The 136,145-nt window shown below is 54.0% G+C and overlaps 8 protein-coding genes across 32 annotated transcripts; 3 read left to right on the top strand and 5 right to left on the bottom strand.

The window, feature by feature from the left end:
• Positions 1–3,538: 3,538 nt before the first annotated feature.
• Positions 3,539–13,737, bottom strand: BORCS8 (BLOC-1 related complex subunit 8). 3 transcript variants are annotated; one of them, XM_087443451.1, is made up of 6 exons: positions 13,633–13,737; positions 10,934–11,046; positions 10,380–10,444; positions 7,582–7,692; positions 5,842–5,917; positions 3,539–3,988 (listed from the first exon to the last, which is right to left on the bottom strand). In XM_087443451.1, the coding sequence occupies exons 1-5, from the start codon at positions 13,667–13,669 to the stop codon at positions 5,884–5,886; spliced, it is 360 nt and encodes a 119-aa protein (XP_087299577.1). In that variant the 5' UTR covers positions 13,670–13,737; the 3' UTR covers positions 3,539–3,988; positions 5,842–5,883. The 3 variants fall into 3 exon arrangements, with proteins under 3 accessions (XP_087299577.1, XP_004422980.1, XP_087299578.1); XM_004422923.3 differs by having other exon boundaries at positions 3,539–3,969; XM_087443452.1 differs by lacking the exon at positions 3,539–3,988 and having other exon boundaries at positions 7,536–7,692.
• An 81-nt stretch (positions 13,738–13,818) lies between these two features.
• RFXANK (regulatory factor X associated ankyrin containing protein) lies at positions 13,819–19,541 on the top strand. 9 transcript variants are annotated; one of them, XM_004422920.3, is made up of 9 exons: positions 14,245–14,654; positions 15,159–15,353; positions 16,596–16,679; positions 16,824–16,889; positions 17,124–17,224; positions 17,414–17,539; positions 17,931–17,997; positions 18,357–18,437; positions 19,320–19,541. In XM_004422920.3, exons 2-9 carry the CDS (start codon positions 15,167–15,169, stop codon positions 19,388–19,390), a joined length of 783 nt encoding a protein of 260 aa, XP_004422977.1. In that variant the 5' UTR covers positions 14,245–14,654; positions 15,159–15,166; the 3' UTR covers positions 19,391–19,541. The 9 variants fall into 9 exon arrangements, with proteins under 9 accessions (XP_087299568.1, XP_087299569.1, XP_087299567.1 ...); XM_014781703.2 differs by having other exon boundaries at positions 14,246–14,654; positions 16,599–16,679; XM_087443442.1 differs by lacking the exon at positions 19,320–19,541 and adding an exon at positions 13,819–13,912 and having other exon boundaries at positions 14,515–14,654; positions 16,824–17,224; positions 18,357–19,045.
• On the bottom strand, positions 19,045–21,255 carry NR2C2AP (nuclear receptor 2C2 associated protein). 3 transcript variants are annotated; one of them, XM_004422922.3, is made up of 6 exons: positions 21,043–21,233; positions 20,698–20,850; positions 20,452–20,542; positions 20,125–20,230; positions 19,981–20,048; positions 19,045–19,713 (listed from the first exon to the last, which is right to left on the bottom strand). In XM_004422922.3, exons 2-6 carry the CDS (start codon positions 20,733–20,735, stop codon positions 19,597–19,599), a joined length of 420 nt encoding a protein of 139 aa, XP_004422979.1. In that variant the 5' UTR covers positions 20,736–20,850; positions 21,043–21,233; the 3' UTR covers positions 19,045–19,596. The 3 variants fall into 3 exon arrangements, with proteins under 3 accessions (XP_004422979.1, XP_014637191.1, XP_014637190.1); XM_014781705.2 differs by having other exon boundaries at positions 19,604–20,048; positions 21,043–21,255; XM_014781704.2 differs by lacking the exon at positions 21,043–21,233 and having other exon boundaries at positions 19,604–20,048; positions 20,698–21,036.
• Positions 21,256–26,700: 5,445 nt separating this feature from the next.
• On the top strand, positions 26,701–52,251 carry NCAN (neurocan). 5 transcript variants are annotated; one of them, XM_014781700.2, is made up of 15 exons: positions 26,701–26,766; positions 31,051–31,130; positions 32,005–32,418; positions 34,519–34,693; positions 34,803–34,930; positions 35,461–35,754; positions 36,665–37,261; positions 37,461–38,930; positions 42,736–42,852; positions 43,949–44,062; positions 45,361–45,519; positions 46,607–46,689; positions 48,553–48,697; positions 49,439–49,621; positions 49,870–50,160. In XM_014781700.2, exons 2-15 carry the CDS (start codon positions 31,058–31,060, stop codon positions 50,013–50,015), a joined length of 4,098 nt encoding a protein of 1,365 aa, XP_014637186.1. In that variant the 5' UTR covers positions 26,701–26,766; positions 31,051–31,057; the 3' UTR covers positions 50,016–50,160. The 5 variants fall into 5 exon arrangements, with proteins under 5 accessions (XP_014637186.1, XP_087299566.1, XP_087299565.1 ...); XM_087443440.1 differs by lacking the exon at positions 32,005–32,418; XM_087443439.1 differs by lacking the exon at positions 35,461–35,754.
• Positions 52,252–55,162: 2,911 nt separating this feature from the next.
• Positions 55,163–62,400, bottom strand: HAPLN4 (hyaluronan and proteoglycan link protein 4). 2 transcript variants are annotated; one of them, XM_087443436.1, is made up of 6 exons: positions 62,231–62,400; positions 61,674–61,786; positions 60,607–60,724; positions 59,954–60,316; positions 58,038–58,370; positions 55,163–57,631 (listed from the first exon to the last, which is right to left on the bottom strand). In XM_087443436.1, the coding sequence occupies exons 2-6, from the start codon at positions 61,674–61,676 to the stop codon at positions 57,240–57,242; spliced, it is 1,209 nt and encodes a 402-aa protein (XP_087299562.1). In that variant the 5' UTR covers positions 61,677–61,786; positions 62,231–62,400; the 3' UTR covers positions 55,163–57,239. The 2 variants fall into 2 exon arrangements, with proteins under 2 accessions (XP_087299562.1, XP_087299561.1); XM_087443435.1 differs by having other exon boundaries at positions 61,674–62,400.
• Positions 62,401–62,700: 300 nt separating this feature from the next.
• TM6SF2 (transmembrane 6 superfamily member 2) lies at positions 62,701–70,214 on the bottom strand. 3 transcript variants are annotated; one of them, XM_087443434.1, is made up of 10 exons: positions 69,977–70,214; positions 67,940–68,043; positions 67,387–67,457; positions 67,214–67,317; positions 66,729–66,811; positions 65,973–66,097; positions 65,687–65,788; positions 65,241–65,333; positions 64,423–64,542; positions 62,701–63,456 (listed from the first exon to the last, which is right to left on the bottom strand). In XM_087443434.1, exons 1-10 carry the CDS (start codon positions 70,069–70,071, stop codon positions 63,250–63,252), a joined length of 1,104 nt encoding a protein of 367 aa, XP_087299560.1. In that variant the 5' UTR covers positions 70,072–70,214; the 3' UTR covers positions 62,701–63,249. The 3 variants fall into 3 exon arrangements, with proteins under 3 accessions (XP_087299560.1, XP_004422975.1, XP_087299559.1); XM_004422918.3 differs by having other exon boundaries at positions 67,387–67,484; positions 69,977–70,212; XM_087443433.1 differs by lacking the exon at positions 69,977–70,214 and adding an exon at positions 69,778–69,870 and having other exon boundaries at positions 67,387–67,484.
• Positions 70,215–73,001: 2,787 nt separating this feature from the next.
• Positions 73,002–100,737, bottom strand: SUGP1 (SURP and G-patch domain containing 1). The gene is made up of 14 exons (XM_004422917.3): positions 100,649–100,737; positions 98,737–98,908; positions 94,715–94,815; positions 93,540–93,740; positions 91,316–91,439; positions 90,883–90,983; positions 89,778–89,901; positions 83,601–83,953; positions 76,519–76,625; positions 75,448–75,625; positions 74,934–75,040; positions 73,978–74,123; positions 73,546–73,675; positions 73,002–73,253 (listed from the first exon to the last, which is right to left on the bottom strand). Exons 1-14 carry the CDS (start codon positions 100,680–100,682, stop codon positions 73,227–73,229), a joined length of 1,905 nt encoding a protein of 634 aa, XP_004422974.1. The 5' UTR covers positions 100,683–100,737; the 3' UTR covers positions 73,002–73,226.
• A 289-nt stretch (positions 100,738–101,026) lies between these two features.
• Positions 101,027–130,933, top strand: MAU2 (MAU2 sister chromatid cohesion factor). 6 transcript variants are annotated; one of them, XM_087443430.1, is made up of 19 exons: positions 101,027–101,327; positions 110,609–110,626; positions 111,018–111,083; positions 111,776–111,871; positions 113,374–113,468; positions 116,051–116,078; positions 116,410–116,565; positions 117,802–117,948; positions 118,057–118,123; positions 119,241–119,344; positions 119,949–120,026; positions 120,332–120,397; positions 121,763–121,849; positions 122,953–123,002; positions 123,197–123,274; positions 123,436–123,589; positions 126,515–126,605; positions 127,521–127,648; positions 128,024–130,933. In XM_087443430.1, the coding sequence occupies exons 1-19, from the start codon at positions 101,046–101,048 to the stop codon at positions 128,096–128,098; spliced, it is 1,866 nt and encodes a 621-aa protein (XP_087299556.1). In that variant the 5' UTR covers positions 101,027–101,045; the 3' UTR covers positions 128,099–130,933. The 6 variants fall into 6 exon arrangements, with proteins under 6 accessions (XP_087299556.1, XP_014637185.1, XP_087299555.1 ...); XM_014781699.2 differs by having other exon boundaries at positions 118,033–118,123; positions 121,763–121,846; positions 123,478–123,589; XM_087443429.1 differs by having other exon boundaries at positions 118,033–118,123; positions 121,763–121,846.
• Positions 130,934–136,145: the final 5,212 nt, after the last annotated feature.

Genomic DNA, 136,145 nt, shown 5'->3' with positions numbered 1-136,145 from the left:
GACGTAAAAACTAGGGTTCACACTGTGTCATAAGAAGGTAGGGATCAGAGGTCCTCCCTTCCCCCACCCTGCTGCCCCTCAGGGCCCAACACCAGACAATCAGTGTCCCAAGGACACCAGAGCCCAGGCCAGGCTGGGGGCTTCTGCCTCAGCTCTAAGGTGCAGAACAAGGCTCAGGGAGCATGGAGGCGGCTGGGGAGCCCCGGGCCCCCCGAGGGCTGCTCTGTTTACCCGCAGCTGCCCGCCCGCCTCTGATGCAACAGGCAGGCTCTGGTTACGTGAGGGCAGCAGCTGGAGCAGCTCTGGGAGCAGCCAGGGTGCCGCAGGAAGGGCCAGCCTGAGCTGAGCCCGCTGTGGCTGCCCCCCATGCACCCCACCTGCTGCCCCCTTCCACCACTGGGGCCCCTCCCCTGTTCCTGCCCCCATGTCACAACCCCATCACTCACACTCCCATGCCCCCTTCCCATTCCAGTCAATTCTATCTTCTATCACCCACACCATTCCCTATATTGGCCCCTTCTTTTTGCCTTTGCCCCTGTACCCTCCCGCATCACCAGCTGTGTTACCCCGCGTGGACCCCTGGCCCCCATCAGGGCCGTCAAGAGTCTTCTCAGATGAGGGGACACCCTGAGTTGCTGGAGTAAGAGGTTGGAGGGCAGAGGGGAATTTTGGGGGGAGAAAGGGGTGGAGAGGGCCAGAGAGGGTCCTGGGAAGGGGGCCAGGAAGACAGGGGAAGTGGGACAGGTGAGGGAAGAGGCAGGGGTGGGAGGGTGGGGAAGTGGAGAAGCCGCACCCCCAGTTCCCCCTCCTCCAGACCCTCTCCCACATTGCAGCAGGGGAAGGCGCTAAAGGACCTTCCATGGCAAGGACAGTGTGGTCCAGTGGGCAGGGCCTCAGGGTTAGCGAACCCTGGGTACCCATCCTCTCTCTGACTCCCAGTTGTTGTGTGACCTCAGGCCAGTCACTTCACCCCTCTGAGCCTGTTTGCTCATGTGAAAAGTGGTGACAATAGCAGCCCCTCCTCCAGGGGGGAGTGTTTCTAGGTCCACCTCCAATGACCCCTTCTCCAAAAGCCTTCCCTATCCCCCTTCCATTTGGGGTTCTTCCACCCCCACCCCTCCTTCCAGCCCAGCACTGACCCAGGGGGTTGGGGATGTCCGAGTCCAGTTCTGTGTCTATGTCTGAGGGGTGCTCCTCAGGGCCAGGCCCAGTGTGTGGCAGCACCAAAGGGGTGTCTCCATGGGCTTCTTGAAGACCTAGAGAGCTCTGGAAAGGGCCTGAGGGTGGAGAGGCATGAGGACCAAACTTGAGGCATCCGAAGGCCTCGCTAGGGGATATGGCAGGGCTAGGAAGGGGCTTCCCAGGGGCAGGACCCTCTGGGAGTGCAGAGCAGGCCTGAAATAAAAACCAGGACTTGGATCAGGGGAAAAGGACAAAAGCCAACTGAAGTCTCATTTCCGTCCTGACCACTGCAGACGAACCGGGGGCCAGTCACTGCCCTCTTGGCCTCCTTTTAACTCCATCCACAGATTTGAAGGAGTGGTTGGGGGCCACATTTCATGCAAGTTTGGGATCCCTTCCAAGCCACCCCCACCCTCGTCGGTGCTAGGCTCCTGCTTCAATGCCCCATGGCATGGGGAGGTCACTGCCTCTCTCCCAGCTGTCCACCTGTCTCTGGGGCTCTGCTGGGAGCAAGTCCTCGCTCAGGTGAGGAAGGGATGTGTCCGGCGAGTGTCCAAGAGCACGTGGGGGCAGATGCGAGGTCCTGCCGGGTAATCTGGCCTCGCGGAGCCTTTTAGTTCTCTCTCTGAAAAATGGGAGCGAGGGCATACGGGGTGAAAAAGGGCGGAGGGTCACAATGTGCCCACCAGGACCGGCCAGGTCTGCCTGCGGACGATGACCGCTCAGAGGCTGAACGCCCCGCGAACGCTTTGTCTCTTGCGCCCCCTGGCGGCACGCCAGGGCGCGGCGTCCTCTGGGCCGGAAGGCCGAGACGTGCATGCAAATGAGATGCAAATTAACCAGCGCCCCCGCGAGCCCCCGGACTCTGGGGTCGCGGGGGACCTGACAGCCCAGAGTTCTGTTTAGACCTGTTTGAGAGGGCTATTAGTCACTGGCTGAGGTCTCTTCCAGGGGCTTCTGGTGATGGGGAGCCCTACGGGGGTCTGGGGCTCCCCACCACTGCCCCCCGACCCCCAGCTCACAGCGCCTGGGATGTGGTATACAATTATCTCACTTAGCCGCCCGTCTGTCCAGGGTCTGAGCCCTGGAACCAGGGCTGGCCTGTCTTGCTCACCAGGGTGTCCCCTGGGTAGGGCCTCGTCCACAGACGGCAGTCAATGTTTGCTGGATAAATGGCTGCATGGTGGACAGGTGGAAGGACAGACGGACAGATGGACAAGGAGAGGTGCCTTCAGAGCAAGCGAGGAGAGGGACAGTGACTCTGTGGGGGCCACACACCAGTCAGGGCCTCAAATGGGGTGGGTCTCAGGCTCCTCCCTCCCCGCAAACTGAGCTGGGACAGTGGGGAGGCAGGATGGTGGCACAGAGGCCCCCTATACACCCTAGACAGAGAGAGAAAGGGCTGACCCCCGTTTCCTGGTGGTGCAAGGCAGTCCTTTCTCGACATCTCCTGTGTGCCTGAACCCTCTCCCAGGCCCTCAGGCCCCTCCACAGCCCTGACACCCCACCAGGACCTTCTCCATCACCCCTAGGATGCCCCTAGCCTTTGCCACCCCTCCCCCAACCACCTCACAATGCCAAACTGGGGGATCCCCCCAGAACAGTGGCGCTGGGACCCACCATGGCTATACCCAAAACAACTCCATTCTGACCTTCCTGATACATTTTGCTGGACACCACCTTGGCACACAGCTGGCCTTTGAGGTGTACAAACTGTGGACTCTGATCTCCCAGGCTTGGAATTTGCAGGGATCAGCGTGGGCTCTTCTGCAGGCAGCAGAAATGGACTCAAAGCAATTTTGTCAAATACAGTAATTTAGGGACTCATCAAACTAAAAATCTGAGATTTTCTGGTGTAGGGTACAGCTGGATCCAGGGCCCCATGCAATGTTCTCAGGTTTCTCCTTCCATCCGCCCAGCTCAACAACCCTGGTGGGAAGATGGTACCTTTCCCATGCTTCCAGCAAAATTCCCAGGGAAGACCTCTCATTGGGTCACACGCCCATCTCGAACCAGTCACTGTGACCTGGGAAACAAGGGGCTCTGATTGGCCAGTCAGGCCAGGGTCCCACATCCACCCCTGGAGTTAGAGGTGGCCTCTCCATATGGCCTGAGCCTAGACTGGGCATTTCTGCTCAGGGCATAATGCAGGCCAGGCAGGCAGGCCTATGAACGTCTGCCTCAGCCTGCAGAGAAGGTCCAATCCAGCCTTCCTTGTCCTGATGGAGAAATGGAGGACCAGAGGGGCACAGCGCACGTCACACAGCATGTCAGAGGCAGGGCGGGGACCAAACCAGGCCAGGGTCCCGCTTTCCTCTAGCTGTGTGACCTTGCGCAAGTCACGCCACCTCTCAGAGCCTCTTTCCCAATCTGTATTTAGGGGTGACATCTGCTTCACAGGGCTGTCTGAGGATGACAGGTGACCTTTGCAAAGCCCCCAGCACAGTGCTGGGCACATGGTGGGTGCATGATCGGGATTATCATGGTGGCAGTTATTGGTCTGAAGGGCTGTGGCCATGTCCATGGCTGATGGGGGCTAGTAAGAGTCCACGGGCAGCAAAGCCTCATCTCAGGACATTCACGTCTGGTCTGGAGTCTCTGGGCAGGAGCAGGAGAAATGCACTGGCCACATGCACTCAATCTTCAGTCCCTGTCAAGTCCCACAACGTTGTTCCAAGGACCCAGCTTTGGTCAGGCTGGGAGGAGAGGGTCAGGGCGCAGTCTGAGAGACCCCCAGGGCTGCAGGGTCACCCTGATGCGGCAGCATCTGAGGCAGGCTGGGCGGGGCTGGGGGAAGAAGTGAAACCTGGGGGTTAGAGGGTCCCAGTGTGATTCCTGGCACTTCCCATCAAGGGCGGTGACCTGCCTCGCCTCTGAGGCTGTTTCCTCTTCTGTAAAACGGGGCTGTGTGTTGGGCCCTGGGAGCGCAGAGGCAGGTGAGATTGGAGGCCGGGGGAGGCCAGTACTTGACCCTGTGAAGGTCATCACCGACCCCAGGGGGAACAGCATTGGGGAAAAGTAGGGGTGGAAGGCTCTGAGTAGGGGTGGGGTGCAGGGTCTGTAGGGACAAAAGCGGGATCAGGAGGCACAGAGCATCTTGTTCCGAGGGGGCACAGCAGTGGAAGGACAGCAGTTGACCCAGGGTGTGCGGAGGGCAGCAGGGTAATATCCTTGAGGCGTGAGGGTGGGAGCGACCAGGGTGCAGGGGAGGGGATGGGGGGTAGGGGAGACGGGACAGGCCCAGGGCTGGCGGGCCGCATCGTGTGTGGCACTAGGGTGGACTGCTGACACCCTCGGCAGCTCCTCCCGCTCCAGGCCCTCCCAGATGCCCACCAGGTGGTCCCATAGCCTGCAGTTCCTCACCACCCCTGGGCCCAGAGCTACGCCCGGCCCAGAGCAGGGGCCCAATAAACACTCTCTGACCACACACACGTCAACTCTGGTGCCTCTTGGCCTCGGGGGCTGCTGCTCTGGGGGTGGGAGGGTCCCGTCTGCACCCACGCCTCCCCGACCCTCTGAGAGGGCATCCACAGCACAGAGCACAGAGCACAGCACAGAGCTGTGATGACAGCACATGGGCAGGGGGCTCGGAGCGCTACACAAGCCAGGGCTCACTAAGTCTCTTGGGCACCCTGGACCTGCAGGGTTCTGCCCTGCACGGGCACAGAATAACAATACTCCAGGCCTTTCTTGGAGTCATGCTCTCCTTACAGGGTCAACCACACCTCCCAGGACTGACAGCCTCCTGCAGTCCTCTCCCATCCCGTCCTGGGCTGGGCACGTCACTGGCCTTGACCAATGGGACATACGCAAATGTGAAGCAAGCAGAGGCTGGATGAGCACGTATGCACTGGGTGCCCGGCCACCAGGAGAAGCCCAGGGTGGCTTGCTGGAGAGGCCACAGGGAAGAGAACTGGACCCCCACAGCCAACAGCACTGGTCAAGGGCCAGATGTGTGAGTGAGGCCACCTCTGACTATCCGGTCCCTTCGAGCTCTGACTAGTGCCACATGAGTGGCCTCCAGGTGAGACCAGCAGAACTGCCCAGCCCAAATCACAGAATCCTGAGCAGGCAATGACTGATGGTATACACCATTAAGTTTGGGGACAGCTTGTCACGCAGCAGTAGCTGACTGCTGAAACACACATCACTGTATGCAGCAGCACCATCTCTGCTGCCAGATGAGCCACTCTGGCAGAAGGGAAAAGCAGAGACCAGAGAGGGGGAGGGACTTGTTCAGGGTCACACGGCAGGGTCATTGGTGAAGCGAGGATTCCAGAGCTGGATGGGTAACCGTCATGCCGGGCTCTGCCTGAGAATGTGTGTGGGTGAAGCAAGCAGCTGGCATGTGGCAGGGCAGGGGAAACGTGGGCTCCCCTCTCTGTCTTGGGGAGCTCCTTGGGATGGGACAGGGCCTGTGGCCTGGATAAGGGGCAGGAAGATGGGAGAGAGAACATGAAGGAGATGGGTTGACAACTGCCTGAGCAGCAGAGGGCACAAAGTCCCCCCACCCTGCAGCCTTCCACTGATGAAACCGTCCTACAAGCCCAGCGAGAAAGCCCAAGTGGTTAGACAAGCCGGTCCTTCTTGAACGCTGAGAGGGTGGGTTAGTTCAGAGCATGGAGCACAGGGAGGCTCGCGGCCTCACTCGGCACTGACCTGGGTTAGAGGGGCCGAAGCACCTCCAAGTCTCTTCTGGGATCAGGTCGAGGAGGGTGGGGGCGGTTCCTCGGGGCTGGAACAAAACATGTGCAGCATCCATGAGGCCGAGGTCAGAGGCCGTGAGGCCTGTTCAGCTAGGCTGGAGTGTGGGTTTGGGCACCCTCTGGTCCCCTAAGACCCCTGGCTTCAGCCCTCAGGGCATCCTCTGGAAAAATGGGACCAGCCACCCACTACAGAGGTCATGGCTGGGACTCATGCAGCACTGGGCGCTTCAAACCTAAAGGGCTTGTAAAGGGAGGCATTAGCAGCACCTCAAGCTGCTACTAGCATCTTTTAGAAGCATGTTACATTTTCCCAACAGCAGGCACAAGCAGGGCGTTTGAAAGCACTTGGGAAACGGTGAGTTGAAAGTAAATAGCCATAACTTTTTGACGCCCTACTGTGTGCAGAGCGCTGTACAAGGCGCTTTACACAGTGAACTCTGGTTCTGATGCTGTCACCACCCCAGGCAGAGCGGCCAGAGCCAGATGGTCACTGAATGCAAATGAACCCAGATGAACCTTGTCACGCCACCCTCAGAGGGAAGACTGGTACACATCCATTCCTACACATTCTCAAGGTGTTTTTTTTGTTTTTGTTTTTGTTTTTGTGAGGAAGATCAGCCCTGAGCTGACATCCATGCCAATCCTCCTCTTTTTGCTGAGGAAGACCAGCCCTGAGCTAACATCCGTGCCCATCTTCCTCTTTAAGTGGGATGCCGCCACAGCATGGCTTGACAAGCAGTGCGTCGGTGCACGCCCAGGATCCGAACCCGGGCAGCCAGCAGCGGAGCACATGCACTTAACCGCTCCGCCACAGGGCCAGCCCCTCAAGGTGTGTTTGTTTTTGAGTTCTTGTGTCTCATATCTCAGAAACAGCACCACAGGTTTTTATCCCCTTCTCAATGCCCGGTGGGAGACAGGCCTGCCAAAACCCAAACCACAGGAGCCAGACGCAGCTCAAGGTAGAGCTAGGCTTACAGCACATGCACCTGTGTTCAAACTCGTTTATTAAGTTATAATGAAAACAGAAACAAAGAGTTACTTCTCCAAAAACTCTCTCCCCAGTGTGCAAGGACTGTAAGTGCTTTTCATTTCAGACCATCTGGTCCTCAGCTCAAAGCCTCCTTCAGCTCCAGGCACCCTTCCCTGCTGCCGGCGAGGCCCACCTCCCTGACCCCGTCTCCCCCACCCCAACCACACCCACCTCCTAGATGTTCCTGCACCGCACCTAGCTCACCAGACCCAGGGCCTAACCCTCACCACTGCCCACCCAAACACCGTCCTGGTCATAACGTCTGCACGTGCGTGGTTCAGGCCTCTACTCACACCACCGCTGCCTCTCAGAGAGGCCCCACATCCCTCTTCCTCCTTCACACGTCTGAAATGCCTGTCTGTTCCATGTTTACCTGCTTGCTGCGTGTCCCCCTGAGAGACCATGAACACACCTGTTTCGGTCACTGCTGTGTCCCCAGTGCCCAGCCCAGGGCCGGGCACAGAGCAGAGCTCAGGACCTGGGTGCTGAGTGACTGAACCCCTGGGGGCCAACTCTCCCACCACAGATGCCCAAGAACAAGAGAAGTCACCAGACACTGTGAGACAAAGGAAGGAGCAAGAAGCAGCAGTTCCTGGCTGAGCGGCAAAGGTCCTTACAGTGAGGAGGCTGAGAGCAGCAGGGGCAGGCGGTCCAAGGAGCTACCTGTGGCCCTGGGTGGCGGCGTTCATGTGGTCCCGGATGCTGATGGCCTGTTTCAGGAGACCCTCCACACTGCGGAAGTAGACGCTGCTGTCAACAAGGTTCTTCACGGCGCTGAAAGGGGAGGATGGACCTGGTCGGTGCCACCCTGCCTCCCCCGCCCTCCTGGTGCCCGCAGGTGTCTCCCACCACCAGAGCTCGGCGGGAGCCCTGCACAGGCTGGGCGCTCAGCAGGCACCTCAGGGATTCTGTGGGGCTCCCTGAGTGCTCACCATGGGCTCCAAGTTTAGACCTCCCTGCTTCACCTAGATGACATCATGCAACAGAGTGCGCGATGGCTAGACGCAACCTTCCCTTCACCACTGCTAGACCATCTACCACTCTGAAGGAGCAGTCAGCATGCAAAGATGGCCTCAAACATATCCTGCTTCCCTCTTAGATAACATACTCCTGCCCCCAAAGGAAGCTGGTTAACTTGACTGTGAAACGCTCTGGAGGTGAGTTTAGATGGCACCAGGATAACACATCGCCAGCTGGGGGCACTACTGCAAAGATGCGTGAGCCCTGTGTTGGAGCCACGCTGAAGACCGGCTAATGCAAACGTCCCTTCCAGCTGGACTGGGGGCCTGGCTAATGCCAGATAGTCGCCGGGCAATGGCATCTACAATAAAAATAGAAGTGTCGTTTTAAAGTCCTTCTATTAAAGACAAAAAAATCACTCCCATTTGTTATCAGTCAGGGACCTGCTTGAAAATGGCCACTAGATCAAGGGGGGAGGGGGGGACACGTTGGCTGTCACCCACTCTGTGAACTTGCTCATCTCAACACCAGCATGTGCAGACAGCTTTTCTGGCGCTTGATGGCCCACCTCGAAAACAAGCTCTCCAATATAAGCTCACTGTTGAATAGTTTACCCCAACCAACCTATCACTGTGACATCTTTCAGTTCTACACCAACCATTAACATTGAGTAAGGCATTTCAAACAACTAAAAGATAAGGGCTCTTTCATGTCTGTAAAGGAAAACACGGGTCTTCTAGCATTAAAGAAATTCACATCTCCCTAAAGAGAATGCTCACAGCACATTGGCCTCCTGCCTAGCCCAGCACAGTCCAGAGGAACTTTCTGGAACATGACGTTCTTTATCCACTGACATGGCTGCTCAGCACTTGAATTGTGGCTAGTAAAACCAAGGAGCTGAATCTTTCACCTTATTTCATTTTAAGGCATTAAAATTTTAAATGTGAACAGCCACCTGTGGCCCGGGGCTCCCACAGTGCAGCTAGAGAAACCAGGAGAAAGTACAGACTTGGACACGTCCTTCCTTGAACCTGGGCCTTGCTGATGAGCTCACGGCTGTCCAGGAGCTGTTCAGCAGCCAAAAGAGAGACACTCCTATTTCTTTCCTACTCTTCCTTCAGCTAAGGAAGGTGTCTAGGACCACCATCCTTAGAAAGACACCATGTGTCCAGGTCACCCCCAGGCCCAGTGGAGGGGCCAAGGCTGCTGATGGCAGAACACCCAGCTCAGTGCCACCGGCAGTGGGACTTTCTGTCTAGGAACCTTTACCCACACAACCACACAGCAAGAGGCGAGCAAACCCCATGGTGCCACAGATGAGAATTGCTAGGGAGTGTCCAGCCTCCACCATAACGACCCACAGCCCAAGGTGGAGGCAATCGGCACTTCTAAATAAAGTCGCCAAACTCCTGAGGTAAACGGACCAGCCAGGGCATTAAATACAGTCATGGGGAACGAACAGAAGGGCAGGAGGCCAGGCTGGCAAAGCTGCAGTAATAGAAAGAAGATCAGCTACTGCTTCTTACTGGCAGGCACATCTTTCCCTTGGGAAAAATCAAAACAATCTGAAGATTTTGAGAAAGTTAAACAAACAAAAATAAATGGTATACCCATGTTCACAGTAGCTTTATTCACGATAGCTAAAATATAGAAGCAACCCAAGTGTCCATCGACAGATGAATGGATAAACACAACTTGGTCCATCTATACAATGGAATATTATTCAGTTTTAAAAGGGAAGGAAATTCTGACACACACTACAGCATGGATGAACCTTGAGGACACTATGCTCAGTGAAATAAGCCAGACACAAAAGCACAAATACTGCACAATCCCACTTATATGAGGTCCCTAGAGGAGGCAGATTCACAGAAAGTAGAACGGGGGTGCCAGGGGCTGGGGTGGGGGGAGGGAAGTTAGCATTTAATGGGGACAGAGTTTCAGTTTGGGAAGATGAAGAGTTCTGCAGATGGATGGTGGGGTTGGTTGCACAACATTATGAATGTGTTTAATACCACTGAACTGTACACTTAAAAGTGGTTAAGATGATAAATTTTATGTTTATATATTTTACCACAATAAAAAAAATTGGAAAGAAATAATTAAAAATAAACAGCCATATTAGCGCTTTGGCTTGGCCCCCAGCTGCCATCCACCCCAGTGGCCTGTCTGTGGTCCTGGCTGTGAGTGGGAAATGCCAGCCCCTCAAGGTGCCGGCTCCCTGCCCCCTGGCACCCCCTGAATACTTATCACCGCTTCCTCTGATAGATAGGGAGGGGCTCAGTGCAGGGAAGAAGCCTGCCAGAGGCACTCAGGGCTGGGGCAAGTGGTGAGAAGCACAAGCCTGGGGTGGAACCCACCGTGCAGCCAGGGGAGGTGAGATCCACATGCCTCCACTCTGATGGGTTTGGAAGGGTAGGGCTCACTGGACAGCTGGCTGGGGTGCCCTGAATGTCCCAGCCCAGGAGGCTGGGACACAGTGTGGAGGCTGTGGTGCTCACCTGCAGGCATACTCCACTGTGTAGATGGCTCCCTGGCTCTGCTCCTCCCACCGCTGCATGTCAGCCTGTTGGGACGGGAAGTGCTTTTAGCAGGGAGGGCTGCCACCAGGAAGGCTGTCCTCCGAGCTTCCTGGGATGGAGCACCCGATCACCGATCACCATGGCCACAGAGACTGGCCCCCTCCAGCCCCTGACCTTTCCTCCTGCAACTCCCCTCCCTCACCAGTCAGGCTTTCTGTGAATACCTGGCCACCACACCTCAGGGCATTTGCACTGGCTATTTCTTCTGCCTGGCATGCCCTTCTCTCCAGTCTTTGCACGGCTGCCTCCTCACCACACAGGTCACAACTACCACAGATGCTGCTGTCCTCTCCTTCAAAATCTGCCCCAGATCTGTCTACCCAAGGCCCCAGTGTGACTCAACGACCACATGCCTCCTTGCTGATGTCCCGACTTGGACTCCTGCGCCAACAGCCCCTGCTCCACACTGCAGGCCCCAGCTCATGAAGTGTGGACCCTAGGGGAGGTGGAAGGTAGGGGCAGGCGAGGCTCACCTTGTGCTGGGCCAGCTCAGGCAGAGAGCGGCGCACGTGCTCCTGCAGGCGATACAGGGCCACGGACGGCTCATTGGCTAGGACATAGACGCTCTCGGTAAATTTGTCGGTGACTGGATCCAGGATTGACAGTCGGCCAGTCGGTGGGGTAAGGGGGGTACACAGGAACAGGGAGGACAAAGGGACAAAGCATCAGATTCCTGATTCATCAACCCAGGAGTCCAGCCAGAGCAGAGAGCGGTGTCCAGTGTCTCCCCCAGCAGCTGGGTCGCCTGTGGCCCCGGTGATGGATTGAAGGAGATGGTCACAGCAGGGCCAAACACCTCCCACTGGGAGTCACAGAAGGATCTCAATTGCAATCACGTTAATGCACCCAGTGAATGATCTCTCCCCTCCCAGATCCACTTGTAGTGGACACCAGTGCCACCTGCTCAGATCCCCTCGCATTCCTTTTACCCCAGTGACTTCTTCTGAGATTTTTCTTCAGAGGATGCCCACCAGTTACAGGACCTGAAAATACCTGAAAGTTTACACCCCTGGATGGCCGTCTGCCATGACTGACTATGGAGGGGTATGAAAACCCACATCCCGAGCTGTGTGTCAGAGCCGGGACTCATCCCCCTGAGCTCCCCTCCGGGTTCAGGCTGAGGCCTCCCTCGTGGAATTTTACCTGAGGTCGCCCCTTGCTCAGCCTCCTTCCTAGCCCTATCTTGTTTCCCCGTCTCCTGGTAAGTTAATTACACACAAATCCTCATCCCAGCGTCTGCGTCAACAAACGGCATTCCCAGCCAGCTGGTCATCCACACCCTCCCATCCAAGAGCAGATCCTGCTGGTTCAGCCACAAAACAAAGCCCAAATCTCACTCATTCTTACCACTACACTGTCCCCACTGGTCCACCTCCCACCTGGATGCCAGATTCAGCTCCTCCCTGGTCTCCCTGCTTCCCCTCCTGCCAACAGTCTGATCTCCACACTTCAGATGGAGTGAACTCCTAATGAACACATCAGATATGTCCCTTCCTTGCTGGAAACCCTCCCACGGCTCCCATCAGCCAGAGAATAAAATCCACCTACCTTACCATGGTCCAGAAGGCCCTGTATGTTTTGCCTGCTGTTGACTTCCCTGCCCGCCTCGCCCAATGGCCTCCTGGCTTATTCCTTGGACACTCTCAGCACTATACAAAAGAACTTTCTGAGATGATGGAAAGATTCCATAATCTATACTGTCCAGTATGGTAGCCAGTAACCACATGTGGCTACGGAGCATTTGAAATGTGACTAATGTGACTCAGATATCAAATTTTAATTTTACCTAATTTTAATTAATTTAAATACCCATAAATACTATGACCAGCAGCTACTGTGTTGCAGCACAGCGCTGAACACCTTGCCACCTAAGGGCCTTTGCACCTGCTTTTCCTGCCACTGACACACCCTCCCCCCACTGGCTTCTTTTCATCCTTCATGTCTCAGCTCAAATGTCACCTCCTGGGGAAGGCCTTCCCTGATCACCAAGCTTAATCAGATGTCCCTTTCACCTCATTCTGAACCTCAGCACCTTGTTCGTTTCTCTCATACTTAAATTCTCATTCTTTATTAGGTTACATGTTTAGAGGAAAAAAATGTATAGCTTGGCTTGGTGAGGGCAAGGGCTTCTCTGAGCCTGTTTCCTCATTTGTAAAAATGGGAATGATAACAGTGTCCACCTCGAGTTTTCTAGAGAGATGGACCCTGGCTATTGCCCAGCACAGTGGTTGGCAAGAAGGAGAACCCTGGTGTGTCTGGGAGTCAAGGGAGGCTGTGCATGAATCTGTCCAGCCTGGGTCTGTCCAGCTCACTGCTGTGCCCTGAGTGGGGCAGGTCCGAGCCTGCCACCTCCAAACTCCATGTCCTCTTACCCTCTTAGGCTTCCTGGTTTTGAATTGGGCGTAGTAATACCTTACACCTCACAGTGTTGTTACAAAGGAGGTGGAATTCAATGTACTTGAGCCCTCTAAATAATTAACTAAAAATAAGGCACACAGTAAAATAACTAAAACTTCTATGATTCAAAAACAGTGGGGTCAGCCCAATGGCGCACGCGTTAAGCGCTCACGCTCCGCTTCAGCAGCCGGGCTTCTCAGGTTCAGACCCTGGGTGCGCACAGAGGCACGGCTTGTGGAGCCATGCTGTGGCGGCATCCCATATAAAAAGCAGAGGAAGATGGGCACAGATGCTAGCCCAGGGCCAATCTTCCTGAAAAAAGGGGAGGATTGGCAATGGATGTTAGCTCAGGGCTGATCTTCCTCACACACACAAAAAAACTTTGTGGCATTTTGTAATTTGTAACTATGTGATTTACAAATATTTGATAAGTCATTGTAAACATACACAAATGGGTAAACATATAGGAAGCAATACACCCAGCGACTGCCACGCCCCAGGCGTTCTTCCAATGCATTACAAATATCGGATTACCGATTTCTCACAACAATCCTATGGGGGGTCGGGAGGGAGACTATTATACTCCCCATTTTAAGATGACAAAACTGAGGCACCAAGACTTTCTAAAGGTTTCAAAACTAGTCAGCGGCCAAGCCAGGATTCGATGGCAGTTCAATCACAGCCCCGCACGCTCCCTCCGCGCCTTTGCCCCTTCCCGCCCTCTGTCAGGTCGCGAGTTCCTGGCCCCTCCGTCCCTGTCGGGGCCCCGCACCACCTTTCTTCCCCTTGAGCTGCATCTCCGGTTCCTCCATAGCGACACCGTCCCTATTCCGAGGACCGGAACCAGAAGTCTGGGGTGGGGAAGGCTGCCTAAACCTTCCCCTGCAAAACCGGACCCTGCACTGCCTCAGTTCCGGTAACCAGTTGGCTTGCCCTCCCCGCTGCCTACAGAAGAAGGGACGTGAGTGAGTGGGGGAGGAGCCACACCAAGAGGCGGGTGAGGAGGAGGCGGAGACCCCCTGAAGCTCCAGGAGGGACACCTAGGCGGGGTAGGGGTAAGGGCGCCCTCGTTTCCCGAACCCCCTTTCCCGGGAGCAGACGAAATGGGGAACACTCCACACAGTGCCTCATTCGGGCCATACAGACGCCCTTGTTGTACCCTCCTTCTGCCACCAAATTCCTGCACATGCTCATGAGCCCCCAAGACTGTAGAAGGGACATTGTTATCGGCGGGGGCGGGAATGGTGTCACCCCTTTAAATCCCAAACGCCCCGCCTGCGTCCCTCCCGCTTCCGGACTGGAGAGGGCCCCGCCCATCCGCCCGAAGGTGGAGCTGATTGGCTCCCCCTGGAAAGACCTGTGGGCGGAGCTGAGGATGTGGGAGGACAGTGGCAGTGAAATCCTCCGAGGTCCCGCCCACCCCTCTCGATCCGGTGGGGCTCCCTTCTGAGCTGTGCGGACAAGAACGCGCAGGCGCAACTGCATTGCTCGGGCCCCAGCGGAAACCATGCCCCTTCTCCAAAACTTAAAGGGCCAGAAGCAGTGCTTAACGCTCAGGCTCTTCCGCACTTTTGGGGGGTGGGGGTGCGCAGGCGCAGTGGGGGAGCTCTTGGGTTGGGGTAGCGGTTGCGTATCAAGTTGCTCTCTGTCCTGGCAGAAAAAGACGAGGCGCTGCGGGTCCAGGCTCCAGCTTGCTCTCCCATACATCAGTTGGAGGAGTAAAGTTCGTGAATTGGGCCCCCAAGTTTTGGGGGACCCGGGCTTGCTGCGCGGAGTGACAGAGGCGGCTCCTGGGAGGTGAGTGGACCTCCTGGATCGGTTTGGGAGAGGGGGATGGGATGGGACCAGTCACATCTTTGTTGAGCCGTCACTCATCCTGGGGACCCTCCACGAAAAAAAATAACTACAGAGAACATTTACCAAGCTCTGCCCGTGTATCAGGCCCCCTGATCAGCTATTTACAGACATGATTTCTTTTAGACCTCATTTCCCCGTTTTATTAATGAGGAAACTGAGTCTCAGAGTAGTTAAGTCATGTGTCCAAGTCCTCACAGCCTGTAAGTGGATGGATTCGAACCTGCTAGCTGCCCCCGAGGCCGGGGCTTTTAGGCCCTGTATGTTATATGTGCCCTGGTGGTGAAGAGGAGTGGGCCTTAAAAGCAGTTGAACTCTGGTTTAATTTCCCCGGCTGAGGCGGTTTACCCACCCTCACTGTGCAAGGCCAGGTATGCAATCAGTGCCTACTTAATAAGAGCTGTTGATAATTATTGCTATCTCTCCCCTTTTGACGTTTCCCCCTAGCTTCCCCCATGGAGCCCACCCAGCCTGCAGAGGACCTCAGCCTGACCCAGCAGCCCCCCACGCCAGAATTTGGGGACCCTGAAGACCCTGGGGATGAGGCCCCCGACGGCTCGGACACTGTAGTCCTCAGTCTCTTCCCCTGCACCCCGGAGCCTGGGAATCCTGAACCCGATGCTGGCGCCTCCTCCCCTCAGGGTAGGATACTGTCCTTGGACTCCAGCCTCTGGGATGTGCAGGTGGTGGACTGTCAGGCCCAAGATGGGGCTTCTGTCTTGATGGCCCACTGCCTAGTCCCTGTCTTCCCTCTCCACCCAGTGAGGCGTTGCTTATTTGTTTTTGTTTTTTTATTGTGGTAAAATCCACATGACATAAATGTTACCATTTTAACCAGAATTGCATACAATTCAGTGGCAGTAAGTACATTCACAATGTTGTGTAACTCCCACCTCTATCTATAATTCAAGAATATTTCGTCACCCCCAAAAAGGAAATCCCACACCCATTAAGCAGTCACTTCCCATCCCCTTCTCCCCTAAGTCCCTGGCAACCATGAATCTGTTTTCTGTCTCTGTGGATTTGCCTGTTCTGGACGTTTCATATACATGGAATCACACACTATATGGCCTTTTGTGTCTGGCTTCTCTTACTCAGCACGTGGTTTTTGAGGTGCATCCACATTGTAACATGTCAGTGCTTCATTCCTTTTCATGGCTGAGTACTAGTCCACTTTGTGGATGGACCGCATTTTGTTTATTCATTCATCCATTGATAGACACTTGGGTTATTCCCCTTTGGGCGATTGTGACTAGTGCTGCTGTGAACACTTGTGTACGAGTTTTCATCTGAACACCTGATTTCAACTCTTGGGGTAGATACCTAGGAGTGGAATTTCTGGGTCAGTTGGTAATTCTGTGTTTAACTTATTGTGGGTCTGAAGATTTCTTTTGACTGGAGTCGTTGACTATGTCTAATTCCGTCCTCCCTGCTGTTCCCTCTGTGTAGAATGCTCTTCCCACACCTCTTCCCAGGGCTGGTTTCTTCAACTAGCTGAGCTCGGTTAGTGTCACCTCCTCGGAGCAGACCTCCCTGACCACCTTGTCTAAATGGAGTCACTGCCTGCCCTCCCTTCTTGCCACCTCCTCCTACCTGCTTTTCCTTTCTCTTGAACATTGTTTCAGCTTGAGCTTTCGTTCTGTTTCTCTGTTTCTGTCTGACTCCCTCACTTGTCCATGGGCCCCTTGAGGGCAGGGACTTGGTCTCGTTTGCCCAGGAGATTGCCAGGCACGGAGGAGAAATGCACACCCTGGGTATCTGGGAGAGTGGAATGAGTGGATGGTGGGGTCAGGCACTGTCTTTGGCAGCTCGAAGCCCCCAGGTTCTGGCCTGAAGCCCCAGAGACATATGCTGGGGGAAACTGAGGCCTTTCCTCTCTCTCAGCAGGCAGCTCCCTGAAGCACTCCACGACCCTCACCAACCGGCAGAGGGGGAACGAGGTCTCAGCCCTGCCGGCCACCCTGGACTGTGAGTGGGCCCCTGGTCCCCAAGGGGAGAAGGGGTGGTGGAGTGGCAGGGGCTGAGAGGAGCAACTTCGGACAGGGGGTAAACCGAGGCACAGAGCGCAGGGAGGGGTGAGTGGGTGAGGACCTACCTCTCTCTGGCCCCCAGCCCTGTCCATCCACCAGCTCGCAGCCCAGGGGGAGCTGAGCCAGCTGAAGGAGCATCTGAGGAAAGGTGTGTCCACACGCGTGCGCTGGCATGTCCGTGCCTGTCTGACCACGCATGTGTGTGTGCATGTAGGTGCTGACATGACCTGTCTCCACATGTGTTGGAGCATGTCCATGTGTGTGCATCTACGTGTGCGCTTCCCCCCATGTTTGACCCCAGCCACCCACCCCGTCCCACTCCCACAGCCTTGGGGAGAGTGGGCAGGGGTCAGCCCAGTGGTACCACCCCCCCTCCTGCCAGGTGACAACCTCATCAACAAGCCGGACGAGCGCGGCTTCACTCCCCTCATCTGGGCCTCGGCCTTTGGAGAAATCGAGACTGTCCGCTTCTTGCTCGAGTGGGTGCGTCCCAGCCCAGCTGGGGGCTTCCCAGGGACTCGGGCGGGCCGGGGTCTCGGCTGAGTCTGCTGGTGCTATGTCTGTAAGATGGGGCTGCCGTGGGGACACCAGGATGCCAGGCAATGCCCTCACCCCTCCCATCACCACTTCCTCTGCCCTCCCTTCTGTCGCTGCCCCTTCTGTTCTCCCCAGGGTGCCGATCCCCACATCCTGGCCAAGGAGCGGGAGAGCGCGCTGTCACTGGCCAGCACAGGTGGCTACACGGACATCGTGGGGCTGCTACTTGAGCGTGACGTGGACATCAACATCTACGACTGGGTGAGGTGCCACCCCCCACTGCCCTGGGCACCTTGCAGGGTACCAGGGTTGCTCTGGGGTGCTGAGAATGCAAGACAGACCCATCCCCAAGCCTCACAGAGCTCCCAGTTTTGGGCGGGGAGCCAACACATAAACAGTCAGCTGAGATGTAGTGAATAACACTGTGATGGCAGGCGCACAGGCAGCTGCAAGAGCCCAGAGGCAGCCTGCACAACCAAAGGAGGTCAGGGAGGGCTTCCTGGAAGAAGGAGTATCTAAGCTGAGACCCAAAGGAGGAGTTAGATGGGCAGGTGATGAGCAGGAGAAGGAACGACATTAAATTGGAGGGTGCAGGGTGTTGTGAGAGGCTGGAAAAGATAGTGTTGGTTGCCCCTGCCCCTGCCCCTGACAGAATGGAGGGACGCCACTGCTGTACGCCGTGCGTGGGAACCATGTAAAGTGCGTCGAGGCCTTGCTGGGTGAGTGGGAGTAGAGGCTGGCCCTGCAGGTGTCCTGAGGGCCCGGGAGGGGTCCAAGCTCTGTGTGAACAGCTCTTGGATAGATGGTCACTGTCTGCTTTTCTCAGAGGATTGATGTGGGGACAGGAGGTGGGAGGACAGCACGGGGGTCTGGCTGACTGGTTCAAGCACTCCTCAGGGACCCTGGACGTGGGGATTCTATTGGCCACATTCTTCGGAGAGCTCAGGCTCTGTCCAAGACCACACAGACAACTGGCATATGTGTGGCTGCATCGCTGGGGGGCGGTCACTGGGCCTCCTGAATCCCCGTACCCCCTCTAGGCTCCCAGCCCTCCTGTAGCACCTGCTTTGTTTTGCAGCCCGAGGAGCTGATCTCACCACAGAGGCCGACTCCGGCTACACCCCAATGGACCTCGCTGTGGCCCTGGGATACCGGAAAGGTCGGCCTGAGACACATGGGGCCGTGACAGGGGGCTGGAGGCAGGGTGACCACAGAGGGACATCTCTGTCACGGGACATCCCCCTCGGATGTCAGATGCTGGCAGAGAGAATGTTTGTGTTAGCAGATGTCAAGTGCCACGATGTACCTGGCCTGGGCGTGTCCCAGTCTCAGCTCTCGGGGCTCCCCGGGGTTTGGGGGCAGGAGGCCCAAAGCAGCCCTGGCCCAGCCCCAGGATGGGTGGAGGTCAGGGAGGGCTTCCTGGGGTCCCAGGGGAGGGAGGACAGTCTAGGCTAGAGGAACAGTGCACTCGGAGGCCTGGCAGGGTGAGGACGCTGAGAGAGAGGGGCAGGGCCACAGCCTCTCCGTGGCAGGAGCTGCGTGTGATCAGGGCCCATAGGCAGACCCCAGTTTGATTCTCCACTTCCCCCTTCAGCTTCCCCATCCATAAAAAGGGGATATCCTAACAGACCTGACCCCCTGGGGTCGTGGGGGGATTGAGGGCTTGGGAAATTTTCCCCCTCCCTTCAGTGAGTTTTATTCCATTTGGGACAGAAATCATTCCTCACAGCCCCTCTTATCTTTTCATAAAAATCACAATTCACCAATTGTGTTTGGTAAGGAATATTTTTATGCCTCTGAAAAACCTCCAAAAACGCGTTTTTTATAAACTTAGGGGAAGTTGAGGTTCCTGGGGTGGGGGCCTCCGTCTTCCCAGCTGTGCTCTGGGAGGGGCATGGATTTCCTCGTGTGTGAAGTGAGTCCTCCATCCAGGTCCCGAGGCTGGGAGGCCCCAGTTCACCCCCCAGGGGAGGGTCCAGGTCAGCCTATGCCTCCACAGCCCCCAGTCAGTCCCTGGCCCACCTTCTTGTCCTGTTTCCAGTGCAGCAGGCGATCGAGAACCACATCCTTAAACTCTTCCAGAGCAACCTGGTGCCCACCGATCCCGAGTGAGGGCTGTCTGCAGGGGACTCAGACACTCAGGGAACAAAACGGTCGACCCAGAGCTGGGGGAACCCAGAACTGGCTTCAAAGGCAGCTCCTGGACAGACGGTGGGAGGGGGCCCTCCCCAAGAGGAGCCAATAAACCTGTGCAGAACTTGAAGGGCTTTGCTGTGCTTCCCCAAGGGCTTCCTGGAGGAGGTGGTGGCCCAGTGGGCTCATACCTTCTCCCCCAGTACCCGCAGGTGGTAGATGACCACACGGCCAAAAAAGTCAGTAGCATTCTCAAACGTCACCTTCAGCCGGTCCACCTCAGCAGCCGGCACAGGGAAGGTGTGAGCGCGGGCAGTCAAGGGAAACAGGTGGCTTGTCGTTTCCTACCTACCAGCCCTCACCCAGTCCCAGTCCAGACACTACCAATGTGCTGGCCGGCCCAGCATGGTGTGGGCCCCTCTGAGGCTCTCACACAGAACAGGTTATCATCAGCGCATTTTACAGATGAAGCAGTGGAAAACTAGAGGCCACTTGCTCAAGGTGATATGCCAGGGCCCACAGCTTTCAGAGGCACAGACCACCCCACCCCAGAGGCTGGGGCAGGATATCTGAAGTGAGTTGTTGTCCTCCGGGTAGAAGTCCACAATCTTGCTGAGAGCCTCACTCCCTTGGGAACCTGCAGTGGAAAAAGGGGCAGACTGTGAGGCCAGGGTGCCGCCCCCAAAGCCCCATCTTCCAGGCCCTTCCAGTACCTTCCAGGCAGCCCCGGCGACTGGAGAAGCCCCCCTGGAACTGGATCTGCAGCTGGGAGACACGGACTCGCTGGGGAAACTCCAGTATCACCCACTGGGAGGGGCCCTGGAAGCAGATAGGAAACTGAGGCCACAGGTCACTCCAGGCTAAGAGCCCTGCTATACCTGTCTCTCTCATTCACACAGTCAACTGGCACAGTTAGCGCACGTTCTCTCCTTGGCCAACCCAACTGTGCCCAGCTGAGGTGCCCCAAAGTTCTCAAGGCACCCTGGACCCCTAGATCTGATTCGCACGACGGGTGGAGAGTCTAGGGAGAGGTGCCTCACCTGGTCCGAGTTCCAGCATGTCTCCTCGTCCTGGTCGAACAGGTGCTTCTTTCCAAACTGCCGCGTGTTGCGATTCAGCACCGAACTCACCCTGGTAGCACCAGAATCAGGGCGAGGAGAGGGGCTGAGCCCAGCGCCGAGGACCCGCCCACCACCAGCTCCACCCACCCCGGGTTCTGTCCTCCAGAGGCTCAACCCCAGGCTGCGAGCCCCGCCCGCCACTGCCCGGCCCCGCCAGGCTCTCACCTGCTCAGCGTCTCTGGACAAACCAAAGAGTGGGTCATCTCGGCTCCACAAGGCCTCGAAGGTCTGAGTTGGGATCAGCCCGGGTTCAAATCCCGGCGGCACCGCAGCCACAGCGGCGCGACCTTATCCACGCCTGAGTCTGCTCGTCCTCACCTAGAACACGGGGCAAGAACCATCAGCGCCCCGCCACTCCAGTCCTGAATGTCGCCTTGATGACCCCCTTGCCAGAAAAATTGGGGGATTCGGGGTAACTGCCAATGGTCAGGGGACGGGCCTTTCACAGAAGGTCCATGGAAGGAAAACAGGTTCCCGTGGGTTTGGGGGGCGGTCCCTCCCTCTCCGAACCTCAGTTTCTCTGCGAAGAGCTCGGGAAACCACGAGCTGCACCCGGAACCGCGTGGACACCGCGCAGGCGCACTGAGACTCAGGCGCGCTCCGGAGCGGGGTTTGATTCGAGCCCAGCCCTTCCGTGCCCGCCTCTTAAAGGGCCCGCGCCCAGCGATTGAGTTTCCCCTTGGAGCTGGAGGACTGGCACCGAAAGGAATTGCGTGCGGGACGCTGTCCTTTCGTGCCCGCAGGCATAGATCACTGGTTTTGGAGTCCGAGAGACTCCCTATAATGATGTCTTCCTACTTGGGGAAGTCTGCCGAGTCCATACCCTAACTGCTAATGCCGACTGGGAACCCCTGCACCTCACTGCCTCCCAGAGGCCAAAGGAAGAATTGAGAAAGAGGCCAAGTAGTTGCCAGTATAGGGAGTCATCATCAGCCCTCTGCGTCTTGGCTTAGACTCCAAAACTATCTTCCCAGTAAATGCTGCCTGGAACATCAAAGAAGGCTTCTTGGAGGAGGGGGCATATGAGATGGGTTTTTTAGGATGAAAAGGAGTTTGCGCAGCCAAATTACACAAAGCCTCAGGTACCAAGCTAAAGATTTGGTTCATTGATTCACTAAACACCTCCTGCCATCCCCTACTGCCCAGCCTTGTGCTGGGTAATGCTAGGGACAGTGAGAGGCCTCAGATCCAGCCCTGTACCTGAGAAGGCCCCTGTTTGGGCAAGACAGAGCTAGACACAGATACTGCAGCCCCATGGGGCCAGGGCTGAGTCAGAGGGAGAGAGAGGGCTGGGAGAGCAGGGGCTCTCCTTGGAGGGAGGGCTTCCTGGGAGAGGGGGTATTGTGCCTGCACCTTAATGGTGGGCAAGATTCACCAGGGTGACAAAAATTGGGAGGAGAGGGGGTTCCAGGCAGGGAGAACAGCATAAGCAAAGGCCTGGTTGGGTGAAAGACCATGAATTTGAATAAGATATGTGGAGCCAGATCCTGCTGGGCCTGGAGCCCTCACGGAAGGTGCATGAGAAAGGTGGGGCGGCATCCGATTTGCGTGAATGGAGGGCTCTGAGATGGAGTGCCCACTGGCAGGAGGCTGTGGTCTTGGCTTGAGCTGAATGGTCTGGGATCCAGCCTCTTTCTTCAAGGGCTGGGGGAATCGTCCTCCTGGCATCCTACTAGCTTCTGCCCAAGCTCACCCCCGGAGAGCGGGAGTGGGGGCTGTCTGGGAAACTGGGACACCAGCGGAAAGGCTGCCCCATCAGCCCCTGCCTGCCAGGACTTCTTGCATTCAGTCATGGTCTAGTGCCATCGACACCCGGCTCTGCTGGTCTCAGGGCTGTGGCGGAGGGTGGCAGGAAACACCTCTCTACCCCCAGAGGAAGTTAGGAAGAGCATGGACCCTGAGAAACCATGGGGCCACTCACTGGCTGTGTGACATTGGACAAGCATCTTGACCTCTCTAAGCCTCAGTTTCCTCATCTGTGAAATGAAGGGAATTCTATTTATAAGACTGTTGGAGAATTCAGTGGGCTCTTCGGGTTGACACATAACAACAGTGGCTGACCTTTGTTGAGAGCCCACCCTGTGTTTGACTTGAAGCCTCGTTTTGTCTCCATCCACTGGCTCATTAAACCTGCTGTGCTGGTCTGTGTCACCTCTATTGTACAGCTGAGGATATAGCCACTCGGCCAAGGTCCTGAGGATATGCATGGCCCCAGGGGCCCCCACACCACTCCTGGTCTTGGCATGGAGCCGTCTTGCCCACTGGGATGAGGCCAGCTCTCGTACCCTCTTCCTGCCTCCTCACCCCACTGGCGCCTGGGCATGAAAGAGACTCCTGTTTCTCCAGGGAATTAGCAGCTCTAAGCTCCCAGCAGGGCAGCCAAAAGTGGTCCATTCATTTGCCTGAGTGAGGAGAGACCAGGCACTCCCTCCCCCCTCACCCCAGGAGATGGGGCAGAGGGAGCTCGAGAAGAGCCAGGAGCTGCAACTCTCTTTTCCTGAGGGAAACTGAGGCACAGAAAAGCAAAATCATTTGGCTAAGGTCACCCAGAGGGACTGGGATTCAAACCCCAGTCTACTCTGGAGTTCCCTCCACTAAAATGAGTTCTGCATTTTTCAGGAGAGGAAATGGAGGCTCAGAGAGGTCAGGGATTTGAAGCCACACAACAAATATGGGTCAGCGGGGACTCTCTCTGGGGAGGCAGCCCCACCCATGGCAGAAAACAGGTCCCACTTCCCAGGAGTTTGCCATCCCGGAGCAAGGCAGAGAAAGGCCCTCAGATAGCTTTGAGCCTCGGTTTCCCACTGAAGAATAGATGTAACGGAGAGTATGCAGGGGTAGGTGTGACAGGGTCTCTCAGCCGGCAGCCTCTTATGGGGCAGCTCCAGGTCTGATTTATCTGCTGGGGTTGCCTGGGTCCAGCAGGATCTGGCTCAGAGTAGGCGGACACTCACTTGGTGCCAGCTGGACTTGTGGGTCCTGGTAGAGTGGGAGCCTGGCACCTGGGTAAGTGGAGGTGACAGTGGGAATGCGAGGAGGTAGCCAGTTGTGAAGGGACTGAGGTGAACTCTTGTGAGAACACCTGAGGCCAAGACTGGGTGTGCTGGTTGGTGAGCATGAATGGCTGTGAGTGTGGCCCCAGGAGGACTATATGTCTCCTTATTGTTGACATGGTGCCAAGCGATTGTGGTTGGGTGCTGGTTGTCTGTGGGTGTGCCCCCGGCTATAAACATGGTTGGGTGTGAACAACATGAGGCAAATGTGGGCTGTTTGTGGCTGTCAGGAAGGCTAAGGTGCAGTGAGTGTGAACAGCAGTGGGTGTGTTTCAGTGTGAAGGGACTCTAGGTGTGGCTGGGCTCACAGCTGTGAGTTTGTGCAGAGGTATGACTTGTGTGTGGCCAGGTGAGGTTGTGGCCTGTGTGACTTATACGTGGCCTTGCTGGGTGGTGGTGTATCTGAGCTGCCTGTGCTGTCACTGTGTCTGGGATGTGACTGTGTGTCGTTTTTTGGTGACACTGTGTGTAACAAATGGGAATGTGATTGCACGTGCCGTGTCTGTGTGTCACCTTGGGTATGTTGAGAGGCACTTTGGGGGACACTGTCCGCCCCTGAGACCCAGCTCTCCTGGAAGGTCCAGCCTCCCCACTCCTGCTCTGGCTCACCAGCCCCCTCCCTTGCTCCCTCCCCGCATTGGTGGAAGCCCCTGTCCCGGGCCCCAATGTGGGGGGGACAAAGAAGGCACTCCGGCCTTGGGGAGGCGGGGTGGGGGGCTTGCCCAATCCCACTGCAGGCCTATAAATAGCTCTTTGAGCCCAGCACATTCCCAGGCAAGGTTGCCTCATTTGAGCCCCCCGGCAACAGCCCGCCCCTGGGGCCCAGGCCAGCCCCTCTAAGCTCAGCCCTGGCAGCGGCCAGGGGGGCCAGGGGGTGGGGAGGAGGGGGCAGTGGAGGGGTGGGGAGGAGGGGGCAGTGGAGGGGTGGGAAGAATTGGGGTTGGGGGTAAGCTTGGCTCTGAGGCCACAGACTTGGGCTCCCACTTGGCCCCTAACCACACTGTGCAACCTCAGGCAGGTGGTCCCGTCCCCCTAAGCCTCAATTTCCACAGTTGGAAAATGGGCAGCAGCTCCCATCCTGTGTATTTACCTCCCATTTCATTCTCCCAGCAACCTCGTAAGGTGGGGACTCTTAATTATCCCTGTTTTGGGTGGGGAAACCGAGGCACAGAAAGATGAAATGGCTAGCCCAGAATCACTCTGTTAGTGTGGCAGAGCCGGGTTTTGAACTCTGGACTTCTGGAGGTCAAGCCGCTTGGCTCCCATGCACATCACACAGCCACACTCAGACCCCCATCACCCACCACTGCTGCCACCACCACACCCCTCACACCAGCCTGTCACCTGCAGACACTCATATCAGTGTGATCCCGGACCTCCATTCCTCCTCTGTGGCGAGGAGTTGGACAATAAGCATAGCTCTCCAGTGTGTCACTCTGGCCCCGAGGGTCACCACCAGACCAGCAGGTTGAGTCCACACACACAAGATGCTGACAGATATGGAGGACTATGGCGACCCTGCTCTGTGGCCTTCCCTCACTCCCATACCCTCTTTGGTAATTTTGCAGAAACAATCTTGTCCCCTGCTTGTCTGTGCCCCCACCAGACTGACAGCCCCCCACCCAGAGATGTGCAAACATACACACACACACACACACACACACACACACAGATGCAGGACACTGGGTGGAGCACACTATCCTCCGCCAGGGGCAGCCTCTTCTCAGCTGAGAGACTAAGACAAGGGAAGGAAGGTGGGGGAAGAGGCTCACCTCTTTAAGCTTTAGTCCCCTCTCACTGCCATTTTTCATTGTGGTAAAATACACAGAACATAAAACTTACCATTTTAAAGTGTACAATTCAGTGGCATTAAGTCTCTCTTCATATTATTGTACACCATCACCTCTATCTAGTTCTAGAACATTTTCATCATCCCCAAAGGAAACCCCGTCCCCATTAGGGGTCACTCCTCATCCCCTCCTCCAGCCCCTGGCAACCACCAATCTACTTTCTGCCTCTGGATTAGTCTCTTCTGAACATTTTGTATAAATGGGATCACACACTATGTGGCCTTTTGTGTCTGGCTTCTTTCACTTAGCATGATGTTTTTTGAGGTTCATCCATGTTGTAGCGTGTATCAGTGCTTCAGTCCTTTTTATGGCTGCATAATATTCCATCGTGTGGATCTAGGCCTTTTACAATTGGGGTTTCCCTGCAAAGATACCCACAAGCCACCTGCTCAAAGCAAAAGTATTCCTGTGACAACAGTACCTGCTCCACAGCAGGCGCTCCATAAATGCTGATTGGACAAAGGAATGAATGAATGAAGACACATGTGGCTGGAGCCAGTGGAAACAGCTCTGGGGTGTGACACACCTGGGCTCTGACTCCGTGAGTTTCTTTTTTTTTAAATTTTATTTATTTGTTTTCCCCCCAAAGCCCCAGTAGATTGTTGTATGTCATAGCTGCACATCCTTCTAGTTGCTGTATGTGGGACGCGGCCTCAGCATGGCCGGAGAAGCAGTGCGTTGGTGCACGCCTGGGATCCGAACCCCCGGCCGCCAGTAGTGGAGCATGCGCCCTTAACCGCTAAGCCAGGGGGCGGGCCCCCTGTGAGTTTCTTACCAGCTGTGTGACCCAGGGACCTTCCTGCCCTCTCTGCACCTCAGCTTCCTCTCTGTACATGGGATACAACAGTAATTGTAGCCAAAACTGCTTCAAGGGCGAGCCCTGGAGAGTCAGCCAGGCCAGGGTTGGAATCCCAGTCTTGCGCTCCCCTCTGCATGACCTTGGGAGCGACTTGTCTCCCTGGGGCTCAGTTTCCCCATCTGTAGGATGGGGCAGGTCCCGCCATGGGGCGTCTGGGGACATTTAACGTGGCTCCTGGGGCGAAGTGAATTGCGGAAAGTCAGGCGCAGTCTTCGCTTGATGGGTTAGTGGTCGAAGGAGTGGGGAGAGGGTTTTAGGCAGGGGGGAGTTTCCTCGCGCAGCCGGAGGCCGCGGGCTGGCAGGGGCGCATGCGCAGAGCAGCCCCGTGGCCCCTTTATAAGCGCTGAGGCGGCGCTGGGGCGAGCAGAGCGCAGGGCGCAGGGGCTGGACCCCGCGCAGAGGGAGCTAAGCGGAGCCGGAGCGTTCTTTGTGCTGGGCGACCACCCGGGGATGCATCCGAACTAGGAGCCAGGTGGGGGGTCCTTCGTGGGGAAGGGGCCGCGTTGGGGGAGAAGTCCTCGGGATTAAAGACGGAGCCCGGAATTGGGGAGGGTGCTTGATATCAAAGAGAAGCCCCCAGAACGGGGAGAGGGCTCAGAGGGGGAGGGGAGCCCCGGGTTGGGGAGGGAACGCAAACTGGGAGGGGGCTTGGGAATGTCAGGGGGTCATGGATTTGGGGGTAAGGTTGTCCAGGGAATGCGGAGACAACCTCATGGTGGGGAGGGGGCCGGGCTGGAGGTGGGTCTCAGAATTTGGGGGGGGGGCACTGGGAACCAAGGCTAGGGGAGGCGCACCCCGAGTTTAGAGAGAAGAAAGGGACACCCAGATGCTGTATGGGCGACTCTGGAATAAGGCATCCTGGTGTCTGAGCTGAGATACTCCAAGATTTTAAGTGGGGATTCCCAGTTTGCAGATGAATGGAGGAATCCAGGCTGGACTGCAGTGGGACAGCCCCCTCCAGATCAGCCTGAGCCAGATGGAAGGGGGTCTGCACTGAGAGTGAACGGCCATGGCCATGGGGAAGGGGCATTCTGTGGTCTCCCTGTCCTTTCAGCCCAGGTCCTGTCACCACACACCGACTCAGGGAGGAGGCTCTTGGGGGCTCCATCCCAAGGTGGTCTCAGACCTGGAGTTGGGGTGCTGTCCCTTCTCCCAGGGAGCACACTGGGTGTCCCAGGTGAATGCTGGGTGGGAGCCCCCTAAAGCCCCTAGTAATGGATCTCTAGGAACCGTGAGGGCACCCAGTCCCAAGAGGGGGGCCATTCCCACCACCTCCACATCTGACCATGTCCTCACAGTGAGACACAGATCCTTGCCTCACCCCTTCAGTGTCATCTGTCCATGTGGACGCATGTGAAAGTCCTAGCTTGGTTTGGGGGCACAGGCTCTGGGAAGTAGGAGGCTGGGACCCAGGCCCAGCCTGGGCAGGAGCGACCCCCATTGCTGTGCACGGGGCTTTGTTCCTCTCGGCAGCATTAATGGGAGACAGCCAGGCCGAGGAAAGGGTTGGCAGTGGGCCCCAGCAGGGGGACGTGGGGGAAGGGGGGGAGGGAGAGGTGGGCGCACCATGGGACCCCAGAACCCAGCTGCCTCGATGACTTATGGACATTCCCAAATGGGTGAAGGTGCCTCCCCCAGGAGGTGGGGGCTGTGTGTGTGTGTGTGTGTGTGTGTCTGTGTGTGTGTGTGTGTCTGTGTCTACCCCGTGCTGGGAGAGGGTATGTGCCCATGGGGGGGAGGCTGGGGTCCTCTGTGAGTCTTATGTGACCGAGGTTGTGTCTTTGTCAGGAAACTTGTGCCAGGGGCCACATCACCAGGTGGCAAAATGATGTGTGCCCACCAGTCACCAAGGCCACATTTATCCAGCCTGGTCTGTCCCAGGGGCTGGCATCGCCCTGTGTGAGTGTGTGTGAGGGACTGTGTCTGAGTGTGTGTCCTCATCAGGGGGTTTATGTGGGGAGCCTGAGGTTGTGGGTGTGTGTCTTTGTGCAGAAGATGTGCTGCCTGCCTTGTAAGTTGCCCATATTGTCTCTCTTTGTTAATGTCACTGTGAATCTGTGTGTGTGTGTGTGTGTGTGTCAGGCTCTGATTCTGGGGTATGTGGCCGCGTGTGTGTCCTGTGGGTAGAGCAAGGGTTCTATCCATGTGATTGGCAGTGTGGACCCTGGGCGTTGGGGTGTGAGATGTGGTCTGTGTGCAGAGTTGGGGAGCGAATGGGGGAGGGGAGGGGGAGATGTTGGCAGGCACTTCAGGTCCCCAAGGGGCAGCCTGGGATGATTTATTGAGCCCAGCTTGCTTTCTTCTCTGAGGAGTTCCACACTCGCGCCCATGCACAAAAATACGCCCGGACTCCCAGGCCAGAAATACACAAATGTGCTCACAGCCCCTGCCGACGGGCACTCGGACCCACACATCCAGAGACCACACTGGGTCCCCTATGCTCCACCCCGTACATAAAGCTTCTGTGGACCTGCACACACATCCACACACCACAGGGCACAACCTCACGGACATCCTTGCCTGGACACAGCACCCCAATACACACCCAGGCACAAACACACAAAAATGCCTGCTGGCAAACTAACCCTCACTCAGTGCACACTGAGACAGGAGGTGAGTGTGAGGGAGTGGGAGACATGCACACAAACACACACAAGCACACACCCTCCTTCCAAGCCTCCCCTCCCCCAATGCCCCAAAGGCCCCTACTTGCATATGCATAAGGATCATGCATTATTCATGAGGGGACAAGCCCCAGGCAGCTGTGTAAATGCTCACCTCTGGCAGCCCTAGGAAGAAGGTATTTTAAGAGAAGGGGTGTGGGTGTGTGAGGGTGCAAATGGGGGGGACCGCGTGCATGTGGGAGGGCAGGTGTGTGCGTGGGGGGGTGTACCAGAAACTGTGTCTGTCACTGTGTTGGACCACCTCTGGTTATTTGAGTGTGTATGCAAGGCTTTGTGCACAAAAAGCTGATTTTAAATTTAACATTTCTAGGACTTCACAAGTCTTAACTCATTCCATCCTTACAGTAACTCTATGAGGTACATACTGGGTGATCCCCATTTTTCAGGTGGGGAAACTGAGGCACAGAGTGATAAAGCAGCCCGTCTCGGGTCATGCAGTGTGTAGGGAGTAGAGGCAGAGGGTGAAGTCAGACCATCTGGATGTAGTCTGAACTCTTAACCATACAGTGCGCGTGTGTATGTGAGAGTTCTCTGAACTCACCCATCCTAAGGCCCTCCTGGGGCAGGCGCAGCCCAGAGCCCTGCCTTTCCCTCTAGTACCCAGCCAGGCCTTGAACAGCCATCAGGGGACCCTACACTTGCTTGGGGTTCTGAGGGAGAGAAGTGAGGACAGCCTGGGATGGAGGCAGAGGCCGCTGAGTTTTACAGATTGGTAGTCGGGGTCACCATCCCAGGGCCTGGTCTCTGCCCTGCTGTGCAGTCCTAGGCAAACTGCTAGCCCTCTCTGGGCCCCGAGGCGCTTTTGTAAGAAGGCAAGGAGGAGACCGAGCCAGCTGAGTGGCTGCATTCCCGCTCCAGTGTTCAGCACCACGGACAGGTCCCCGGCCGGCCTCCCAGCAGGGGCCTCTGGACGCTGGGAATGGGCCCTGGGGAGGGGGGCGGATGTTCCCCACAGCCCACCATTCTGGACTCCATCCACAGTCCCTTCCTCAGGGCTATTCTTTTATCGGTGGGGAGGGTGCAAGGGCTGGGTTTGTAGGTGATGTTCAAACTTCCGATCTGCTCCCACCTCCCATCCCCCGGCAAGAGGGTGGTCCAGAGGGATGGGAGGCTTTGGGGAGGGCCACCTCCCCAGGGTTTCTAGTCTCTGGAAGAACATGAGGTCTAGGAGGTCACTGCTGTGTCCAGGTGCCTGGAATGGGCCTTGCTTACAGTTGGCACTCAATAATTGTCCACTTTATACCTGTGGGCCACAACCTCTATAGAGGGCTGGACCCACAGCTGGAGTTTCTCTGTGGACCTAGGAAGCATCTTCACCAGGCCGTGTGAAGTCAGGGGGAGGGTGGGGTGGGCAGGGGCGTGGCCCCTTCCTCCAGCTGGGACTTGGCAGCTCCTCAGAAATCCCAGAAACCAAGAATAGAATCTTGGCAACAACCAAATCCTGGAATTGAAGCTGAGAATCGTGTCAGTCAGCAAACCCAGATTAAAGGCTGGCTTTGAAGCCAGCCTGTTGCCGGGACTTGGGTCCTCAGGCAGACTGGGACTGGCTGCTTCCCTCTAGGAGCCCCCACTCGGATGGGGGAGGCTAACTGGAAAAATGGGATTTTGATCTTGGCTTGGTTAGGGTCAGTGATAATAATAACAACAGCTGAAATTTACTCCTTCATGCCAGGCAGTTCTAAGCATTTTATATGTGACTGTGTTGACTCATCTGTTACTTCCAACTTCCCGATGTTATCCCCATCTGACCTGTGAAAAAACCGAGGCACAGAGAAGCTAAGCTACTTGCCCAAGGTCACACAGCAAGGAACAGGCAGAGAGACAACCCCAGGTCTGAGTCACTCCAGCACTCGTGCTTCTGACCATGAGACCTCACTGCTGGGATTCTGAAGTCAGCTGGTCCTGGGTTCAGATCCTGGCTCAGCCCTTGCTTGCTGACTGTGTGACCTTGAGTGACACACTGGCTCCTCTGAGCCCCAGTTTCCAGATCGTAGAGTGGGGGGGCTTGGTCCTTCCATGCCAACTGTCTGGGAGTGTTGTGCTCACCCCCCCTTACCCCCATCTCATTCCAGGTCCAGGATGGGGGCCATGTCTTTCTGGGCCTTGGGCCTCCTGATGCTCCAGGTGCTGCTTTTTGTGGCTGGGGAACAGAGTGAGTTGGTTTGTGGGGTGGGTGGGGTTGGGGTCTGGGGGATTGACAAGATGGGGCAGCTTTTTAACTCGAGAGCCTGCTCCTGCTGGTTCCCTGGCTTGGTCTGGAGAATAAAATGAGAATAGATAAAAAAGGTCTTTGAACAGTCAAAAGCGAACAAGACACCTGAGAGGTTATTTTTAGTCATTGCCAGCAGAGGCTGGAGGTTCCCGCCTCTCACCGTTTTGCTGAGATGAGCCGAAGAGAGAGAAAAGAAAAAGTGAGAATACTGCAGAGATTGATTAGTGTTGCCTGCCATGGGCAGGGCAATAGAAATAAAGGTCTGTGTGCCTCTCCCTGGCATCTCCCCAGTGGCATTCAAAAGCCCAGGCTTTAGAAATGCCTCCTGATTTGCTCTGTGGCCTTAGGCAAGTACAATGATGTCTCTGAGGTTCAGTTTCCTCAACCACCCCAAAACAGGATGAGATATGGCTACCTCTGCAGATGGTTATGAAAATCACATGAGCTGATTGCTATCTATAAAGTGCCTGTTGTATAGAAGGTACTCCACAAACACCATTTCCCTTCCGATGGTTGCCTCTCCCTTAACTTTTGGGGAAACTGTGGCTTAGAGAAGGACACTGACTTTCCCATGGCCACACAGTGAGTCAGTGACACTGAGAGTCAAATCCCTGGCCTCTAGGGTCTGGACTATGAAGGGATTCAACCCATTACTCCTCTTCTGCTCAGAGATTGGGGTACCGGTCTGTGCACTGCATTCTGATATGGTGCAGGCAATCTACCCTCTCTGGCCTCAGTCTCCCTATCTGTAAAGTGAGGGAAAAGCAGTCTTTGCTGGTCCTTGCCCCTGAGTCAGGCCCTGTCTCCACCCCAGGCACACAGGACAGCACCGCTGCTGCCGCTGCCGCCAGTGAGAAAGGGCTCCACATGCAGAAGGTGGGATCTGGGTCGGTGCGGGCCACGCTGGCAGAGCTGGTGGCCCTGCCCTGTCTCTTCACCCTGTGGCCATGGCCGAATGCAGCCCGAGAAGCCCCTCGGATCAAGTGGACCAAGGTGCGGACTGCATCAGGCCAGCGGCAGGACTTGCCCATCCTGGTGGCCAAGGACAACGTGATTCGAGTGGCCAAGGGCTGGCAGGGACGTGTGTCACTGCCCGCCTACCCCCAGCACCGGGCCAACGCCACGCTGCTACTGGGGCCGCTGAGAGCCAGCGACTCTGGGCTCTACCGCTGCCAGGTGGTGAGGGGCATCGAGGATGAGCAGGACCTGGTGCCCTTGGAGGTGACGGGTCAGTTGGGGCAGGAGAGGAGCCAAGGCTGGGAGGGGGAGGTGCTGAGCCTGAATGTCACCTTAGAAATCACTCCCTTTTAGGTGGTGAACATGACGCAGTCTATACAGAAGTTGGAATATAATAATGTAAACCTGAAGTTTATATAATGTTATAAACCAATGCGACTTCAATAAAAAAAAATTTTTTTTAAAGAAGTAGGATTCAGGGAAAAAAAGAAATCACTCCCTGAACAGTGATTCTCTTTCAATTCTTCTGATAAAATCACAAAGAAAGTCTCCATGGGGGGCCGGCCTGGTGGCGCAAGCAGTTAAGTGTGCGCGCTCTGCTGCGGCAGCCCGGGGTTCGCTGGTTCGGATCCCTGGCACGCACTGACGCACCACTTGGCAAGCCATGCTGTGGCGGCGTCCCATATAAAGTGGAGGAAGATGGGCACAGATGTTAGCCCAGGGCCAGTCTTCCTCAGCAAAAAGAGGAGCATTGGCAGATGTTAGCTCAGGGCTGATCTTCCTCACAAAAAACAAAAAGAGAAAGTCTCCATGGGTACTACCCTCTCTTTAACACCTCTCTCTCTTTTAGCTAAGAGAGAGCATCTCTGGCTCGGTCTCCTGTTGAACCACAGTATTTCATAACTTTGTTTTAAGTCCATTTCATGATCACCTACTTTCACATATGGCAAAGGACATTGGCTTTCTATTTAAAATAGAAATAGAAGTTTCCTTTTTAAATAAATTTATGTTTTTAAGAGGATTTTCTTTTTAAAAAGTCGATTGAAAATATATATTAAATAACAATATATATATAACAATATATATCAAGTACCTGTTTAGCCAATTCCTGTATTAAATTCTTTCTGTTGAAGTATCCAATGTAGTTTCTATTTTCTTAACTGATCATGGTGAACAAGGCACAAAAATTTGTTTTTAATTCGTAAAGCCAAGTCCTAGAACAGGGCATGGCACACAGGAGATGCTCAATAGATGTTTCAGAAATGACTCAGTGAATGGACTGTTGTGTGGAAAACCTCCTGTGGGCTCCTGTTGGGAAGCTGGTTTCCCTTACCCTGTGTTGGCCACGAGCAAGTCCTTGCACCCCTGTCCCGGGCTCAGTCTTCCTCCGCCCAGCGGTGTCTCAGTGCATATTTTACAAGGTCCACCAATCATCCGCTTCCGAAGGCCTCGCTTCTCACAACTGATGAACCTCAAAGGAAAGTGTTAAGTGGTGAAAGAAGTGAATTCCACCTCTGAGTTTGTTCGGTTCATTCATTCAGCCAAACATTTATTGAACACCGACCACATGCCAGCCCGGTACTAGGGACAAAACTATGACTGAGATGCAGCTGCCACCTCCCGGGAGCTCTCAGTTTGATAAGATGGGGCAAAATATTCATTCCTTTGTCTTGCTCAGCCATCTCTTTCATCCCTGAATCAGAATTTGAGTCACAGTGAGCCTGGTGATGCTTCACGTCCTGGCTTACATGTCACCTCCTTCAGGAAGCCTTCTGTGACTCCATTCCCAGGCTGGGCAAGAATCACATTCGATCTCACATTGCTGCCTGTGCTTCCCTTATCAGTGCATGTATTTAATTCCTAAAAGGCAAAATCTCTCTCTCAGTCTTCTCCATGCCTCCTGTCATCACCAGGCCTAGCCCTGGGAGTGAAGAGTGCTGTCTTGGGCGTCAGATCTTCCTGGATATGAATTCTGGCTCTGCCTCATACTGGCTATGTGGCCCTGGACGTGTCCCTCAAGCTCTCTGAGCCTTAGTTTCCCCCTCTGGAAATGGGGATAATCATAAGGTTGTTGTAAGATTTCAATGAGATAATGCTTATAAATTCTTTCTATGTAGTAAATATTTGACAAATTCTAGCCCTTTATGGCCACTGTTATCAGTTTCCTCATCTGTAAAATGGGGGCATATCAGTCTCACCCCCACCATTGCCCTAGTGCTGTGCCTGGTGCTGAGAGAAGGGACATGATACAGGGCAGTGTAGGGCAGCAGATCTATTATTATCAGACTGGGGGGGGCACTCTGCAAGAGGGAGGTCTGTTTTTGAAGATTCTGGCATAAATCTGCCCCCTATCCTGGATGTTCCCCCACAGGTGTCGTGTTCCACTACCGGGCAGCCCAGGATCGCTATGCGCTGACCTTCGCAGAGGCCCAGGAGGCCTGCCGTCTCAGCTCGGCCACCATTGCAGCCCCGCGGCACCTGCAGGCTGCCTTTGAGGATGGCTTTGACAACTGTGACGCTGGGTGGCTCTCTGACCGCACTGTTCGGTGAGAGGGTACACAGGGTGGGGAGATGGAGACCTAGCGCCTGGGGAAAGATGGTCCATGGGGGCTCCAGGAGCACACATCTGAGAGGGACCCCTCCTTGTCTTGTCAGGTATCCTATCACTCAATCCCGTCCTGGTTGCTACGGTGACCGTAGCAGCCTTCCAGGGGTGAGGAGCTATGGGAGGCGTGACCCACGGGAACTCTATGATGTGTATTGCTTTGCCCGTGAGCTGGGGGGTAAGTCTGGGGCTGGCAGGACGCCCCCTTTCCCTGAGCCCCTGTTACCCTCCCCATCCCCAAGTCCTTGCCTAGATCTCCTAAGTCTCATCTCTCTCTAAACCTGCAGCTAAGACCTGGGCCCACCCCTTCCCTGAGCTTTCCTCCCCTCTTTGAGCCCCTCTCCTCTCTGCCCCTTCCCTCTCTCTGAGCCTCTCCCCCTGCCTGCCCGCCTCTCCTCCTTCCTATCCCTCACCTCCTCTCTGAGCCCCCCTCACCGAGCCCCTCCCTCTCTCTGAAGACTGACTCGCTCAGGGGCCTGAGTTACTTCTTTCGTAAAAAGAAGCTAAAACCCCCTCTTCTTAGCAATGCATGAGAAATAACGACAACATTGCTCTGGCGAGGGGGGCGCACAGCCGCGGCTGTTGCCCACTTGTTTAGCCACCACCCAAACCCGGCCAGGTCGGGGCTATTTGGAGTGGAACCCCCTTCCCGGGCTCCGGGGGAGGGTCCTCCAGGCCCCTCTGACCTCCGCCTGCGCCTTCCCCTAGGCGAGGTCTTCTATGTGGGCCCGGCCCGCCGCCTGACGCTGGCCGGCGCGCGTGCCCAGTGCCGCCGCCAGGGCGCCGCGCTGGCCTCGGTGGGACAGCTGCACCTGGCCTGGCACGAGGGCCTGGATCAGTGCGACCCGGGCTGGCTGGCCGACGGCAGCGTGCGCTACCCCATCCAGACGCCGCGCCGGCGCTGCGGGGGCCCCGCCCCGGGCGTGCGCACTGTCTACCGCTTCGCCAACCGCACCGGCTTCCCGGCGCCCGGAGCGCGCTTCGATGCCTACTGCTTCCGAGGTGCGTGTGAGGCCACGTCCCGGAGGGGGGAGCGGTGTCCTCTGGTAGCCACGCTCCCAGGGGCATGCACCGTGGTAAAGGCCACGCCCCCGGGAGCTGTGCTGTCTATTGGCGGCGGAGCCTAGACAGGGGAGAGACGGAGGAAAACACGTTCCAGCATAAGCCAGGCACCGGTAAAGGCCACGCCCCTGAGACAGGTCTTTCCCTAGGAGCCCCGCTCTGGGGGAAGGACCGGGCCCCAGATAAGGCCAAGCTCTCGGCGGGGAGTCCTGGTTAGCGGGTGGGCTATATCTCCTGAGATCTCTGCAAGACACGCCCCTGGATGGAGCATATTTTACCTGGAGCCATGCCCATAAGCCCTCCCTGGGGAGCTAGTGATGCCTCGACTAGCCACGCCCCCTGGGCAAGGCCACACCCCCTAAAGACCGGACCAGGGATGACCCTTGCCCTTGGGGTGGGGCCTCAGCCTCAGAAACTGCAAACCTCACCTTCAAGGAGCTAAGTCTTTTGTGTAAGGGGAAGAAAAAAAAAAACCTTTAGTAAGAAGGCCACGCCCATTAGGCACTTCCTCCCCCGGGGGAGGAGCCACCGCTCGGGTCTGACCTGCCCCGTGAAAGTTGGCCACTGCCTGAGCTTCACCCACACGCCAAGCTGTCTCTTGACCCCTTACTGTGACCAGTTGACTCTGACCTTGACGGTGGACCCCAGCCTGAACAGTGGGGGTGATAACTTTGCACCTACCTCTCTCAGTCTGGGGGATCCCAGAAACCACCCAGAGAGACAGAGGGGCCCGGAGAGAGAGATACATAGAAGGTCTGTACTGCAGCATGCTGGGATGTGGGTAGACTTCAGGCGGAACTTCCCAGCCAGCCCCTAGGCCTAACACAACCTCTTCTGCTTTCTCCCACAGCTCATCACTCTACACCACAACATGGAGACCCAGAGACCCCCTCCTCTGGGGATGAGGGGGAGATTTTGTCTGCCGAAGGGCCCCCAGCCCAAGAACTGGAGCTCAGCCTGGGGGAGGAGGAGGTGGTCACCCCTGACTTCCAGGAGCCTCTGGTGTCCAGTGGGGAGGAAGAGACTCCGCTCTTGGCAGAGAAGCAGCAGTCTCAAGAGACGCCCAGCCCTGCCCCTGGGGGCCCCATGCCAGCCTCAAAGCCTGCCCAGGAGGCTGAGGAGATATGGCTGAGCACCGAAGCCCCCAGCCGCAGCAGCGTGGAGGCAGGCACTGAGGGAGACACACACAGGGAGGCAACCCCAGCCGGCCCTACGCCTAGGAAGAGGGGCCCCTTTAAAGGGTTGAATGGGCGCCACTTCCAGCAGCAGGAACCCCAGCAAGAGCTGGACGGGGGGCTCAAGGCCAGTGCCCAGCCCCCTAGCTCAGAGGCTGCTGGGAATCATGTGGAGCCTCCCCTGGCCACGGAAGCCACAGATGACTTGAGGAGTGGCTGGAGCCAAAGCCCCTGGGCGGTGCTGACTAATGAGGTGGATGTACCTGGAGCTGGTGAGTGGGGTGCAAGGGGGAGGTGGGACTTGCCTGGGGGTCTGAGGGGGTCTGGGGGAGGAGGCTCCAAATCCCAGCTGGGTCCCCTGGCCTCACCAAGCCTCAGAAGCCCCCTCTTCCTTGGGTCTGGAGCCCAGGAGACACTCAACAGAAGGAGCTGCTGAGACAGAATTATAATGACTTGTTGATCTTGTTGCAGGTTCCCTTGGTGGCAGGAGCTCCCCAGAGCTCTGGCTGTGGCCCCCAACCGTGGTCCCACCCAGCATCCCAGGCCCCAGCAGGGCCCTTGGCCTGGAGCTAGAGGAAGCCAGGGGCCCCACTGTGAGGCCAGCCACCCCCAACCTGCCCTGGTCCCCCATGGAGATCACTGCCCTGGCTCCCAGCCCCTCAGAGGGCCCCAGCACTGCCTCCTGGGAAGCGTCCTCCATGGTCACTTCCCCAGACCTCCCTGTCATGGCCATGCTTCGTGCCCCCAAACTGGGGCTACTATCACAGCCTACACCCCTCCCCACCCAGGCCAATGGGATCAAGGAGCATAGTGAGGCCATAGCCGCTGCCCCACCCTCCCCTACCTCAGACACCGAGGCCAGCCCCCAGGACCCCATCCATCCAGAGGTGTATTCCTTGCCCCTCTCCTCGGGCCTGAAAGAACAGGGTGGAGAGGCCATGTCCCCCACACTCAGTGGCCACGGAGCAGGAACTCCCACAGCCCCTTTGCAGGCAGCCACAGGCACACAAGGTGGAGCCAGTCCCAACTCCCCCAGTGCAGACTTTGCAGAAACTGGAGGGACTAGCCCTACTAGGCTCAGCAAAGCTGAGCACCCCAGACCCAGCCCACAGGCTTCTGTGGGTGGGAATGTGGTGGCAGATTTCATCCCCATTGAAACTGCCACTGGGCCCACGGGAATGAGTGGCATCTTGGGGTCTGAGTCTGGGGTCTTCAGCACAGCAGAGAGCCCCACTTTCAGCTCCCAGGCCATGGTGGATGAGGTGCAGGGCACGGGGCCCTCACTGCACATTGAAGGGCTGGACCTCCGCCCCCCATTTTCATCCTCAGGGGGCCCCAGAGTCTCCTTGATGCCCAGGGTCACCACAAGTTTGGAGCCTTGGGGTACTATAGATGGAGAAACCACAGTGGATCCCATGGATTCCATAGCCACTCTGGACCCCAGCAATGCTGGTGGGACTTGGGAACCTGGATCCTATGTGGTTGAGGGAGCTGAAAGCCCCACCTTGAGCCCTCAAGTGGCTGTGGATACAAGTGTGGTGACCTCCCTGGACCGGGGAGACAAGTTTAGGGCCCTGGCCACGTCCACAATGGCCTCCTCAAGCTCCCAGTCCCACCCAGAGCTTGAGGGCCAGATGGTGACCCAGGGAACACTGGGAGCCTTGGCCCCTCCGCATGACGGCAGCCCCCCAGGGGAGCCCACTCCTCCTCCTTGGACAGCGACGGCAGCCAGCATGGACGAGCCTGTCTCAGTTTCCTCAGGGGAGCCTACAGTGCCATGGGACTCCCACAGCACCCTGCTGCCTGTCTCCCTGGGCCCAGAGGAGTTTGAGCTGGAGGTCCTGGCAGGGAGCCCAGGTGTGGAGGGCTTCTGGGAGGAGGCAGCAAGTGGAGAGGAGCTGGCCCTGCCAGGGACCCCTGCAAATGGGAATGCAGTGGAGGGTGAGTTCAAAGCTGATGGCCTCATCCAGCTCACTGTGGTCAGGGCTTGGGGACCAGGGGCTGGGGGAGCCCAGAGCAGGGAGAAAGGGTTGTTCCTGGGGGCCTGAAAAGGTTTCTAGCAGGGGGTGATGTTGGAGGTGGGAGCACATCAGGCGGAGTTGAATTGCAGAAAAGGTGTTCCTGGCAGAGGCACCAGCATGGGCAAAGGCCAGGAGGTCAAGTTGCACTTAATGTGTTTTGATGCACAGTGAGTAAAGGGGGATGAGGAGGCGTTGGGTGGAGTTTGATTTTGGGGATGAGTTCAATCAACAATTCATGTTCATGTCCACTGTGAGCCGGACAGTGCTGTGTGATGCTGGGGGCCAGCCTTCAGCGATACCCTGGTCTGGGGGAGACAGGTGGGGCCAGAAGGAGGAGGCCTGGACAAGTGAAAATTGCAGCTGGAATTCAGTGATGTGGATGGTGGGGGACCTCAAGCCACAGGGAAAGTGGGTGCCAGGAAGGGGTGGGAGTGGTGGGCATCCTCCCTGTTTTATAGACAGCAAACTGAGGCTCAGGGAGGTATGTCACTACCGGCTAGTCAGTGGCAGAACTTCGATCAGAGCCGAAGTCTGCATAAGCCTTAGCTGCTCTGTGCCCAGCGGAGGCCAGAGAAAGCCCCCACCCTGTTCTCCTGGAGCCAGGTCTGCCTGCAGCCCAGCCTGCAAATTCTGGCCCCTTTTTTTTTTTTTAGGTCCTGCCATACAGAGCTGTCTTTTTGGTCAAGTGAGTGTTAAAAAAAAAAAAGGAGCAACTAATTAAAAGTCACCTTTTCTGAGTTGCGAAACACTATTAACACAATTGGTTTTTCACTTGCTCCTTTTTTGAAGGCAAAATGTTGCAGTGATGGAAATACCAGGTGCAGGGTTTCGTCGCCCACCCTGTCACCTCTGGGCTGTGTCTGGGGCACATCCTCTTAGATGCCCAGGAGGCAGGTGGACCCCAGGTAGGGTGTATGTGTCGATCAAGGCTGATGCTTATTCGTTACTGCCCATGTGCTCGGCTTGTCCTGAGCACTTTACTGGAATTGTCTTGGTTAGTCCTTATAATGTCCTTGTGGAACAAGTTCTAGTATGATCCTCACTTTACAGATGGGGAGACTGAGGCACAGGGAGGTCAAGTGACTTGTGCAGTCATGCAGCTGGGGAGTGTCAAGGATAAGGTTTGAATCCAGCCCATCTGATAACAGAGTCTTTGTCTCAACCACTAGGCTGCTTATTTCATTGGTGTAAAAAAAAAAACCCAACCCTGAAGTCTTGGGGAGGGAGAGAGCTCGCCCAAGGAGGGAGCAGGCGAGAGACTGGTTGTGGGGGCTGGGCAGAGGGGTGGTCAGCGAGGTGGGAGGGAGAGCACGGAGTGGGTGCTGAGGAAGTGCATTTGCAGGAGCCCCAGGGCCACTGCTGGGTCTGTCGTGTACTTGGCTGGATTCTGGGCTCCAGACTGAAGCCAGTGGCAGCCGGCAGCCGGGTTGGAGGGAGGCAGGCGGCACTGGGGGAGACCCGGGCGCCTACCCACCGGCTGCTCCCAGCAGAAATGCTAATGAAGCCAAAAATAAACACAGCACCAGCGAGCGACTGAGTCACCGCCAGTCCGTGGGCAGGTGTCGGCAGCTCGGGGCACCTGGCGGGGCTCAAGCGTTCTCGTTCTCTCTCCCGGCAGCCCCACGCGTGTGCACACGTGTGCTGGGGTGGCACCAGGGACAGACACAGCCACAGGCCCCTCCGGCCATCTGTGGGGACACATGCCACCGCGCTAGGGGCAGGCCTCAGCCACTGCAGGAGGGCCAGCGGCTACCTTCATTCATTTAGCAAGCAATCATTGAGTGCCTGCTGTATTCCAGGCCCAAAGTCTCTTGTCCTTTGGAAGCTGACATTCTAGAGCAACTCTCTAGAACTTTCCCAATGATAGAAATGTTCTTGAGCTACACTGTCTAATAAGACAGCAACCAGCCACACGCAGTTACTGAGCCCTTGAAATGTGGCTAGTATGACTGAGGAACTGCATTTTTACTTTTATTCCATTTTAATTAACTTAAACTTAAATAGTTCTGTGTGGCTGCCATATGGAACATCACTGCTCTAGGGGGAGTTAGGGACAAGAAACAATGATCCCAATAAGTTATTATGGAGGTTAGGAAGTGATAGACGCAAAAGAGAAAAGTCAGGCAAGGAGTGGGGGATGCCAGGGGGTGGTTTGTGGTTTTGGAAGAGGATCAGGATGAAATTTGAGCAAGCCAGAAGGAGGTGCTGGAGGAGCCATGCAGCGATCTGGGGGAAGAGCGGTCCAGGCAGAGGGAACAGCCCGTGCAAAGGCCCTAAGTCAGGACCCTCAGGAGGAATTCAGTTCATGAGGAGGAACAGCAAGGCCGGTGTGGCTGAAGCAGAGTGAGCGAGGCAGGGAGAGGAGATGGTAGGGTGGGGAGATGGGAAAGATCACACAGGGCCCTGTGGGCTGTGGTAAGGACTTTGGCTTTTCCTCTGAGGGCAACGGGAGCCATGGAGGAGTTTAGGCAGAGGAGGAACATGACCTGGTTTACACAGGCTCTTTCTGCAGCTATGGGAGAACAGCCTATGAAGGGTGAGGGTGGAGGCCAGGAGACCAGAGAGGAGGCGACTACTGGTTACCTCCTGAATTTCTTGTGAGGCCCCAGACCAGGACAAAACAGAAACAAATTCTAGGTTAGAGGGGCTGACGAAAGAGACTTAAACTGGACTTCTGGAGCCTATGAGGCCAGTCTTGGCTCTTGTGCTGTCCCACTGTGTGGCTTTGAGCCAGGCCCTGCCCTTCTCTGGGTCTCAGTTCTAGTGTCCATGCAGTGGAAGGGTTGGACACTGCCCTGAAAAGGGATAGGGGTCAGCTGGGGTAGGATGGGGGTTCTTGCTCTGCACTCCCAGACTCCAGGGTGGAGACCACCAACCAAGGCATCTGAACCCCGAAGATGGAGAGGGAAGCCCTCCTGCCTCCAGGGAAAGGGAAAGTTGCCCCCAGCTAATGGGGGAAATGGTGGGAAGGGGGGCAGGGACCCACATTCCTCAATGCCTCCTGGTGCCCAGTCCATACTGAGCAGTGCTGAGACCTTCTCAAGACGTATATCCCAGGTTGATATAGACAAAGCTGGACATGGCATTATGGTCAGGACTGGGAGAGAGGAATGAACTGTTTTTATTTCTGTTTGGTAAATGAGGCAACTGAAATTCTGAGAAGTAATTTGCCCAGGGTTTCTAGTGAGTGGCAGAGCCAGGGATGGAACTAGCCTTTCTGACTCCAGAGTCCATGGTTATAACCACTATAATCCACCACCTTTCCACACTATAACCACTGAGGTCGCATCAAAAAAGGTTGAACCACCAGAATTAAGGAGGTGATGGTTCCCACTCTTCCTAGTGCTGTTCATACCCCACCTGGAACCTTATGTCCACCTGTGTGCTCCAAACTGTGAGAAACACAATGACCAGCAGGGCATGTCCAGAAGAGAGGGACAAGTCAGGGAGGGCACTTAAACTCACGTTCTAGGAGAAGACTTCTTAAGCTTCAGGAATCCCATTCCAGTTCAGTCCGAGGAAGGACATCGCCACAGGCAGGGCAGTTCCTGGAAGGACTAAGCTCCTCATCACAGGGGCATGTGAGGGGAAGTGGATGACCATCTATTGGGAAGTTATAGAGGGGACTCCACTGAGAGGGTCTTTGGGGGTCTGAGGTCTAGATTCCGGGAAGGCAGACAACATGGTGGCCTGACTCCTCCCCGCACTGCCTGTCCATCCTGCAGCCCCCTCGGATCCCTGTGAGAACAACCCTTGCCTGCATGGGGGCACCTGTAAAGCCAATGACACCATGTACGGGTGTAGCTGTGACCAGGGCTTCACCGGGGAGAACTGCGAGATTGGTGAGTGCCCCAGACTCAGGATCTGAACTCTGACTTGGTTGACTCAGAGCCTTGGGCTCTATCCCAGTGGCCATCCCCATGAAGACTCAGGGATCACAAAATGCTGGCTTCAGATGCTCCCTCCCCACCCCCACCCCCAACTCCTTGGATCCAGTAAATCAATCCCAGTTAGCTAAACCAGCACCAAACAGCTGAGCTCTCATCCTGAGGGCCGAGGTTCAGTTGTCCTGCCTCCTATTACTACCAGGGAGGGGAAGACAAATGATAAAGCTCAGATTCCTCCCAGCCAGGGGCCCCAAGGGATCCCACCCTCTCCTGGGTGGGCAGTGGTACAGGCACCGCTACCAGAACCATTGGATGCTAGCCCCAAAGCCCAACACAGGAAATAGGGCAAATTATGAAATTATAACAATAAATATAAGTGACAATTTCTTGAGCTCTGTGCATCATCTCATTGCCATCACAACCATACTACTAATTGTAGAATTATAACAATAAATATAAGCAATATAATTTCTTGAGCTCTTCCGTTGACTCTCCACTCACAACCACCCTTGAGAAGGTGCTATTATTATCACCACTTTGCAAAAATTGAAAATGAGTCTCAGAGAGGGGCAGTGGCTCACCTGGTGACACACATGCCTCAGGCACTATCCACACAGGGACTGCAGAAGAGGAGCTCAGCTGATATCTAGTTCTACCTACAGACAGCTTCACGACTCTGTGCAAGTCTTTGCAAATGCTCTGGAACCCAGTTTCCTGAGGTTCCACATTCCAAAAAGACCCTCCAGCTTCAACATTCTGTGATCTGTTTGCCTGAGTATGACCTTCACTGTTCTGGAGTCAGGTGGAACGTTCTGCACACTCTGGCCCTCAGCCTTCCTAGTGGCATCTGCTGTCATTAAAGCTAATTAATGTTAATTGTGTGAGGTTCCACCCCCTTGACCTCCAGAGCCATTGGGCCATCTGTGCAGACCGCCACTGCTGCACTCAGATCCAGGATGGATGGTAAGATCATGACCCCATCTTCTGCCTGTGAGGACTGGGAGCCAAGGGGAGGCTGACCTCTGACTTGGCCCTTCCTCCTCCTCTCCAGATATCGACGACTGTGTCTCCAGCCCCTGTGAGAACGGAGGCACCTGCATCGACGAGGTCAACACCTTTGTCTGCCTTTGCCTCCCCAGCTACGGGGGCAGCCTCTGTGAGAAAGGTGAGTCTCTGCCAAGACCCCAGAAACACCCCCAGGAGTGAGGGTGGGTGCCTGGTTACAGGCTTCCCACACATGCTCCAGGTCTCTGTCACTGGTCCTGTGGCCACGAGTCCAACAGAAGGCAAATTGTTTTTTGAGATAAAATTCACATAACATAGAATTAACCTTTTTAGAGTGTACAATTCAATGGTATTCAGTACATTTGCAGTGTTGTACAGCCACCACCTCTAGCAAGTTCCAAGATATTTTCATCACCCCAAAAGGAAATCCTGTACCCATTAGCAGTCACTCTTCATTCTCCCCTACCCCAGCCCCTGGCAGTCTACTTTGTCTCTATGGACGTTTTTCTGTTCTGGACATTTCATATAAATGGAATCATACACTTTTTGTGTCTGGCTTCTTTCACTCAGCGTGATATTTTTCAGGTTCATCCACATTGTGGCAATATCAGTGCTTCATTCCTTTTTATGGCTAAATAATACTCCATTGTATGGGTACACTACATTCTGTTTATCCATTCATCATTTGATTGATATTTGGGTTGTTTCCCCTTGTGATTAATGTAATAGTGTAGCTATGAACATTCATGTACAAGTTTTTGCTTCAACACCTGTTTTCCATTGTTTTTTTCCCTCCATTCTTTTTGGTGTATACCCAGGAGTAGAATGGCTGTTTAACTTTTTGAGGAACTGCCAGACTGTTTTCTACAGTGACTGTACCATTTTACATTCCCACCAGTGATGTACCAGGGTTCCAGTTTGTCCACATTCTCACCAACACTTATTTTCCTTTTTTTTAATTTTTTATTTTTATTATAGCCATCCTAGTGGATGTGAGGGTTGTATCCCATTGTAATTTGTGTTTCCTAATGACTAATGATGCTGAGCATCTTTTCATGTCCTTGTTGGCCCTTTGTATATCTTTTTGGGAGAAATGTCTATTTGAGCCCTTTGCTAGGAGGGAAATTTTAGGCCTTTCTGAGACCATATCCTGAGTTCGTAGGTCCACACAAAGGGTGTGGCCCACAAATCAGAGCAGAAGACATCAGAGTTGGGAGGAGATGGGATAGATTTAAGGATCTTCCAGTTGAATCTCTTCTAGCAACAAAGACAAGAAATGAATATGGGAGTGGGGAGGTGAAACGATGGTGGGGACAGAGCCTCAGGGGGAGGGTGACAGGCCCAGGAAGAGGGGTGACCTAGCCCCACAATGACCTTGGATTAGGCCCTCTCTCTAGTGGGCTGGCTGCGATCATGACCAGCAGGGCAGCCCCCTCACCCTCCCTTCCCACCTCCCAGACACAGAGGGCTGTGACCCAGGCTGGCAGAAGTTCCAGGGCCACTGCTACCGCTACTTTGCCCATCGGCGGGCGTGGGAGGACGCCGAGAGGGACTGCCGCCGCCGAGCCGGCCACCTGACCAGCATCCACTCACCTGAGGAACACGGCTTCATTAACAGTAAGGATTCTGGGGTGGGCAGGGGTGGCCCTTGCAGTCCCTTTGCAGGGGCATCCCCCCAAGACCCTGAAGACACCACCTTTCTGAAGCTGTGTTCATTAATGCAAGCCCTGACCACTATTAATTTGCATGTCCCTGTAATCACTTGTTGATTCATACATTCACTTCATTCATTCATTCACAAACTATTTACTGAGCACCTGCTATGTGCCAGGCACCACTCCAGGCACTGGGACACAGCAGTGAGCAAGACACACACTGTCCTGTCCTCAGGGTGTGACGTTTTGTGGGGGATATAAGCAAACAAGTAAATACCTAATTAAATAAGTCTATACTGTAATTTGGTCCTAAGTGTTCGGATGACAAATAAAACAGGGCCAGGGGATGGAGGGCGATGGGGAAGCAACTGGGCCAGGGGGGATGAAATGAGAAAGTTGCTGTGCAGAGACCTAGGAAAAGAGAAGAGTGCCGAATTAATTAAATCCGGCATTTATTGACTTTTTCATTATCCCTTCTGCCATTTGTTCATCCATCCGTTTCTTCACGTTTCCCCCATCCTGTACCCTGTTAATTCCTTCATTTGTTCATTCCCTGGTTCGCTCGTTTCTTTTTCCTCCCTGCAACCAAACACACGCTCAGCCGCCGGGGCCCTCGTCTTTGGTGACTGACGGCCGCCCGCTGTCACCTGCCCGCCCTATCCAGCACCGCCGCTGGCTCTCCTAGCCCTTACTCTCTCGTTTCTGCAAAGATGGGAAGTGCCTTTTGTTTACTTCTTGTCGGGCTGTTTGTTTAAGCCACAAATCGAGGCAAGGCCGGGCGCCTAATCCCAGCCCTCTCCGCACCCCACCCCCAGCCTCCGAGTAGGAGGGCCGCCAGAGTCCCCGCCTGCTGGAGAAGGGCACGCCAAGGCTGGGGGAGGGGCTCTGGGTCTCCCCTCACCCCCACCTCCATCCCCTTTCCCCTCCAGCCCACCTCAGGGCTGGGGAAGGGCTGGGTCCTCCCCTGCCCCTCCCCCCACCCGCCTCCCGCCCGCACCCCGGGTTGGGGGAGGGGCAGGCGCCCAGCCCTCTCTACCCGCACCCCGCAGGCTTCGGGCGTGAAAACACGTGGATCGGCCTGAACGACAGGATCGTGGAGAGGGATTTCCAATGGACGGACAACACGGGGCTGGTGAGTGGCGGGAGCCGGGGACTTGGGTTCCTGGTTCAGGCTGCTGATTGGCCCTGCCCGGAGCCTGGAACTGAGGGATCTGGGTGAGCCGCACCGGCCCCGCCCTCTGGCCTCACTTTACCCTGTTGTGCAAAACGACCGGCAAAGGTCCTCAATGGCTCTGAGTTGCTGAAGTTGGCCAGGGAGCTTCAGCGAAGCCCCAAATCCTCCCTGACTTCCCAGCCCTGTAAACAGCCCGTCCACCCATTCGTTGGTGTTGGAGGCCTCCTCTTGCTCACTCAGCCTGGTCCTCCAGCGTTGACCTCGCAGATATTCCCATTTCCCTACATCACTCACCTCCCTTATCGCTCACTGGGACCCCTGCAGCAGCTCACCAACCCCTTAAACACACACTTGCTACCTACACTCCTGCCTCTCCACCTGGTGGCCATGGAGACGTTTTTTAAAATTGAGGTAAAATTCACATAACATAAAATTAATCATTTTAAAGTGTATAAGTCAGTGGCATTAAATACATTCACAATGTTGTGCAAACACCACCTCCATCTAGTTCTGGAACATCTTCATCACCCCAAAAGGAAACCCTGTACGTGGGGACCTTTTAAAAATCATACACCAGATCAGGATTCTCCCTGCTTCAAGCCCTCTCAGGATCTCCATTGTTCTCAGGAATCTACCTCCTCCTGCTGTGGAAAACAGTCTGGTGGTTCCTCAAAAAGTTAAACCTAGAATTGCCACATGACCCAGCAATTCCACTCCTAGATAGATGCCCAAAAGAAGTGACAGCAGGCACTCAAACATACCTGTACACCCATGTCCACAGCAGCACTTTTCACAATCGCCAGAAAGTGGAAACAATGCAAATGTCCATCAACAATGAATGGATGAACAGAATGTGATCCATCCATACAGTGAATACTACTCAGTCGTAAAAAAGAATGAAGCTCTGACACACGCTACAATGTGAATGAACCTTCAAAACATCATGCTGAGTGAAAGAAGCCAGACATAAAAGGCCACGTCTTGTCTGACTCCACCTATATGAAATATCTAGAACAGGCAAATCCGTAGAGACAGAACGTAGATCAATGGGTGCCAGGGGCTGGGGGCAGGACAGAATGGGAGTGACTGCTCCTGGGCACGGGGTTTCTGTTTGGCTGGTAAAAAAATGCTGGGAATAGACAGTAGTGAGCGTTGCACAACACTGTGAATCTAAGTAATGCGAATGAACTAGATACTTGAAAAGGGTTAAAGTGGTAAACTTTATGCTATATATATTTTATCACAATATAAAAAAAATCCACCTCATCTCTTCTACCACCAGAACTGGCCCCTGCCCACTCTCTGACCACACCCCAATTTGATCAAGTAGCTCCAGCCCCACTGGCCTCCATTCCATTCCTCAAATAGGACAAGCTCAGTCCTGACTCTGAGCCTTTGCACTAGCTGTTCCTTCTGCTTGGAACTCTGTTCCCTGCTTGCATCATTCCTAACCTTGAGTCTTCAGAGCTCCTGTTGCCTCCTCAGGGAAGCCCTCCTGGACTTCTAGGCTAAGGTCACCTTTGGTTCAACTATTTATCTAACAGTGAGTGAACCATGTAGAAAAGAGACTGTCAGGGAGTGAGACAGGAGGCAGGAGCACCACAGACAAGGGCACTGTGGTGTTGCAGCCAGAGGAGGGGTGACATGGACTGCAGTGGCGGCCACTCTCAGGGTCAGCAGAATGGTGTCCATTGTAGAAATAGGAACACCAAGTCCCTAAAAGCTTGAGTGGTCTGGCCAGGGGAGTCCTGCAGTGGGCAGTGACAGAACCTGGGCCAGGACACAGGTCCCCTGAGCACCCCCTGCTCCCCATTCATGCAGCAATATGAGAACTGGCGAGAGAAGCAGCCTGACAATTTCTTCGCGGGTGGGGAGGACTGTGTGGTGATGGTGGCACATGAGAGCGGGCGCTGGAACGACGTTCCCTGCAACTATAACCTCCCCTATGTGTGTAAGAAGGGCACAGGTACGCTGCCACCCTCCCCACTTCCGTCCTGCCTCTCACACTCACTGGTTCATCGTTTATTTAAGTTTGTAAATGTAAGAGTCAGCCCTGCCCAATTTTCACTCTCCAGCTCTGTGTGAGAGTGCCCATTTTCCCCTACCTTGCCAGTTCTATGTGTTCTCAAGCTTTTTTTCCTTTGTTCATCTAAGTTGTGAAAAAATAGTATCTCATTGTTACCGTAGTTGGCAGGTCTTTAAGGATGAGAATAACCAACTGTTCATATATTGATAAGCTCTTTGTATGTATTTGTTTTCCTGAGACCTGCCAGTTCATCTCCTTTGCCAATTTTCTATCCATTTGTTGGTCTTATTGATTTGTAAGAGCTCTTTACATGTTAAGGAAACATTTATATGCATGCTCATGTCTACCTTTCTCTTACACTTTTGTTCATTCTTGCTTCTGTTTCTTTGCCAATTTTCGTGTCCTTTCTTCCTTTCATTTGCTCAGATTATACTTGCCTCCTTTCTCCTTCATTCCCATCATGCATAAGAATTAGGGAGTGGGATGTGTCCAGGAGTTTCCTGCCTTTAAAGGGCTCCTGGTTTGGGTGGAGGAGATAGACACAATCACTTCTTGCCCTGTGAGGTCACAGCTGGCCAAAGGGCAGGACCTGCTGAAGGGTGTATTATTCCCAATAAGACAGGAAACCAGTTTAGCCCCAGACCTGGCCACTTCCCTAACTGGTGGTTCCTCTGTCCCCAGTGCTGTGTGGTCCCCCTCCAGCAGTGGAGAACGCCTCGCCCATTGGTGCCCGCAAGGCCAAATATAATGTCCATGCCACTGTACGCTACCAGTGCAATGAAGGGTTTGCCCAGCACCATGTGGCCATCATCCGGTGCCGGAGCAATGGCAAGTGGGACCGGCCCCAAATTGTCTGCACCAAACGTAAGTGGCTGCCCGCAGACATCCCAACACAGGTTTCCATCTATTTTTAGTCTCCAGTTAAAACATCTCATTACTATACATACGGATCTAGCTGAATGCCTGATAATACAGCCTTGCAGATAAGTGAGAATCTACCAGCCTGCCCGGTGTTTCCTCCATTTCCCCCCTGCCCCAGGAGGCCCGTTGCATCAGGCCTCCCACCTCTCACGACCTCTTGCCACTTCCCTGTCCTCCCTCACTTCCTGCAGCCAGACGGTCCCATCGAATGCGGCGACACCATCACCACCACCAACACCACCACCAGCATCGCCACCACAAATCACGCAAGGAGCGCAGAAAACACAAGAAATACCCAGTGGAGGACTGGGAGAAGGAAGAAGGAAATTTCTGCTGAAGAACCAGGCGCAAGAAAGCACAACCCCCTTCCCACACCTCCTCTGGAGCTTTCACCTGGGGAGACAGAGCCCAGAGAGAAACAAGAGGGTCTGGAAGCCCCTGAGCCCCAAACCACATCCCCCTACACATAATCCTTTGTAAAAAGCTCCTCTCTCCTCTTTCTTACATATACAGGTCCTCTTGGCAGGCGTAGCCACGTGTCTGAAAATCCAGTTCCAGTCAGGCTGAACTGTGGGAGCATCTCCCACTGGAGGGAAGCACAATAGGCAAAGATCATTCTTTGCACTGGTTTAGTCTTTTGTTGACAAGGCGGATCGCCACACTTGTTCAAATAAGGGTTTGATGAGAGTGCAAGAGTGTATGTTTGGATTCACACTAATGAATTGCTTTTCACACCAGAGATTCAGGCTTAGTAAATTGTCAGATGTCCTAAGTGCAGCCTGAAGCCTTTGGTTAAGGTCATAGGCTCTGGGAGTAGAAATCTACATGGAAGCACACTGCTGGAACGTGACACCTGCTCGTCCTTCACCTTGGGCTTCAGCCCAAGTTCGGTCTTTGGTCTTGGTGGATAAACAGAGTGTGGAACTCTTATGTGCTGAATTTTAGGAATGTTTTTAGAACAACCTCCCTCTGTGCCCTCAGAGTTAGGGGTCAGAATTGTCAGAGCAATATGTGGGCAATGGAGGGAAGGTGTATTGCTTGCCCTCCTAGGTCTAGTCCAGTGCTGAGATTTGGTGGTTCTGCGTGTGTGGTGAATCTCACACACACACACAGAGGAGAGGATGTTTAGGGCTCTACGAGCCCAGATTTCTTCCCACTCCATCTCTCAGGGAGACAAAGAACCTCATTCCTGGACCAAGGAGGTGCCAAGTTTTCTAGCTCAGTGCCCGTACGTCCCCATCCCTCAAGCAGACATTGGTAGTGCCCCTGCCCTGGGCCCCGCCCCTGCCCCCCCATCCCTGTCTCCATCCATTGCCTGGAGGACTAGAAACACTTAAAACTTGAAGTAGTGACATCTACCTGAGGTCATGTTGTAGAGAGATGCACAGTGTTAAAACCGAAACACATACACATATTTTTCTCTCATGGTTTTTAAATTTTTTAAGTGGGAAAGAACTCCCCTGGCCTTCCTCTCTTCAATTGGCAACCTGTAAAATGACTTTCCAAGCTGAAGGTCAGGATCCAGCTCCCTGATCTCTGGCAGGAAAGATCCAGTTTTTCCTCTATGTTTTGTCCACTCTCAACTCCTCTAGTCTGGGTAAAATCTGTGGATTAGTGTTAAAAACCACAGTGGAGAATGGCCCTCTGCAGGAAACAAAAATAGGCCAATATATGGTCCATCTAAGGGTTCAGTAGAAAAAGAAATGTGTTGACTGTGCCTATATCCCTCCTGGGAAGTAAGAATCATGGTTGACAACTATGGAGTAGGTACCATGCTAGGGACTTACACACTATCTCCTTGAATCTTCTCAACAGCCCAGCAACTTAAGAACCATTATTTTCCCATTTTACACATGATAAAACTGAGGCTCAGATAAGGGAATGGCAGTCGCTCGAAGTCACAGCCATGACAGGAGTAAGGATTTGGTCCTGTTTCTGTCTGACTCCAAACACTGCTCTCTACTTTGGGGGAGGGACTGAAACACAATTGCACGCGCTCTCTCGCACACAGGCAGATTTAGGAAAAGATTGAGAAGTGCAAACTAGACTCTCATCCTTGACCTTGGTTTTCAGTCTTCTCTGCTATAGACATCATCCACTGTTCCACCTTGTGGTTATTGTTGAGAAAGCCGGGGATATAGGTTTGCCTTCTTGCTTTGAAAATTCTTGGTTTAAGAAGTTTAGTAATACTAACACATCTTCAGTCATCCATGTCACAAAGAATTTTTTTTGTTTGGGGAGGGTGCTGGGGATACAACTTTTTTGGGGGTTCTTGGTTCATGCTCCCTGCCCTTGGCCCCCTCAGCCTCTTGCCCTGTCCCTGACCCAGCTCCATGGTGGGAGGGGGCTCCGGTCTTTTCTAAAGTGGGTGGTTTGTCTTTTGGTCTTTCCCTTTGGGATGTGCGTGTGTGTCTGCGTGTGCCACGTGCGTGGCATGCGTGTGTGTGTGCACGTGAACAGGTTCAGGGCCTGCTGGTTTTGCGGTGAGCTGCAGTGTTCCGTGGGTCTGTGGTATCTGACACTGTGGATATTAATGTACTTCTTGGACATTTTAATAAAATTTTTTAACAGTTCACTTTGCCTGTCACCTCCTGACACCTTCCTTCTTTCATTCACTCAGCGGGTATTCACTGAGCAGCTATTATGAGCCATGTACTGTTCTGGATGCAAGGGAGATAGTTGTGAACCATACAGACATGGCCCCTGGGAGATGGTCAGGGAAGGCTCCCTAGAGGAGGTGAATTGAATCTAAAGGAGGAGTAGCATTAATAGACAAGGAGGGGAAGAAAGGAAGAGAGTTTCAGGCAGAGGGAAGAGCAGAGGCAAAAATCCTCTTGCAGAAGGGAACATGGCTCATTTGAGAAACAGCAAGAAGTCCATAGTGGCTGGAGTGGAGTGATAGAGGTAGAGAGCAGAGGGAGATGAGATCAGAGAGGCAGAGGATGGACCACTGAGGGCCATATGGGCTATAGTGAGGAGTTTGGGCTTTATACTAAAAGCAATAGTAGCAACAAACCACAAACAAGGTCAAAAGGCACATCCCAAGTCTGGAAACAATTTTTCATATCAGAGAGAAAGGACTTGTTGCCTTAATATATAAAGAGCCCTACTAATCAATAGGAAAAAGACTAATAATCCAGTAGCCAAATGGGCAAAGGATCTGAACAAAAAGTTCACAGAAAAGGAAATACAGATGGCTAAACTACAACATATGCTCAACAAAGTAATACTTTGCAAGAGCACCAAGATACAGAAACAAGGGCATACAAATAAAAGGGAATAAACAAATAAATCTAATAAGAGAGGCGCCTTGCATAGATCAACGATGACAATGTACCTGAACTGAGAACGCTTTATGCACCTAGGGTCAAAGTGGAGTATGTTCAGCTTCACACATAATAAGAGAATGGCAAGTGACAACCACAGTGAGATATCATTTTTCACCTATCAGGTGGGCTAAGGCAAAAAGTGATAACACACAATGCTGGTGAGGTTGTGTGGAAACAGGTGAGTACATCTATTACTGATGGGGTATAAATTGGCTCCACCTTTAAGAAGAGGTAGAGATCACTATCAAAATGGCAAGTTTTGACTCCTTGATCAAACAACTCCTGATATCATCCTCCAGTTATACTTGCACTTGTGTGAGATGACGTGGGTACTTATTACTCACAGCAAAATATGAGAAATGATCTAAATGTCCACCATTAGGAGATTAGCTACAAAAATTATGGTGCATCCAAATAAGGAATACTCTGCCAAACTTCAAAAGAACACGTGTGTGTGTGTGTGTGATCTTTATACACTGATGGAAACTATCTCAAAGATATTAACTAGAAGAAGAGTTACTTTAAAAGTAAATACGGCACATGAATGTTCACAGCAGTGTTATTCACAATAGCCAAATGGTGGAAACAATCCAAATGTCCATCAACTGAGGAGTGGATAAACAAAATGTGATACATACATACCATGAAATATTATTCAGCCATAAAAAGGAATGAAGTTCTGATACACGCCACAACATAGATGAACCTCAAAAACATTAAATCAAGTGAAAGAAGCCAGACGCAGAAGGACACATATCGTATGATTCTATTCATACGAAATATCGAGAACAGGCAAACCCATAGAGGAGAAAGTAGATTAGCAGTTGCCAGGGCAGGGGAGTGAGGAGGGAGGAATGGGGAGTAACTGCTTAATGAGTACTGGGTTTTCTTTTGGGGTGATGAAAATGTCTCAGAACTAGACAGAGGTGATGGTTGCACCACACTGTGAATGTACTAAATGCCACTGAATTGAACACTTTAAAATGTTTATGATGGTGAGTTTTATGTGTGAATTTTACGATATAAGAAAGTATACGTTGCACACTATCATTTGTGTAAAAATGGGGAAAAGAAATATATATGCATATTTCCTTGAATGAACATAAAACATCTCCTGAAAGACATGTAAGAAACTTTGGATGTCTCTGGGAAGTGAACTGGGTGGTGGAGGACAGGAGTGATAGACATTTTCCTGAATATCTGGCTTCAGGGAGGGTTCTATCCAGGTTGCCATGGAACGGATGAGCCCTGAAGACCTCCAATCCAACAGCACAGCGACCCCAGCTGAAGGAAGATTCCCTCTGCCCAGTCGGTCCACCAAAATCCCAGGGACTGAGTCTCATTGGTCTGCATGGGTCCATGTCCACTCCTGGACCAATCAGAGTTGCCCAGGGAGATGAGCCACAGGACCCGTTGGCTGAGCTGGAAAGGGGTGGAGTCAGCCCCTGCTGACTCTCATGGAAGGAGAAGATAAAGTTACATACTCAAGAGAAAGCCAGGTAGCTGGAACCCCTGGGAGAAAGAATGCCAGCAGGGAAAAGGTGGGATGAAAGAAATTCTATGCATTCATCTCTGGAAACATGTCCCTTACCATTCCTCTGTTCGAGGAAGCTAAGGCCCAGCTGGAGCCCTGGCTTCAGATGAGTGGTTTGAGTCTGAGAGCCCTGTCACGTCTGATATTGAAGGACCAGCAGTGAAATCAACCATTCCACTTCTACATCCTAATCAGACTTTTACACATTTTTCTCAACTCCCTTTGTTTTTATCCCAGAAACTTTCAATGCTCCTCAGCCCACACTCCTCCCACCCCCACCCCCACCTCCACACCAGAGAAAATTTGCAACCTCTCTGCCTTCCTGGCACGGGACTCACCTTCCAGTTTCACACACTTTGCGCCTGGGGAATTGAGAGGAACCACTGGATTTGTGAGTTACCCAATCAGGACATGGCTGAGAAGGACAAGCTGAGACCCATGGGAGGGTGGGTGGGCATGGCTCAAGGGAGAGAATGAGGGCAAGATGGGGGAAGGGAGAGGAGAGAGATTGGGGAGGGGGTGTGGTCCTGAGGAATGAGGGGAGATGCTTCCCAACCGCATCATCACCAAGCATCCCCACCTGGGAACCATTTTGTTCACCAAAGTGCATTTATGAAGTAATTACCCACTGGCTGCCTCATTTACTCATTCATCAAAAAAACCCCACAAAGATTGAGCCCCTGCTCTATGCTTGCAGTCCCTGGGACCTCACAACAGCCCTAGTGCAGAGGGGGAAACAGCTCAGGGATTTTGTCACTTGGTTACAGAAGCAGGATTCGAACCCAAGCACACCTGGTTCCAAAACTCACAGATGGGTTTCCTTGAGATGGATGTGACAATAAGGAGGGCTCTAGGAGGGACCCCAGTGTTACTCCAGGCGAAACCTCAGAACTGCAGTCTCCCCCGGCTGCAGTGGCCCTGTTCATGGACTGTTTCCTCCAGCTGGCTCTCAACAATGGGGAGTTTGGCTGGGTCCTGACTTAGCACGAATTGCCCCTTAGAACCTGGAGCTCAGGGTGGATTTTGAGGTTTAAGGACACTCCCTTTCCTGGATCTCTAAGGAGGAATATGTGTGTGCCTGTGTGTGTGTGGGGGGGGTGGTGTTAGGGAAGGAGAGAGGAGCTTGTTGAGAATGGGAACGTGGTCTGAGAGAGGAAAAGGGGAGCCCAGTGCTTGCCCAGCTCAAAGGGCCAGGGCACACAGGGGGCGCAGTTCCAGCCCATGGTGAGAAGTTCCTGAGAGCTGGGAAGTCGGTTGTCATGTGGACAGTGTTGAGTGTCTCTATAGTTACAACTCGGTGGGGCAGGGCCCTGCCGACCAGAGAAATCCTAGGGGGACAGGTGTTCTGTTACCTCAGACATCAGAGTTTGGTCTCCACGGCAACAGCTATGGGGTCCAAGCCAACTGGGTGTGGAGCTTGCAGAGTGGTAAGGAGCTGGGGTGGGCCTGGGGAAAGGGGCAGCCTGTTTCCACGGTGAAAGCTGGAGAACCAAACGTTGGGTCACTCTCTGGCCAGTTGGAGAGAGGGTGATCTCCACGGCTGTTGGTCAGGAAGGAGACAGCCGGAAGTGAAGTTGTAGGTCTCTGGGGTGGGGGCTGGTGAGATGTAAAATGTGTGGTATCCATGGTTACAGCTAGAGGAGGGAGGCACCATCTCCATGAGTGTGACTGATGAGGGGAGGACTGTGTGACTCTAGGTGACAGGTAGAAGCTGGGCTGGTCGTCTTGGAAACAATGGCAAATGGGGTGGCTTGTCTCCATAGCGAGTGACATAGATCTTATGGGTCCCTGGGCAGGAGGGTGGGGTGGGGTTTGGGGTGGAGGTAGGGAGTGGGATGGGGTGGTGGTTTCTTTGGTGACAGCCAAGAAAGGGGCCGTCAGGTGCGGGCGGATTTGCTCCCTTCAGAGAAATACCCAGGGAGTGGGGCATGGCCGCCAGGCATGCGGGCCAGCTGGGGGGCGTGTCAGTTTGTCTTCAGGTGACAGACAACGGTGGTCCCCTTAAACTAGATGGGTGGGGCTGTTGTTCTCCACGGTGACCTAGGGACCGTGGCCTGTTACTCAGGAAACTTTGGGGGACTCATGGGGAGTGGGGAAGAATGGGAGTACCCAATCTACAGGTCACCGTAGGGAAGAGAACAGGAGCCCAATCTCCATGGGACCACAGTAGCATGGTCATCTGGCGAACTCTGAGGTTTCTGGTTTCTCTACAAGTGATGGGGAGGAGGGTTCAGTGTCCAGGTGACCGTTAAGGGAACAGTCTTCAGTCTCCAGGGAGATGCAAAGGACTTGTGGCCAGTCTCCAGATAATCCCGGGGGTCCAGCCTCCAGGAGACCTCGGGAGTGGTTCCGTCTGTTTCCAGGTGACCTTGGGAGGCGTGGCCAGTCTTCAGGGGACCTCAGGGTCTATTGGCCTCCAGGGGTCTTCAGGGGGTGTGTCAGGGGAGGAGGAGAAATCCACCGTTTAGGAGAGGTGCGGCCTGGTCAGTCTCCGGGGGGATTCCAAGGGACATGTCTCCAGGGACTGACCAGGCTCTGGGGATCTCAGGGGGTGTGGCCAGTGTTCAAGGCCCGCAGGAGGCACCGCAGGGCGCGTGGCCAGTCTTCAGGGGCGTGGTCCGCCTCCAAGGGACCGCAAAGCACTCAGCCAGCTGCCGAGGGCCCCAGCTGTCCGCACCTCAGCCATCCGCGCCCGGGTCTAGACGCGCAGCGGGGTCCAGGCGTCGGGGTCGCGCGCGCCTCCGGCCCAGCCACCGCCTCCGGCCCAGCCCCAGCCCCAGCCCCCGGGTGCGGGGTCCGGCGCGCCAGGCGCCCGGTAGCAGTAGACGCCGAAGAGGCGGCGCGTGGCGTCCGGGAAGCCGAGGCTGCGCACGCCGGCCCGGCGGCCGCCGCAGCGCGCGCGCGGATTCACGATGGGGTAGCGCGCGCTCCCGTCGGCCAGCCAGCCCGCGGTGCAGCGGTCCAGCAGCTGCAGCTTCCACGCGGCGAACAGCTGCCCCACCTTGGCCACGACCGCGCCGCGCGCCGCGCACGCGCGCGCTGCTCCTGAGAAGGGCACTGGCCGCAGCGGCTTCAGGAAGAACACGCGCCCTGCGAGGGAGTGGGAGGATGGTTAGGGCTGCTCCCGGGACGCGGCCTCGGGATTCAGGACACCCTCCACCGCCTGCAGCCCAGGACCCCAGCCTCAGGATTCAGGAAAACCCGCTCCCCTGCAGCCTGGGACCCCAGCCTCAGCTAGGGCAGTGTTGGTGCCAGGCAATGCTTGATTGCCACGCCGTGGCTGTCCTGTGGGAGGGATCTCCTGCTCCGGACCCCCGAGGGCCGGTGTGAGGAGGAAGGGCGGAGGAGAGGGACCTGAGGGGTGGAGGGTGGGAAAGAGAGACTGAGAAGTAGTGGGACCCAGGAGAGGCCAGTCTGGGGGCAGGGCCTCATGGCCGGGGCGGGGCCCGGGCTTGCAGGGGGCGTGGCCTTCCCCCCAGGGGCGGGGCCTACGCACCCGGGAGGTTGGATGTGAAGCAGAAGGCGTCGTAGCGTTCCTCAGCATTATGGCGGTAGCCGTAGTTGCGCACGCCCCCGGAGGCACCACTGCCGACCCCGGTGCTCCCGGCCCCGCCCAGGCCGCCGCAGGGCTCCCGGGGCTGGCTCACCGGGTACTGCACGGAGCCGTCGCGCAGCCAGCCCGCGTTACACCAGTCAAGGCCGTCGCGCCAGGCCGCGTGCAGCTGCTCGGCCGACGCCAGGATGCCGTCCTGCTCAGCGCATGCGCGCTGCGCCTCCATGAAGGTCAGCTTGTAGCGGCCTCCACGGGGGTGGTAAGGGAAGACCACACCTGGGAGGATACATGCGAGTCAGATCAGGCCCCCCAGCTGCCCCCCTCACCTGACATCTGGGGTGCTGTGCGACTCTTCAACCTAGACTTTCCAGTCCTCCTCTCTCTCTGAGGCATGGCCTCAGACCTGACCATGCCTTTCCTCAGCTCACACCCCTCATGGCCCCCTTTGTCTTAAGCTTGGGATTCACTTGACCCTACTCTTTAACATACTTCATCATGTCCACCCCTTTTCACTGCTGGAGACCTTTGCTCATGTTCTTTCCACCTATTGAATTCCTATTCATTCTTCAAAACCCAGCTCCCACAACCCTCCTCCATTCAGTCCTATGTGCTTCTGAGATTCTCCCAGCACTATGACCTTCCCTCTGGTTAAGCCCTCAGTCCATGGAGCTGGGAATGTCTATGTCCAGTGCTGACGTCCCAACACTGGGAGCCCCTGAATGGTTGACCTTGGGCAAGGATCCCTTTGATCCTCAGCATTGTCCAGAGCAATCGGTTTCCCTTCCACCTTCAGTTCTTACAACTCGTCCCTCATCGGACTCCCAGTCAATTTGGCTCACAAGCATTCTGTGTGTCTGTGTTTGAGGGGCGGACCTTGGGGGTGAGTTGGGTACTCTCAGCAGAGGCAGGAAGGAGCGGAACAGGGGCCAGAGAGAAGACCTGGAGCCTGACAGACAAGAGTTTGAGTCCTGGGTCTGCCACTCACTGGCATGTGCCCTGGGCAAGGCTCTCACCTCTCTGAGGCAGTTGCCTATCTGCTGGTAATAGTGTCTCCCTCAGGGTTTTGGGAAAATTAAATGAGAAACTCCAGAGAGCTCTTCAAGTGCCTGGCACATAGAAGATGCCCAATAATGGAGAGCTGCTGCTGCTAGTGTTGTTATTTGCTATTGTTGGGAAGTTCAGCAAGTGAGGGCTCTGAAACCTCTCCTAGCATCTTCTAAGGTGAACTGAGGAAACAAACCAGGTGAGAGAGAATTCTTCAGATAGAAACCCCACCTCCCAGCTCCATGGTCAGCCAATCAGGGCATCCTATCTCCCAGCCACAGTGATTGGCTCACGGATGGGCACAGGACTCAAGCTGGGCCTCTGAGGGACAACTCTGGGACTCTAGCTAGCACTCCTAGGAAATCAGTTGCTAAGCTGTGAGGGTGGAAGCCTGGCACTACTTTTTGGTTCCATCAGGGGAAAGCTGCCAGAGGAAAGCCCACCCACGGAAGCAGAGCTGAGGGAGGGATTCCTGACCTACTGTGAGTGCCTGGATCCTACCTACACCAGGGTTTCCCAACGTCCTTACTACTGACATTTTGGACTGGATCATTCTTTGCTGTGGGGGACTGTCCTGTGCATGGTAGGATGTTTTGCAGCATCCCTGGCCTCTACCCACTAGAAGCCACCAGCAACTCTCTTCGCGACATTGCCAGTGTCCCTGGGGAGCAAAATCACCCCAAATCAGAACCATTACCCTACCCCCCCAATCCCCTAAATGCCTTCAGGCCAACTTGATTTGGTTTCTGTCCCTTGCTATACTCCCCCCTCTCCTCTCTTAGAATCACGCTTCATCTTGCTCACGAGCTGGTTACCTTCCAGGTCCAGCTTGACCATGCCAGTGTCATCCTCCAACTCATTGGTGACCTCACACTCATAGCGCCCGTAATCCTGCAGTGTGACGTTTCGGAGAACCAGAGAGGCGTCCCCGGGCCCATCCCCCTGCAGCTCGGCCCGCCCGCGGTAGCTGCCAAACGCCCGGTGTTGGGGGCCCAGTGCCACGAAGACATCAGCAAAGGCCAGCGGGTCCACCACCTTGGTCCACTTGAGGCGGACGCCGTCGTGACCCTGGGCAGCTGCCTCGTAGTGGTAACGGCAGGGCAAGACGATAGTTCCGCCTCGGTGGCTGACCACCTGCCCTGGCGCCGTCTGCACCACCACCGAGCCTGACTCGCCCTCTGCGGGCGACCAAACAGGGTTCAGAAGAGGTCCTAGGGGCGGGGCACCCTGGGGAGGGGGACCCTGGGGAAGGGATGTATGAAGACGACTCGGGTGAGGGTCAGGAGATCAGCAGGGTAAAGGGGTTCAGGGAGGGGACTGGGGGGGCGGGGACTCAGACGGGGAGGAACTGGGCGGGACTGTGGCCATCAGGAACGCCCAGCGCGCCCTCCCCGCTCCGTGCACCCAGGCGATCCCACTTGGCCACGGCTTCTGCGGGGCAAGACCCGCTTCCGCGGCCCTGACTCACCGAGCACGTGCACGACCTTCTTCCGGCCGCGCTGCGCCCCCGCGGTGGCCGTGAGCAGCAGGACTCCCCAGGCCGCGGCCCAGAGCGCGCCGGGACCGAGGGCCGCCCGAGCACACACCTGGGAGCACCGGGCGCTCAGTCCAGCCTCCTGGCCTTTTCCTTTCGGAGGACTAGCCCCCTGGCCTTCCTTCACCGCGGCGAGGACATCTCACATGCAGAGGCCCCCACCCGGGCCAGAGTCCCAGAGGACTCCCCCAAGGAGAAGGCTGGCAGACCCCCCCTATCCCCGCAACCCTCCCAGGATCTCTCACCCTCCTTTCTGCGCAAAGCCCACACCTCTGGGCTCACCCTCCCTTAGTCTTGTGCGGGCAACCCGCCTGACCCCCTAACCCCAACACTGGAGGCTCGGAGTCCCGCCCCCTTCTCTCTCCGGCCCAAGCCCAGGACTGGGGGGGAGGGGAAGGAGCTGGAGTAGAGCAGCGGCAAGGTTATCCGTGCGCCAAGAGACTGCAGCAAACCGGGCCGGGGTGGGGGTGGGGGGCGCGAGTGGGTGGTAGAGATAGAGAGCGAGAACAGGGAAAGAGAGAGAGAGAAAGGCAGGGAGAGATGGAGACAGAGAGGGAGAGACAGAAGAGAGAGAACCAGAGGGAAAGAAGAGGAAGGAAAGATGGAGAGAGACAGAGATGCAAAGGGAGACACAGAGAAGGATAAGGAAAGATGAAGAGACAGAGATGCACAAGGAAAGCCAGAGACTGAAAGGGAGAGACCAAGAGGAAAAGAGACAGAGAAGAGAGAGACATGGAGGTAGGAAGAGACAGACTCCGAGAAAGAGAGAGAAAAGGGACCAGGAAAAAAAAAAAAGTAGGGGGAGACGGAGAGGGATAGAGAAGGAGAGGCAGAGAGTTCGAGAAAGAGAGCTATAAGAGGGTGAGAGAGAAGGGATGGGAGAGACTGAGCCGGGGAGAGAGACTGAGGAGGGAGACACCGAGGGACGTGGATTCAGAGACACGGAGAGACAGAGCCCCAGAGACGGACCTACCGGGACCCGCGCCCGCCGCCCCACTCACCATCTTGCCCGTGCGGCCCCCGCCGAGCGGCCCCTACGCGCCGGGACTGCGCTCCCCGCACACCCGGGAAGGACTGGGCAGGTTCCGGCAGGCGGCGCAATCCCGGCGTCTGCCTGCAAGGGGAGGAGGGAGGCGGAAGGAGGGGCGTTAAAGGGAACGCAGCGGCGCGCGCTACACGGATAGGAAACCCGGGGGCGGGCGGAGAAAGGACCACGCTCAACAGTGAGTGCAGAACTAGGTCCCTGCCCTTACTGGCTGGCCTTGGGCCCGCCGAAGCACCTCTCTGGGCCTCAGTTTAACCATCTTTAAAATGGAGGAGGGGGGCCTGATGGAGTCTTCCAACTTGGTTGTCCTGCGTGGGCAGGGGGCTGAATAAACTGGGGGAGGGGCTCCGCTGGCATGTCTCAGTTTTCCCGTTTGTCACTGGCTGATATGACGGTGTCTTGGGCTCTGGCAAAAGGTGCTCACTCTCCAGGATGGGGGCCCCACAACAATCACACACTCTGCAGAGGGGATATGCAGCAACAGGGCCAAATCCTACTCTGCCCCTCACTCACTGTGGGCCCTTGGAAGAGACGCTTGGTCTCTCTGAGCATCAGTTTCCACTTCTGGGATATGGACTGCTGGTTCTTTGGTGAAGATCCATTGGCCAGACTGGTGCCTAATAAGTGTTGGTAGAGGCGGGGAGCAGAAGAGTCTGATCAAGCCCTTGACCCACTCTGGGGCCCAGTCACCCCTGAACCTGGCCCTTCACACAAGTTCAAAAATTGAATCAGGAAACAATGAGCCCTTCCCCCAACCCCCTGGCTGCCCCCCCCACACCTCAGTTTCCCCAAAATATGAGCCAACCAGACAGCAGAGGCAGGGTTATCGGCTCTGTGGTTGAATGGGCTGGGCCAAGACTTGGTCCCTAGCTCAGCCAGGACCTTCACCTCCTGCAGGCTCAGTTTCCCCATCTGGAATATGTAGCACTTGAGGTTAGCCCCTGGCATGTATGCAGTAGGTGCTTAATAACTGTGCCACACTATTTGTTATTATAATTTATTGGCAGAGCTTGGACTTCGAACTCTTCTCTCCTGATTGTGACCTCAGGCGGGTGTCTGGTCCTCTCTGAGCCTCGGTTTTCCTGGTCTGGGAGATGGAGCCATGCACAGGAACCAGAGGCAGACTTCTGCTGTCCAGCACCTCCAGCTCCTGACGGGCATACTGGCAGTGATGGGTAGGCCCTTGTGGGGTCTGAGAAGCAGGTCCCTTGCCCCTGCATCCTGAAACACTCAGGCAGCAACATTTTGGGCATCAAAAGGGTTTTTACTAAAAGGATCCATGGGAGGATGATGGGTAAATTCTAGGAGGGATTAGAAGAGTCCATGTGGGGTTGGGGCATCCTGACAGTTGAGCATGGCTGTGGCCTTCTGTGCTTGGGTCTCCCATCCCACCCCCTGGCCTGAAACCACCATAGCCAGGACCGAAGACACCCCAGAGATGTACCTGCTTCCTCTAAAAAACCCAACCCACCCTTCCTAGGGCAGGGCCTGCCAGGCATGTAAACCGAGTTCTGGGGAGTCCCACGGCCTGCTCAGTGCTGCTTCTTGTGGTGGGCCGGGGCGCCAGGGGGCGGGCGCAGGAAGAAGGCGGGCCACCGCAGGCAGCGATAGGCCAGCAGGTGGGGGCCCAGTGCATACAGCAGGTTGCACACGAAGAAGCAGGCCCAGGTGTCATCGGGCACACGGTAGGTGAAGGGCGTGCGCAGGTGCATGGAGGCACCCATGTGCGAGAACTGTGCCTAGTGGCCACACAGAGAGGACGGATGTCAGGCGCCAGAAGAGAACAAGTCCCAGCATCACCGACATCCCACCCTGGGGAGCCCTGAGTGTCCCCATCCCTTTCTCGCTGGCTCTGTTGACTTACCTGTCTCCCCTCTCCAATTCATCTGTCTGTGTCTAAATATCCCTGTCCCCACATGTCCTGTCTGTCCTTGTCCAGCTGTCTGTCTGTGAGCCTCTCCCCAGCTGCCTGACCAGAACCGTCTTCACTCCGTCTGCTGGGCCCTGCACCCCATCCCTCTGACCTGGATCCAGCTGCTCCTCCTGCTCTTCCCCACCCCAGGCAGATGGCCTTGACACGAATCCTGTAGATCCTACCTCACAGATGTTCTCCTGGTTCCCACTGTCCCCGCCTGGGCCCAGGCTTTATCACTTCCCATCTGGAACCCAGAAATAGGCCCCCCAGCTCTGACTGGGCCCTTCACTGCTCAAACACTTCCCATGGCTCCCCGTCATTCTCAGCACAAGCTCCCAAGCTCAGAGTTCAAAGCCCTCAGCGTGTAGCTGCCAATTTCTCTTGCCTCTGCCTTTCCCCATGTTACAGCTCTTCTAAGTCACTGTCCCCCTCTGTGTCTTTCCTTATGCTGTTCCCATTTCTGGAATGCCCTTCCCTGCCTGGAGAACTCAAATCTATATGTCAAAGCCCAGCCTCTATGCTCCCTCTTCTAGGACACTTTCCCCCTCTGGAGTCCCTCTCAGCCCCTATCCCTCCCTCTCTCTGGTTCTGATCCCATGAGGTTGGGGGTGTCTGTGTCTAGCTCTTTCTCCCTCAGATTAGAGAATCCTGGGGTACCAAGCTGTGGCTGGGGACTCTCAGGGACCCAGCATCACCCTGCCTTTGGTGAGCACAGAAGCAATTGACGGGTAGGTAGAAACTTTCTTCCCTTTGCACCTGCCCACTCCACCCCGCCCCTGCCCCACCTCACCTGGCCAATGGCTCCAGCAAACACCAAGGCCCAGTCAGGCAGCCAGGAGCAGCCGGGAAAGATGAGGGCATAGGCAGCCAGGCCACAGAAGGGCAGCACGTAGAACATGTACACCAGCATCTGAGAGGCACAGAGCTAATGGATGAGCAGCTGCCCCAGCCAGGTTTCCTGAGACCCCTGAGGTGGGGGCCCCAGGGAGGATCTGGCCAGTCTCAGACCCCACCTAGGATGGAAGCTCTCTGGACATCCCAACCCTGTGCAAACTGCTCCTCTCTCTCCCTTGGGTATCCCCCCCCCTCCACCACACACACACACATACATATACTGAGCCCACCCACCTTACTTATGAAGTGGCATATGATCCTGGCCTGGCCAATCAGAACACCCCTCCCCGCCCCCACCATAATGATCAGCTAGGAGATGGGCATGTGACTTAAACTGGGCCAATTGGAGCCTGCTTGAGACTTGTGCTTAAGCTCTTGGGAAATAAGGGCTCACATTCCTCTGGGGTGGCTAAGTAGGGCAGATGGAGGCCTGGAGCCACCCAAGGCGCCATCCCACAAAGGGACTACCTGGGATTGGAGCCCATACAAAGAAAGCAGAGCCCAGAGACAGAGCTATCCTTGAGCTCCTGGATCCAGCCATACCTGAAGACTATATCTGTACTTTTTTGGTAGGGCAATAAATTCCATTTGTGTTTCTGCCAGTTTGACTTGTGTTCCTGGCACCTGCTTCAAAGAGGCCCAGTGGACCCCTACCTGCCACAGGACCATGGCCCTCTCCTCCCACCTGCCCTCTCCTCCCACCTGCCCTCTCACCTGCACCTTTGGATAGGCCACGGGGTCTCGCAAGTATGGCTCATACTGATAGATGTAGACAAAGCAGGCATCTGTGGGGCAGTCAAGCACCACCTGGGGTAGACAGACAAACCAACAACCCACCTCAAACATCCCTCCTACAAGAAGCCTTCTCCACCCTCCCAGGCGGTGCCCACACCCCTTGCTATGGCCTCCCCCAACCCTAGTTCTCTCCCTCTGGCTGGGAACCCACGGATATTGGAGCTGGGAAGAAGCCTACAAGGCATGGAGCTTTGTATGGAACACTCAGGTCAGACTTGATGAAGAACTTCCCTGGATGATTAGATGGGACAGCAGTGGCCTTTCTGCACTGGGTAAAGGAACATGTGTGGGAGAAGAGGGCCTGGAGGCAGGAGAAGGGTGGGGCTGGAGGCAGGAGAAGGGTAGGCTGGCCAGCACAGACTCACCAGTCCCCGAAAGAGGGTGAAGAACCCAGCAAGGGCGAGGTAGATGACGAGGGCCAGGTCAATGGGGCGCTGCAGGAGGCCCTTTCTTTGTTCCTCCTGCGCCTGCACATGGGGGAGAGCCCACATGAGAAGTCTGGTATCCAAGAGGCATTCAATAAAGGCCTATCCCTTCTTTCCAATGACCAAGGAGATCCCTCCCAAGAGACAACGTTTTTGACCAGAAGCAACTCAAATGGGGGACATTCAGGCATGTTGGCACGAGGCCTGCTGGGGGCAAAGCACTCACCACGTTGGGGGTGCAACAGGTTGGCGCCTGGGACTGGCTGAAGACCCTCATGCCAGCCCAGCAAGGGACCAGCACATAGGGGATGGCAAGGAAGAAGGAAGGCCTGATCTCTGAGCTGTATTTGCCTGTCATGGTAGGAGAGAGGGGGTGTCACTCAGCGAGGATCTCCCAGGCCTGGCTGGACCTGTTAGCTGGGCTATGCTAGAGCCCCTAGCTGTAAGTCTTGATTTTTAAATGCCATCCTTGCTCAAACTCTAACACCACTGGCTCCCCGATGCCCAAAAGTTGATGTCCATGCTCCTCAGCCTGGCATGCTTCGATTTACCTTCTGGATATGGCTCTACACTTTAGCTGATCTTTGCTCCCCCTGGATACACCCTGGGGTTCCTCCTGCTCAGCCATCCCCACATCCTGGGCTGCCTTCTCTGCTCAACCTCCCAAGGCCTATCTATGAAGCTTTCACTCTGCCCCCCCGGATCCGCCTTAAAACTCCCTTCCTGTGTCAAGAGCATTCGGGGCCAAACCACTGGGATCAGGAGCCTAGCAGCCTAGGGAGGAAAGTGGAACATGCCTCCACCCAGGAGGAAATGAGGAGAGGCCGGGGCAGGCTACTGGCTGAGGCTGTGCATGGACAGCCACGGTCGGGGGGCCCTCTGCAGGCACTGAGGAGGGGACGGAGGACCCAGTGGGGACCTCCAGGCGCACAGCAGTGACCCAGCCTGTAGGGGATGGGATTCCTCAAAGCCGAATCTTTACCAAGGATGTTTCCTGGGAGGAACACGAGGATGCTCATGATGAAGGATCCCAGCCAGTAGAGTCCAAGATTCCGGTACCTCTTCCTGAGTGAGGGATGGACGGTGACCAGTAGATGCCCATCCCCTGGTCTCAGAGCCCCAGCAAGGGCTCAGGGACCACCCTGGGCTCCACAGCTCTGGGTGCCTCCCAGTTTTGCCCAGGCCAGAAGGGACAATAGGTAGTTGAATGAGGGAATGAACAGTCAGATCCTCTATCCAAGGACAGAAATGGCTGCCCAGGCACCAGGCAGTACAAGAGAAGACAGCCTACCACCACTCACATCTGTGACGTTCCCCAAAACCTTCTCCCACCACCCCTGGCTGGAGCCCTGGAGAGGCCTCCTGATTTCCCCTACCGACACTTCTGGCTCCACCCTGGCCTGGACCCCACCTGAGGACTTGCCCTCCTTCCCAGGGTCTCGGTGCCACCCCACCCACCACACGCACCTTCTACGGATGGCACCAGCCATGGCCAGGTAGAGGAGGTAGTGAACAGTGCCGTCCCAGTAGCAGATGAAGACTCCATGTGCAGTGCGCAAGTACGGATCGCCCTGCAGGGACAGGTGCAGGGCTCAGACAGGCAGCGGGGCAGGGGGCATCCCAGGCCGCCCCCTACGTACCTCCTTGGTGTAGAACTCCATGAAGCCCACCGCATAGCCATCTTCTTGGAGGGCAATAAGGAGGTCTACCACTGAGGTGAAGGCAAAGACAGCGAATACTGTGGGAAAATGGGCATGGCACGCCCTGGGTGTGGGCAGGGCCTGAGGCTGCGCTCAGGGACCCAGATTCTAGGCAAGGACTCTGCACCCAACTGCTCCCAGTCCCCACTCCACAGGTCACATGACCCACAGCCTAGCCTCATGGGGAGGCACAGTCCCTGCCTTTGGGGGTTCCCAGACTGGGAGAGGCACTGTCCCTGCCGTCAAGGAGACTCCAGAGTAATGGGGAGGAACAGTCTTCAGGGGCTTCCAGTCTGATGGGAAGACACAGTCCCCGCTCTTAGGAGTCCCAAGTCTCAAGGGGGAGGCCCTCTGAGGTTCCCCAATCAATGGGGGTTCTCCAGGGTCTTCCAGGTCCTACAGTCTGACGGGAGCCCCTTCAAGGGCCCCCAGTCTGATGGAGGAGGCCCTTGCTCACACAGTTCTCTTCCACAGGAACCTCCCACTGACTCACCAGCATAGAGCGGGTCATAGCAGATCTCCCCGCGGGACAAGCTGTAGATAGCCACAAAGAGCAGACCCAAGATCAGGGCACTCATCAACACCACCCCCAGCGGGCTGTGGAGAAGAAAAGCAAGTCAGGGAGGCCAGGACCAGTGCTGAGCACCCTCCTGCCCCCCGCTCCCGGCCCCCCACCCAGTGAGAGCAAGAGCAGACTCTGGGAAGCTCCAGGTGTCAAGGCTGAAGTATCTGTCCGTCCAGGAATGCCGGCCGTTCCCTGAAACTGCCCTTTCCCATCACCAGGCTCTTGCCATGGCTGATTCCCCCTCCTGGAAAGTCCTTCCAGAAGTCTCTTTTCCATTTGGCAACCTCCTACTCATCCTTCAAGGCCCATCTTTCATGGCTCCTCCTCCAGGAAGCCATCCCTGACTCCTCAAAAAGAATCATTGCCTGACTTGGGCCACGTACAAAGGGGGCATCTGTCAACCCCTTCTGACTGTATGATTTTTTTTTTTTTTTTTTTTTTTTTTTTTTTTTTATAATATACATTTCTTATTTTTTTTTTTTTTTAAGATTTTATTTTTATTTATTTTTTTCCCCCAAAGCCCCAGTAGATAGTTGTGTGTCATAGCTGCACATCCTTCTAGTTGCTGTGTGTGGGACGCGGCCTCAGCATGGCCGGAGAAGCAGCACGTCGGTGCGAGCCCGGGATCCGAACCCGGGTCGCCAGCAGTGGAGCGCGCGCACTTAACCACCAAGCCACGGGGCCGGCCCTGACTGTATGATTTATCCAGTCATTTGCTGATATGTGTTTGACTCAATTTGCTCAGTTAGTCATTCAACAACGCTGAGCCCCTCTGTGGCCAGAACCAGCTCCCATGCCTGCCAGGGGGTCTTCTAGTGCTTGGCTCTGTACACCTCGCTGTCTGAAGCTCCCTACTCCTCTAGGCTAAAGTCCAAGCACCTCCATCAACTCCACCCTACCCCTGCCCTGATCTGTCCCCATCAACCCAATAAGGCAGGTCACCCAGTTGTATAGATAATAGAAGCCAGGTTTCTGGGCAGCCCCCAACACAGGTAAGCAAACCAAGGCCCAGAGAGGGCAGGAGACCTAACCAGGGTCACACACTCTCCTCCACACTCTCTCCAGGCTCCTACCTTCTTGTGAACCCCTAGGATCCCCATCCTGGCTCCATCTGACCACAATGACAATTATAGTAACCAGATGAGACCACATCAGAGTCTTTGCACACTATTCATAATCCTTAACAATAACTATGGGATGAGATCTAGCATTACGTTCATTTCACAATGAAGAAACTGAGGCTCCCAGAGGCAACCTGGCTCACCCAGGGCCCAGGGGGATGGAGCCAGGAATTTGTACCCAAGGGGCCAATCCCACAGTCAAGACTCCCTTTACTCCATGTCTTAGGTTGAGCTGGGTTTTGAAGTGTGAGGAGCTTGCAGATGCCTGGTACCCAGTGGCTGGCTGCACAGGGCTGGGGTCTAGGGTTAGGAGACAGGGACAGGGGAGGTCACAGCATAGAGGGGAAACTGAGGCTAGGGACAGGGTGTGCCAGCCCTTAACAGAAGAAAGACCCAGGCCTGAGACAGGCGATGGAGGGACCGTCTGGCAGGGGTGGTGGAGCAGAGCGTGTGTGTGGCAAGAGCCAGGTCACGGGGACCTTATCTGGAGCAATACTTTGACCCTTGGCGACTCTGGAGCCCGTGCTGGGCACATCTCTGGGAAAGCCCCAGAAACCCTCCAAAACCCTGCCCTGTGGGGGGCTCTGCTTCTCAACATCCTTTCTCCCCGGGCCTCAAACGTCCCAGCAGCGCCCCCACTCCTACCACAGAGCATCTCGGCCTGCCGGAAAGGGACTTCCGGTTGGGGGGGTTTCCTCTGGCCCAGCCTCCATCCTCCCGCGGCCGGAGCTGCGCGGAGGCGCAGGGCTCCAGGGATCCGGGTCCGCCGCCTGCGCATCCTCCCGCCCCCGCAGCCGGGCCCCGCCGCCCCCCAGGAGGCCGCCCCTGTCCTCCCGGCACGCACTGCGAGAGCGCCGAGACGTGGTTGAGCGCGTAGGACACCGGGAGGGCGCCGAGCGACAGAACCGCAATCTTGCCGGCCAGCGGTGGGATGTCCATGGTGGCGGCGCCCGGACCCCGTCTCGGCGTCAGCGCGGCCTCCAGGGCGCTCGGCTCCTCCGCGGCGGCGCGTCTGGGCGGGAGGGGGGCGTTTGCCAAGGACCCAGCCCGGCCCGGCCCCGCCCCGCGCAAAGGTCGCCCCCCGCTGCGCCCTGGTCCGGTCGCCGCAGCCGTGACCGCCCTGCGCGCTCCCGGGAAGCCTCCGAGGCCCCTCCCCCTCGAAGCGGCCCCCTCTCCTCGCCCCTCCCCCTCTACGCCCTCGCCGGACTCAGCCGGGTCCCCTTGGCCGTTTCTGCCGCCCAGACTCAGTTTCCCTCTTATTGAAGGCTAGAACACGACACCTCGGGATGCTTCTGCTCTGAGGCCCGGGGCTGCGTCCTGGAGGCCGCGGGCCAGCAACTTCATTCTAAGGGAATTCGTTCTCCGGGCCTTGTTCTGCACTTCTGCTTTCTTCATCCTAAGGCACCAGCGTCGCATCCTCGACCCTTTGTAACTCCCCACAGTCTCCAGACCTCCCCCGCCCCGGGATCAAGTGGGCATTGTCCGTGCGCGCTGATGGCGGAACCTCATCTGCTTGGGCGCAGAGTTCCCTTCAGGGCACTTGGTTTTGAGTTTTCACGCAGTGGCCACAAATTCAAATACGAGTCTACTTGTGAAGTTTTGACAGCCTAGGGGCCATCTCAAGGCAGGTGGTCACGCAGTGCCCTGGGTTGGGGATCCGTTAGACTCAGTGATACCGTGCTGTGTTCCTTCTGTATAGCCTGGACACCTTGTGGGCAGCTGAGGCTGGGCCCCTGCTCACATGGGCGGGTGGAGGCTCAAGGGGCAGGCTGAGATTAGAAGGTGGGGATGGAGCCACCTTGATAAGGAGTTTGGGAACAGAGTTCCTGGCAGGGAGAAGAGCTCAGGCTTGTGGCTGAGCAGCAGAGAGGAGCCTAGGTCTGGGGCGGGTGCGGACTCAGAGTGGGGGAGCTATGGGAGGGTTCTGAACAGCCTGGAGGAGGCTGGGCTGGGTGCAGGGGGAGTTGCAAGGGGGGTGGGTGGTGGGGAAGCTGGACCAGGGAGAGGGCTGCAGGGTAGGGAGAGGTGCCTGTCTTGGTTATGCCCTCCGACCAGCCTTGCTCTCTCACCCATCTGGTACTTGTGGCTGCTGGAAACAGGGTGAGCGGTGCCCACTGGATTCCTGCCCTGGGGGCACCCACAGTCTGGGGTTGGGGGAAGATTCTAATCCTCACCACCATCCCCAGCCAGGGGCCTTTCTCCATGCAGCCCCTTGGCCTTGTGTCAGCTGGGTCCCATCTCTGAGCCTGAGTGACAAGATGATCTTCTGGCCACTGGCCTGACAGCCTCCCTCCCAAGGTGACTTGCCCGTGGGGTGAAGTTCAGGTTCCTCTGGGCTGACCTGAGGCTCCAGTCTCATTTCTTGACCTTTCCCAACTCTAGCGATGCTAACACCCCACAAACCTCTCTATCTGCAAGATGGACACTTGAGTATTTCCTCACCCCTTAAAGCAGATCCCAATGTCCCCTCTTCCAGGCAGCCCTCCTTGCCACCCCAGGCCCACCCCTCACTCTGCAGGGCCAGGGGTGTCTGGTCCGGGCCTGACCTTGCACTCTGTGTCCGGGAGGCACCGGCACATGCACACACACAGTATTTGGAGGCCTCCTCTTCCAACTCTCCCCCTGGCTAGGGCCAAAGTCCACGGGCTGAGCCTGGCAAGCCTCCCAGACACTGAGAAGTCGATGGGAAGGGTGACCTTGACCTAGACAGTAGGGTGCCTGGGACCAAGGCCTGGGGTCCCCATCACTGGAACCTCTGGCTGCCCATAGCTACACCCTTGTGTTTGGGACCCTGGCCCTCTGGGCAGCCTCCACACACAGGCATATGTCACCCCTTTGCCCTGCCCTGGGCATAGCATCCATGTTGGGGAGAGAGGGTGGCGTGTGTCACCCCAGCCTGGGCTCTGCTGCTGAGACTCAGGCCCTGGATTCCCACATTGGGACACTCCCCAGACTGTCTCCACCAGAGCTCCTGGTTCCTCTTTGCAGCATTTATCAGTCTCAGATTATGTTAGGGGTTCACTGCCACATCCCCAGCAGACTGTGGCTGCCCAGGGGCAGATCATGTCCATCTGGTTAACATAGTCGGTGCTCAGTGTTTGCTGAATGACTGTGTGAATGCAGGCTGGCTCAGGAGCCTGATGCCCAGCTCAAGTCCTCCGAGTCCATGAGCCCACAGGAGTTAAGCAGGACCCACTGTGTACGTGTTTGGTGCAGGTGAATGAGTTGTGGGGGCCTCTCAGGCCTTGATACTGGGAGCATGGCTTGCAGATTCCTGGGACCCTGCCCAGGCTGCTCACTCAGCAGCTGAACAAGATTCCCCAGAAGGTTTCTGCGCCAATGTGAGGCACGGGCTCTGGAGCCGTGGGGAGCTCTTAGCACACATCTTGGTGATGGGCGACTCACCCACCCCCGCTCCTCCAGGAAGCGGGTGACATCTTAGCACAGTATAGCAGTCCATGAAGCTGTCCCCGTAAGGCATGAGCCCCAGGGACTCGTGTGTCCCCCACACTGGTGGGACCCAGGGCGCTTGGGGAAGCCTGGGCTGCAGCCATCACCAGCCAGGCTTGCTGTGTGTGGCACCTCGTCAGCACCACCTGCTGGCGAGGTGAAGGGCACAGGTGTGCCCTGCTGCAAGACCCTTCCCTAACCTCCTCTTGCAGTGTAGTCCTAGGTTGGGAGGCCCCTGATGCTCCTGGCCCAGGTGCAGCCAGGTTTTGGCTGCAGGCTGGCCACCCTGCCCCACTCAGAGGGAGCTCCACGGGTCTGCCCCTCAACTCCAACCCAGGATCATGGGGGAACCCCACAGACAGACAAATGGCCGGGTGGTTCTCCAGGATTCCTTGGGTGCTGAGGAGCCTTCACAGCAGCACACCGTCTCCACCTGCCCACCCTGGTCCCACTGCTAAGGAACAGGAGAGGTTTCTGGCGATGGCAGGACCAGGCTGCCACGGTGGGCAAGCACTGGGATTTTAATACACGGCACGACACTCAGGACAACGGGAAGGGCGGGCAGAAATGCAGGCTGGAACATTCCACAGTCCAGGGACGGTCAGTCGTTTGGAAAGTACATTTGTGCAGTTTCTCCAGAATGCTCAGTAGTAAGGCCGTCTGGGGTTGTTCTGTGGGAGGCAAAAAAGATAAAAAAGGGGAGTGCGTTAATGCTAAAGACAGAGCAGTTCCTCTTGTCCAGAACCTTCCAGGGGCAGCTGAGCCAAGATGAGAGGGCAGGCTCTCAGGAGGTGTGGAGGCTCTAATGCAGGCGGAGAAGTGGAGGGGTGCTGGTGAGACCTGGCCTAGCTGGACCAGGGAAGGAGGGACACTTCTGTTACCAGCACCACCACCTCCCTACAGTGATGTGAGGAACCATGCGGCCCAACCAGACGTGTTGTGGGGGGATGGGGAAGCACGCACCAGGGGGTTGGGCCGGAAGCGGTAGGCCAGCATCATCCTCTTGCGGAAGGCCTCATACTCATCGTCCTCCTTAGAGAGCTCCGCTGGCCGGTCAATGCCGAAGCCGGCACCATCCACTGTGGTGGTGCCCCTGCAGGGGGGTGATGGGACAGTGTAAGCAGGGAGACCGGGCTGGTGCTAGCAGGGGAGGGGGTGCAGGCCCTGGGCTCAGTGGCAGCACCCCAACACAGCTCAACGTGGGGGCTGCGCTGGGCTGGGTGACATCTGCATGGGATACACCTGGCACTGTGGGAGACGAGAGAGCCCAAGGTGGCCCAGCCACCAGAGTTCATACTCCTGACTCCCAGCCCAGGAGGACCAGACCCGAGCCCCGGACCTGTGTCTCTGTGTGGGACACCCCTGCCCCAACCCCCACATCAGGGCTGCACTCACTTGTTGACTGGGTTCTTGATGCCCTGGCCTTCTGAGCCCAGCCCGTCACCCTCCTTCCAGCCCATCTTCATCAGCATCTGGTAGCCGATGTTCTCCACCGTCAGCTTGAACTCCTTGTACTCTGAGTAATCAGGCTCACGGCCCTCCTGCAGGGTAAGGAGGCAGCCATCATCTGTTAGGGCTGCAGCCGTCCCCAGTCCCAGCTCCTGCCCGAAACCACCTCCCAACCTATGGCCTCACTGGCCACTGGGACCACCTGTCCGCTTGCCTCCCCAACACCAGTCAGACTCCTTGAGAACAGACCAAGCTCCTCTTCCCCCAGGGCCAGACCTAGCACCGAGCTCCCTGGTGGCCAAGTCAAAGAGGGCAAGGTGACAGGTCACACAGGCCTGGACCACCATGGAAAAGATTAATGGTTCATCAGTAAAGAAAGGTCCTACGTTCTGAGAGCAATTTGTTAAGAGTGTGAAAAAGATGTGGTCAACAAGGTAACTGCCTAGTTGATGAGGTTATGTGGTACAAAGCAGTTTTACAAAACAACCCCAAAAGACATGGGATGTGCCACGTCAGCTGTCACTCTTCGCAAGTCCGATGGCAGCACGGGAGGAATGCTAAGCTCTCATTCTGGAGAGCGCAGTCTGCAGGGGCTTCTGCCTGAGAAACGCTTTGCTGGTAAAGTGCACTTAATTGGCTCCACTAGAAGGAGAATTTCCCTGGAGCCCCAGGAAATGTTTCTAGAGCAGCAGCTGAGCTGCTATTTGCTAATTCCCTACACAGACGGCGTCTGTCATAAACAGATGTCTCCCACGGCAAGAGGGCCCAGCTCCTCCTGTGAGCAAGGGGGGCGTTCAAGGCCGCTGCAGGCGCCTGACGCAGGCGGGGCTGGGACACTGCGCAGGCTGCCTGCTGGACGGGCCCACAGTAGGGGCTGGTGCCTGGGGGCCCTCCCAGCTCACCTTCAGAGCCTTGAAGGTCTCCATGAACTTCTCCAGCTCATCTGGCGGCAGGAAGTCTCCGATGAAGTGCTTGCCCCGGCCCATCTTTGTCAATTGCTCAGCCCACTCTGCCCAGAGAAGCAGGAAAGGTGAGAGGAGGAAGGAGGAGGGCAGGGAGTGGGCTGGGCAGCCCCACAGCACAGGTATGAGTCTCGGGGGGAGTCTAGGGCCGTGGGGGAATGAGGCAGCTGGTTGAGACTCCAACCTGAGCCCCTGCTCCTCCAAGCAGCGGCCGTGTTCAAACACCAGTGAACACTCAGAGGACCACTCCTTTTCCCAGTGAGGAAACTGAAGCACAGAGAGGCCGAGTCTCTTGCCCAAGGCCTTACAGCCTGGGCAGGCAGCTTAAGACCTCGGTGCAGTGCCTCTGGGCGCCTTCCTGGGCAGGAGAGTGGGGCTTCCTGAGCCTGCAGTGCCCTGAGGGCAAGGCCTCACCCAGGCATGCCCCCTCCCTGCGACTCGCGCCTTGGCGCACCCCGAGTCTTGTCCATCTCCATGCGCCGCAGCTGGTGCTCCCAGGTGCCCAGCTCGCTGTCCACCTCCTCATCACTGTCGTAGCCATGCTGGTGCTGCTGCAGTGCCTTCTCCCACAGCAGCTGCATGTCTTGCATCGCGCGCTTGTGCTGCATGATCATGTCATACATCTGCTGCATCTGTGGGCGGCAAATGCCAGTGAGCAAGGCAGTGCACCACACATGCAGGAGGCGGGTCCCTCACCTCCCCTGTGCATGTTGGGGCCCCCACTTCCCCACTTCTGCCCTCCTTGGGGCAGGCACTTGAGCAGGGCTCGGAGCCAAGTGCCCAAGAAGGCAGAGAGCCTTGTGTCAGGAAACGCCCTGGGTTCCTGAATCCCTGTGTTGAGCAACGAGGACCCCTTTCTGCCTTGCCCAGAGCCTGGGGCCTGGCCTGGAATCCAGCACATTGTGGGCACCATCACCATGGACTGAATGGGGGTGATGCAGGCTTCTGACCCTTGGGAAGGTTGAAGGTGATGTGATGCGGCTGCTGGCCTAGAGGTGGTGGCTGGAGTGAGCTGTCCCCAGAGACTGACAGGTAGGTGCCTCTAGTTCCCCAGGGAAGCAGCAGAGAGGCCAAGACCCTGGCCAAAGAGCTCCCTGCTGAGCTGGCCCTCACCCCAATGCTGCCCACCACCAACATCACATTGCTCAGAGTGCCCAGTGCTGGCCAGGCCTGTCCTGTACTGGATGCTAGAGGAAACTGGAAGGAAAACTCAAATGGGGACTATCCAGTCGGATCAGCCCATGAGTGCAGTGGGGATTAGCTGTGGAGCACCAGCTGCAGCAGCTGCCCAGGTAGCGTGAGAAGTCCTCTGGGCCCAACTGCAGGCTAGGGAGGGCCCTCAGGGGGTGGCATGCTGTTGACAGGGGAACTGCCTGCCCAGAAGCCTCTCCCCTAACCATGGGATCTGCCTGGCACAGGAAGGCTCAGAAAGAATACACCATGACCACTGCACCAGGGGCAGGGTGGGGGACAATAGTCCACCAGCCACTATGGAGCCTGCCTGCCCTGCCCCCCACAGCCTTACCTCTTGCTGCTCCTTCAGCTGCTTCTTCTGGGCGTCTGACAGCTCTGTGACACCCACCAGACCCACAGGCTTCCCCTTCTCGTAGCCAAGCCCCTTGAGGTCCTGAACTGGAAACAAGACACAGGCTGGTCAGCAAGGGACACATGGGCCCAGCCCTGCTACTGAGTGTGGTGCAGAGTCCACATGTTGACATCATCCGAGATACCTGTCGCACATGGCAGGGCCCTCACACCAGGACAGTTAGTATCCCATGTCATGTGATGACCACAGGGGCCTCGCAACACTCTATCACATGCACCCACTTTCATCCCCACGTGACCTCTCCAGGCAGGCTCTACACCCCCATGTTTGAGACACCGACACCAGAACTCAAAGGTCTGGCACCTCACTCAAGGTCACATGGCTAATGGGTGACATGCAGGGACTTCGCAAAGCCACAGACATAAGAGTGAGATGAGCTTGTGTGTGCACACACTCACGCACATGGGCTCTGGGAAGTAAGCCCTGCAGCAAACAGACACCTGGCGTAGACACACATGAGTTCGGAGTCTGGCATAAGACTCAGCTATGGGGCTCTGTTAGCTGCTTCCGGGGAAGCAGCTGACTGTCCTCAAAGCAACTGACATTTAATTTGGCATCAGCCCAGGCTGGAGCTGGGAACACTACTAATTCATGTGAAGATGCTGCAACAGCCCATCTGGGTGACGGAAACAACCACCCCTCAGGCGGTGGCTTCCTAGGGTAGAAGCTGGGCAGAGCAGAGTACAGAGGCCCCTCTGGGAGGGTGGAAAGAGCTCACTGGGGCTGGGGCTTTGCCTGTAAGAACCACTCACAGGTACTCCTTGACCCCACGATTGTACCCCAATCCCTCCTCGAAGGTCTGTGGGGGCTCTGAAGGGTGTAGGGGAGGCCCGTGGAGAGGGCAAGGGAGCCAGGGCCTGCACCGCCTGCCATGTACCTGGAGTGGGCCCACAGTCCCTCTCTTCCTCAAGCCACATTCACCACTGAGCAGGTGGGTGGAGGCTGCCCACGCTCCTCTGGGAACGACATGGGCCAGTGGGACTTGAACAGGGCCTGAGACTTTCGAACCTGTGCTTGTCCACTAGACCACGAGGGAAGCTTCTCCACCAGCTAGGAGCTGGGGCCAGACCTCATGGACATGGTCTCAGGGGTAGGGTGTGCATGCATCAGAGCAGCACCCAGATCTGAGCACCCTCCTCTACAGCTGGCACCAGGGTTCAGCACTCAAGCGGTAATCTGATCCGAGGCACCCTCAACCCTGGGTGGAGGGGCTATCTAGAGCCCCAGTGAGTACTAGAATCTTCAGTCACTAGCTTTTTTCCTTGGGCTAGGGAGGCACTGGGCAAGAAACTAACCTCAGAGCTGGACGGGCAGAGCCAACCAACTAGCTATGTGACCTGGGTGAGTTGCCTTCCCTCTTAGCCCATACTCATGAGGCAAACGCAGATGCCGAATACTAGGGCGTGTCTGACTCCTCTATGCATTTCTGTGTCCAGCTCCAGTCAAGTCGGGGGTGAGAGAGGTGGAAACAGCTCCAACTGTGGTGCAGCTGTGTGGCAGGGGAAGTCAGACAACATGAGATGGCCTCTCTCAGTCACCAATTATTATGTGCAGAATATGATCACACAGATCCCCCTCCACCGTGGGTTTGTGGGAGAAAATGAAAAATGAGGCCACACGGCCATTCCTAAAACTGCTGTCAAGGAGGAAGAGGTTAGAGGTAACTGCAAAACTGACCATGGCAACTATTGTGTCTAACATCATGCATTTCCAGGGCCGGCCCCATGGCTTAGCGGTTGGGTGCGCGCACTCCACTGCTGGCGGCAAGGGTTCAGATCCTGGGCGCGCACCGACGCACCGCGTCTCTGGCCATGCTGGGGCCGCGTCCCACATGCACCGGCTAGAAGGATGTGCAGCTGTGACATACAACTATCTACTGGGGCTTTGGGGGAAAAAAAATAAATAAATAAATAAATTATTAAAAAAAAAAAAAAAATCATGCATTTCCTAAGCTTTCTATGACAAGAATGAGTCCAAGTACTTGAAAGCTTAAGGGAGATAACAGGATCCATCTATATGCTGTCTACAAGAGACTCACTCTAGATACAAAGACACAAATAGGTTGAAAGTAAAAGGACGGAAAAAGATAATTCATGCAAATAGTAACCAAGAGAGAGCTGGGATGGCCATACTGGTATCAGACAAAATAGACTTTAAGTCAAAAAAGGCTACAAGAGACAAAGAAGGACATTATGTATTAATAAAAGGTTTGATACTCAAAGAAGATATAACAATTAAATATATACACACCTAACAAGAGCCAAGATATATGAAGCAAAAACCGAAGGGAGAAATAGACAGTTCTACAATAATAGTTGGAGATTTCAATACCCCATTTTTAATAATGGACAGAACATCTAGACAGAAGATCAATAAGAATACAGAGAACTAAACAATACTATACACCAATTAGACCTCACAGACACAAACAGATCACGCAAGCCAACAAAGGCAGCAGTCTTCTCAAGTAAACATGGAACGTTCTCCAGGACAGATCATACATTAGGCTACAAAACAAGTTGCAATAAATTTTAAAAGACTGAAATCCTACCATGTATCCTTTCTGATCACAATGGAATGAAACTAGAAATCAGTAACAGGAGGAAAACTTACAAATATGTGGAAATTAAACACACTCAAACAATGAATGAGTCAAAGAAGAAATCACAAGAGAGGTTAGAAAATACTTAAGATGAACACGAAAGCACACACCACCAAAACCTATGGGAGGTAGAAAAGCAGTGCTAAGAGGTAAATTTAGAGCTGTATGTGCATATATTAAAAAATAAGAACTCCAGGGGCTGGCCGCGTGGCATAGTGGTTAAGTTCAGTGCACTCTGCTTCAGCGGCCTGGGTTCGAGGATTTGGTTCCTGGGTGTGGACCTACACCACTTGCCGGCGGCCATGCTGTGGCAGCGACCGACATACAAAATAGAGGAAGATTGGCACAGATGTTAGCTCAGAGTGAATCTTCCTCAGCAAAAAAAGAAAAAAGAACTCCAGTCAATAACCTAACTCCACCTTAAGGAACTAGGAAAAGAAGAGCAAACGAATTCCAGAGCTAGAAGAAGAAAGGAAATAAAGATTAAAAAGGAGATAAGTGATATAGGCAATAGAAATACAATAGAGAAAATCCACAAAACCAAAAGATGGTTTTTTTGAAAAGATCAACAAAATGGACAAACCTTTAGATAGACTGCCTAGGAAAAAAAGAGAGAAGACTCAATTACTAAAATCAGAAATGAAAATGGAGATATTACTAATGACTTTACAGAAATAAAAAGGATTATAAGAGAATACTATGAACAACTGTATGCCAACAAATTACCTAGATGAAGTGGGTAAATTCCCAGAAATGCATAAACTACCAAAACTAACCCAAGAAGGCACAAAAATCTGATTCAACTTATAAATAACAAGTAAGGAGTCGAATCAATAATCAAAAACACCTCAACAAAGAAAAGTCTGGAACCAGATGGTGTCACTGATAATTCATCTTTTAAATGTTTGGTAGAATTTAATACCAATTCTTCTCAAATTCTTCCAAAAAATTAAAGTAGGGAACATTTTCTAACTCATTCTATGAGGTCAGAATAACCCTGATAACAAAGGCAGACAAAGACACAAGAAGAAAACTATAGAACAATATTCCTTATGAGTATAGATGCAGAACTCTGCAACAAAATACTAGCAAACCAAATCCAGCACCATGTTAAAAGGATTATTCACCACGACCAAGTGGGATTTATCCCAGGAATGCAACATACGAAAATCTATATACCTAATACTCCACATTAATAGAATGAAGGGAAAAAACCACATGATCATTTCAATTGATGTAGAAAAAGCATTTGAAAAATCTAACATCCTTTCATGATAAAAACACTCAATAAACTAGGAACAGAACGGAACTTCTTCAACATAAAACACACAGCAAACATCATACTCAATGGTGAAAAACCAAAAGCTTTCCCGCTAAGATCAGGAACAAGGCAAGGATGCGTGTTTTTGCCACTTCTCTTCAACACAGTACTGCAAGTTCCAGCAAGAGTAATCAGGCAAGAAAAAGAAGAGGCATCTAATTGGAAAGGAAAAATAAATCTGTCTCTATTTGCAGATGACATGCTCTTATATGTAAAATACTCTAATGAATCTACAAAAAGACTGTTAGAGCTCATAAATGAATTCAGCAAAGTTGAAAGATACATAATCAACACACAAAAATCAGTTGTATTTCTATACACTAGAAACAACCCAAAAAGGAAATTTTAAAAACAACTCCATTTACAATAGCATCAAAAGAATAAATCACTTAGGAATAAATTTAAAGAAGAAGGTGCATGACTTGTACAATGAAAACCACAAAACACGTTGAAACAAATTAAAGAAGACCTAAGTAAATGGAAAGACATCCTATGATCACAGGTTGGAAGACTTAAATATTGTTAACACGTCAATATTACCCAAAGTGATCTACAGATTCAATGCAATCCCTATCAAAATCCCAACAGTGTTTTTTGCAGAAATGGAAAAGCTCACCTGAAAATTCATATGAAAAGTGCAGGGACCCCAAATAGCCAAAGCTTGAAAAAGAAGAACAAAGTTGGAAGACTGACACTTCCAATTTCAAAGCTCAGTAATCAAAACAGTGTGGTACTGCTATAAGGACATACAAACCAGTAACAGAATAGAGAGCCCAGAAATAAATCCTTACATCTATGGTCAAAAGATTTTTGACAACGGTGCCAAGACCATTCAGTAGAGAAAGCACAGTCTCTTTCTTCAACAAATGTGCTGGGACAACTGGATCTCCACATGCAAAAGAATGAAGTTGGACCCTTACCTTATATTATATATAAAAATTAAATCAAAATGGATGAAAGACCTAAATTTAAGGGCTAAAACTATAAAACTCTTAGAATAAAACATTGGGGTAAATCTTCATGACCTTGGATTTGGCTATGGTTTCTTACATATGACACCAAAATCAAAGGCAACAAAAGACAAGAATAAATTGAACTTCACTAAAATCTAAAACTTTTGTGCATCAAAGGACACTATTAAGAGGGTGAAAAGACAACCTATACCCATCAACTGATGACTGGATAAAGAAGATGTGTGTGACAACACGGATGGACATTGAGGGCATAATGCAAAGTGAAATAAGTCAGAGGGAGAAGGTCAAATACCGTATGATTTCCTTCATTAAGTAGTAGATAATAACAACAATAAACAAACACATAGAGACAGAGATTGGATTGGTGGTTACCAGAGGGGAAGGGGGGAGGGAGGAGGATGAAAGGGATAATTCAGTACATGTGTGTGGTGATGGGTCGTAATTAGTATTTTGGTGGTGAACATGATGTAATCTATGCAGAAATAGAAGTATAATGATGTACACCTGAAATTTTTACAATGTTATAAACCAATGTTACTGCAATAAACAAAAAATTTAAAAAAAAAATAAAAAAAGTAAAGATTAGTTTGAGAACCCCCCCCAAAAAAAAATCGGATATATTAGACTTAAATATGCACTAAAAAAAAAAGAAGATGTGGTATGTATATACAATGGAATACTACTCAGCCATAAAAAAACAGACAAAATCGTCCCATTCGCAACAACATAGATGGCCCTTGGGTGTATTATGTTAAGTGAAATAAGCCAGACAGAGAAAGACAGACACTGTATGATTTCACTCACATGTGGAAGATAAACTAACACACGGACAGAAAGAACAGTTTAGTGGTTACCAGGGGGTAGGGGGTTGGAGGGTGGGCATAAGGGGTGAAGGGGTGCATTTATATGGTGACTGACAAATAATAATGCACAACTGAGGGGCTGGCCCTGTGGCATAGCAGTTAAGTGCATGCGTTCTGCTGCTGGCAGCCCGAGTTCGGATCCCAGGCACGCCCCGATGCACCGCTTGTCAGGCCATGCTGTGGCGGCGTCCCACATAAAGTGGAGGAAGATCGGCACGGACGTTAACTCAGGGCCAGTCTTCCTCAGCAAAAAGAGGAGGATTGGCACGGATGTTAGCTCAGGGCTGATCTTCCTCACAAAAATAAAAAATAATAATAATGTACAACTGAAATTTCACAATGTTATAAACTATTATGACCTCAATAAAAAATAAAATAAATAATTAAAAATAAGACAACCCATAGAATGAGAGAAAATATTTGCTAATCATACATCTGAATAGAGGGTTAACATCCAGACTATATAAAGAACTTCTACAACAAAAAGACAAACAACCCAACTGAAAAATGGGTAAAGGGGCCGGCCCCGTGGCTTAGCGGTTAAGTGCGTGCGCTCCGCTACTGGCGGCCCGGGTTCGGATCCCGGGCCCGCACCGACGCACCGCTTCTCCAGCCATGCTGAGGCTGCGTCCCACATACAGCAACTAGAAAAATGTGCAACTGTGACATACAACTATCTACTGGGGCTTTGGGGAAAAAAAGGAGGAGGATTGGTAATGGATGTTAGCTCAGGGCCGGTCTTCCTCAGCAAAAAGAGGAGGATTAGCACGGATGTTAGCTCAGGGCTGATCTTCCTCACACACACACACAAAAAAGCTGAGGATGTGGATTAACTGGAAGCCTTAAGCACTGCTGGTGGGAACATAAAATGGTGCAGCTCCTATAGAAAACAATTTGGCAGTTCCTCAAAAAGTTAAACATAGAATTAACCATATGACCCCGTGATTCCATCCCTAGGTACATACACAAAAGAATTGAAATTAGGGATCCAAATAGCAGGAGGCCAATGTTCACAGGAGCAGTATTCACAATCACCAAAAGGTAGAAACAACCCAGGTGTCTATCAACTGGTGAATGGATGAACAAAGTGTGGTACATCTGTACACTGGAATACTATTCAGCCATAGAAATGAATGAAATTCTGATTCATGCTACAACACAGATGAATCTTGAAAACATTATGCTCAGTGAAAAAAAGTTGAGATCCTCCTGACAGAGCCTGGGGGAGGGGGTCAGCCCACCTGACAGAGGCGAGGGAGAGGCATCCACATCTCTCTGCACTAGCTCAGCAGGTGGGAGCTCCACTTTGTCCTCTTCAGGCCCCCACCGGCTCTTTCGCTTCCTCTTCACAGTGGCTGTGGTAGCTGGCTTCCCAGGGGCAGCTGGAGCTGGGGTGACAGCGGGCGCAGGGGCAGATAAGGTGGGGCAGGCAGTGGGGGGCATGGACCCCGACGGGGTCTCAAGAGGGGATTTGCGCTTCAGGCCGAAGTCGAGTGCTGTGGGGGTGCCCATGGGGCCAGCCTTGGCTTTGCGGAACTCTTCCAGCTTCTGGCGGTAGTACTTGTACCCTTGGCTGTTGGGTTCGTACAGAAAGCTAAAAAGGAGAGCGGGGGGCACATTGTCAGCTGGACCCCAGCCCTTTGCCCCTGAGCAGCTTGGGCCTTGTGCAGGCACGCCCAGGTAGGCCAGGGTCACTTCAGGTTCATGTCAGGGTCAAGGTCTCCACCACGACCTCCTGCCCTGCCAGGCCTCAGAGGCTGCTGGCTCTAGTGGCCCAAACTTGAGGAACAGTGTGACATGCCCACAGCCTGTCACAATGCTGTTTCCGTGAAGCAAGGGCCACTCTAAGACCCTACCCTATCTTTATCAAGCACCCATTACAGTATCATTGATCCTCTGCTTTGAAGGAGAATGGGCAGGCTCCCTCAGACCTTCCCCAGGATCTCTGGGGCTTCTTCCCCTGCCATCCTAGATGAGCACATCGGTGCCTTCAAACCAAGAAATCCTGAGTTTCGAGAAACACCTGACACCAGAAAAGGCAGGATTTGTCCTGAGCCTGACAGCTTGACACATCTGTGCTTCTCTCTGATGCCACCTTGGGAGGCATCAACAGCAGATGGAGCCAAAACAGAGACACTGAACATCGGAATGGACAGGGAGCTGGACTCCAACCCAAGGGCAGAAGCCCCTGCCTCACTGGAAGCCACGGATCCCCTTAGTCCCCTCCAACCCCAGCCCCAAGCATGGAGCAGGAGGTGCCGGGTTCAGAGCTGACAGAGGCCGCAGCTTCCTCTGCATCTGCCCAGCATCTCCCAGACTATGCATCTCCAGAGCCGACGGTCCCACCTCTGGGGTCCACACAGAAGAAAGAGTCACAGCCCAGTTCCACATAGCAAAACCTGTGCACAGCATGGGTTACACAGCCGCAGACAAGAAGGGGCTAGATCTGCGCTCACGAACCTGTGCTACAAAAGCAACATGTGGGCTCAAGGATGCTGTAAATTCCTTTTGTATAAAAGGAAGACAGTAGAAAGAAACCCCACACACTATTTCTATGTGTCTATGTGAGAGCGAGAAGAGGCGTGGAAGGACCCCCAGCCCTGCTAACACTGGTACCAAGGGTAGGAAGGAGGGATGAGCAGATGGCGGCATCTTCTTTGTAATCCTGGCTCATGGCACAAACATGTACACCCTTCAGAAAACCCAGGGAAGGAGATTTGTAAAAATGCAAAGGAAGAAATATCATATAATCATTAATCTTCTAGTCAGTCTAACAAAAAAAGAGAAAAGACACAAATTAATATCAGAAATGAAAGAGGAGACATCACTACAGAGCTCATGGACACTAAAAGGATAGTAAAGGATTATTATGAACTCTATGTCCACAAATTTGATAATCTAGATGAAATGGACCAATTCCTTGAAAGACTCAATCTGCCAAAACTCACACAAGAAGAAACAGGCAATCTGAACAGGCCTATTTCTATTAAACAAATTGAATCAGTAATTAATAACCTCCCAAAACAGAAAGCACCACACCCTGAAGAGTTCACTGGTGAATTCTACCAAACATTTAAGGAAAAAATTACACCAATTCCCTACAATCTCCTTCTGAGGACAGAAGCAGAGAGATACTTTCTAAGTCATCCAATTACCCTAATACCAAAACTAGACAAAGACATTGCAAGAAAAGAAAACTACAGACTAACATCTCTCATGAACATAGATGCAAAAATCCTCAACAAAATATTAGTAAACCGAATCCACCAATGTATAAAAAGAATTATACACCACGAACAAGTGGGATTTATTCCAGACATGCAAAGCCGGTTCAACATTTGAAAATCAAGCAGTGTAATCCATCACATCAATAGGCTAAAAAAAAAAAAATTACATGATCATATCAATAGATGCAGAAAAAGCATTTGACAAAATCCAACATCCGTTCATGATAAAAACTCTCAATAAACTAGAAATATGAGGGAACTTCCTCAACTTGATAAAGAACATCTACAAAAAAACCTACAGCTAACATCATACTTAACGCTGAGAAATTTGAAGCTTTCCCACTAAGAACAGGAACAAGGCAAGAATAGCCCACCTCACCAATGCTTTTCAACATTGTACTGAAGTCCTAGCTAATCCAATAAGATGAGAAAAGGAAAGGTATACTGATTGAGAAGGAAGGAATAAAACTATCTTTGTTTGCAAATGATATAACTATGTAGGAAAAATAGATGCAAGAATAGATTTAAAAAAAAGCTATTATAGCAAGGTTGCAGGACAAGTTAATATACGAAAGTCATCACTTTCCTATATACTAGCAATGAACAAGTGGAATTTGAAATTAAAAACACAATACCATTTACATTAGCAATGCCAAAAATGAAACACTTAGGTACAAGTCTAACAAAATATGTACAAGATCTTTATGATCAAACTACAAAACTCTGAGAAATGAATTCAAAGAACTAAATAAATGGAAAGATATTCCATGTTCATGGATAGGAAGAGTCAACATTGTCAAGATGTCAGTTCTTCCCAACTTGATCTCTAGATTCAACGCAACCCCAATCCAAATCCCAGCAAGTTATTTTGTGAATATTGACAAACTGACTCTAAAGTTTTATCTATTCTTTCAAAAAAAAAATATATATATATATAGTCAACTGATATTTGACAAAGGAGCAAAGGCAATACAATGGAAAAAAGACTCTGGTGCAAAGACTCTGGTAGGGAATGTTGATAATAGAGGCGGCTGTGCACCTGTCGGGGCAGAGGACATATGGGAAATCTCTGTACCTTCCCCTCACAATTTTGCTGTGAACCTAAAACTGCTCTAAAAAAAAAAACATCTTAAAAAAAAATTGAGACAAAAACAAGGAATTGTTCAAAGAGGAAAGCAAGCAGTGGCTGGATTTCAAACAGGTGCTTGGCAACCAGGAAGGGTTGGACAAGGATTTAAGGCTATTTGGTTCCTCCAAGAAAAGCTGACCTGGCGGATTCACCCACTGTGCAGGTGGGCAACTCCTGACAGGGTGAGTTTCCTCTGGGCTCACAGGCCCCTTCCTGGCCTCAGATGCTGGTTCACACTGAGCCTTCTCCATGATGCTGCCCCGAGAGGCAGTAACTGAGAGCCCCCTGTGAGTCTGTGTGTCTGTGAGGCGGGTAACAGCTGCCACCCCACCGTGTGCCTGGGCACATGTGCAGGGGATTCTACAACAAAGAACCCCTCTGGTAGGAGTGATCTCGTCCCCCAGGTTAACCAAAGTTAACACGTCCAGTCTTTTTCTTCAGTGCAGATTTATTTGAACAGAGCTGTGATTCTCTTTTCTGTATCTCGATTTTTAAAAAATTCCTTAACCTGACAACATAAGGCTTTCCCGTGAGAATGCAGTGGAGTGTGGTGGCAAAAAGTACCTCCACCAGCTGGCCTCTTGCCTCGGTTTTCTCACCTGCAAAAGGCCAGCGTGCCAGGTTGTTGTAAGGAACCATGTGGCTCACATGGGTTATGTTAGAGCTGCAAGCGGCCCGCGGTGGGTGCTGTGCTGCCTGCTACCATGTGCCTTCCCATGGCATTGATCCCACCAGAGAGCTGCAGTTATAGGTTAGCCCACTGGCACTGGCATTCAGTGTGTGACTAATTTTTCATGACTAGGGACAGTGCTTATTATTTCTGGCGATGGCATCTCAGAAGTGGGATGATGGTCAAAGGAATGGAAGTTTCCAACTTCTTTATAGACGAGCACAGTTGTTACGGATTGTTTCCCAAAACAGAGAGCCACCAGGGTGTGCCAGGCCTACGTGAGGACTCAGGAGGGCAGGGAAGGGCTGAGAGCAGTAGGAACACGAGGTGGCTGTTGGATCTTGGGGAGAGGAGCTGCCTCACACCTGACCACATGTGGAGATTAAACAGTCTGTTTGGTGCGACCCTGCACGCCTTGGCCAGGCCTACACACCTGATCATCTCCCATTCATTCCTCCCCAAGGTGTGGAGTGCCAACTGTGGTCTGGCTCTGGCCTAAGGCTTGAGCATGGGGATGAGCTCCCCCAGAGCATGCCGCTCACCTTCAGCCACTTCTCCTCCGGGAACCCCAGACTCCTTCCTTGCCCCCCGCATTCACCCCCTGGGCTCCATCACGGCCACACCTGACAAGTTGGGTGTCCACCAGCAATGCCCCTATGCGGGGGGACAACCACACAGAAGGCCCAGAGCTACCTGCGCCAACAGCATCTCTCAGTTATGACCCCAAGGGAAAGGCTTGGCCAGGGCCGCTGAGGCCTAGACCCCTCTGACCAGAGAGAGCCCCCTGGGCTTGGGCCTTGGATGGAATTCCATAATCTTGCCTGCTTTTCCTAAGACAGATTTTTGCAGTCAGCTCTACTTATCTTGAGTGACAGGAAACTAAGTTTCCTGTTTAAATAAACTTAGGTAAACGAAAAAACAAAAGGTGCAGCAATTTAAAGTAGACTATTAAGTAAACACTAGTTTGGGTGGTGCAGAGTGGTGGCTGATATGATGTTGTTAGGAGATCCCAAGTGGGTCTCCCGCCCAGGCAGACCACTCCCATTATCTCCAGACTCAAACAGCCTACGGCCCCCATGAGGGCTCCGGGTCACCCAGGCACCAGACGCAGGGACACCTGAACCCCCCACCAGCCCTCCCCACCAGCCTCCACAGTTCCACTGGCCCCACCTCCTGATGGTTCCCCTCAACCTCCATCTGCCTCGACGTGGAGTGTCTGACCACCATCCATGACTGCAGCCAGTGACCCCGGAAGCACAATCGACCCCGTCACTCCCTACGCAGCCCTTCCAAAGGATCTCAGTAAACACTTGAGCCCTGCAGGACCTGGCCCTGCCCAGCTCCATGGCCTGTCTGCACCACACCCTGACGCTCATCCTGCACCCCAGCCACGCTGGCACCGTGCCTGCCATCTGCACTGCTTCACTTCCCTCCGGACACCCTTTGCTTTATTCTGCATCTAGCTCACACCGGGACTCACGTGTAGTAGATTCAACTGGCTGCCTCCCCAGCATCCATTCCCGCTTCCTTCTTCCTGAGTCCCTGAAGGCATCTAGAGCTGCTAAATGAACCAGCCCAGACTGCTGCTCTTGCACTTTTTGTTACGTGTGCCATCACATCTCACTGAGTCGAGACTTGTGTTACTCATGGCCAAGAGTCCTCGTGGGTGCATCACTCCCACACCAGGTTCCGCATCCACCTCACAAGCCTCTGCTGGTTCCAGCCTGCAGCAGCAACTGCCCCCCCACCACCCCACCACCCACCAACCTCCCCCCGCAAAGAGGAGGTGCTGAACCTGTCCAGTGAATGAATCAATGGGTGAACACAGACCCAGCCTGAAGGGCTCGGATGTGACTGCGTGGCTGAGGAAAGCTGGGAGGCAAGGCTTCTTGTCCCACCCTCTCCATGGAACATGCACACAGGCTGGGAGTTCCCACTCCTCAGAGCCTGAGGTACCACATTCCCTGATTTCTTGCCATTCCCCTCATCATAAAGAGGGGACCCTAAGAACACACACAGCGAACAACGGTTCTGGGAGTTTCTGCCTGAGAGCCTGGCCTGCTCCCAGCCTGGGGCTAAGTCTCTGTTACAAAGGGAGCCAGGCGAGTGCTAGAGACTTTCTCCATGAGGCACCTGGCAAACACAAGGCCTCAAAGGCTCCTGTACGCCTGCCTCAGAGATGATTCAGGGCACCAACGCGCACTTGGGGAATGCCCAGGGGGTGGTAGAGCTGGGCTCAGGGGTCAGAAACTCCTGGACCTGAGTCCCAGCACTGCCAACTTCTGGCTGTGGGACCCTAGCACGTCTTGGGACCATGCTAAATGCGTTTCCTCAGCATGGGGGGCTGTGACCAGGGTGAGGGGGTCACCTCCCCAGTAGCTCTCGCCCTTACCTGAATGCCTGGTTCTCACGGTTGTTCTGGAAGGCAATGGTTTCCACCTCAGGACCCCCATCTGCTATGAACCTGGCCAACTTTTCTGCAAGGTTCTTGGCCTCTTCATCCTCTGGGGGTGAAACTTTAAGCAGGCTGTCAGTACTGAGCTCAACTCACCACACCCAACAGCCTAATTTCTGCTAAGAACCCCACAGGCAACAAGAGGGGTTTATTTTAGGAACAATGCAAAGAAAAACAGGCAAACGGGAATCAGATTACTGCACTGAGACTGAACACCAGAGTTAACATTACAACATATCTCAAGCCCCCACCCCCTTGCCCCTTCCCACCCCTAGGTCTCGGGGGGCCTTGGACACACCCTGGGACACAGGAACAGAATGTGAGGGAAGGTCGGGGTCTGGGCTGGAGGGGAGATGGCAGTCCCCACCTCAGTCTTTCTGCCAGGTGCTGCCCCCCAGGGTTATAGGGGGCATGGGCCTGGCCCTCCTCTCCAGGGGAGAAGGTCAGGATGAAGGGCCGAAGGCGACAGATACAATGAAGTGACCCATGTTCAGAGGTCACATGTTCAAAGGCCCCTGTTCAGCCTAAACATCAATCTCCTCCCTACCCTCCCCCCCTTCTCCTGCACCTGGCTGGGATTTTACTTCATCACAGCTGGAGACCAGCTAGCATTCCTCCCTCCCCACACTCATCCCACCAGGATCTCACCAGCTGATTGTTTCTGTCCTCCAGGCCCCCCTCCCCGAGTGTCAGGCACTACATTTGTCCCTAGGTGTCCTCTGTGCCTGGCATGCAGCTGGTGCTCATCAACACTTGTTAAAATGACCATGAACCAACAGGCAAGTGTTCCAACCCTCGGCCCCCTTTACAGGTACAGGGCTGAGTTCCTGGACACGACCTTGACCTTGGCCCTCAGACTTCCCCACTCCTCAGAGCATTGGAGGGGAGGGCGATACAGGCCCAAACGTGACCCCAGCTACCTGGGAGGCATAGACCTGGGCCGTTGCCACCACCCCACACCACGGCAGCCTCCACGAACGCCCCATGGGGCACGGTTTGTCCACACACCTCCCCAAACCTCCCACCCTCTCCACCCACCTACCTTTCTGAGAGGCTGCCTGCAACTTCTGTGCTTCCTTTCTTATCTCGGCCACCTTCTTTCTGTAGTAGAGGAATTCCCTGCTATTCTTATCATGCAAAAACCTGGAGAGGAGTTTTGAAAAAAAGAGAGAGAGGAAGATGAGTAACGAGGACAGGTGGACCCGTGCAGCTTCTGAAGACATGTTGAGCAAAAGCAAGCTGACAAGCAGAGACGTCTTGTCCGGGCCCAAAGTAAGTTTCTGCACAACACGGGAGCCCCTTGCAACCTCTGGTGTAAATCAGAAAGCATCTGGAACAGCGTCTGGCCCATGCAAGCAAGCACCCAGCCCCAGCCAGCCTCAGTTGCTACTACGGTTTCACAAGAACGTCTGCACGTACTACCATGCGGCAAGAACATTAAGTAGCAGTGGCCTTACCCTCCCAGAAATACTTACGAAAATGCCGGGTTATCCTTGTAGTTCTCCATAGCTACTTTTTCTAACTCGGGGCCTCCTTCTGCCACAAAGCGGGCCAATTTCTCTATCACTTTCCGAGTCTCGGCTCCCTCTGGGGGTGAAACTTTAAGGAGGCTGTCAGTACTGGGGTTCAACTCACACACCCCACAGTCAACAGGCACACTCTCTCTACGGACCACAACGACAGAGGGGTGGGGGGAGAAGAGGGTGAAATGCGGGAGGTTGTTGGGCGTCCTGAGTCCATGTACACAGCACTGTGACGAGGGGGCAGTCGGTCTAAACAGTCTTTGCGAGACACACTGGGCGGGAGAGAAGTGTGTGAGCCTCTGAGTTTGAGCCGATTCCCAGGCTGGGGGGACACGTCGGAAAACATTGCCAGCCTCCCCCTTTTTTTTGGAATGCTTCTTTTATTTACCAGTGTTCAGTATAATAAATTGGTTCCCTTTCGTCCTTCAAAGATGACAAATTCTTTTTTAAAACATCATTACAAACTCTGATTTAAACACATCGGGTGGGTTTCAATCCACTGCAATTAATGTCATCACAGAAGCTCAATCGTCCCCTCTGTGGCCGGTAGAGCCTCTTCAAGCTGGCTCCTGAGGTTTTTGGGCATGACCCCAGGCGTCTCTGATGGCCTCCTCGCTATCTGCTGGGACAGGATGCTCCAGGATCATTTCATACACTTCCTGCCCAGGCCTAGAGCCAGTCATTTCTCCAAGAAGTCCTGGTTTCGGTGAGTAAGTGTTTCCAGACCACCATCTGGGCGCTAGGGACGCTCACTGCAACGGGCTTAATCATTACCTCAGGGCCTTTTCAGTGAACAGAGCTATAAAGATATATTTTTGTATTTGTATTAGCCTCTGCTTTGAGCCATGTGGAACTTGCTTTTGTATTTATCGCTGGCCTGTTTCTGAAGCCATCTGTCAGCCACTATACAGCTCAGGTCCCTTTTAGAAGGATAACTCCCAGGAGAAATTTCTCACTGTCAGTCAGTGCCTAGGAACGTTTGCTCCCTTTGGTAACAGGGCTAGACACTGAGCCTGCAACCAGCTTATTTCCCTGATTGCTTGGGCTGCCAGGAAGCTTGGGGTGCGGGGGCCCACCACATGCTGCTTGAGGAGGAGCCTCAAGAGGTCCCAGGGACATTCTGTACCCACATTTCCCCCTATCCTCGCCATCCTTCTGTGGGCCTAGCAATGACCCTGACCTCATCTCTGTTTACAAGCACAGCTGCTTTTCTGAGGCCACATCAACAGCAGGCCATAACAGGCCTCAAGAGCCTTGAGATACCTGCTGCCCCTCATAAAGCAGTGATTCCCAGCAGGGTACTCTCAGAGCTGCCAGGGCACCTCTCTCAGGAAACACCACCTTCCCTGGCTCTGTTCTGACTAATGCTCCAAGGTTCCAGGTTGGCCACTGGTCTGCTCAGATGCATGGCCTGAAGCCAGCACCCTCATCCAGAGCAAGGGGTCTAGATGTTGTCATGGCATGACCATATGGTCACTTCAGCCTATCCTCACTGTCAAGGTGACATGTCCGTGCCAGCCAGCCTGGAGCAGAGGTGGTTCAGGCCCAGGACTCCACATGGCTCAGGTGGCACTGAGGCCTCGTTATAACCGTGGACGAGGCTGGAAGCACTAGGACGGCTGCCACTGCCACCTTCTGCCCTCCTACCCCATGGGGCCTGGACTAGCTCAACCAAGGCCAACGACCACCCTTCCCTGGGCAGGAGAGTGCACCCTCCAACCTGCAGGCTTGTACCTCTGGCCCAAACTGGTGGAGACAGATAACCTGCATGGGAGAGCAGTGCCTCTGGGCCTCAGAGGGCTTGGAGGGTGCGTGCCAGGCTGGGAGCTTCGGAAGCTCCTCCTCTCTTGTTGGACGAGGAGGTACCAGTGAACACTCCCCTGAGAATGCCCCTGCCCTGGCTGGAGACCAGCCCCCACATGAGTGAACAATGGGTCCCACAGCTCCCAGGATGAAGCCCACATGCTGCAGCCCCTCCATGCTCCCCTCCCACCCCTCCCTACCCCTTCCTTCACCTCTCTCACCCCAGAGGGCCCCACCCTAGTCCTCGGCTCAGCCCGGAGACCTGGTGGCTTCCCCGTTTGCAGTCCCAAGCACCCACACCCCTGGCCGTGCTTTTCCCACTGACTATGACCCTGCCCACGGAGCTGGAGAGGTGGTGGTGGAAGCACCTTACCTTTGATCTCCAGCCACTGCTCGTAGTCCTCCTCCTCATCCTCGTCGGGAGACTGGAAGACGCTCGGGCGGCTGGCCACAGGCAGCTGCTTGGCATGCACATAGTTCTTCACCTGGCCTGGTGGGCTGCTGATGAGGGGGGGCCTCTTTGCAGCACGGGGCAGCACGCGAGGCGGGGCACTGGGCACACTGGGGGGGGCATCTTGGGAAGGAAGGAAGGATACCAGCTCTCAAGGTCTGCAACACACATTTCCCCGTCTTCCTGCCTAACCCGTGCGCTGTGAGACCCCCGGGGGCTGAGTCCTTGGCTTCCGGCCCAGTGCCTCGCGGGTGGTGCACGCTCAGAGAGGACGCCAGCCCCATTTTACTGATGAGGACATTGAGGCTCAGAGATGCATGACTTTTTGTGGTCACTCAGCCCAAGGAGGACAGGCTGTGGCTCTGCAGGCAGCAGCTGTGGCCAGAGGCTCCCCTAACGCCTGTACCCATAGCCCAGGGATGCACAGGCTCTGCCAGATGAGACCTGAATCCTCGCACCCAGTTTAGAACCATTCCCTCTGTCAATGGCGAGCTGACACCAGCCTATTTGGAGCTTTTCAAACATAGCTGGTGACCTGAGACCCTGCAATGAAGGGCTTATACAGGCCACCCTCCTTCTCTGTGGGCAAATTTGGCCTTGGGTTAACTCTTTTAGCTATTCCAGGAAACCTGACAAAGGTCAGCTGTTTCACCAGCAACTTTCTCAAAGTAAAAATGAGCTTTTACTAGTAAATTGCACAACCATAGATACGGGTGGGTTCCCTGTGGGTGGTGATTCTCACAACTGGCATGTCCCATGAGGCCCCTATGGGGCAGGCAGCACCCCCGTCGGTGGATGGGGGTCCCCGTTCCTTGCACCTGCGGCATGCTTACTCATGGCCCCTACTACCCTGGAGTGAAACCTGGCTTATCTGTCTCCACTCCTACAGGGTGTGAGCACTTTGAGGGCAGGGTCTGTGCTTTCCCCCTGAGCGTTTAGGATGGCGAAGGGTGGAAGGAGGGCACTCAATGAATGTGGGATGAGAGGAACGAGTCTGAAGAGCGGCCTGCCATTTCTGAGGTGCCTGGGGACCACCACGGGGAGAGAGCTGGCTGGTGAGCCCAAGCAGGAGCTGGGACAGGGGTGACCGCACTCACCTGTGCTAGTCTGTGCCTTCTGCAACTTCAGAAACTGCTGCAAGAAGCTGCCATCGTTGGCAAACTTGTTGGAAATGGAAGAGTTGTGTGCATTCACAATTCTAGACCCAAGATAGGATAGAAAGGGTAAGCCTCAAGTTGGGGGGAGCACGCCTCATCCATCTTGGCCCCACACCCACCCCAGCATTCTTGCCTAGTGGCACCCAAAACCAGCCCCCAAAGATATCTGGGAACTACTAAGTGCACAGGGCAGCCTTCAGAGTAGTAAGTTGGGAACAATTTTGTTCTAGTCAAAGCAATATTACATGTATTGATGTTATCTCTACCGGAATATTGACCCTCCAGGTCCAAATGGCCTCCCGGACAAGACGGCTCAGAACCACCTGCTCTCCTCCTGGACAGCACCTGTCATACCTGTTGTTAACTAATTATCTGGGCTGCTACTGGCTCCCATATCTATCTTCCCAGCTAGGCTTCAGAGTTCTCCAAGGCAGGGCCTGTGTGTGTCTGTCCCCTTGTGTGACTGCGGCTCCGGGCCTGGGTCAGCCAGCACTTCTGTGGTATCACATGTGCACAGGAAAACACCCAAAGCAATCTCTTGGTGGGAGACTTACAGAGGAATTTTATTTATTATTTTTACTTTCTCTCTTTTCTTTTTGCAAAGTGTTCTACTTTCAAAATTTTTTTAAAAATCTATTTTTAACAAATCAGCACAAAAGCAAACCTAAGGGCCTAAATGTTTAATTCAAATGTTTCTCCCTATCATAAAAGTAATAGAGGCTCTTTATGAGCAAATAAGAATGCACAGAAATAGAAAGCAAAGAGAAAACGCCAAAAAAGTCTCATTTCACAATAACCACTATTAACACCTCAGTACATTTCTTTGATTTGCCCCCTAAATTAAGAAATAGAAAAAAATAAGGCTGTGATCATAGTACATATCCTGTTTCTTCCACTTCCTACCATAACATACCATCCTGCCCCAACCTCAGAAATTCCTCACACACACTGCTTTTCAAGGCTGCACAACATCTTGCCACACAGACACACCCATTAATTGGTAAAAGCTCAGGGAGCCCACTGGTCTAGCCTTTTTCCTTTAAATCCAGTTTTATCCTCCTAAATATCTGTTCTAATGAACTAAAAATGGAAACAACCCAAGTGGTCAACAAGGGGCACTGGTTAAATAAATTATGGGAAACGCCGACAGCAGATGAAGCGGCCCTGAAAAGTTAACATTTTAGAGATAAAGCAATCAAGTACAACATTAAATGAAAAACAAAAAGGTAGGCTATAAAACAATATCTACAATATGGTCCTACTTAACACAAAATATATTTGAATTGAAAATTGTTAGAAAAACCCATCAAAATGCAACCAGCACTTGTCTTGGGGTTGTAGGGTTATAACTGATTTTGGTTTTTCCTCATTTTCTTCTCTATTTCCCAGATTTTCTACCACATATATGAATTATCTTTAATGTTAAAAAAAAAGCCAGTAAAAGTTATTTTATATGAAAGAGAAGGTTCTGCTGATTACCAGCCTTGGCATTAAACAAGTAGGGCCTTCTGGTGACCCTTGGCCTGTCCTCACACTGTGTGCACCTCCCTCGGGAGGGATGAGAAGATAGGGATGATGAAAGACAAGAAAACACCTGGGGGGCCGGCCCCATGGCTTAGCGGTTAAGTGCACACGCTCCGCTACTGGCGGCCCGGGTTTGGATCCCGGGCGCGCACTGACGCGCCACTTGCCTGGCCATGCTGAGGTGGCGTCCCACATACAGCAACTAGAAGGATGTGCAACTAGGACATACAACTATCTACTGGGGCTTTGGGGAGAAAAAGGGAAAAAAAGGAGGAGGGTTGGCAATAGACGTTAGCTCAGGGCCCGTCTTCCTCAGCAAAAAGAGGAGGACTGGCACGGATGTTAGCTCAGGGCTGATCTTCCTCACAAAAAAAAGAAAAAGAAAAAAAGAGAAAACACCTCGGGGCAGCAGCAAGTCAGCAAATGAATCCCACTGAACCACCACCTGTAACAAACAGTAGGGGATATTACGTAGCTGTTAAAAATGCTGGCTCTTGAACAGATAAAACGTGGTTCATCCACACAATGGAATATTATTCTGCCATAAAAAGGAATGAAGTCCTGACACATGCTACAAAGTGATGAACCTTGAAAGCATTACGTCCAACGAAAGAAGTCAGACACAAAAGGCCACATATTATATGAAGTATCTAGAACAGGTAAATTCGTGGAGTCAGAAAGTAGATTAGTATTGCCAGGGGCTTGGGGAGGGGGAATGAGGAGTGACTGCTCATGGGGTCGGGGTTTCTTTTCAGGGTGATGGAAATTTTCTCGAATTAGATAGTGGTGATAGTTGCTTGACTCTGTGAATATGTTAAAAGTCACTAAATTATACAGTTTGAAAGGTCAATTTTATGGCACGTAAATTATATCTCAATAAGAATAAATAAAACTTAAAGACTATGAGGGTTATAAAGAGTTGTAATGCAAGGTTATAAAAGAGTTGTAATGCAAGGAAAGCCTGTCTTTTAAAAAGTAGGGGGAGGAGCCAGCCTGGTGGGATAGTGGTTAAGTTTGTGTGATCCGCTTCAGGGGCCCAGGGTTCGCAGGTCTGAATCCCAGGCACAGACCTACACACCACCTACCAAGCAACGCTATGGCAGGCGTCCCACATATAAAGTAAAGGAACATGGGCATGGATGTTAACCCAGGGCCAATCTTCCTCAGCAAAAAGAGGAGGATTGGCAACAGATATCAGCTCAGGGCTGATCTTCCTCACCAAGAAAAATAAATAAATAAAAAGTGGGGGGAAAAGCAGCACATGAAATTGATCACAACTTCGTGAAACAAAGCAAAGACAGGAAGGGAATATATCAAAATGGTTGTCTTGAGACAACTTGAATGTTTCTTATTCAGCAAGAAATTCTAAATTTTGGTGTTCTATGCTTTTATAATGGGGAAAACCACCTTATTTCCAAAGCTACCTGTACTATGCACCCACCCACGTGATGTTCCCTTTCAGCTGCCTGATCCTGGCACCAGGACGCGGCTGCCTCCAGGAGACCCTCTTGGAAGCAATCCTACAGGGCCCGTCTCATCTTGGTCCAAGTTCTTCCATAACCCCAGGGGCAAGAGCTCACGAGCCCATCCACTGACAGATCACTCAACATCCAGTGCCCACATTCCTGAGCACCCTGGTGGTGCCAGGCCCTGGGTTCCAGCAGAAGTAAGATCTAAGTCCTGCCTTCAAGGAGAAGCCACAGACTCTTAGGTTAACATGCTCTACACTTCAGACCACAGAGGAAGGGGCCTGCCTCTCTGATTATCAATGTCCAGCCTGAAATTCTTGGATGCTGTCACTCTGATCACATCACCTGTGCTCAAAACTCTTGGGTGGCCTTAGCATTTCTTAGGACAGGCAGGAGGAAACCCTGCCTGAGCTACCTCCTGCCTACCTCCAGAACAGCCCCTTTGGTGCAGCAGCTCGGGCTGCTTGACACACAAGGGCTCCCTCCCCTTCCTGCCCTCTGCCAGGCAGGCCTTTCCCTGCTTCCTCAACGGGCTGGCTCTGCCTGGGCCTTCAGAATGTAGAGCTTCTTCTGCGCCCCTATGGTGGCCACTGCATCTGGGAACACACTGCTTTAAGTTACCCAGCAGCAGCTCTAGGGGTAGAACTGGCACCCCCTTTGCTAGCAGACTGTGAACCAGTCAGAGTAAAAGCAGAGACAGAGTCTAGGTTTTTGCTTCATGCTACACCCCTAGTCCCTGGTCAGCAGTAAATAACTGCCAAGTGAAGGAGTTGGCAGGCCATCCTCTGGGCTCCCACACACCCCTTGTTTCTCTTCTGCCACACTACACCTCTTGAAAGAGAGCACCTGTGTCACTCCTTGCATTATCAGGCTGTGGCCAAGTGCAGGTACACCCTGACTGCTCTCACAAGCAAAACCCTCTGCCCGATGACCCTCTATGACCTCATTCCAGCCTCAGGGGGCACTCACTCGCCAGGATGCGGGGCTTGAGGGCTGGCCATCTGATTCTGCTTGGCTTTCTGCTCCATTTTGGCTTCAATTTCCCGTTTCTTCTGAGCAATGAGCTCTTCCTGATGAAGGATGTTCATGTTCATTTTTCCAGACTTGGGAGGAGCAACCCCAAACCACCGGTTAGCCTTTCCTGGGGAGGGAAAAGAAGCACATCAGAAATCACCTTCGCTCCGCAAACACGCCCAGCAGCAGCTACAGGAGCAGGCCAGTTGCTGCCTTGCAGCAACTCATATTCAGATTGACATTCATACATCCATTCATTTATTCAGCAAACATTTACCAAACTATGTACCAGGTGCTGTACTAGGTGCCAAACGAGAGAGACGGGACCTCTGCCCATGTGAGACTCACCTCTAGCTGGGGAGACAATAGACTCATAACAAAAAAGTAGCTGCAAAATCATGATAAGAGCTCTCTGCTGAAAACCAAAAGGGGTGAGAAAGAATAGCAGCAGAGCGCCTATACAGCTAGGGCAGCCAGAAAATAACCATTAGAAGTGGGGACCTTTAAGCTAAAACCAGAAAGACAAAGAGCCAGCCTCCTGAAAAGCCAGATGGGGCACGATCTGGGCAAAGTAAGGAGCAAATGCAAAAACGCAAGGCTAGAAGAAGCCTGGAGCACCCAAGGACCAGCAAGGGTCCAGTGTGGCCAGAGTGGTCCACTCCAGGGATGAGCATGACAGGGCACGATAGGGAGTCTGGGTTCTACTTTAAGAGCTTTAGGAGGCAACGGGGAAGTATTAAGCTAACAAGATCCAACTGGTATTTTTATTTTTAAGATTATTCTGGGTACTGATTGGAGAGAGTGCATAGGCAGCAAGGAGGCCAATGAGGAGGCTTGCTGGCTCCAAGCAAAAGACAACGTTGTCTTCAGACAAGGATGGTAGCCGTGGAGTTGAAGAAGACATCTTGAAGGTTCCCAGTGGCAATTCGAATAAAATCAAAATTCTGAAAGTTGCTTTTCAAGGCCCTTCCAGGGACGGTTCCCCTCCCCACTTCCATTTCATCCTTGACATTCTTCAAAATGACAAGCCCATCCCACCCCAAGGCATTTGCACTTGCTGTCCCTCCCTCTGCGTAGAAGGCTCTACCCTCCAGGCCTTCCCATAGCTGGCAAGTTCTCATCTCAAACGTCTTCTGCTCAAAGAGGCCTTCCTTGACCACCCAGTATCAGCAGACTCCACCCCCACTCTTTCAGATCATTAAAACCCTCTCTCTGTAAATATTTCCTCTTTGATGCATTATGTGACACCCTAATAGAAAATAACCTTTTCTACTAAACAGGGCACTGTTTTGGTTACCACTGCAGCCCCAGCGCCTAGCACAGTGCCTGGCACACAATGAGTATTTGCTGAATGCGTGAATGCATCCCAGCCTAGCGGGGCTAGGGCTGGGAAGCAGGGAATGGCAAGCCTTGTAGTGAAGGAGGGGCTCGAAAGATCCAGGCAGGTGCGTACAAGGAGTCCGAGAGCATTTCGGAAAAGCAGCTTTTCCAGAAAGCGGGACACTGGCCAGACGGCACCTGCTACAGAGAGAGAGGGGCGCGGGACAGCCCAAGGTTGCCGCTGTTTCGGGGAGCGGAGCTCAGGGCAGCCCTCAAGGCGGTTATTTCGGAAAGCGGGCGCAGGGAAGAGCCAGGTGGCGGCCTTTAGAGAGACCCGGGCGCCCTCAACACACCAGGCGGGGACAGGGGCAGCAACTGGGGTCTGGGGTCTCGGGAGACGGGGGAGGTGCAGAAGCCATCGCTTCGGGTCGCCCAAAGGCTTAGGCGAGGGGCCGGCGGGTTAGGGCAGGCCCAACAGGAGGGCAAAGCGGCGACACGGAGCCCAGAAGCCCCAAGCCAGCGCTTGAAGGAAGGTGTGGGCTATTACCTGCAACATCCCGGTTGTCCATCTTGAGACTCATCCAATCCCACAATCCTCCGGCGCCACCTGCGGTGGGAGGAAGGGCCAGTTATACTGCGCATGGCTTGATGGGAGATGTAGTCCGCGCCGGCCAGCCACGCCCCGCCACTGCATGGACACCTGGGGTCTTCCCCACAGGAACGCAAACCTTGGCCAATCGGCAATTTCTAGTCTCAGTCCCGCAGACTAGAGGCCGTCGCCTTTTCTCATACCTTCCCGGAGCCGCGGCCTTCCAAAAACAAACTACATGTTCCGGGATGCTCTGTGCAACAGCTCTCGCGAGAGACGCGGGGTGCGCCCGGCCCCGCCCCGAGTGCCTGCTTCCGCCTCCCTGCGGCGGCGGCTTGTTGTTGTGGAGGCCAAAATGGCGGCGCAGGCGGCAGCTGCAGCTCAGGCGGCGGCGGCGGCGGCTCAGGCAGCGCAGGCCGAGGCGGCCGAATCGTGGTACCTGGCGCTTCTGGGCTTCGCCGAGCACTTCCGCACTTCCAGCCCGCCCAAGATCCGCCTGTGCGTGCACTGCCTGCAGGCCGTGTTCCCCTTCAAGCCGCCGCAGCGCATCGAGGCCCGCACGCACCTGCAGCTCGGTTCCGTGCTTTACCACCACACCAAGAACAGCGAGCAGGCGCGCAGCCACTTGGAGAAGGCGGTGAGCGCGGGCCGGGCCGCGAGGAACGAGGCGGCGCGGGCTCCTTGTGGGGCCGCCTGTGTTCACGTGCTGCGACCCCCGGCGGGCGGGGGCGCCCAGGCCGGTCCTCGGGGACCCGGGGCGCGACCTCTGCGCGGACAGCGGGACCCGAAGCCGCCTGCCTCTCAGGGAATCCGAGCGCCTTGTCTCGCATCTTAGTTAACGTGTTTGGTGACAGGCAGAGCCCCGCCCAGGTTGCTCCGCGAGTTGCCTTTTCTCAGGACCAACAGGCCCAAATTCTTCAGGTTTTCAGGAGGATATCAACAGGAGGATGCCTGTTGGCTCCTGTGGGAACGCCCCAGTTCGGCCAGTGGGTCCTGCAGCTTCCAGCTCCTCAGGGCTCAGCCCTGGGAGCATCAGCCTGAACGCTCTCTCCTGAAGTGACTGGGGATAGGGGAACCATCCTTTGGGAATCTGAAGCTTGGTCTCTCAGGAAACCTAGGAAGGCGTACCCTTCTTGGACCCATAAGTCTCATAAGGGTCTGGAGGGTTTTGTACCGCTATCAGTAATGCGGAGTGTCATAGATGGGAGGCAGAGACCTAGAGTTGGTGATTTGAAGTCCTATAAAGAGGTGGAACTGAGTCGGGGGGGGGGGGGGGGGGTCTGGATTCCAGGACCAGTTGCTCAGTAGGGGCTGAAGGAGGTGGGGATCTCACAGCTTCTGCTTTCTCTGTATCCACCAGTGACTTCTTTTCCTGCCACCATCCACCAGTCCATCCCCTTCAAGGGGCAGGCCCCATACCCCCATCTTGACTTGTGGGATCTAGGTGTTCCAAGGAAGGTGGGAAAGTGGCTGTTTTTCTGGCTGTGGAGTGGTTTCTTCTCGCAGCAACACTGCACTCCTGGCAGATCACGCCTCCGTTTCCCATTTACCTAACTTTAGTCTGCTTAAAGGACAGACTTTTTTTTTTTCTTTAGATTTTGTGTGTGTGTGTGTGTGTGTGTGTGTGAAAAGGACTAGCCCTGAGCTAACATCCGATGCCAATCCTCCCCTTTTTTCTTGAGGAAGATTGGCCCTGAGCTAACATCCGTGCCCATCTTCCTCTGCTTTTTTTTTAAATTTTTTTTTTTGTGAGGAAGATCAGCTCTGAGCTAACATCTGATGCCAATCCTCTTTTTTCTGAGACTGGCCCTGAGCTAACATCTGTGCCCATCTTCCTCTACTTTATATGGGACGCCGCCACAGTATGGGTTAACAAGCGGTGCATCGGTGCGCGCCCGGGACCCAAACCTGCGAACCCCAGGCTGCCGAAGCAGAGTGCATGCACTTAACTGCTTGCACCACCGGGCCGGCCCCAAGGAGAGACTTCTTGAATAGAATCAACTGAGATTTTTAGTTTATTGTTCTGAGGTGAATCTGAACCTACACATGGCTAGTAACAAGTTGCCCCTGGAGGATATCAAATCTTTGTTTTGTCGAGGGGACTTTAGTCCTTGCTCGATCAACTTCCTTGTTTCAGGAGTGAGGCAGAATGGGCCCAGACAGGTGAAGTGATTTGCCCAAAGCCACACAACGTTATTAACAAAACCGGGCTCAAACCTAGGCTCAGGATCACCAGGTTCCATCCCAAGACAATAAGTCACTGTTGTTTTCGTGAAGCTTTTCTCTTTCATTCATTCAGCAGACGTTTATTCAGCTCACACCAGGTGCCAAGCCCTATTCTAGGTGCTGGGGACCAGTGATGACTAAAACAGTCCTCACCCGCTTAAGTTTATGTTTTAGTGAGGGAGACAAACAATGAATATCTAGTAAAAGGTTAGGCTGTGGTATAAGAACCATAAAAAATAAGGACCAGGGAGAAGGGATGGAGTTGACAGAGAGCTATTTTTGGCAGAGGTAGTGAGGGAGTCTATTTGTGGGTGTGACGTTTGAGTAGAGGCCTAAATGGGAGGGAGGAGCAAGCCTGGAGAACTGCTCAGGGTGTCAGGTTGATCCCAAGGAGTGCCTGACCTGTCAATGAGCAGTTGGTGTCAGGGTCTCCTGCGGTGGGGGGAGGATATATGGGATGGGGCATGGAATTTAGCCTGTTTCTACCAGTGGTTCACAGTTGCTGTGTCGTTGTCACATTTTGCCTGCTCAGTGCTGTTGAGTGGAAGAAGCCATGCCTCAGATTTCTTCCCTGTAGTTGCTTGGCTTTTGGACCCATGATTTAAATCGTTATCCTTGCAAAGTGCCTTCCCTCGATTTTACAGAACCCTGAAACTTGTGGGGACTTACACAGAGCCACAGGGTCCCCTCCATAGCTCACACTGACATTCCACCAGGAAATCCCTTTCTTTCTGTCTGTTGCATCCCCAGCGGGGAATTTGTCCAGATTTCAACTCAAGTGTCGTTCTCTGTGCTGTTTTCCTTCTGCAGTTCTTTGTGATCTCCTTTTGGGTTGCAATGCAAGCATGCTTTCTTTAATCTTCATTCTTTATTAGTTGTGCATCTTTCCCAAATCAGGCAGCTATCAACTTTTATTCTTTCCTTTCCCAGACTCAATAAAGAATCGTAATATGTTCTCCTTTTAGAAATGGTTTGCTAGTTTCTAGCGCTAAAGAGCAAATGGCCAAAGAGATTCCAGTTTCTTTTCAGGGAGCCAACCCAGAGTAACAAAAATTTTATTTGTAAAAAATGACTCTCAAGTATTTTATGACTATTTTCCCCTTGATCCTTCCCCCTGCTGTTCCTTTCCTGAACTAATTTTCTCTAACTTATGAGTGCTATAGGGAAAACTTGTAATTGGCTTCTGAACTCAGTACTACATTCAACTTCCCTGTTCTTTTCATCGTCTTTTGTTTTCACTCAGGGAGACACTCAGCTCCTTGGTAATCAGTTTTTTATGTATATAAATATAAGGTTATGGGCCGGCTCCGTGGCTTAGCGGTTAAGTGTGCGCGCTCTGATGCTGGCGGCCCGGGTTCGGATCCCGGGAGCGCCCCGAGGCACCACTTCTCCGTCCAACGTGAGGCCGAGTCCCACGTACAGCAACTAGAAGGATGTGAACCTATGACATACAACTATCTACTGGGGCTTTGGGGGGAAAAAAACTGAATAAATAAAATCTTTAAAAAAAAAAAATAATAAATAAATAAATAAATATAAGGTTAGATTATTTACCCTTTTGTCTACTTATGTCAGTTTCTAACTGCCTCCTCAACTGCATTTGTAAGCTTTCTAAAAGGAATGTATAAAATATTTACCCATCTCCTTCATCAATTCTACCTACTTTGAAAAAATCATCTGTTAAATGTTCCCATCAGAGGCATGGAGGGTGTTTCTCTCTTTCCTCAGCAGCTTTATTGAGGTCACAGCTGTTGATCTCTCAGTGGTACCTGCCTCTGCAGGCCCTCAGAGCCCCTGCTGGCTGCCTCACTCTCTGGGTCTGCTCAGCAGATCCTGTAGCTGTCATGGTGCAGGACAGGACATTTTCCCTGGAAGCCTTCCTTCTTTTATTGTGGTTTTGACAGTGATGTGGACGTGTTGTCAGAATTCTTGGCTGCTCTGGGACTCCTTGAGTAAATAGTTCATGATTATAAGGGGTGTCAGTTTACTCAGATCTCTTGGCTAGAAAATTTGTGAAGCTGTTTCTGCAGATTCTGTCAGATTGTGTTCCTTTTTATTTCATTTTCACCTTATTATCATTCCTCTTGCTGCACACCTATTGCTGTGCGAATTTTCAGTCTTCTTTTCACACTGTCCTTCAAGCAGACCATTCAGTCATTTGCACATCCGTTGTGGAATTGAGAGTCTGCAGGTGTGTACTTAGGTGTATATCTTTTTCCCTCTTATTTTTCTTACTTTTGATCGCATATTCTCTTTATCCTTTGGCCTAGAAAGTGCATCATCATCCTTAGACTTTACTGATTTGAAAGCCACTAAGGAATAAATGCTACTTCTCTGAAATGGATTGTTCAATTTTTGCTGTAGCCCAGGCAGTCACTCTTTGGACGGTGGTCTTTTCTGACTGCGGCATCCATGTCGATGCCGTGTTTGCTTTCTCTGTGCGTTTGGAACGGGGCTGCTTTTTAGTGGTGGTTTTGCTCATCTGACTTAGAGAGCAGCTCTGAACTGTGCTGGCCAGACACTGGTTAATTCTGCTTCCAGGTTTGACCCCAGAGTCTATGGCTTACCTTCCCAGCAAGTGATTAAATGCTTCCCTTTCTCTTCTTAAGGCCACAAGTGCTCGGCCTTTCATCATCAGGCACAGCTGGAGCAGATCTTTCATCCTTTGGGATCACAAGTGTGTCCTACTAAATTCCATACCGTATCGTCTGGGAGCAGAACCTGGTGCAGAAGATGCATTTACAGAGCTTGGCATTAAGCGTTTTCATGGAAGAGTGATCTGTGTTTCCTCTTGTTTTCATTGCCTTTCTCTTTACTCTCACTCTCTGAGTCTCCTCTGACTTCAGGATATGAAATCTGTTTGGGAACCATCACTTTACAGTTCCACCAACTGACTCCCCTCCAACTCTCGATTCTTCTGGTTCCTGCCTGGGAATTACTGTAGCATTGGCACCTTCTACGTGCCAGGCCCTGCATTCTTGCTTCTTGGGGCACTGTCACGTTGGATCCTCATCAAACCCAGGAGTAGAGACCACTTCTGACTTGCTGGCAGGATGATCCTCGTAGTGATGGTCACACAGCAGAAAGAGGCTCCTGAACGCTGTGCTTTATTTCCAGAGGAGTTGCAATTGATAACTATTTCTACATATTTTGGTGGTTTAAAAAACCTGATTTAAAAAAAGTTATCTTGGTTTCGAGATACAAAAAGGCTTTTTTTTTTTTTTTTTGGTGAGGAAGATCGACCCTGAGCTAACATCCATAGCCAATCTTCCTCTTTTTTGCTGAGGAAGATTAGCCCTGAGCTAACATCTGTGCCTGTCTTTCCTCTATTTTGTATATGGGACACCACCACAGCATGGCTTGATGAGCAGTGCATATGTCCATGCCCGGGATTCGAACCTGCGAACCTAGGGCTGCCGAAGTGGAGTGCACGAACTTGACCACTACGCCACCAGGCCAGCCCATCAAAAAGCCTTGAAACGCTCTCAGCCCTGGACTGCATCCTTTAGACATGAGAAGTGTGTTGATCCAGGCCCTTCCACCCCTCAGGGCGCATGCTGGCCCTGTGGTGACCCTCACTTTCTCTGAGAGCCGCAAAGTGACCCCAGGGGCTTCTGGTAGGGTTGTTCACATCCAGGCCTCACATCTACAGGCTGCTGGCAGTGAGGGAGGGGCCTCTCACTTGGGCTGCTTTCCATTGTAGCAGGAGGAAGGAGACATAAAAGCTGTATTTTAGGGGCCGGTCCCGTGGCTTAGCGGTTAAGTGCATGCACTCCACTGCTGGCAGCCCAGGTTCAGTTCCCGGGCGCGCACTGACGCACTGCTTGTCCGGCCATGCTGAGGCGGCCTCCCACATACAGCAACTAGAAGGATGTGCAACTATGACATACCACTATCTACTGGGGCTTTGGGGAGAAAAAGGGGAAAAAAAGGAGGAGGATTGGCAATAGATGTTAGCTCAGGGCCGGTCTTCCTCAGCAAAAAGAGGAGGATTGGCATGGATGTTAGCTCAGGGCTGATCTTCCTCACACAAAAAAAGCTGTATTTTAATGTTACAAAGTAAAACATATGATGAGGTAACACCCTTGGCTAAGTTAGCGACATTGGGTAAGGTATCCTACATACTTTATTTGTGAGATGAATATATTTTCTTTTTTTGTTTTTAAATACATGATTAGACAGAAAATGCTGTCTTTTTTTTTTTTTTTTTTTGAGGAAGCTTGGCCCTGAGCTAACATCTGTTGCCAATCTTCTTTTTCTTTTTCTTTTTTCTCCCCAAAGCCCCAGTACATAGTTGTATATCCTAGTTGTAGGTCCTTCTAGTTTTTCTGTGTGGGACACTGCCTCAGCGTGGCTTGATGAGCGGTGAGTAGGTCCGTGCCCAGGATCCAAACCGGTGAACCCTGGGCCGCTGAAGCAGAACACGTGAACTTAACTGCTGCACCACAAGGCCAGCCACTGGGTGTATTTTCTGATTGTCTTTATATTTTTGATTTGTGGATTTGTGTTGCAAATGTTGCAAATATACAAAAGCGAAGTCTTTTGGTTGGCATCTGACTGACAATCCTGGGGAAGTGACTGGCTCACCCTGACACAGGGCCAGTCCTGCAGCTTCAGGAGTGGGTCATCTTGGGAGGATGGCTCAAGACGTCACTGACACTGATGCCCGGGCGAGATGTCTGATGCCATTTAGGAGTTAGGGCTTTGTGTTTGAAAGGCATAAGCCTCAGTTCTGTGGCCATTTGCGCATAAGGAAGCCCTCACTTCCTGGTGATGCTAAAGTCATCGTTCATGCAACACGTGTTTCCCAAGCACCTCCTGTGTGTCAGCCCATTTTAGGCACTGGGCATACAACACCATGAGGAAGCGCATCATGGGCTTTGCGCTGATGTCCCCCATTTGTGTGTCTTGGAAGTGGGGGCCACAGCACCTGCATGAGAGAATGGCGGCAGGTCATGCCCCTGGGGAATGCATGCTAAGGACCACTAGGATCCAGCTCCTCCAGGACTTCGAGTGTTGCTAACTCCCGTGTGGGTCCACACCTCAAACCCTGTCTTCTTGCACCCAGAGCAGCCTTCCCGACACCCACTGATGCTAGGGGACAAGGCTTTTCAGAAGGTTTGAGTCTTGATCCCTTGGGCAAGTTACTCCCAGCTTGCCCAGTGGTCAGTAAGGGCCCCAGGGAGATGTGATGCTCTTTCTCCAGGCCTCATGTCAGAAAACAGAGGGAGCTGGCAGAGACAGAAGTTGATCACAGACACATCTGGCTCGTAAAGAAGAGATGTCAGTGGGGTCCAGCTCAAGTGTCTACTGAATAGATGTTAACCACACAAAAGTCCCAAAAGGAAAAGGGATAAAAAGCCTTTGCTATGAGGAGATGTTAGGCACATGTAGGCCTAAGCCTGGCGGCACTGGCCAAGGCCCTGCAGAAGTGGGAACGGTGGGGTGCTCCCCAGGCAGTGGGCAGCTGGACATGTCCCTTCAAAGTACACCCACCACAGATGTGCCTTTGTGGGCTGTCTTCACTTCTGGATTTGGAGTGTGCCTTGTGTGGCAGGGAGAGCATCCATGGGCCAGAGACTTGAAAGGAAGGCTTCTTCTCCCAAGCAGAGGGGTTTCACCTCTTGTCTCATCACCTTGCTCACCTCTGTTGGGGTGCAATGACACACAGATGGAGTCAGCTTTATAACAGGTCACGAGGCGTAGCCAGGCCTGACTTGAAAGCTCAGCTGTGCGTGGCAGGTTTACCTAGCCCGCTCTGCCTTGGCCACCCTAGCCAAGTTGTTGAGAACCAGCTACCCGGAGCTGTGAGTGGAAGGGAAATGCTTCTTGTGTGTGTCAACTCTCTCTATCCACCCTGTACTCTCTCTGAAGGGCTCCCCTTCAGCATGGAGGCCTCACCTGAGGTAGGGCTTGCACATGGTGATTGAATCATGGAACCACAGAATCTCGGGGCTGGACCAGATCTTAACATGTCCCTAGCCCACCTCTTCACTCACATGATTCCTCCATGGTGTCCCCTCTTTCCCAATTGGTGCCCTTCAGGAGCTTCTCTTGCTGAACTGCCCTTCATGGTGGGGAGGAATGGCTTGTGTAGAAAGCAGACTGACTTCTGTGTTTACCAGATTCATCGACATCACGTGTAGCTGGAGCTGGGCACATCCCTGCTGTCTCCATAGATGGCCTCCAGCTGAGGAGCCTCGCCTCTTGGGCCATACTTCTGGCAGCAAGCCCTGGCCCTGTCTCTTCAGGGACCCGGAGCCCCTCCTGTCCCTGCTGCAGGGGGGACTTGGGAGGGGACATGGAGGTTGTCTGCAGAGTGCCTTTTGCCTGGGCTCCACATGTGCCCGCTTGCGTGATATGTGTATCAGGATCCTGTGGCTCTCTACGTTCTCTCTCACCCTCCCCCTCTCCCACAGCTCCCCCTGCTGGCCCACTTGTGTCTTGCTGGCAACTGGTCTCAGGAACTGCTCGGTCTTTCCCTGTCTCTTTTGCGACTTCCCCAAGGCCTCACTGGCCCCTTCTCCTTCCCTCCTCCCATGCCAGCAGCCCCCGTGGGCCCTCTAGCTCCTCCTTCTCCCATGTTCTCTTTGCTACATTCAGGATGCTCTTAAAACTGGGATCTGATTGGGTGCTTTTGTTTTATGCCTCTGATTGTGTCAGGCTCCAGGGTTGACATCGGGGCATTCTGACCCCTAGTCACTGCTGCCACATGAGTAGCACAGAGACCCATCCGGCCTTCCATCCTCACCTCCCTGGCCTTCTGTGCCTTTTTCAAGGCTCTTTTCTGCCTGGAGCACCTCCCACTCCCCCTTTGCCTGGGGCCCCCCCTGCCATCACTTCCCACACCCTCACTCTTCAAGGCCCAGCCCCAGACACCCTTTCCCCGTGCTGTTCTCCCACAGAGCACGGCAAGTCATGGTCTTCTGTTCAGTTCCAGATTTGCCTTCACATAACTGCCAAGGCTCTGCGAATGTTTGCGGGACAAGAGGGTTGGCGGAAACAGTGTCAGGCATGTGCTTGTGTTCTAGGTGGTCTGATACGGGACCTGACTACTTCCTGTTGGCATGTAGAGCTCCAGGGTACAGTAGTCCTTGAGTGGGAATGTGTCGTTGTCTGAAGCGTGTCCCAATGTGTGTGAGAGAGGGACAGCGAGCTTGGGTCTTGGAATCGTCCCCACCCCCCGGCCAGACTCTGCCCATACTAGTCCTTCCTGAAGCACTCCTCCCTCCTCACTGAGGTTAACTTTGCTCATTTCCAAGCAGCTTTTAAATGTTACTTCTCCAGGAAGGACTGATACCCCCAGACCCACTCTTCTGTTGTAATTGATTGCTGTGTCGTGATTTGCTGACTACTGGCATACTGCAGTGAGTGGTACATGGGGGCCCCTCTACACTCCTTGCCCTTCTGAAGCATTGCCGCTGTAGTGGGAGGGGCTCTGACTCCGGAGCCTGGAAATAGGGAGCCCCTGTCAGTTGGGGAGCACGTGCTCGTTCCCTCTCCCCCAGGCATGTTCTGGTCGCTGGATTGCAGGGAGAGCGAGCCCACCCTCTCAGGCCGAGCAGGCTACCTTCCCTCTTGGCCTGCAGCCTCTGGTGATGGGACAACCTGTGTAAACCCCAAAGTGGAGTCAGTAAGCAGGCACCAAGCGTTTGGCTGAGGATTAATCCTTCTTTCTTTTTTTTCTTTCAGTGGTTGATATCACAGCAAGTATCCTTTTCTTGTTGCTGCTGTTCCCTTTAAAGAATGCTCCATTTGAAAGAAAGAATATATTATAAGCTTGAATCCCCACTGTGACGTTCACACAGTAGGGTTGAGGCTCTGCCCCACAGACCAGCTGGAGAATCCCTGCTCAGCCATGGCTGCCCCTTTGGCCCAGCGGCCTCTCCTTGGGTGCTGTCCTCCTTATTGTGCCCCAGCATTCAGCTCCACACCCGCCGGCAGCAAGCTCAGGGGTTGCTGGGGAATACATGAACTTGGGGTCTCAGAGCAGGCGAGGATGCGCTGTCCGACCAGCCTCTACAGTGTAAGAACCCTGGCGGTGGCCTTTTAAACTGACCTTTTTTGCAGCATCTGTACTTCCTTAACCTGATGTCACTAGATCCCCCAGTTTGAAGATGTCAAGTTTGAAGCAGCAAGTCTTTTGTCTGAATTATACTGTCAAGAGGTAAGAACACATGAAGGGTTTTGAAAGCAAAGTCCCTCTCCCTGTAGCAAAGGCATGACAAATTGGTGCTGTCAGGAGTGGACTCCCTCCTGGCTTTTAACACTTCTCGTTACTTTCCTACCTCCTGCACCCTGGCATGGGGCGTCTGTGGCTGATCACTTGCTATTGAGGGCTAGCAGAATCTTTTTCTAAAACATTCTGAAGACTGTTGGAAAACAGCCTCGTTCCTAGGCTAAAGATGATTAGTTCCCGAACAAGTCCACGTAGTTTATCTTCTTAATCTGGTTCCTGATCTCAGGTGTAGCTGAGAATGACCTTTCCTCACTTTGAGCAGCTACGTGTGAGGCTCCCTGGGTGGCAGGGAGTGCGTGCTTCAGGTCCCTGGCCCCCTTTTCTGGTTGCAGAACAAGAAAGATGGCAATTGTCATCCACTTTGACTGTTCAGGATTTTGAACTAAAGCTGCTTTCAGGTTAGGTGAGTGAGGTGTTATTTTAAGAGCAATGCAAAAACTTTCCAGTCAGTGAGTCTAATAAAATATCTTTTTCTCTTTTAATAAAGTAAATTGGCAACCCGCAAATACTTTGATGAGCATGAACAGGAGTGGCCTTCTGGCGCCACGGCTGCTGCATAAGGAATCCAGCTTGCTTGCTGGCTTGTTTTTTCCTCCCCAAACTTGACTGTTTCCTTTCAGAATTCTGTCGACGCAGCAAAGCCACTGCTGCGGAAAGCGATCCAGATCTCACAGCAGACCCCGTACTGGCACTGCCGCCTGCTCTTCCAGCTTGCTGTGAGTACGGCGGGCCTGGCTGAGACTTGTGGGTGCCTGGCAGGGGCTTTGACCTTGGGACACGCCTGCCCCGAGTACAAATAAAGGCAGACTCCAGGACACACAGGCCCTCCCCAGGCTGCTGCACCGAGTGGGTGGAGACGTTTCTGTAAGCTGCTCGTAAGCCGCCTCCAGCCTATGTCCTCAGCAGGCCCCCCAGCACGGGCCTCACTCTCAGCAGCCCCCAGGGTGACTGGTAGGAGTGCCCATCTCCCTGGGGCTGACACAGGGCCTTGTCTTCACGTCCGCCTCCTTCTTGGTGCTCCCTTTGGCCTGTGTTCATTTGAATTCAGGGAGAATTTCTTGCCGGTGACCAACTGTGCTTTATAAGAGCTGTGCAGAGATTCCAAGAGACTGCAGCAAATGCCCGAGTCAAGCCTCGTCTCCCAGAGCCTTCAGATCAGGGCTGCTGAGGCATCGCCTCACCCTGGGTTCCACATGGTCTCCCTGAACCTCCCATCAACTCCCTTAGACATAGGTGGTGCCCCAGCCCCTGTGCTCTGAGATGCTCAGGTTGGGGGGCTCTCTGGGCTGGGCCTTCTTGCTGCAATGGCAGGGCCAGCAAGCCTAGGGTGACGGGTAGGCTCTACTGTGAGGGGCACCTCTTCTGTCCTGGGCTCTGCCCACACCTCTCCATCACTGGCCGGCCTCCAGCCTCTCCTGTCCTCGACCCAGCCTGCCCACTACCCTGTCTCTCACCCACCCTCCGTGACACAGCCCCATCATCTTCCTGTGCATGCAGTGTGAGCCCTGAGCTGGAAATGCTCCCTGCCCTCTGCGGGAGTCCCTCGTCCCGGGAGTATGTGACTCAGAGAATCTCCTGCTGGGAAGAGCTCACCCAGCCAGAGCTCCTGAGGCCTTCCTCCTCACCCCCTAGGCTCACTGCTGCCCCTCACGAGCATTGCCTCCTTTAATCCTCCCATGCATACTTGTGCGTTTTGGCAGACGAGGAAGCAGGCCAGGTGGTGAGTCACCTACCTCAAGTCACAGACTTGGTGGGCTCCATGTGCACACAGGAGCCCAAGTTCTTGACTGAGGCTTTTTAGGTGTCCCTTTCAGCCTATTAAGGCTTCTATGTTTGAAACTCCTGTGGACACCTACCCCTGAGGGAGTCCCTCCCTGTTTGGGGTCCCTCTGGCTACCTGCCTAGTGACCGGCCCCCGAAGGCAGCCTGCGAAGCACTCAGACACATTTGGGCAGCCCTGGAAGTCTGTGCCCATGAGTGTTAACTGCTGGCTTTATGTGCCATTGGGCTTAGATGATGTACACTGTAGGCGAAGTGGAGTTCTGTACCCAAAGCAATTAATGTTGATGAGATCATTTGGTTAATTTAGCTCAAAACTGACGGGCAATTTTGTTGACGTGTGGGGCAGTTCAGTTTAACTTGCCAGCAAAGCAGTATGCTCAGGTACTGTAATGCAAGCAGTTTGGAAGTGAGAGTCATTGCTCTCTCTCCTTTTCAGCAACTGCACACGCTTGAGAAAGACCTGGTGTCAGCCTGCGATCTTCTGGGCGTGGGGGCCGAATACGCCCGGGTAGTGGGATCTGAATACACACGGTAGGCACCTTCTCCCTGCACCCCTTCCCTTCATTCTTGGAGAGAGCTTGGCTTTCTTGATCCTGGACAACAAGTAGAATTGACATTTCAGCATGAAATGGTGGTCACCCTAATGCACAGTAAGAGGCATGCAAATTAAAGCAGTACCGAGATGCCTCTTGCGCCATCAATTCATGATTGGTAGTTAGAGAGTTATAAACCAATGTTACCACACACACACGAAAAAGAAGTTAGAGAGTCTGTTGTGAGCGTGAGGGGCAGCCAGCGTTCTTGGCACTATCAGCACTTGCACGTTTCTAGTATCTCTTGAAATAAAAAGTTTCTGAAGGTTTGCTGGGCCATTCTCCTTCATGGCACAGATGCGAGAGCAGTGCTCGCCAAGAATGTGGGCTTCGTGCTTGCCAGTGCTTGTAGGCGACCGCCCGAGTCCCCACTCAGGAGACACCCAGGAGCTTTTAGATGCACAACAGGAGACAGACTAAGTGGATGTTTGTATAAAAGAAGGGACGTAGATTCGTATGAAATGCAAAACTACTCAGACCATCTGGAGACTGGTGCTCTGGGGTTAAGGGTCAGGGGTCACAGGCACCAGCACTTCATCTGTTCAGACCTCTAGTCTGTCTCTTTTTTCCCCCAAAAGAAGAATCCTCTTCAGTAGACAGACTCCAGGCAGGAGTGCTCTTATTCTGTTGTGTGCATTGGGATTCTGGAAAGTTCTATCACACGAGGCCTGAGGTTACCCAATGGAGTTGTTGAGACAAAATGGTCCCCAACTCCGTTCTCTGAGCTCTACATTTGTGAGCACCTTTGGGGCCATGCAGCTCCCCCCAGGCTGTCTTGTTCCCTGAGCCACCCTGCCTTGGAATGATGGCTGTCACACAGTCTGGCCCTTCCTGTCCCTCTCATGCTGCAGCCGTCATTGGGTCCATGGTAACACACCTTGCAGGGCATGGGAACAGCTGCTCACCGTGCATGTTCATTCATGAGTGTCCCCAGACAGGCCTCTGTGCCACCGTGGGAGGGCGGCCTGGGTGGGCTCCACCAGGACAAGGCGCTTGCAGGTCGCCTGGCCCAGAACCTTTGACCATGGACATAGGGTCTCCAAGTGAGTGCTTCTGTGTGACAACGTGGGAACCTTGATGTGAAGTTCTGGGCCTTAGATTTCTTTTTTTTTTTTTTTTTTTTTTTTTTTTAAAGATTTTATTTATTTAATTTTTCCCCCCAAAGCCCCAGTAGATAGTTGTATGTCATAGCTGCACATCCTTCTAGTTGCTGTATGTGGGACTCAGCCTCAGGATGGACGGAGAAGTGGTGCCTCGATGCGCACCCGGGATCCGAACCCGGGCCACCAGCATTGCAGCGCGCGCACTTAACCACCAAGCCACAGGACCGGCCCTGGGCCTTAGATTTCAACAGTCAAACAGCAGACGGGTAGATCCTAGAGTCTCCACGCCGTGAGCTAACAACAGGGAATGGCGCAGTGGCCTGGAGCATAGACGTCTCTCACCCATGTGACTGTGACCTCCCCACCTCAGTCTCCTCACTTGTAAAATGGGGAGAATGTGCCTACTTGATGGGGTGCTGGCCACAGCACACGAGGACTTTGCCGAGACTGGCGAGACCAAGACTTAGGTGTTGAACAAGCTGGGGGCCTGTGGGGTCTGCACAACCACAGCCCCACAGCCATTTGTAAAGGCAGCAGCTGCCTCCTCGGCTCCCTCACTGGTTGTTTTGGCTGTTTTCTGAACAAGAGAGAGAATAGGAATCTCCTGGCCTTGCCGCCTGCTGAAGGTGGAGATGGCGGGTGGTGTGGGTGCTGACATGCCCGAGGCTTCCTGAGTTCATCCCCTTAGCCCTCATGAGAACCCAAGGGGGCTCGGCCAGTCCCAAGCGAGGAAGTGGAGGTGTGGAGAAGCCTCTGTGAGGCACAGATTTGGGTTCAGCAGCCCCAGCCTGCTGACTTGTCCCGACTCTGTGCTGTCCACCAACTGGAACCCACAATCTGCTCTGTCAGTGAGAGTACGATCATGGCAGACAGGCCATCCTGCACCCTGCCCCTCCTCGCTTTCTTTTTTGGGTGTGTGTGTGTGAGGAAGATCAGCCCTGAGCTAACATCCATGCGAATCCTCCTCTTTTTGCTGAGGAAGGCTGGCTCTGAGCTAACATCCACACCGATCTTCCTCCACTTTATGTGGGACGCCACCACAGCATGGCCTGACAAGCGGTGCGTCGGTGCACGCCCGGGATCCGAACCCCGGCCGCCAGCAGCGGAGCACGCGCACTTAACCACTACACCACAGAGCCATCCCCCCTCCTTGCTTTCTGAGTACCCGTTTATGCGTTCTGGGCTCTTAAACCTCATGACTGTTTAAACCAGGCAAAAAAGGTAAAGAGACATCGAATAGGACAAAGTAGAGCAGTCTTGTAAACAAAACAAACTTCATTGGGGACCTCTAGGGGCTACTGTCATCTGCTTAACTGTTCCCTGAGGTGGCATGTTGGGTCCATGTGAACGTTTGGGGCACAGTCATCCCAAAAGGCTCCTGGGCCTCACAGACTGACTCTGTTTCTCTGTTTTCCAGGGCTCTGTTCCTGCTCAGCAAAGGGATGGTAAGTTGAGGCTGGGCAGGATGGGGCCAGTGTGGCAGACATGAGGCCAGGTCCCCTCAGGGTGTGGGCAGACCACCCCCACTTGCCATGGTGTGGCCCCTCGGGCAGCCAAGAGAGCGAGGTCTGGTGCCCTGGCTGGGTTCAGAGGTGAAACTCAGATTCCAGGTTGTGGGATTTGTGCTGAGGAAGGAGCAGCGTGGGTTGGAGCTGCCTGGACCCGGGTTCCAGCCAAGCTTTGTGCCCTTCATATGCAGTGCCAGAGATCCCTTGGCAGGCAGGCAGCCCTATGCACTGGGAGGGGCTCCCAGCATCTGTGCCTCTCCCTCCGTAGCTGCTGTTGATGGAGCGCAAGTTGCAGGAAGTCCACCCACTGCTGACCCTCTGCGGACAGATAGTCGAGAACTGGCAGGGGAACCCCATCCAGAAGGAATCTCTGCGCGTCTTCTTCCTGGTGCTCCAGGTAACCCACTACCTGGATGCTGGGCAGGTATGTAGCGCCTCTCGCAAGAGGGCTGCTGGGGAGTAGGCAGACCATGGGCAGGCCTCTGGCTGAGACAACAGCTCTGTAGTCATCTCCTGACCACAACACGCATCTGTCATTTGGGGCTCAGCTCCTCCTACACGCCCCATCGTGCGTGAGTGCTATGCTTCTGCAGGTAGAGGGCGCTCCGAGAGTGGGTCTGTCCTGTTCCTGCCCTCACGGCAGGAGTAGTCGTGGTGTCACACATTCATAGTGCGTGACACGGTCACTAGTGCGTGAACGGTGGAAGACCTCTAAGAACAGTTTGGGGAATCCGTGAGAATAAACCATGAGGATTCTGGCAAGGGTGCCTGGCACGTGACAGGTGCTCAGGCATTGTCTGTCCACCACCCCTTAACTGATGACAGCTTTGTGGGATTCGAGTAGGGACTGATGGGATCGGCCATGTCCGAGACTCAACTCCATAACCGTTGTGTAGTTGGGAGCGGCTGTACCTGTGTGAGGGGGAACACTTTGGCTTTTGAGGCAGGGCTGCCCATCCACTTCGCCCCACCGCATCCCAGTGGCTGACCACAGGCAGGGCCTCTCTGGGGTGCTGGGAGGCCAGGTGGAGCCTGGCGGCAGAGAGGGCCCCAGAAAGCACTGAGTGGGCCTCTTATTGGTAAGGGGGTTTCTCGGTTCCCCCACCCACACACACCTTTGCCGGTTGGACCGAGCGCCGTGTTCAGCCTATAGGATCCCAGAGCAGACTCTAACGGGGTGCTGACAACGTGGAGATAACCTGTCTCCTGGGACTCAGGGTGGGGCTCCCTGGTGCAGAGAGGCCAGTCTGTATGAACTGTGGCACCTGCAGAGCTCCCAGGCCTGCGAGGCAGCTTCCCACCTTGAGGGTGACTGCTAGGTCCCTGGCCCTGTCCTGCCTCCTCAGGATCACTGCAGGAAAGGGGAAACATGGCTCATGCAGAGTCAGGCCTCTCCTAGGCCTTCATGTCAGGCCCACTGGGTAGTGGCTGAGTCTGAGTCCCACAGATGACCCACCTGGCCCTTCCCCTCGCCCTGAGAGCCAGCTGACCCGTTTGGGGGTGGGCTTTCTGCAGGTGGTGGGCATGGCGGGAACCCCCAGGAGAAAGGGGCTCACAGATCACTGGGCAGGCAGAGCCTGTTGAGCCATCACTGTGGAGACCTGGCACCAGGTGGCAGTGGGTGGGTGCTCAGGTGTGTGGTGCCACCCACCCACTGTAGGTGAAGAGTGTGAAGCCGTGCCTGAAGCAGCTGCAGCAGTGCATCCAGACCATCTCCACACTGCATGACGATGAGATCCTGCCCAGCAATCCCGCCGACCTCTTCCACTGGCTGCCCAAGGAGCACATGTGCGTGCTTGTCTACCTGGTAAGTCCACGGAGGGCCAAGATGGGAGGCCAGGCAGGCAAGGAGAGGGCCCCAGTGACCGCTGCCATCTGGTCTTATCGCCAGGTGACCGTGATGCACTCCATGCAGGCCGGCTACCTGGAGAAGGCACAGAAATACACGGACAAGGCCCTCATGCAGCTGGAGAAGCTCAAGAGTAAGTCGACCTTAGCCGGTTGCATGGCTACAGCACCCCCTGGTCGGTGGCCTGACACCTGCCTCCTGTGCTGGGTCTGAAGGACCCTGAAGTACCGCTGCCCTGAGCAGTTGCCATGAGTCCCTGTTCCGTGGGTCTTGTTACCCCACTTGTCAGATGGGGCACCCTGGGGTCGGGGCAGAGCAGGCCAGGCCTGGGCTTGATCCTTGATGCCTGGCTGGGGGACTTGTGCCATCTCTGTCCTGTTACCCCCACTGCACAAGATGGCTCTCAGGGTTAGCAGGACTCCTCCCAGTCTGCTGGGACAGCAGTGCTCAGTTGAAACGGGTGGTGGCTGCTTTTGTCATCTATTATCAATGTTGTGACATGAATCGTGCTCAGGGTGAGGCCGGGATCAGAACTCAGCTCTCGCTGACCGACAGTAGATCCTCTGGAGGCTATGGGTTCTTCCTGGATGCTCGACTAATCCATCCTGTGGGTACAGGGACCTTTGACTAGCGGGAACCCAGAGCCCCATGTATTCCTGGCTGCCTCACTGTCCCTATTAACCTGCTCATTTGCTCTCTGTGCCCCTATCAGCACTGGTGGGGGAGGAGCCGTCAGAGCCAGAGAACCAAAGCTTGCAGGGACTGGTTCTTTCCCTCTGGCCGAGTTTGGAAAGGGCTGTGCTATCTGATTCCAACGGGAGGACAGCCGCTCAGTGGCCCCCACTGCTGCCTGAGGCCTGTCCCACGGTCTTACTCCCCTGGGCAACTTCAGCATTTCTAGAACCTGCCGTGACTAGGTGCTCTTGAGCACTTGCTGGGTCGAGGTGGGGTAAGGATAGAAGACAGATCCCTCCAGGGATTTCTTAGAATAGTCTGGTCACTAAAACCTGGCTGTGAGCCCATCCCCCACCTGGACAGGGAGATGAACCCCCTCAGTCAGGGGTGCAGTGGGCACCGAGCGAGGTGATGGACTGGGTGCTGGGCCAGTGCCCAGCAGAGCAAGTGGGCTCAGACCAGGTAACTGAGGGGCCGATGTGGCAGGAGGCAGGAGGTGGGGCCACAGGTCAGCATCTCCTGTGCCATCTCCTCTGGCTGCGCCCCATGTACTCACCGCCACCTATCACTACTAGTGCTCGACTGCAGCCCCATCCTGTCCTCCTTCCAAGTGATCCTGCTGGAGCACATCATCATGTGCAGGCTTGTCACGGGACACAAGGCCACCGCGCTGCAGGAGGTAAGGCCACCGGGGGCTGGGCACACAGGGTGGGAAGGCTGAGATGCAAGGTTGGAGTTTGCCAGGTCTTGGAGGTCGTCACGTGGGAGAATGTAAGTTTGCCCATTGTATGTCGGCAGGACATTCATCTGTGTCATTTCTCTGTAATTTGGCAGTTCATAACCCTGCACAGGCACAACTGATCAAAGAATCTGATACAAATGTCAACGGGTCTTTCCCTAAAAGTTCTTATGCCCAAGGAACATGGGGTATGGGGATTTGGGGTCCCCTGACAGCGATCCTAGCACCCCTTCTGCCCCACGATCTGTAACCCCTGATGCCCACCTTCCTGAGAGGGCACGGGGGCCTTGAGTTGGGTAAAGGTGCTTTATTGCTGAGACACATGTTGGAAAGGGAAGAGAAGGTGGGTAACAGACAAGGGTCACCAGCCATGAGGAGGTTAGGGCTGCACTTTGCCCTCACGATGGACATGTCTGCTGGGACTTCGTGCCCAAGTTAGAGTGGGTGGGATGTTGGTACACCCACCAGCTTTGGGGTCTCTCCCCAGTGCTGTTGGATCCCAGGTTACAGGCCACATGACATCAGGCGTGCTCTCTCTCGGCAGATCTCCCAGGTCTGCCAGCTGTGCCAGCAGTCCCCTCGGCTCTTCTCCAACCACGCAGCACAGCTGCACACGCTGCTGGTGAGTGCTTGGGGGCCGCCTGCCTCCGGCCCCAGGCCAGTGAGTAACCCCATGACCATCACTCCAGGCAGGATCCGGAATGTTCCCAGTGGGCTTCATTCTGACAAGCATCTGTCTCATCAAGTCCAAGTTGACTTAGGTCCCAGGAGGCAGGAATAATTAAGCATGCTATCTTTCTCCCTCTTGGGATAAAGCTCAGATGTAGCTGGCTCAATAGAGTCACTTGTCAGGCTCATCTGGGTGTAGCCACGCAGCCTGGGGTGAGATGCCTGTGGCTCCAGGCCCTCAGCACCTTCTTCCTCCAGGGCCTGTACTGTGTCTCAGTCAACTGCATGGACAATGCGGAAGCCCAGTTCACCACAGCCCTGCGGGTAAGGTGATGGCCCTCACTCCCTGGGGCGGGCGGTGCTTCTCAGTAAGGAGTCAGGTGTTCTGTGGTGAGGACACCAGTTGCGCAAAACCATGGTCAGCAGGCAACTCCACAGCATTCAGCCTGATGCTGGCTGTGACAATGATGTGCCATTTATCCAGAGCTCTCTGTGTCAGGTCTTGTGCTGCTCAGATGGGGACAAGGCCAGCACTGGCAGCACAGTGTGACAAGGGATAGCTGTGGGCAAGGGGCTCCTGGCCAGCCTGGGTTGGGGCTTCCCCATCTAACCTGGAGGTCAGCCACAAGGCAGAACACAGGGTGTCCAGGCCACCAGGACGCCACCGCATGTTCAGCCACTTTCACCCATGATTCCCAGCCCTCTCAACAGCCTGCCAGGCTGGCATTGGCTCGTGCACAGCTACTTCTGCCCACTGCAGTGGTGCCAGGACCCCTCTGACACCTGCCCCACATTGCCTGTGGCCCCATGCAAGTTTCTCAGTCCCTCCCTCCCCATTTTCTTCTCACGAGTGACTGCTGCTGCTTTGGTTCAACATCAGAATCCCTGATGAATGGCGTGTGCCCTGGGGAGTCCTACCCACCAGGCCAGGAGGAAAGTGGTCCAGCCAGGACACGGACCCAAACCCCACTGACTCTAAACACGTGCTCTTCCTGTGGTCCAAGTGACAAATATCTCAGCATCTTTACTCAGATCAAAAGACCCTCTGGATCTCTTTGTCACTTGCCAGGGTCATGCAGGCAGGGTCTGTGCTTTCTGGGCATCCTCGGCCTCTTGCACAGCTGCGCTTGTTCTGCCCCGCTAGGACCCAGGGTCTGGGCAGCGCTCAGGCCACTCAAGTCAGTCCCTCTCTTGGCCGTTTTCGTTCCCCCAGAAGAGCTGGGGACAACGGTCCATCCACCACCAGCCATTGGCAGCATCTCTGGCCTCCAACAGCTTTGGCTGCCTTCTGGGCAGGGTGCCCCCAGGACCAACGCATTCCTCAGCTATGTCAGCACACACCAAAGTCCCGGGGTCACTGACTGTGATGTGAGGGAGGGGCCGCCCAGGTCTCAGACAGCAGAATATAGACCAAACTGTGGAGTGTTCTGAGGGCGGGGCAGGGCGACTAGTTTTCCTTTTCTCTGTTTCCTAAATCTCATAAGGTAGATGACGGTTTTGTAATGAAAAGAACTGACAGCTGTGTTGTCCTTGGGTTTAGGAGGCAAGGGGGATGTGTCTGAAATGAAAAGAATAAGGAGATTCCAAAGTAGCCGCTGTGGAGCATTTGTGTGGCTCTGATGCCATCAAGTGGCTCCAACGAGGCTGTGCCTGGCCCAGCACCGTAACGCCTGGTGTCTCCCTTTCCAGCTCACCAATCACCAGGAGCTGTGGGCCTTCATCGTGACCAACCTGGCGAGTGTGTATATACGGGAAGGAAATAGACACCAAGAGGTAGTAGGTGACATGCTTCATATTTGGTATCGTTTCTTTCAACTCATTTGGGGGCGGGTGGGGGGTGTTGTCCTGGGCACCAGCAAATCTCAGCAACTCCAGGGTATTTGCCCTCCAGCAGAGGGCGGCGTCCCACGCTGTCAGAGTGCAGGTGTGGCCTGTGGAGGCCAAGTCTGGGACAGAAACATTCCCGTAGCCAAATAACACTTCTCCCTGCTAAAAATGAGTCAAGCTTTTTGGAATCCTACAGGAAAAAAACAATTTTCTCTACCTTGAGCTGTCTGTTCTAGAATGTCAGTGAGGCCTCGTGGTTCAGTTCTGAGGAGCAGCAGCTCAGGCAGTCATCAGCACTAGGCCCATAGGTTGTTCTGATGCACCAGTCTTTGTGTGTGTGGGGGGGGGGGGGCAGGGCTCATCCTTGCAGGACAAGCACCCTCACACCAGGTTCCCCTTGCAGCCTCGCCCTCAGCCCTGGGATCCCCTTCAGCCCTTAGGATTCCTTTGCCTCAGCCCTGGGATTCCTCCCCAGCCCTGGGATCCTGCCTCTAGAGTATCTCAGATTCGACCACTTCTCTCCACCCCCACAGCCTTCATTCTAGTTCAGGCCTCCATCATTTCTTATCTACAAAAACCTTAGCTGACCTCCAAGATTCTGGGTTAGTTCAAATGCTTTGGGCTACAGGGAGCAGAAAGCCGAGCCCAGCTGCTCCGGCTGTCAGGAAGAGTAGTGAGCGGTGTCATCTGAGGGCCAGCTGTGGCTTTGGTGGGTCACAGAGGAGCTGAGCTCCTCTGTCTCCCCACCCCGCCGTGTCTGTCTCCTTGGAGGAGCCATGGGGGCACTGGGAGCAGCCTCAGCCCACTTCAGCCCTCATCCCGTAACCCACTCCCCACATGCATCCAGAGGGGACCTAAAGTTTCCGTCACACTGCAGGTCCTGCCCCTTATCCTGGTGGGTTGCTTACTGGTGTGGGATTCGGGGTGTGGGTCCACGCTGTCAGATTGGGTCAGGAAGCTGCAGGCAGCCCTAGTCAATTTAGTAGCACATTTGAGACCGAACTCTCATGTTTAGAAATGCGGAATGATCCTAACTGACGTTTCCTCCACAGCTGTACAGTTTGTTGGAAAGGATCAATCCAGACCACAGCTTCCCTGTCAGGTAGGCGGTCCCAGCACAGTCCCCACTTTACCAACTGTCTTATGCTTTCTCTGCTCTTTGGGGTGGTGTGAGCACCCATGGAGCCTCAGACTGCCCCATGTACCCCGATGCCTCACACTCCCCCACTCCCCTTTTGTAAATCTGCTATTTTCACAAAAACCCCAGCAAGGTGTGATGCTCTGCTTTTCCTCCAGCTCACACTGCCTCCGAGCGGCAGCTTTCTATGTGCGCGGGCTCTTCTCCTTCTTCCAAGGACGCTACAACGAGGCCAAGTGAGTACTGGGAGAGGGTGGGCTGCCCCATGCCTGGCGCCTCCCAGGCTGGCCCTCTGGGTGGTTCTCTTCCCCCAATAGCATGTGTCCAGGTCCTCTGTCACCCCACCAGGCGAGCTGTGCTTGGGGCTGTGAGGCCACTGCTGCCTCTTCCTCCCCAGAGGAATCCTGACAGGGCTTCAGCGTCTATTCCCCTCGCGTAGGCGATTTCTGCGAGAAACTCTAAAGATGTCCAATGCGGAGGACCTGAACCGGCTCACCGCCTGCTCCCTCGTGCTCCTAGGCCACATCTTCTACGTGTTGGGGAACCACAGAGTGAGTGTCGGGGGCTAGGCCAAGGGACAGCGAGCCAGTGTGGTACTTGGGGGAGCACCACCAAGCAGCCCTTTGCATCCTGTGCCCCTTGTTGATCTTGTCTCAGTAATCCCTCCCTCCTTCCTCTTGCTCCATGGGTCTCGGTGAGGGCAGGGCACCTTCGGAGAGGCCAGGGGAGCTTTGGGTGCTTGGAAGGTGGGTCTGTGGGGCAGACAGGCCCAGTGCTGGCCGCTGGCAGTGGTCCAGCAGAGCCCCAGTGCTTGGTGGGGCTGCCTGGAGCTGGCGGGGCTGAGGGCGGTTCCTTTTCCTGTGTGTTAACACCTGGGAGTGGAGAGGTGTGCCCTCTCGGCCAGGGTCCCTTGGGTCCGTTTCTGCCCAGCACACACAGTGTCCTCAGGGCACCCCGTGTTTTCACCCTCACCGAGAGCACCCTTGGGGCTGATCCCTGGTGGGATCAGCTGAATCCCAGTCTCTCCATCCGGGGTGTGTGTTGTCCCCTGCTCTCGCCCATCCATCTCACGAGGCCGTTAATTTTTTTAAGAAAACATTTGTCCATATTATAAAATATGATGTTTTCATCATAGAAAGTCTGAGAAGCAAAGGAGAAAATCATCACATGTGCTCTGTCTGCCAACTCTTTCCACCACCCGCCCCTGCCCATGCAGAGGTTTTGTTTGCCATGCTATTTTATAATTTTATGTCTTGTTTTTCTCTGCACCACTGTATCAGAGCTGTTTTTAATGGCAGTGAGACTTTTGAAGCAGCATCTGCTCCATGGTTCAACCAACCTCACTTGAGCTGTTCTCACAGGACAGATAACACAGGTCATGTGTCTTGGCCTGTAAAGTTTCATCTTATCGAACCCCAGGGCTCCTTAAGAATGAACATTACTAAAGAGCCTGGCATGTCCTCCTCCCCACAACCATGTGACAAGCATTTGCCAAAGCCAGCGGTCCCTGCAGCTCAGGTCCTAGTGGCTGTGGTCTGAATGCTGGGGACGTCACCACCCTCAGAGGAGGACGAGGTCAGGTTCCCCTTTCTGAGTGCAGCTCTGTTCCTTTTAGAACGCCATCACCCCACCCCTCAGCCTCTGAGCATGATGTGTGTGTTTGGGGGCTGTGTGGGTACCAGGGCTCAGCACGAGGCCCCTCTGAGTATGGGATGCCCACCTCTGCTGTCAGTGTGGTCACTGTGATTACCCTTTTTTCCGAGATGGAGAAATTAAGGTCACACAACCCCAAACGGCAGACTCGGGCTTAGAATCAGACTTCGCAGGCTTTCGTTTGTCTAGAAGTCTCCAGAAGCCACCTTGAACACAGCAGAATGGGCAAAGCAGCTCTTCAGCTGCGATTCTGATTCTTGTTTGGGGCTATCTCGGGGCATCTTACAGAGCTTATTTGGCAACTTCTGCTGCTCCCTGTGTGCCTGGGCCTGTGTAGGGTGACATGGGGCCCCCAAGAGCCCTCAGACCCAGGTCTGGCCTCGAGCGACTCCAGGTCTGCAGGAGACCCAGCCAGACACAGCCAACTCCTGCCCTGGGCCTACCAGGCTAGAGTGTTGACAGGCATTGCGAGTTTGTGAGTGGCCTCATGCAGGACACTCCTCAGGATCACACAAATCTTAAAAACCAGATTCTGGGGCCGGCCCCGTGGCTTAGCGGTTAAGTGCGCACACTCCGCTGCTGGCAGCCCGGGTTCGGATCCCAGGTGCGCACTGACGCACCGCTTCTCCGGCCATGCTGAGGCCACGTCCCACACACAGCAACTAGAAGGATGTGCAATTATGACATACAACTATCTACTGGAGCTTTGGGGAAAAAAAATAAATAAAATATTAAAAAAAAACAAACCAGATTCTGTGGGGGAAGCCTGCCTGGGAGCCAACGGGGACTCTCCCTCCTGGTGGCTTCCAGACAGAGGCCCCTCCCCAGGCCTAGAGGAGGAGAGGAGTTTTTCCCATTCTGCTCTGCATTCTGAGGTCTTGGAAGGGCTTGGTTCAATTTTGAAAAGCTTTGAGACCCACTTGGAGCTCATCTTCAAGGTGCCAGCCACGGGCGGCATGAAGTCCCTGGGCTTTTGTGTCCCTGAGGAGGCGTACCCTGCACAGCCATGGCTATGTTGAAGCTGGGCCTCAGGAGTTGGTTTTGAAGATTTATAAGTCTCTCAGCTACATGACAAGTGTGCCCTTGGCTGCCAGGGGCCGCTGTATAAGGAGTTCTCGCAGTGCCACCCTGAACCCAAAATTCAGGCCAGCGGGGCTTGTGATTCCTGGGCTGAGCGGGGTTGGAGCAGTGCTGCAGGTCACTGTGGGGTCAGGGATGGGTGTTTATGGCCCCAACAGCTCTTACTGAGCTCATCCTGGGGATTGGGCAGGGGGTGGGGGGGGGCACTGTACAGTCACAGGGAGTCAGGGTTGGAGGGTTATCATGTCCTGGTGCCCCACAACCCCATGTCTGAGGCAGCCTCCCATAAGAGTGGGCTCGTGTGTAGAAGAGAAACCTCCCTTCCTCCCTCTTTTGTCCATTCACCCCTCATTGCTCCTACCAGGGCAGGCTGCTGCCTCCTCCCAGGCCCCAGGACCCCTGAATCTGCATTTCTAATCAGCTCCTGACCTAGGTCCAGAGCTAATGCTGCCAGTGCCTTTTTCTCTCATTAGAAACACAAAGGCACATAGAGTTGCCCCTGGCTGTGTCTCACTGAGGAGGCACGTGCATAGCTGAGGAGTGGGGACAGTTTATTTTTCCCCAAGGTGTTGAGGATTACTTCAGAGAGGGCCATTTGAGATAGGCTCTGAAGTAAGAGTAGGAGTTTGCCAGGTGGCAGGAGGAGGGCACAGCTTGTGCTGGGTGTGGCAGGTGGCGCGAGGGCTGTCCCTGCCACCAGCCCCAGCCATGCCCCCAACTCCCTGGCTGCTCTTGGTCAACAGGAGAGTAACAACATGGTGGTGCCTGCCATGCAGCTGGCCAGCAAGATCCCAGACATGTCAGTCCAGCTATGGTCATCAGCCCTGTTGAGAGGTGAGTGCGGCAGCTGGCCCTTCCCAGAGATCAGGGCTGCTGGGCAGAGCCCAAGGCTAGAAGATGCCAGGTAAGCCCTGCTCAGCCTCTGCTCAGACCAGGCCTCTACAGGCCATAGCCCCAGTTCTAGCACATTCTCAGGCTCATTAGGAGGCCCTGTTTGAGGGCAGTGGGCACTGGGCTTATTCGTGTTGTCAGCTCGACGCAGGATCTGGTTCAATTTCTCCAGGACCCACAAGACTGGTTCTTGGCGTCTGGGTAAAAACTTGGGCTATGAGTCCTGATGCTCAGCCTCAGTTTCATTCCTCCTGAATGGTGGTGACAGGAGTCATCCCTGTCAGGCAGGACTAGCTGGGATGCTCTGGGTACAGGTCAGGTGCTCAGCAGACATCAGGGTTGTTACTGCTGCTCCCCTGTTTACAGATTGTGAAGCGTGGTCCAGAGACTTACCCAGGGCTCTGGGGAGGAGATAGGGGGCGGGCTGCTCCCATCTGCAGTGGGCTGTGTGGGTCCTTTCAGTCCTGCTTCAGAAGTAGGTGTTGAGTGCCCTGCTCCCAGCGAGCTCCTCTGTGCCCAAGGGTTGACCAGGAACTCCCTGGGAAGGCCAGCGTCCACAGGGAGCCCTGCGGGCTTTCACTGACTGGCCAGCCCTTGTATCTGCCCCTGTGGGCCTCATTGCTCACCCACCTCTAAGGACACATGACTCAGAAACTCAGGAAGGGGCATGTGAGGGCTGCTGGCAAGTTGGCTTTGCTGACCCTGAGACAGGGCTCAGGGCAGGTGCCATGCCAGGCGCACAGGCCCACTGGTGGAGCTGGGGGCTTGATCCTAGGGCTCCACCCACACCTGAGGGAAGGGCGTGGGGGCGGTGGCAGGGCAAAGTGGGCCCACCCTGTATGTGTGTCCCACCCTCAGACCTGAACAAGGCCTGTGGGAATGCCATGGATGCCCACGAAGCTGCCCAGATGCACCAGAACTTCTCACAGCAGCTACTCCAGGACCACATTGAGGCCTGCAGCCTCCCTGAGCACAATCTCATCACGGTACGGGCATGGGGTGGGAGGACAAAACGGGGATGCCGGTTGGCTCCTCCGGGCCAGCTGAGCTGGCCTGCAGCCCCCAGGGGGCACACTCTCTGAGGAGAAAAGTATACTCTTGGTTGCCATGTCCCCGCATCTCTCCAACAGTCCCTAACAGCCTGGCTTCAGGAGCCCCCTCAGATGGGGGAGACAGCCCCAGTCACCCAAGGAGGCGGTGCAGGGTGCTTCCCGGGGGCCCATCTGACTTGGGTTTGGAGGTCAGAGAGCCCTGGCTGGGTGACTAGCCTGAGGAGGGCAGCATTCCAGGCACAGACACACGGCCAAGCACACCCCTGCTCCCCAGGAAGGATCTCACCTGTGTGTCCTTTCCCCCAACAGTGGACAGATGGTCCGCCCCCTGTGCAGTTCCAAGCTCAGAATGGACCCAACACCAGTCTGGCCAGCCTCCTGTAAAGCCCCTGGAGGGGGCCACCCAGCTTCTCAGGGCCTCCATGGGGCCTAATGTGTCCCTGACTTCCACCCAGACAGCTCCTGAGCTTTCCTTGGACGCGTGCTGGCGTGGACATCCTCAGCTTCTTTGCTGACTGTCTCCAGAGCTTCCAAGTCCCTGGGGAGTGTGCAGGGCTGATTCCTGCCCTCCCAGGAAGGGCCAGCCAGCCGTTCCCACCATGTACCAGGACCCCTAGTGTGGAGGTTCACAGATGGGATGTTGGAGCCGACTTTCCAGAGCCATCCTTTAAAGTGGGCTTGAACTGTCAGTCCTGCTTCCATGTCTGAGTCACGCCTTTGAGGGAGCATGTCTGGGTGGGGAGTGGGCTGCTTGCCACGGGCCAGGTCCTGATCCTGCATGCTGGGGTGGGCGGTATTGCCGAGGTGTTGCCGCCTGACTTCCATTGCCTGGACCTCGATGCTGGCCTGGAGTGTTTCTTCTGCTCACGGCAGCTTCCAGAAACCAGAGGCAAGACGCCAGTTTCTGGCCCAAAACTGGAGGGAAGAAATGATGGCTCACAGAAGGGACAAAAATGCACGTTCCAGCATGAAACTTTTCCTAGCTTACATTTCTCTCCGGTGTCTGCTCTTCTGACAGTGGGGCCTTTGGTCAGGACCCTGGGGGACCCAGGAACTCGGCTTCCAAACATCTGCACCTTGACTGGATTCGTGATCCAGCTGTGTGGGTGGCTGTGCTTGTAGACACAGGTGTGTGTGCGTGTGCATGTATGTGTGGTGATTCACAGAGCTGGAGCCGGGAGCGGAGACACTTGTGTTTGCACCACCTGCCTTCCCGCGTCAGCATTGATATGGCAGGAAGCAGGGGAAAGGGGAGAGGACCCTCCTCAGCCCAACTCAGGGTGCTAGAATGAAGACGCTTGCTTTCTGGCAGCAGTGTGGCCTCCTCAGCAGAGGACTTATGCCAACACCTGATGCTCAGCAGGCCTGCAGGCAGTGGCTCCCCTGGCCCCCGCCCTGCCCTTGGGAGGGAGGAGGAGAAGGAGGAGGAGACCTACCTGCCTTGCATCTCCGGACGGTGTTGAAACCTCTTCCTCAGCTGGACCCCAGGAGGCTCTGCCAGCCCAGGCAGCCATGCTCAGTTCTGTGCTCCTCTTGGATAATCGGGGAGGTGCCCCAGTGGGGATGGTGGCATCGGGGGCAGTCTAGGCAGCAACCCCTTCCAGCTTTTGGAGTGATGAGTGGTCTTGCAAGTCAGAGTGGCTTGTTGGTTTGCATCTAATTACGCTTGCACTGTGAAGGCTGCTGCTTGAAGCCTCAGTGTCTGTAATGGAAGGAACACTGGGATCGTTCAGGTCAGCTGCTTGGGCCGGGAGGCCTGGGTGTGCCTCAGCCAGACACAGAGCTGTCAGCAGACCTCCCTGTGCTGGGCCACTGCCCACTTCGGGTCCAGTGAGAAGCATTCAAGTGAGCCACTGGTCGGAGAGACAGGCTGGCCAGGGCTTGTCTTAAGAGGACCCACCATCTCTGCATCATCCTGGGTCACCCAAGGGAGCCTGGCCCTGTCTCATGCTGCTCGGGGCTGCCCCCTCGGCTGACACCCCTAGGCCCTTGAGGCCTGTGGAGGAGAGTGTGACGCCCGGCCATAAGCTGTCCCCGTCTTGTCTTCCTCTCCTGTCGAGGGTGCCCCCCAGGCCCTCCTCTCTACCTGTGGGACAGAGTCCCCATCTCGCCGCAAGCTGTGCCTGCCGGTCTGGACGCCACACTCTCCAACCTCTGCAGACTCACATTACTTCAATCACGCTGTACATCATGTTTGTCTCCGCATATTTATTTAAACCCTTCTTTGCTTCTAGGGCATTTTGTATGTAGAGCAGGTGAAATAAGAATCTCAAAACTTAACGTCTGTCCTGATGTTAAAGTGCTTTTAGTGACCACCCGGTTGTCTATGTATATGTAAAGTTAAGGGTAAGTTCTTAAGTTTACAGTTAAAAATTCAGTACTCGATATTTAATATTTTCTTCTAGCTTTATGGAAGCCAAACCGTGTGTACCTGAGTGTGTGCATGTGTGAGCTTTGAACCTCCCCTTCACCATAGCATCTTCCGATTATGAAGTTTTCAATAAGTACCTTCCTGTGAGTCCAAATTTAGTGCCTCACGGTTTCTCACTCAGTCATAAGAATTTAAGACAGGCAGCAAGCAAGCCCCCAGGGAGATGTTACCCACAGTGTCATATAGCTAAGTGTTTAGGAAAAAGAAATAAAAACTCCAAACTCTTCAGCGTACAGGGCATGAGGGAGTAGCAGCAAGATTCCTGTTGGCAGGTAAATAACTGAAAGCTTGTGAGACCCTTGTGTATTCCTCCCACCTCCTGTCAGCAGTAGTGGTTCTCAGGGCCTTCAGGGTTGGGGGGCTGGTCCAGGAGGTGCTGGGTTCCCTTGCAGACACGCAGCTGCTTCCCCCTAGCTGGGTCCCTGCAGTGGCCCATGGGTGAGGCGAGGGTCCTCTCCATGGGGCAAGGACTCCCTATCCCATTTATTGGGAACACAGGCAAGGAAACTGGATAAGGGCTGCCTGGCGTGGTGGGTAAGTTTGTTGGTTGCGTTGTCTCTGTTTCGTTAAGGGTTTTTAATAAGTGTGTTTGGCGTAGTGTCTTTCAATGGGTTTGTTATATCTTATGGTTTTAGCAGCCTGTAACTTCAGCTGGTGCTTTTAATCAGGAAAAAAAAAATTTGTAAATACAAAACATTGTTTAAAAGACATAACCATAGAACCTAGCTTCCCGTTTGTGGGTTTCTTTTCCTGTATATTCAAAGTAAAATAACTTGCAGGAGCCATCAGTTGCTGTGTCTTTGTTGTGCTGTCTGACCCTCTCATGCGCCACCCAGAGACGAGCTTTCGCCCTCGCTGCCCAGCCAGTGGGGCCACAGGGACTTCTGCTAACCTACAGGGCGTGAGAGCGCAGAGCCTTGTACCCTGGACAGGAGGACCCAGTGGAAACCTGAATTTTCTTCCCCTCTGTTGATGTCCCTCCAGTGCAGCCCTGACTAGAGGGGAGGGAACCCCTGAGAATCAGAATTGCAGCCCTCACCACAGACTTGGTCACTCACATGGTGTTCTGTTACCTGTGCTCTTAGAAAACGTGGGCTGGCCTCTGTGTGGCTGGGCATTTTTTTTTTTCTTTTTTGAAGTGAAAGTCACATAACATAAAATTAGCCACTTAATGTGTACAATGCAGTGTCATTAAATATATTCACAATGTTGTACAACTGTCATCTCGTACTCGAACATTTTATCACCCCAAAGGGAAATATCCCATACCCCTTAGCAGTCACTCCCCATTCCCTGCTCACCCCCAGCCCCTGACAACCACTAATCTACTTTCTGTCTCTATGGATCTACTTCCCAATAAGTGGACATTTAATATAAATGGAATCATACGCTATGTGGCCTTTTGTGTCTGACTTCTTTGACTCAGCATGATGTTTTCAAGGTTCATCCATGTTATAACGTGTGTTAGAGCTTCAGTCCTTTTTATGGCTGAATAATATTCCATCATGGATCGACCATATTTAGTTGATTCAGTTGCTGGACATTTGAGTTGCTTCCCCCTTTTGGCTATTTTGAGTAATGCCCATACACATTTTTGTTTGAACGTGTGTTTTCAATTCTCTCGGGTTGTGCAGTATTTTTAATATGCGTGGATGGTTGCCAGGCTGCCGCCCACACTGCACCAAGGCCCTCCTGTTGCTTGTGTTGCTCTCATCACTGTGCCCCGAGGTGGCTTCGCTCCCAAGAGCACATCTGAGCACTCCTTTAGGCTGTGATCCCGGGGCAGAACCACTGGCCATTGGATGCGTGAGTTATTCTATGCAGCCCTGCCTAGAAGGACCCCCAGCACAGTGACCCTGCCACCCCCACGTCAAAGCCATCTTCCCTCTGCCCCATCCCTGCCAACTCAGCCTCAGGTGGCTTTATCATGCAGGATGGACTCTGCCTGTCCCTGTCGTCGGCTTGGATGCCGTTTCTTCCACCTTGAGCCTCACAGCCCCTGTGCGGGAATTGCATCCTGAGCTCACTCACTCAGAGCACAGCTACAAGCCCATTATGCGACAAGCTGCACACCAGCAGGCATGTGGCCTCCAGCTGGGAGGAATGAATCATGTGTGACCAGGAGCCTAGTCCTGAGATGGCCACTCTTGCATGGAAATGGCCCTGGACACAAGCAGTCACCTCAGCTGCAGCCAACTGGGGCTGGGCTCCTTGCAGCCTCCCTGGGACCTCAGACCTCAGTACCACATGGAAGTGAGTGGCTTTCCCCCATAGGCAGCATCCACATCGGTCGTCCAGTGCAACTTCCAGAACCTGAGGGAATGTTCCAGTGGAAACCCTCTCAGTGGCCACCTCATGTCCCGAAGCAGGTCTCGCAGATGATATTGCAGAGCGTGTGTCCCGCTGAGTCTGTTACAGGCGTGTGACCAAGACAGTCTGGGACCCAGCACTCAAGATGCTGAAGAGGCTCTATGGGAGGAGATGCCTGTGGGGAAGATGTGTGTGAGGGAGACATAGGCAGGAGCCACCTAGGCTGATGGGCAGGGAAGGTCCTGAGGCAGGAAATGCAAAGGGGATGGTGAAAAGAAGCCAGACAGGAGGCGGCCCACATATGCCAAGAAACCTGCATGTTGTGGCCAGGGTGGGCAGAGCAGTCTGGGCTCAGGTGGGTGCCGTAGGACCTGCCCTTGAGCACCTAGTCACAGAGGTGGGACCTCTTCCAATAAACCAGCAGTTGCCAGAGAAATTCCCACAGAACCCTGGATGTTGATGAATGAAGAAGGGGTGCTGTGGTTGTAGAGTTTAAGGAACCTCTTGGGAAAAGCCAAACAGATTCCTTCCAGCAGGACTGGTCAGTGTAAACAGACACCATGCAGAGAAGCTCTCGGGGTCTGTAGGACACACTTGGGAAGTGGACAACAGAAACTCGGCCAGGAGGTAGCCACAGGGCTGGGGGAAGACAGGAGTGGGCCTCTCAGAGACTCATGGGTGGCCAGGGCAAGGATCATCAGTTATCCTTGAAACACACACAGCCTAGTCCTCAGAAATCCTCCCTGTTGGGGCCAGCCTGGGGGCGCAGCGATTAAGTGCGCGCACTCCGCTGCGGCGGCCCGGTGTTCGCAGGTTCAGATCCCAGGTGCGCACTGATGCACTGCTTATCAGGCCATGCTGTGGCGGCGTCCCATATAACGTAGAGGAAGATTGGCATGGATGTTAGCCCAGGGCCAATCTTCCTCAAGAAGTAAAGGGAAAGATTGGCAACAGATGTTAGCTCAGGGCTAGTCCTCTTCACACACACAAAACAATCGTCCCTGTCACTCTGCCCATTCCTCGCCATCTCCACCATCCCTCCCAGAGCCCCAGTCAGGTCTCTCACCTGGATGTTGTCCAGCATCCTCCCTGAATGGTCCCAGAACATTCTGCACTCATTCCCACCTGTACCCCTGCCAGGGGTGCTCTCCCTGTGGCTGTTTGGCATCACCCAGGGACATGCTGGCCCTGGCCTGGTACATGGTAGGAGGGTCCATTGGGCAGCCCAGGGGGAAAAGCACACGGCCCAACTCCAGGAAGGTCCTACAGATGCCACTGTGGACACCTGCCTTTGTTGTCTGCAGGTGTCAGCATGCCCGGTCACTGTGGCTGGGTCACTCCCTAGAAATGCAAACAGGACCCTGCCTGGACCTCACATATGCCATTCGATGGGCTCTGGGGGACCTGGGAATTAAAAATGTTTTCAGTGTCGATTGGGTTCACCCCTTGGCCTCATGGAGTGCTTTGGGTTTACATTTCCCCACAAAGCAAGCTATTCCGGGAGAGGCAGACAGATTGAACCACAGAGGTGTCGTCTGGTCTGTCCAGGACCTGACATCGCTTCCTCGATTTGAACCCTGCTGGCCTCTTCCTCCAATACCATCCCAATCATCTCAGAGCTGCCCACTGGACACAGGAGGCAAGGTGCTGCTGGGGTCAGAGGAGGATGGGGACATCCACCCCACCAGGGACAAGGGATGGAGGCCAGAGGCTGCTGCTGGTCCCCAGGGGGCCAGGGAGTGAGAGGGGGAGAATTGCAGACAAGTTTAAAAGTTTATTTCAGGGGGCCAGCCCCACGGCTTAGCGGTTAAGTGAGCGCGCTCCGCCACTTGCGGCCCGGGTTTGGATCCCGGGTGTGCACCAATGCACCGCTTGTCAGGCCATGCTGTGGCGGCGTCCCATATAAAGTAGAGGAAGATGAGCACGGATGTTAGCTCAGGGCCAGTCTTCCTCAGCAAAAAAGAGGAGGGTTGGCAGATGTTAGCTCAGGGCTGATCTTCTTCACCAAAAGAAAAAGTTTATTTCACCCCAAATTCAGGCTCACGTGATGACATTACAATGCAATTAGTTGGGAAAGGAAAGGAAAAGATTCATTTCTATGTGAATTTGGTTTCCTTAGTACTTTGATATTTTTGGTACTTTTTTCAAAGACCAGAAAGTCATTAAAGGGACTATTACAGTGATGCTTTATGAAAAATACCATACTCCCAACGCATTACCGCTGCTACAACAAATGTCATTTTTAAATCACGACATTCTCACACTAGATTAGGAGTTGGTGGGAGACAGATCAGCACCGTTTGCCCCATCCCTGTCATGCATGCTGAAAAGCTCTCTGAAGCACAACTCTTTAGAGATGGGCCACTTTGTCAGCACGTGTCTGTTTTGTTTTGAGTGTCGTTTCTAACCACGATTCTGAACACTTAGTGTTTGTGCAATGTGAAGTTCAGGCTCCATCTGCAGTTAGTCTCTGTGTGGCCCTGATGATGTCCCACTATTACAGGGTTCTGAGCACAAATACTTCCCTAAAGGGTTAAATATAAACTGCTCAGAAGTATCATTGTGAACCGGAAGTGTATCTCCCACTCTGTCTTCATCTGCATGTGTCACCAGTTGCTGTGGCAGGGGCCTGGCCTGCTCAGTCCCCCACCACCAGGGGGCGAGGGCAGTGTCCCCACAATATAGGGCAGAGGGGACCTCCCGCCCAGCTAGGAAGGCTGGGCTGGAAGTTGCCAGAACCCAGTGTGGCCTGGCTCTGCCCTCATCTGCAAGGATTTTGGATGACCTTCACCTCAGGACCTCTGAGTTCCCCTCCTGTAACATGCAGGGCCAGACTTGCCCTTCCCCGGGGTTCTCCAGGTGTCAGGGCTACACCGTTACTCTCATCAGGCCAAACATGTATGTGGCATCTGCTGGGTGCTGGGGACACAGCAAGAACCACATCAGACAAAGTCCCTGCCCTCGGGGAGTGGACATCCTACCAGGGGCCTGATAATGGGCCTCAAAAGGAGTGAGCGCTGTCCCGCCTGTGAAAGGGGAGCAGCATTCTTGTAGCATGGGGACAGGTGGTGTGACAGGACAGAGAGGAGACCTCCCTCAGCAAAGCCCTTTGGACTTCTGCTACATGGTCACTGAGATGGTGGGGAGGGGGTAGGCCAGCCCTCCTGTCTGGCCACTCCAGAACGGATGCTGGGCGGGCATGCGGGCCCTGCTGGTGGCATTCTGGAAGGTGAGGACTGCCACACGCACCCACCAGCACCTCGAGCACAGCTGAAACTTGGGTCATGTCCAGGAGGACACTGATGGATGGGTAAAGTGGCTGAGCCCCCTTGTCCAGGGGAGGGATCGAATCCCCGGATCCCCTCAGGTCCTTCTCCCCCCACCACTCAGGGCCATACCCAGAACTGAACTCGGGGGTAGGGGAGCAACCAACAGGGCTGAATGTGTGGCAGGGGCGTGGGCCAGAGGGTGACAATGACAAAGATGGGGTCACTGACCTCCTGGTATAACATGGACGCCAACAGCAGGTGACCAGGTGCCAGGGCCACTCCTGACACCACCACAAACCAACCCCAGCACATGCCTCAGAGCCAGGTCCCCAGTCTGAGTCCCCCTAACACCCTGTCCGGCAGCCACAGCACTGTTTCCTAAGCCACCTTCTCCCCAGGAAAAGGGATTTCATCTCTCTAA

Source organism: Ceratotherium simum, chromosome 18, assembly GCF_057802395.1.
Source record: "Ceratotherium simum simum isolate JZ-2026a chromosome 18, ASM5780239v1, whole genome shotgun sequence".
Classification (NCBI taxonomy): domain Eukaryota; kingdom Metazoa; phylum Chordata; class Mammalia; order Perissodactyla; family Rhinocerotidae; genus Ceratotherium; species Ceratotherium simum.
The sequence above is the reverse complement of the archived record's forward strand: the minus strand, read 5'-3'. Positions and strand labels throughout refer to the sequence as shown.

Excerpts from the sequence above, each read along its gene's own strand:
- BORCS8 (XM_087443451.1), bottom strand. The coding sequence starts at position 13,669 with ATGGAGGAACCGGAGATGCAGCTCAAGGGGAAGAAAG. Across the intron at positions 11,047-13,632 it reads GCAGCTCAAGGGGAAGAAAG|TCACCGACAAATTTACCGAG; the intron begins GTGGTGCGGGGC and ends TCCTGGATCCAG. Across the intron at positions 10,445-10,933 it reads CTGAGCTGGCCCAGCACAAG|GCTGACATGCAGCGGTGGGA; the intron begins GTGAGCCTCGCC and ends CCGTCCCAACAG.
- HAPLN4 (XM_087443435.1), bottom strand. Across the intron at positions 60,317-60,606 it reads GAAGGTCGTGCACGTGCTCG|AGGGCGAGTCAGGCTCGGTG; the intron begins GTGAGTCAGGGC and ends GGTCGCCCGCAG. Across the intron at positions 57,632-58,037 it reads CTTCACATCCAACCTCCCGG|GGCGCGTGTTCTTCCTGAAG; the intron begins GTGCGTAGGCCC and ends ACTCCCTCGCAG.
- NR2C2AP (XM_014781705.2), bottom strand. The coding sequence starts at position 20,735 with ATGACCCACTCTTTGGTTTGTCCAGAGACGCTGAGCAG. Across the intron at positions 20,543-20,697 it reads TGTCCAGAGACGCTGAGCAG|GGTGAGTTCGGTGCTGAATC; the intron begins GTGAGAGCCTGG and ends TGGTGCTACCAG. Across the intron at positions 20,049-20,124 it reads TCGCCGGGGCTGCCTGGAAG|GTTCCCAAGGGAGTGAGGCT; the intron begins GTACTGGAAGGG and ends TTTCCACTGCAG.
- TM6SF2 (XM_004422918.3), bottom strand. The coding sequence starts at position 70,071 with ATGGACATCCCACCGCTGGCCGGCAAGATTGCGGTTCTGTCGCTCGGC. Across the intron at positions 67,485-67,939 it reads CTATGACCCGCTCTATGCTG|TATTCGCTGTCTTTGCCTTC; the intron begins GTGAGTCAGTGG and ends ATTTTCCCACAG. Across the intron at positions 65,789-65,972 it reads CCTGTTGCACCCCCAACGTG|GCGCAGGAGGAACAAAGAAA; the intron begins GTGAGTGCTTTG and ends CCCCATGTGCAG.
- RFXANK (XM_087443442.1), top strand. The coding sequence starts at position 15,167 with ATGGAGCCCACCCAGCCTGCAGAGGACCTCAGCCTGACCCAGCAGCCC. Across the intron at positions 15,354-16,595 it reads TGGCGCCTCCTCCCCTCAGG|CAGGCAGCTCCCTGAAGCAC; the intron begins GTAGGATACTGT and ends CCTCTCTCTCAG. Across the intron at positions 16,680-16,823 it reads CCTGCCGGCCACCCTGGACT|CCCTGTCCATCCACCAGCTC; the intron begins GTGAGTGGGCCC and ends TCTGGCCCCCAG.
- NCAN (XM_014781700.2), top strand. The coding sequence starts at position 31,058 with ATGGGGGCCATGTCTTTCTGGGCCTTGGGCCTCCTGATGCTCCAGGTG. Across the intron at positions 31,131-32,004 it reads TTTTGTGGCTGGGGAACAGA|GCACACAGGACAGCACCGCT; the intron begins GTGAGTTGGTTT and ends TCTCCACCCCAG. Across the intron at positions 38,931-42,735 it reads AAATGGGAATGCAGTGGAGG|CCCCCTCGGATCCCTGTGAG; the intron begins GTGAGTTCAAAG and ends TCCATCCTGCAG.
- SUGP1 (XM_004422917.3), bottom strand. The coding sequence starts at position 100,682 with ATGAGTCTCAAGATGGACAACCGGGATGTTGCAG. Across the intron at positions 94,816-98,736 it reads CAAGCCCCGCATCCTGGCGA|AATTGTGAATGCACACAACT; the intron begins GTGAGTGCCCCC and ends TCTTGGGTCTAG. Across the intron at positions 75,041-75,447 it reads GGAGATGGACAAGACTCGGG|AGTGGGCTGAGCAATTGACA; the intron begins GTGCGCCAAGGC and ends TTCTCTGGGCAG.
- MAU2 (XM_087443432.1), top strand. The coding sequence starts at position 101,046 with ATGGCGGCGCAGGCGGCAGCTGCAGCTCAGGCGGCGGCGGCGGCGGCT. Across the intron at positions 116,566-117,801 it reads ACTACCTGGATGCTGGGCAG|GTGAAGAGTGTGAAGCCGTG; the intron begins GTATGTAGCGCC and ends CACCCACTGTAG. Across the intron at positions 127,649-128,023 it reads CTGAGCACAATCTCATCACG|TGGACAGATGGTCCGCCCCC; the intron begins GTACGGGCATGG and ends TTCCCCCAACAG.